The sequence below is a fragment of the Myotis yumanensis genome, unplaced genomic scaffold, assembly GCF_028538775.1.
Source record: "Myotis yumanensis isolate MYYU_CA2020_CCGP unplaced genomic scaffold, mMyoYum1.0.hap1 SCAF_1, whole genome shotgun sequence".
Taxonomy (NCBI): domain Eukaryota; kingdom Metazoa; phylum Chordata; class Mammalia; order Chiroptera; family Vespertilionidae; genus Myotis; species Myotis yumanensis.
The window spans coordinates 225,725,400-225,827,578 of NW_027223752.1; the positions used below are offsets into that span (position 1 = coordinate 225,725,400).

The 102,179-nt window shown below is 43.9% G+C and overlaps 1 protein-coding gene across 1 annotated transcript; it reads left to right on the top strand.

The window, feature by feature from the left end:
- The first annotated feature begins 888 nt into the window (after positions 1-888).
- Positions 889-44,552, top strand: SEPSECS (Sep (O-phosphoserine) tRNA:Sec (selenocysteine) tRNA synthase). The gene is made up of 11 exons (XM_070398531.1): positions 889-1,122; positions 2,056-2,210; positions 6,783-6,901; positions 7,911-8,069; positions 10,639-10,792; positions 14,370-14,472; positions 21,527-21,656; positions 21,787-21,878; positions 34,430-34,523; positions 36,179-36,269; positions 37,699-44,552. The coding sequence occupies exons 1-11, from the start codon at positions 1,009-1,011 to the stop codon at positions 38,000-38,002; spliced, it is 1,515 nt and encodes a 504-aa protein (XP_070254632.1). The 5' UTR covers positions 889-1,008; the 3' UTR covers positions 38,003-44,552.
- Positions 44,553-102,179: the final 57,627 nt, after the last annotated feature.

A 102,179-nucleotide genomic window follows, 5' to 3' on the forward strand; every position in this document is an offset into this window, starting at 1 on the left:
ACAGTTAACTTAATTATAAACTTATCTAATTTGTTGTTAAAGAACAGCTACATTTAAAAACCAGCTCACAACATTACTGAACATTTAACCATCAGCTCTTGCAAGCAAGTGGGAACCAGTGCAAATGGGCTCTAGCAAGCTCCAGGACAAAAGCAATGTCTGGAATTACTGTAGATTCACCTAAAGGGAAGATGGTAAGGAAATCGAAGGCAGGGATTCTGCCTTTTCATTTCTGTATCTCCGGCACTTAGCATTAGGTTGTTGAATGGTCAACGTAAATCATTAATGCAGATTTAAAAAAATTGGCCCTGACTGTATTCTGGGCACTATTCTAGGAGCTTGGGAGTGGGGGTGGGGGTGGGTATGGCAGTAAAAACCAAGTACCTGTCTGTAGAGAGTTTTCATTCGTGTGTGTGTGTGTGTGTGTGTGTAATGACAGATGTCTGTCATATAAGACAAATGTCTGTCATATAAGGCTGCGGGAAGTAGGGTTAAAACTTCTGTCGTGCAAAGGAGAAAAGGAGTGAGAATTGCTTTTCCTAAGAGTTGTGAGACGTATGAAGGTTGAGTGAAATGTCCTGGAATCTGGGAAACTGAAGCACAGACTCGGCGCAAATCTCACCATTTCAACAGGACTGGGACACAGGGTAACTTAGGACATTTTTTCTTTCGAGACCCCCACGCAGTGGCCCTTCCCTTTCCTCACTCAGCCTTTCCGCGCGAGTGCAAAGTCCTTCAAGTCCGGCTCAGAAAGCCCAAGGATTAACCTGACCAATCAGAGGCAGGGAGGCGGGGCTAATGTTCAGCACCCGCGGGAGCCCGCCGCGCATGCTCCAATTCACCAGTTTCGGGTCCACTTTCCGGGCCACTTTGCGCAGGTGCGAGAACGAGACGCAGAAGTTTGGCCCTAGGCGTTGCCGTACCGTCCGGGCGGCGAGTGCCGTCCTGGTTTTAGTGGGTGTTCGTCCCGGTGTCAACTGTTCTAACGCCACCTTTGCTACCGCCAATATGAACCCGGAGAGTTTCGCGGCCGGTGAGAGGCTGGTGTCGCCGGCCTACGTGCGGCAGGGCTGTGAGGCCCGCCGCACGCACGAGCACCTCATCCGGCTGCTTCTGGAGCAGGTACCGAGGGGTCGGTGGCCGCCCGCCGCCGCGCCCCCCGCTCCGCTGCGCCCCCTGTGGCTGCCGCGTCCAGCCTCGCCCGCTTCTGGTTGCCGGCCCAGAGCTGCCCCCAGGGTCTCGCCGCGGGGCAGGCGCTACGCCGACTGGCTGCGCTCAGCTCCCTCTCCACCTCGCCGCGCCCCCAACCGGAGAGTGCATTAGGGCGTGTGCGGGGCTGAGATTGTGAGTCCCGTTGCGTGTAACTTGGGGACGCGGAAGCGAGTGGAAGTCCCGGTTGGTTTACTTTTTTGTTTGCGGAAAGGGCAAAGGTCGCACCTCCCGCCTTTCACTCTTGCCCAGAACTCGGGGAACACGTGTTCATAAGTCACGGTATATACCAAGGGCTGCCTGGGAACATCACAGGGCACGGCATTTCCGAATTTAATCTCACTCAAGTTTGGCAACCTGTAGCTTTTTTTTTTTTTTTTTTTTTTTTTTAGATCCCCCCCCTTTATTGATTAAGGTATTACAAATGTGTCCTTATCCCCCCCATTGTCCCCCATCCCCCTCACTCATGGCCTCACCCCCCCCACCCCCCCGCCGTGTTTGTTTTAACGGTCTGGTTTGAAGAATCTTCGTTGAAGATAAGGTTTTACTGGTTTTCAGTAACCTTAACTTACTGCAACTTTAAATCGGAGTAAATCTCATCGCTTTTATTTATTCCTTCTCGAATCTGTAAGTCATTGTAATGTAGTGTAACATAAACGTTCTTCCTAGTTGAGGGTTCTTCATTGTGCTGAATTTCTATCTGAATTTTGGACAGCAAAGGAGCATGGCAAAATGACACCTGGGAAGGTTTTAAAATGCATCGAGGTGCATTCTAAGGAACGACGAAACCATCTTAAATAATAATTAAATTATAATTCACTATAATTACGTGTTTTTTGTTTTAAGGGCAAATGTCCAGAGGATGGTTGGGATGAAAGTACACTCGAACTCTTTCTACATGAACTGGCGATCATGGACAGCAACAATTTCCTGGGCAACTGTGGCGTGGGAGAACGGGAAGGGAGAGTGGCTTCGGCGTTAGTTGCTCGGCGTCATTACAGGTATTTTTTTTTTTTTCAAATAACCTGTGAAAACATTGCTTTCCTTACCTTTTTTTTTTTGCTAAAAACAATGGTGGCAGTATTCATCATATTAGATTATAAAATGTCTGTTTGGAATCTATTCCCTATTCACATGGGCATGTAAACTTAGATGGGACAATTTAATCTGAGTAGGTGCTCTTCAAGACAGCAGGGTAAAAGTTCTTGTCAGGTTCTCGGTAGTTAAACACACTGGCTCTGTGTTCTGTTAAGAACAATTAACCTGTCCTAACTGGTTTGGCTCAGTGGCTAGAGCGTTGACTAGCGGACTGAAGGGTCCCAGGTTCGAGTCAAGGGCATGTACCTTGGTTGCGGGCACATCCCCAGTAGGGAGTGTGCAGGATGCAGCTGATCGATGTTTTTCTCTCATCAGATGTTTCTAACTCTCTATCCCTCTCCCTCTCTGTAAAAAATCAATAAAACATATTTTAAAAAAACAATTAACATAATAATCCTATTATTTGTACGAGTTTAAAATATCTTAAGGTTTTTTATGATTTTCCATGTTTCTTTTCTACAGTTGCAAGTATTTTTAGAGAATGATATATAGATAGAACTATAAGTCATTGTTTATCTACATCTAAACTGAATCCCATTTTATAAGCACCTTGCTTTGTTGTGATAGATGTAGGAAAGGGTATATTAAATTTAATATTAGATTATTAAGTTACTCTTATATTTTTTCAAAAAGCTTTTCATCAATCCTGATAACCATGTAATTGACAGTGGTTTCAAATATAGTCATTTCTCTATTCTACCTTTCTGTGAAATATAGGTAAACTCTAAAATGAAAACTCCTGTCTTCCATGATTTAAAATTTTACTGAAGTTTGACAACCTCTAGGTTTAACAGTCTGGTTTGAATAATCTTAGTTGAAGAAAAGTTCCATGATGATATTTTCTATCCATAGTTGAATTTTTTTTCAATCAAAACCACCAAACTTCTAGTTGAATTAAAAGGTTCAAACTTCAAGTTATAAAATAAATAAGTCATGGGATGTAATGTATAGCATGTTACCTATAATTAATAACAATGTTTTGTATATTTGAAAGTTGCTAAGAGAGTAGATCTTAAAAGTTCTCCTCACAAAAAAGAAAAACTTGTTACTGTGTGTGATGATGGATGTGAACTAGACTTGTTGGTGATCATTTTACAATATATACAAACATTGAATCATTATTTTGTATTCCTGAAACTAATATGATGTTATATGTCAGTTAGAGACCCGGTGCACGAAATTTGTGCATGGGACGGGGCGGGTGTCCCTCAACCTGGCCTGCATCCTCTCCAATCTGGGACCCCTTGGGGGATGTCCAACTGCCAGTTTGGGATTGGGCCTAAACTGGCAGTTGGACATCCCTCTCACAATCCAAGACTGTTGGCTCCTAACCATTTGCCTGCCTGCCTGCTTGATTTCTCATAACCGCATCTGCCTGCCAACCTGATTGTCCCCTAAACGCTCCTCTGCTAGCCTGATTGACACCTAACTGCTCCCCTGCCGGCCTGATGGCTCCCAGCTGTCCTCCCCTGCCGGCCCGATTGCCCACAACTGCCCTCCCCTGCTGGCCCAACCACCCCCAACTGCCCTCCCCTGCTGGCCCAACCACCCCCAACTGCCCTCCCCTGCTGGCCTGGTTGCCCACAACTGCCCTCCCCTGCTGGCCTGATTGCCCACAACTGCCCTTCCCTGCCAGCCTGATCACCCCAACAATCCTCTCCTGCCAGCCTGATCGCCCACAACTGCTCTCCCCTGCCCGCCTGGTCGCCCACAACTGCCCTTCCCTGCCCGCCTCATTGCTCACAACTGCCCTCCACTGCTAGCCTGTTCACCCCCAACTCCCCTACCCTGCCAGCCTGATCGCTCCCAACTGCCCTCTCCTGCCCGCCTGACCCCCCCACAACTTCCCTCCCCTGCTGGCCCGGTGGCCCCCAACTGCCCTCCCCTGTCAGCCTGTTCACCCCCAACTCCCCTCCTCTGCCAGCCTGATCGCCCACAACTGCCCTCCCCTGCCGGCCTGATTGCCAACAACTGCCCTCCCCTGCTCACCTGATCGCCCACAACTGCCCTCCCCTGCCGGCCTGATTGCCCACAACTGCCCTCCCCTGCTCGCCTGATCGCCCACAACTGCCCTCCCCTGCCGGCCTGATTGCCCACAACTGCCCTCCCCTGCCAGCCTGATCACCCCAACAATCCTCTCCTGCCAGCCTGATCACCCACAACTGCTCTCCCCTGCCTGCCTGATCCCCCACAACTGCCCTCCCCTGCTGGCCCGGTGGCCCCCAACTGCCCTCCCCTGCCAGCCTGTTCATCCCCAACTCCCCTCCTCTGCCAGCCTGATCACCCACAACTGCCCGCCCCTGCCCGCCTGATCCCCCACAACTGCCCTCCCCTGCTGGCCCGGTGGCCCCCAACTGCCCTCCCCTGTCAGCCTGTTCACCCCCAACTCCCCTACCCTGCCAGCCTGATCGCTCCCAACTGCCCTCTCCTGCCCGCCTGACCCCCCCACAACTTCCCTCCCCTGCTGGCCCGGTGGCCCCCAACTGCCCTCCCCTGTCAGCCTGTTCACCCCCAACTCCCCTCCTCTGCCAGCCTGATCGCCCACAACTGCCCTCCCCTGCCGGCCTGATTGCCAACAACTGCCCTCCCCTGCTCACCTGATCGCCCACAACTGCCCTCCCCTGCCGGCCTGATTGCCCACAACTGCCCTCCCCTGCTCGCCTGATCGCCCACAACTGCCCTCCCCTGCCGGCCTGATTGCCCACAACTGCCCTCCCCTGCCAGCCTGATCACCCCAACAATCCTCTCCTGCCAGCCTGATCACCCACAACTGCTCTCCCCTGCCTGCCTGATCCCCCACAACTGCCCTCCCCTGCTGGCCCGGTGGCCCCCAACTGCCCTCCCCTGCCAGCCTGTTCATCCCCAACTCCCCTCCTCTGCCAGCCTGATCACCCACAACTGCCCGCCCCTGCCCGCCTGATCCCCCACAACTGCCCTCCCCTGCTGGCCCGGTGGCCCCCAACTGCCCTCCCCTGCCAGCCTGTTCATCCCCAACTCCCCTCTGCCAGCCTGATCACCCACAACTGCCCTCCCCTGCTCGCCCACAACTGCCCTCCCCTGCCGGCCTGATTGCCCACAATTGCCCTCCGCTGCCACCTAATTGCCACCAACTCCCCTACCCTACCAGCCTGATTACCCCCAACTGCCCTCCCCTGCTGGCCTGATTGCCCACAACTGCCCTTCCCTGCCGGCATGATCGCCCACAACTGCCCTGCTCTGCTATGACCCATCTCCTCCTCCAGGCCCCACCTCTGCTGTGTGCATGGCCATCTTGTGACGGCCATCTTGTGACGACATGAGGGCGTGATGTGTGAGGGAGTGACGCCACCTAGGCTATTACTACTACAGATTATATGTGTCAGTTAAAAGAAAAACCTTATTGCAGTTAAAACTAACGATAACTAATGTATAACTTGGGTGAAAAATTCATGTTAAAAATGAGCTGATAACAGTTATCTGTAAAAAATGCTTTGTACATGAGGTTTTAGTGGTAATGAAGTGTGACACTAGTGTTCTGTGATAATTCCAATATGCAGAGTTTCTGATCTATTTAACTATAAATTACAAATAGATTTTTGATTTTGAATATTCAGAGGTATTTTTAAGCAGTGTATACCATCTAATTTAAAATGAGTGGATTAGCACATGCATTTTCAAAGAATGGATTAAGGCAATATTTGAAATATCAACTCATCTCCATTGGAACTTAGTCTCCTGCTCTGGTTAGGGGAAAAGGAAAGAAAGAAGAGAATTTAACGCTGCAGATATTTTGCTTTTCTATTGTTGCACAGCAAACCTCAAAAACATAGTGGCTTGAAACAGTCATGTATCATCTCCTAGTTCTGTGGGTAAACTGGGCTCAGCAGGGTGATGATTACTTTGGGTTTCTCATGTGGTTGCAGTCAGATGGTGGCTGAGCGTTTAGTCACCTGAAGGTTCAACTGGGCAGTTTATCCAAGTTGGCACACTTAGGTTGTTGGGAGCCCAGTTGCCCTCTCGATGTGGCTTTGCCTTCTCCCAGGAGGGCATGTGGAGTACAAGAGGGAGTCCTCAAGAACAAGCCCTTGAAGAGCCTGGGTAGGAAACTTTAAGGCTTCTTATGCTCTAACTCAGAAGTTCCAGATATCACTTCTGCACTTTCTTTCTGGCCCAGCAAGTCTCTAGGCTTGACCAGATTCAAGTGGAGGGAATTAGACTCCATCTCTTGGTGTGGCAGTACAATATGGGCATAGGGAGAAAAGGAATTAATGGCGGCCAGCTTTGGAGACTAGATAGGAGAGCAAAATTGATGAATTTATTTCAACATAATAGGATATTTTCATATTATTAATAGTTTATGCAATATATCTACATTAGTCAAGTATTACCCCTGGTATTTTTTTTTTTTTTTTTGGTTATTGCATTGTATACTTATACAGTGGATTACTTAGAACATTGAATATTTTTGTCCAGTTGTTGGCCCATTTTTTGCTTAGGTTCATTCATGGAATTGGACGATCGGGTGATATTTCTGCTGTGCAACCAAAAGCTGCAGGTTCTAGCCTTTTGAACAAAATTGCCAATTCTTTGGTCCTGGACATCATAAAGATGGCTGGTATGTACTGTGTTAATCATAATACTTTTGGCTGACCAGCCACACAAACTTTGCCTACTTTCTTTTATTAATGTCTCTTTCAAAAAGGATACAAATGATTTTTGAGAAGACATATCTATCTATATATATAAAAGGCTAAGCGACCGTCTGACCAGCTGGTAGGTATGACGCACACTGACCACCAGGGGGCAGATGCTCACTGCAGAAGCTGCTGAGCTGTGGTGACTTGGCAGCAGCAGTTCTCGGGTGTTGCACCCCAGAGCCAGAGAGGAGGGAGCCCAATTCCTCCTAGGGCCATGCGATTCCACCTTTGGCCATGGGTTATGTTGTCGGGGCACTGTTGGCCCTGAATCTGGTTTACTGCCAAGCTGTGGTGACTTGGCAGTGGAGGTTCTCGGGTGACACACCCCGGAACCAGAGAAGAGGGGGCCATGTGATTTCACCTTTGGCCGTGGGTTATGTTGTTGCTGGGGCACTGTTGGCCCTGAATCTGGTTTACTGCACACTTGTGTTTGTGTAGCACACCCTGTATGACAGCAACTTTGCCGAGTGCCCTCTTGCACTCTGGGGCCCCTTGGGGATGTCGGAGATCCAGTTTTGGCCCCACCTGCCAGAGGGACCCTGCTCACTCCGCAGACGCCCTTCGAGCCATGGCGCCGCCCCAGGTGTGGCTGGCCGGGGAGGGACCATGGGAAGTTGGCTCCAGGGCATGTCCGGCCCATCTCGCCCAGTCCCACCCCGCTGGCCACCTTCTAATAAATTTCCTTTCAATGTGCACAAATCCGTGCACCAGGTCACTAATGTATGTATAAAAACCTTTAGAATAAGATAGAAAATTAGATCATAAGCATGGAGGATGAAATTGGCAGTGAGCTTCCTGAGAGTGAGTAAAGAAGCAGCAGCACTAAATCTACAACTCTTATTATTTGCTAGAAGTATATAATTCCTTCAAGAAGAAAGCTGGTTTTTCAATGGAATAACTAATTTCTGTTTTACTTCTTATTCCTAGGTGTCCATACAGTGACCAATTGCTTTGTAGTGCCTATGGCAACTGGTATGAGTCTAACTCTGTGTTTCTTGACATTACGACACAAAAGACCAAAGGCAAAGTATATTATATGGCCACGAATAGACCAGAAGTCCTGCTTTAAATCCATGATCACTGCAGGTAAAAGAAGAGACATGTTGTATACTAGTATAATGTATTCAGTATCAGTTAGACATTTCAAACTTTTTATGTAAAGATATATAAATGAAAAGAAACTAAACCTATTTCTTTTTATTGTGATAAAATACACATAAAATTACCATTTTAAAATGTACAGTTCCATGACAGTAAGTACATTCACATTGTTGTGCAACTATAATCACCATTCATTTCCAGAACTTATTCATCCTCTTAAACTGAAATTCTGCCCATTAAACAGTAACTGCCCCTTCCCACTGCTCCCAGTCCCTAGCAATCATCATTCTCCTTTCTGTCTCTATGAATTTGACTACTCTAGAGTATTTTCCCTTTGTGACTGGCTTATTTTACTTATGCCTTTAAGCTTTAATCCATGGTATACTACATGTCAGAATTTCCTTTTTAAAGACTGACTGACATTCCATACTGTGTGTGTGTGTGTGTGTGCTTGTACATGCACATGCATGTGTGTGTCAAGTTGAATTTGAGAATTTAACATTATTTTTGAATGACTTCAGTCTGTTGTATGAAATGAACAGTATTGGGCTGTAATTGAACTCCATAAATAATCCTAAAGAAACTCATGTAAAAGGATTTAAAATAGGGACATATAGCAGAAATTGATAGACTTCAAAAAATACACTGATTTATTTTAAATGGTGTAGTTATCAAGTCTGTTAATTTGCATCCTACTAACCAAAGAATTGATAACCACATTCTTGGAATTTGGAAAGACTGCCTTATTGAAAAACTGAAAACTATTTTCCAAAAGATGTTGGCCTATGATTTACAGTTTATTCTTTTTCAGGATAGCCTCTATTCTTAGGAAGCAAGATTATTGTATTTGTAAAAAAAACACCACAATTTGTATTTTAATTGCTTGAAAGCAAAATAGAGTTGGGTCTAGAGAATTTGAAAAACAGTAAAAATTAGCTGTCTTCAGGAAATTACTTATTTAAGTAAAGTTTGTATATTTGTTTTAATAGCTTTGAAGGTATGTATTTAAAAAAACCTGGATACCTCTGAACCACTTATTTGAAATGATGACTTTATAGTGGCCAGGGTTTTATATTTCTGTAGATAGAATGCAGACAACTTGGTGTGGATTCTAAAACTCAAAAGAAAACTACTTGCTCTTAACTTTGCTCTAACTTGCTGTGTGACCTTGGGAAACCACTTAATCTTCCTGAACTTTGGCTCCCTTATCTTTGAAATGAGTGAGTTGAGCTAAATGATTTCTAAATCCTTTAGGCTTTTCAATCCATGAATCTAGCCTGCTGCTAGATTTGGTATTTGGGAAGACTGAAGATGAGACTGCATAATAACTTTATGTGCAAAATTTCCCAGGTTTATTTTCTATCCAATTTCTGAGACTTAAACCTTTAGGTTTTACTTTTATCCTAGGTTTTGCTTTGTTAGGTATTTACTAGTATCACAGAGGACTATATATATATAAAATAGAGAAATATGCTAATTAACTGGGACACTGTAACAGGTCGACTGGATAGGAGGAGGTTGCAGTGGGCAGCGTTGAGGGAGGGCCTGATCAGCAGCGGCAGTGGCTGCTTCAAGGGCCGGAGAGGGAGTGGGTGGCGCCGGGTGATTTAGTAGTTATATAAGTGCTTTGTACATTATTTAGTGTATATTTTTCTTATACAACTTTTTAAGTTTACGGTTACCTAAGTATTTACCATACAAGGTTACATAGTTATTATTTGGGGTGACCTTTGATCACATGCTAGTTAGGTGTACTAATTCAATTGAAAATTGAAAACAATTTTTTAAAAATATGTTTTTATTGATTTTAGAGAGAGGAAGGGAGAGGGAGAGAGAGACACATCAATGAGAGAGAAACATCAATCAGCTGCCTCCTGCACTCCCCTCCACCTGGGATTGAGCCTGCAACCCAGGCATGTGCCCTGACTGGGAATAGAACTGGTGACCTCTTGGTGCATGGGACGACGCTTAACTAACTGAGCCACAACAGCCAGGGCAAAAAACAATTTTTATATTTAGGTTATAGAAGGCCCTTGTAAGCTATGAAATGAGTCATTGATCCCTAGGCTACTAAAATGCATTACCTTTTCTTTAGAGGTAAAATATTAAGTTGATGATTGTGATTTGTTTCAATACTTGAGTTATTTTTATTCATATCTGAAAGGAAGTGAACTTTAAAATAAAACTTAAGCATTGCCAGAGAATGTGTAGATTTATTTTTCTGTGGACTAGTGATCATTTTTGTCATTAGTGGCTGTTACTACTTTTATAGATGTATATTTAACATGTTCTCCTTCCCAGAATTAGTCTTTTTTGTCATATCAAAGTGCTAAATAGATTTGTGGTCCTAATTGTAGTCTAGTGGTCCTTCACGTTATTTTGACCTGCCTTTGACTCATTCAGTGTTGAGCCAGGTCTTTTTTGCTAGAGGAGGGTTCTTCGACCAAAATAAGTATTTAGAGTTCTTGTGTAGAATAGCGCTACTTCCTAGAGTTTCAGGGTCTTCTCTTATTTAGTTTACACTAATATTTTGATTTCTGATTTGGTTGGTTAGGTTTTGAGCCCGTGGTGATAGAGAACGTTTTAGAAGGCGATGAGCTGCGCACAGACCTGAAAGCAGTAGAAGCTAAAATCCAGGAACTTGGGTCTGATAACGTGCTTTGTGTTCATTCTACTACATCCTGTTTTGCTCCAAGGGTACCTGACAGGTAAATGATTTGTGAATATTGTCCTTTAGGTATTCATCAGTCTTTTATGTATATATTTATTTTATTTATGTATTTATTTTAAATATATTGTTATTGATTTCAGAGAGGAAGGGAAAGGAGGAGAGAGAGAGCTGCCTCTTGCCTGCCCCCACTGGGGACCGAGCCCACAACCTGGGAATGTGCCCTTGACTGTAATTGAACCCTGGACCCTTCAGTCTGCAGGTTGACACTCTGTCCACTGAGCCAAACTGGCTAGGGTTTCATCAGTCTTTTAAATAAAGTATACATATACTAATTTTCAAAGATGCTTAAGTAACATTTGGCAGTAAATAGGTGAATGGACTGTTCCAAGAGAATAAATTGACCTTGTGTAGAATAGCGCTACTTACTGAGAAACAGCATCATCTCTTGAGAAAATAAAAATTTGATATAGAAGAAGGAAAAACAACAAGTACCAAGTGGAGATTCCTTTGTCACCCGAGTAGATGCAGAGCATCTGTTTCTTGCTCTTTTTTCTGTTTCTGGTTTCTTAGCATCTTTTCCCTCATTATGTAATAGAAGTTTCTAAACAAAATAGTGGATTTACTTATTTTCATTGTTATCTCTACTCCTTTGATCTAACAGTTTTCCTGTGTAGGAACTATTAGTAGTAACAGATTTTAAACAGAAAATTTTAGAATTATTTGTTGCCCTTTGAATATTTTTTAATTGGAAGATTAATACAGATGTACACTTGGGTATACACAGTGGTTGCCTTTGCATTCTGAGAAAAATGCAAATGTATAAGAAAATAAAAGTAAAGGGGAAAAAAGCAAATGTTTACTTTTCTAAAGGATGCCACAAATTTTTAATCTGAAAATGTAATATGCTTAGTTATAGGAATACAGATTTCTAGTTTTGATAACAAGTCTTTGTTTCATTTTAACATTTTGAATAAAATACTAGTAATTTGTTAAAATTATATTGACTTTGTTTACTATTTTTGTAGCACCAAATTATACTTTGGTTTCCATGGAATCACATAATTTGGCAGTAATGAATGCATATTGGCTTTTACTATCTTATACTATCTTATACAAAGATAAGAGATAATTTTAAAACTATGCTCATGAAAATTTGCCTTGCTCCAACCATGAGTCTGTGAATTTTAAGATTATATTGCAAATAATACAGTCTAATCTAGTAATAGACAAACATGGTAATTGACCATACCTCCACTACGCTTCCCATTGGCTAATCAGGATATGGAAATTAACCCAACCAAGATGGTGGCCGGCAGCCAGGCAGCTGAAGCGAGCAGGAGGCTTGCTTGCTCCAGTGATGGAGGAAGCCAAGCTTCCTTCCTGCTGCAGCCGGGCTCTGAGCTCCACTCTAAGCAACAAAGTTGCAATTATAGAAGCTAAACAAACCCCAGATACCTGCTTTCAGCAGGCCCTGGCCTCGGAGCTGGAGCGGCAACAAAGTTTCAATTATAGAAGGTAAATAAATCCCAGAATAAAAAAAAAAATAAAAAAAGGAGAGGCTGGGAGCTTCCGTCGCCGGCTTGGCCAGCCTGAAAACAGCCCTCAGCCCCTCATCCAGACTGGCCAGGCACCCCAGTGGGGACCCCCACCCTAACGGGGGTGTGGGCAGCCTGAAAACAGCCATCAGCCCCTCATCCAGGCTGGCCAGGCACCCCAGTGGAGACCCCCACCCTGAAGGGGGTGTGACCAGCTGTAAACAGCCATCAGCCCCTCATCCAGGCTGGCCAGGCACCCCAGTGGGGACCCCCACCCTGAAGGGGGTGTGACCAGCTGCAAACAGCCATCAGCCCCTCACCCAGGCTGGCCCGGCACCCAAGCGGGACCCCCACTCTGATCCGGGACACCCTTCAGGGCAAACCAGCCGGCCCCCACCTGTGCACCAGGCCTCTATCCTATATAGTAAAAGGGTAATATGCAAACTGACCCTAACAGCAGAAAGACTGGGAATGACTGGTCACTATGACACACACTGACCACCAGGGGGCAGATGCTCAATGCAGGAGCTGCCCTCTGGTGGTCAGTGCGCTCCCACATTGGGGAGCTCTGCTCAGCCACAAGCAAGGCTGATGGCTGCCAGTACAGCGGTAGTGGTGGGAGCCTCTCCTGTCTCCTCAGCAGCGCTAAGGATGTCCGACTGCAGCTTAGGTCTGCTCCCCGCTGGCAAGTGGACATCCCCCAAGGGCTGCCGAGGGATGTCTGATTGCCAGCTTAGGCCCAATACCCTGAGGAGCAGGCCTAAGCCAGCAGGTGGTCATCCCCCGAGGGTCCCAGACTGCGAGAGGGCACAGGCCAGGCTGAGGCACCCCCCCCCCCCCCCGAGTGCACAAATTTTTGTGCACCGGGCCTCTAGTAATTAATAATATAAGAATAATCTGTTTCACATACTCACAATTGCCAACCTAGTTTGCCCCACCTTGTATTGTATATGCTTTATTTCTTACTTACCAATCATATTTTAAATTTACATTGAAAAATTAAACATCCCTATTCTTTCTTTTTTTTTTTTAAATATATTTTATTGATTTTTTTACAGAGAGGAAGGAGAGGGATAGAGAATTAGAAACATCGATGAGAGAGAAACATCGATCAGCTGCCTCCTGCACACCCACTACTGGGGATGTGCCCGCAACCAAGGTACATGCCCTTGACCGGAATCGAACCTGGGACCCTTGAGTCCGCAGGCTGATGCTCTGTCCACTTTGCCAAACCAGTTAGGGCCCTGTTCTTTCTTCATTGATGGTTTTCCCATCTAGAAAAATTTTAATGTGATAGAAATAAATCACATTTCCAAAAACAGCATATGGATATTTGTTAGTTAGATTATTTATCCTTGAGGATAGTATTGTTTCTGTCTTATCTTGACTACCTCTTTTTGGATGTTTACTGTATGCCTGGTGCAGTATTAAGTATTTTACATGTATGAAGTTTTTTATCAGTAAAATTCTTGTATACCACTTTTCAGTGGTATTATATGGTGAGTATTTCTTACAAGAGTGAACTTTAGGAAAGTGGTGCTGCATCGTTATTAGTATGTTTGAATTTCTGGTTTTATTAAAGTTAAAAATTTTGATGTCTTTAAATTAAGCTTAATTCTTTTGTAGTCTTAATTTGGATAGGTAGATATTATCTTTATTAGTTCATTAATTGGACAGAGAGCATTGTGGGGCCAGGCCCCGGGCTGGGATGGGGAACCGGGGATGGGTGGTGGAGGACTCAGCCCCTTTCCCAGGGGGGCTGAGGGCCGGCTCCCTCCTCGGGGCTGGCAGCCAACTTCCTGTGCCCAGTCCCTCCCCTTGTTCCTCCCCCCCACTGGCAGGCCCTGATCGGCCTGGCCCCAGTCGGCCCTGATCGCTGGCCAGGCCTAGGGACCCCACCCGTGCACAAATTTTGTGCACTGGGCCTCTAGTTATATGCTAAAATACTGCTGTAGAAATTTCAGTTTTGTCATCTTTTCCTCATGTACATTAACAATAACTATTATATTAGTTTTCACACTGTAATTTATAAAGCATAATATGGGTTGGTCTTTATATTGAATATATTTATGTTTGTAGATTAGAAGAACTGGCTGTGATTTGTGCTTCTTATGGCGTTCCACATATAGTCAACAATGCTTATGGATTGCAGTCTTCAAAGTGTATGCACCTCATTCAGCAGGTAAGAGAGTTTTAAAAATATGTCAAGAAAAAAATGGATTTTAACATATATGATTAATCCTTTGTTTTTCTTGCAATCTAATATTGTAAAAACAGTTATCTAGCACCCTCTATTTTATGGAGCATTAGTATTTTGCATACAATATTCATTCAGTAAAAGTCATTTTTTGGTAGTATGGTGGTAATTGTACTAATAGTTTTGGTCTGAACCAACATAGAAATACTTCAGGAGCTTAGTTTTAACTTTCTGAGTTATTTTCATTTTTGTAATATACTGGATTATGGTATTTTTAAAACTATATTGATTTAATATGAATATTTAAGGAAAACACTTTACCTTATTATCTTAAACTGGAAATGACTTCATTTATAAACATCCTAAAATATAAAAAGCCAGGGGCCGTCACGACCAAAACAACCAGACGGATGACGGAACAGCATGCTGTGTGGGGCAACAAGGCCTGCAGGGGGGTTAGTGAGGGATGACCAAATGACTGAGCAGTAGGCTGCCTGGGGCGACCAGGCCAGCAGAAGGGGCAGGAAGGGGCGACAAGGCCTGCAGGGGGCGCAGTTAGGGGCAACCAGGCTGGCAGGGGGGCAGTTGGGAGCGACCAGGCCGGCAGGGGTTGGGGGGGGCAGGTAGGGGCAATCAGGTCGGCACAAAGAGGCAGGGGTGATCAGGCTGGCAGGGTGGGCAGTTAAGGGTGATTGGGCAGGCAAGCAGGTGAGCAGTGAAGAGCCAGTGGTCCCGGATTGTGAGAGGGATGTCCGACTGCCGGTTTAGGCCCGATCCCAGGGGTCCCAGATTGGAGAGGGTGCAGGCTGGGCTGAGGGGAATTTCATGCACCGGGCCTCTAGTTCTATTATGTAACTATGGAGTAAGAAAGTTTAAAACATTTTTGACATTTTATTTTTATAAGCATCAACTAGATCCCAATCATCTTATTTTGGGATTCTTATTTTGAAAATATCCTTGCGTTTTCCATCCCCATTCAAAATAAGAGTCATAGCCATGGCCTGCAGGGCTTTGTATTCAGGCCTCTGCAGCTCCTCTGCTTTCATTTCCTACTGCTCTCCTCTTACCCATGGTCTCACTGCACATGCCTCCTTTCCGTTCCTCTGTCACATTACATGTGCACACACCGCCAGGCTTTTGCTCTTGCTCATCCCTCTCACTGGATTGCTCTTCTAGAGAGTCGCATGGCTTCTTTCTTCACCTTTTTTTTGGTCAGTGAGACCTCCTCAGACACCTTATCTAAAATAACCCCTCCCTCTCCCTTGCCAGCATTTCTACCCCCCTTTTCCTGTTTTACCATTTTCATTGATTTTAAGGTGCACATTTTTTCACTTTATAACATCTCTGAAATTGGGATGTTTTACAGTCATTGGCATCTTATAATGTTAATTGGCAGTTTTGTTCTTACCTAGTGGTATGTACTAGTAAAATAATGTTGCTTCTTAAAATTGATGGCCTCTTGCTCTTTTTCTCCATAGCATTTATTACCATTTAATAGGTTATTTTCTTATTGTCAAGTTTTTAAGTTTCTGTTAGGGCAAGGACTTTGTTTTATTTACTGTTATGTCCTTAACTAGAGGCCCGATGCATGAAATTCATGCAAGAGTAGGCCTTCCTTCCCCCGGCTGCTGGCACCGGTTTCCCTCCGGCCGCTGCCAGGCACCCGGGACCTGGGCTTCCCTTGCAGACCCAGCTTTATCCAGAAGGTTGTCCAAAAGGACATCCAGTCTAATTAGCATATTATGCTTTTATTATTATAGATAATTAGGATGGTACCTGGTACATAATTGACACTCAATAATTAGTTAACTGAAAAAAGGGAATGAATAAGTCAAGCATTATATTTACTTATAGTGATTAATTATTCATACTGTATTAGGGTAGGGATAGATATTACCCCTATATGGTATGAGTTATATAATTTGTGTGCATAATGATGTTAATCACATTTAGTTTTGAAATACATATGATTTAATGTCATGTGGACACAGGTTATTCACAGATTATCTGTGGTCTTCTCCAATGTGATGGTGAATGCTCCTTAGCCCAGTAAATCTTATCTGGTAAATTTTTTGTTTTTTATTATTTGTGTATACTAGTATCATCTCTAATATACATGTGGTTTATATGATAGTAATAGCCAATTTGCTAATTTCTTTACTCAAAGGTTGTACCAGTTAGGATATAATTGGCTGAAAGTAACAGAAATTCCCACTCAAATTAGCTTAACCAGTAAGGAAATAGATTTGTTTACATAAGTCCAGGGGTGGAGTACTCTGTAGGCACCGTATGTCAATGTTTTGTAAGAGCTACCATTTCCTTGGAATCCTTTCCTATTATTCCTTAACTTTTTTTTTTTTAATCCTCATCCAAGGATATGTTTTAATTGATTTGAGAGTGAGAGAGAAACACTGATCCATTGCCTCCTGTTCTCACCTTGACCAGGAATCGAATCCACAACCCTGGTATGTGCCCTGACCAGGAATCAAACCTGCAACCCTGAGCCACATGGCCAGTGTTTATTCTTTAACTTTTTAAAAAATAATTCATTTTTTAAAATATGTTTTTATTGATTTCAGAGAGGAAGGAAGAGGGAGAGAGAGATAGCAACATCAGTGATGAGAAAGAGTCATTGATCGGCTGCCTCCTGCACGCCCCCGACTGGGGATTGAGCCCACAACCTGGGCATGTGCCCTTGACCTCGAACCTGGTACCCTTCAGTTCGCAGGCCAACGCTCTATCCACCGAGCCAAACCGGCTAGGGCTTCTTTAACTTTTTAAGGCTTCATCACAATTCTAAACTAGATTGTATCTACTTTGAGTGGTAGCAGAAGGTTTTATAATTCTCGATGCTGGAAATCTTAAAAATAATTTAATTTCAGTGATTTATTTTTATTCCACCTCCCTCATTCTCCCTTCTCTCCCCTTTTCCTTAAATTTCAGCAGCTTCAATTCTTTTAAAAGTCAAATATATCAGCATTACTAAAAGTTTAGAAAAGTGAGAAAGTAGAAGCTTATTTATAATCCCGTTACCTTAACAAATAATCATAGTAATCTATATATCTACTTTTTTCTTATTTTATATACGTTTATTGCTCTTTATATAGTTACAGTCATTGTGTACATTTAGAATTAACTTTTAAAAACTGAAAATATATTTAATTTTAAACTTAAACATAAACTTAAATTATCTCTACATGCCTATAAAGTTTTATAATGATAATTTTAATGGCTCATTTACATTTACTGCAATGTTGTTTACTAACCTGGAAGTACTCTGTTTTGGTGCTCACACATATTTTTGAATACTAGAAATCTGGTGGCATATTCAAAGAGATTAAGACTAAAAGAAAATGAGCTTCTGGATATAATATAAAAGTTTCCCTTGTAGTTGTGAATCAGGAATACTGTACTCTGTCACCACTTCTCTTCATTCATGAGATGGTTTTACTAAAATTTTAATGAGATAATAACACTATAAGATAGGTGAATAAATTTTTAAAAATGTAGCTATTTTTAAAACTTGTTGGAGATACTGTGTTAACTTCTAAAATTATCATTTATTCACATTAAAATAAAGCAGTACATAAACATTCCATTTTCCCCAAAGTTCCCCTCACAAATAGAGGTGGTGGCACAGTTCCTTTGTTTATTTATTTATTTTTATTTATTTATTTTTAATATATATATTTTTTATTGATTTCAGAGAGAAAGGGAGAGGGAGAGAGAGATAGAAACATCAATGATGAGAGAGAATCATTGATTGGCTGCCTCGCCACCTACTAGGACTTGAGCCTGCAACCTGGGCATGTGCCCTTGACCAGAATTGAATCCAGGACCCTTCAGGGCTGACGCTCTATCCACTGAGCCAAACCAGCTAGGGCGGCACAGTTCCTTTAAATCAAACAAGTACTTGGATCTTATTGAGGGCTGGTTGCTGTTTCATGTCATTCTAAAAAAAATTAGTTAGCTTTAATTCTTTCTAATAGGTTTTTATTAGTAATATATACTATTTACTCATTACCCACCATGTGCCAAGCGTCCTGTTAGACTTTTCAAGTTTGTTAGCTTAACCCAGTGGTCGGCAAACTACGGCTCGCGAGCCACATGCAGCTCTTTGGCCCCTTGAGTGTGGCTCTTCCACAAAAAAACCGACTTCTGCACATAGGCAACGAAGTTTCAATCACGCTCGCTGTACGTGCGCGCCCGCAAGTGGTATTTTATGGAAGAGTCACAATCAAGGGGCCAAAGAGCCGCATGTGGCTCGTGAGCCGCAGTTTGCCGACCAGGGGCTTAACCTAACAATTTAAGGTGTACTTCTTATTGTGTTCATTCTACAAATGAAGAAGCAAACTCAGCTGGATTTAGTGACTTGCCCAAGATCCGAAACTTTTATTTTGCTCTAAAAGACAAAGTACTAAAACTGCAAATACTTTCTTGGGAAGCATGTATTACAATAATGAGGCAACCAGTGAAGCAAGAGCTATAACTAAAAGGTGTCAGGATTGTCTTTTTTTAAGGGGCAGTGCCTCCAAACGACTTAATGCTGAGCATACAGAACATCTTATATGCACATGTAGTCCCCAGGAAGTTAGCTTTGCAGAACCTATACTTACGATTATATACTGAACTGACTAATTTAGGAGACTCATGGAATACGGATGTTAAGACAGCTTAATGGAGGGTAGGGGATATAGTAGAATTACAAAAATACATATAATTAATTCAGACATTTAGAGTCCGAATGGATTATAAAGATCCAAAGTGTAGGGAGCAGCAACTTTGCATATTAAGAATTTGAGAGAAGTAGGTCTTATACTACTTATTCACGGACCTAATTGTCAGTTCATTCAACAGATATTTATGGGGTTCCCACTGATGTGCCTGGCAACAGGATAGATCAGGGGTGGGCAAACTTTTTGACTCGAGGGCCACAATGGGTTCTTAAACTGGACCGGAGGGCCGGAACAAAAGCATGGATGGAGTGTTTGTGTGAACTAATATAAATTCAAAGTAAACATCATTACATAAAAGGGTACGGTCTTTTTTTTTTTTAGTTTTATTCATTTCAAACAGGCTGGATCCGGCCCGTGGGCCATAGTTTGCCCACGGCTGGGATAGATGCTAGGGATGCAGTAGTGAGTACAACAAAATCCCATCCTTATGGAGCAGAAGCAGACAGTAAACAATAAGGATGACAGGTCTTGGTTAATGCCCTCATCTTTTGGTGGGGGCGGGGCGGGGGTGGTGGTGTCAGTAGATGGAGTGATCCAGGATCCTCTCCTGGAATCAGGCAGTTGGGAATCTGCATATGTGGAGGGCCAATTTCAGTTATTCTCCGCACTCAGTACCCCTATTCCCCGCATTGTTCAAGGGTCAGCGGTTAGTATTATTCACTGCTGCTATCCCCAGAACCTAGAACGATGTTTGGCAAATGTTAAGTGCCCACATATTTGTTCTATGAATAAATGAGTAAATGGATGAACCGATAAATGGCAACTCTTTACTTCATAGAACATACTTCTGTGTTTCCTATTCCATTTAATCGCTTCCATCCTTCAAATCTTTTTTTCCTGCTCTTTGATAATGGAGCATGAGGTCTGTATACCCTTCCTGGGATTAGGTCCAGCTTGTCTTTCCTTGCCACAAGGTGTGCTGCCCTTTCAGGGCTTTCTGTGTTTAGTGGTGAAGGGGCTTAGCAAAGGCTGGCGCACTGATTGTTCTTGGTAATTCTGCTCCCAATTTAGGTTCATGTTTCTCTCAGGAAGCCTTGGACAGTAGTACTTAAATGTTCATAAAAGGCAACTGTAACTTCCACTTTATTTTATGTACTATTATTTTGTATGTTTTTCAGTTATTTATTCTTTTAGTCTTACATGCTTCTGTTTTCCTGTGATGTGAGATTTTCTCTGATCACAGTTTATGAGGAATTAGAAGAGTAACGGGAAGGTGGAGACTTAATCATGTGATAGCCTGCAGCCTTTGCAGCTTCTCCCTGTTGCCTGGATCTGGTCTCCGAGATAGAGCAGCTCTCTGCTGCTTCCATTCTTTCTGAGATATGGACGTGGAGAGAAAGTGTGAAGCTGAAGGTCAAAGGCGGTTATATTAGTAGGAATGTAGATTCTGAATACAGATTGAAAATCTGTCCCCACAGATAAAGCAAATAAACTATCTTAGTTGAAATTTAGATAGTATCTCTATTTTTAAGAGGAGAAAATTGAAGCACATTAGACAGAAGGTCATAGATTGTGTTGGATGGGGACTGTGTTGGTTTTATATTTCTGGTAAGTAAGTATTCAATTTTTCACCAGAATATTAGATTTTCACTTGAAGTTCATTTGCAGTGGAATGAGATCATCTAAGATGATAACATTAGGAATCATGAGTTAATGTAGAAACATTGCCAAGAGTATACAAAAAAAATCCATTAGGTGATGTTAAAAATAAAAATTTCTTTTTCTCTTTTGGTGGTAGGAGCAGAATTATTGCTTTGAGTGATCATGCAGTTAGTAGGTTATCCAAGAATCAAGGAGGGGCACTTCAATGTGTAGCTAATTGATTGGCAGCATAGGTGGCTGCAGTCCATTAGATTATGGTGGCCATTCTTAACCTCCCAGAGGGTGCTTACAATTACTTAATAGTTTTAGGGCCCACTGATGACATTTATTGCCTAATAGAAGATCAGAGATGAGAGGCACAGGAGGAATCCACACTCTAATATTCAATTTTAAGGTGTGAAAAGCTCTGTTTCATTGTAGTTTCCACCTGAACTAATATTGAAACCCTGCCTTTCTCACAGTGTTGTTGTGAAAATTCAATGATTTTTGTGTGAAAGCAGGTTGTAAACTATAAAGTGCTCTTACACATATAAGGCAGAACATTTAAAAACTCAGTTTAATACTTAAAAATATATTACTGGTACTTTTGCAAAGAAATTGTTTATTTTCTGCATTATCTTAATGGTATTTATTCATTAATAGCTATTGTTGTCTCTTCTTCTAGAAATGAATATGTAAAACTACATGTTATTTCATTCTAGGGTGCTCGGGTTGGTAGAATAGACGCTTTTGTTCAGAGCTTGGACAAAAATTTTATGGTTCCAGTAGGTGGCGCTATAATTGCTGGCTTTAATGATTCCTTCATTCAGGAAATCAGCAAGATGTATCCAGGTAAATCAATTAGTTGCTCTTCAGAAAAAGTACCTAATAAACAAAAATCCATTTGTAAAAAGACTACTATAATAAATCTGAATTTCCAAAGCTTTTTTACTCTCCTGAGTGTAACTTGTTCTTATTTCAGGAAGAGCTTCAGCTTCACCTTCTTTAGATGTCCTTATTACTTTATTATCACTTGGATCAAATGGCTATAAGAAGCTATTAAAAGAAAGAAAGGTAAGCTTTTTCTTTTAGCTATAAAATAATACTCCTGACTAGTATTTGGACGGTACCCCAAATCATTGGTGTTTTTGCCTATTGGTTTATCACTTTGGATAATAGATATCTAGTACAGTCCTGCGGGATATACGTGATCTGGAACTACCATAGATGGTTTGCAATTAGTCATTGTCATCCTGTTTATCCAGATATTTGAGGAATCTTGGACAGGTGATTTTGCTTTTTTTTGTTTGTCTTGAGAAACTCCTATATCAGGGATTCTTATTAGTTCAGTAAAATTCAATTCATTTATCATTTAGATAGAGGTTCTTGAAAGACAAATGGAAAAGGCTTTTCTTTTTAGTTTTTGGAAGCCTGGAGACTTGTTTAGGCATGAGACATCAGTCAAAGAAGGAAGAACCAGGTCAGAAGTTGGCCAGTTTCTCATTCTAAAATAATAAATTTATCCCTTGCCATTATTGGAATGTTGAACTCATTGGTTATATTGACTTTGAAAAGAAAAGTGACATTTGTGCTTGAAAACTGGGCTTTGTCTTTAACACTAAAAATTAGCTTAATTCAGGACAGCTCCAAACTGTAGACAGAGACAGTATTGGCAGGGTGAGTCAGACTAAGATGATTCATTCATTTCTCTTCTGGGAGGACTAGAGGCCCCTGGTGCAATGTTTGTGTCTGTATAACTTTTTAGTACTTAGTAGTAATTATAGCACCTTGGACTTTCTAATAATACTTTACATATTTTAAAATATTTTTATTATCAGATAGATCCTCTCAACAGCTTTATGAATATGGATAAGTTATAAAGTTTTTGTGCCCTATTTTACCCTAGTTCCCCTACCCCACATATTCAGTCTATAGGAAAGTAATTATTTACTTGTGAGGATATCTCTTAAAATTTACATGAATAAGAAAAGATGCTAAGTATCATTAGTCATTAGGGAAATGCAAATTAAACCCACAGTGAGATACCACTACATACACACCTATTAAAAGGGCTACTATAAAAAAACAACAGCTACCTGACACTTTAAATCTTGGCTGAGATCTTAAGCAAGTAGAACTCAGACATTGCTGATGGTACAGCAACTTTGGAAAACACTTTGGCAGTTTCTTATAAAGTTAAACATTCACTTACCATGTAAACTAACCATCCTGCCTCTTACTACTTAAGAGAAATGAGAATTTATGCCTGTACAAAAATCTAGACATCAGTGTTTACAATGATTTTATTCTTAATTGCCAAAACCTGGAAATAACTCAAATGTCCATCATCTGGTGTATAAACAAGTTGTGGTACATACATACACAGCAATAAAAAGGAACAGACTTACTAATATATTCAACAGCATAATGATTCTCAAATGCACTATGCTAAATGAAATAAATCAAACTCAAAAGTTCTACATTTTTTAAAAACTTTAAAAAAATTTTTTGAAGTTCTCCATATTTTTTATATGGTTTCATTTATATGCCATGCTGGAAAAGGCAAAAAATATCAGGACAGAAAAAAGATGAATGGTTGCCAGTGACTTGGGTTGGGGAGGGAACTATTGTGATAAATTGTGGAAGTAGTTTAATGACTGTTAATATGTTTTTTAAAATTAATAGAAGTGGACACCTGAAAAGTGGACATTTGAAATTTTACTGTATGTTAATCATGCCTTGATAAACCTGAGAAAAAAAATTTAAATGATTAAAATAGAACTTCAGTTTGATAAACTCTCATAAAGTAATCATCATGGCCATAGATTGTAGTAGCCAAGAGAAGACCTCAAAATCTTCAAGGAACCTTCTTCAAAGGACAGATGAAGCTTTTGTTTGTAGGTGAGGTAAACTGTCACCTCAAAGTTTAGTTGTATCAGATACCAGTGGGTCTTAGCTCTTTCCTAAGTAGTTGTTTCTCTATGAAAAAGGTACTTGAATTTGCAGATTTTATTTTCTTGTTTGTGAAAGAATCAACTATCTCAGACCACTTCTGGTTTTAAAAAACTGTAAATATTTCTTAAAATAAAATAGTTATTTCCTGGACCATGGCATTATAATCATGGTAATTGGCCTGTAATTTAATAATCGAGTACAAGTCACATTGGTAATTTATAAGTCAAACATTTTTTTTATATATATATATATATTTTTATAATTTTTTTTATTGCTTAAATTATTACAAAGAGTATTACATATGTCTCCTTTTTTGTTCCCTACCCTTGACAATCCCCTGGCCTCCCCTACCCCCCAGTGTCTTATGTCCATTGGTTATGCTTATATGCATGCATACAAGTCCTTTGGTTGATCTCTTACCGCCCCCCTCCAGCCCCCACACCCTCTCCGGCCTTCCTGCTGTAGTTTAACAGTCTGTTTGAGGCAACTCTGCCTCTGTATCTATTATTGTTCAAGAGTTTATAATGGTCTCTATTATCCATGAATGAGTGAGATCATGTGGCATTTTTCCTTCATTGACTGGCTTATTTCACTTAGCATAATGCTCTCCAGCTCCATCCATGCCATTGCAAATGGTAAGAGTTCCTTCTTTTTTACAGCAGCATAGTATTCCATCGTGTAGATGTACCACAGTTTTCTAATCCATTCATCTACTGATGGGCACTTAGGCTGTTTCCAGATCTTAGCTATGGTGAATTGTGCTGCTATGAACATAGGGGTGCATATATCCTTTCTGATTGGTGTTTCTGGTTTCTTGGGATATATTCCTAGAAGTGGGATCACAGGGTCAAATGGGAGTTCCATTTCCAGTTTTTTGAGGAAACTCCATACTGTCTTCCATAGTGGCTGTACCAGTCTGCATTCCCACCAGCAGTGCACAAGTGTTCCTTTTTCTCCACATCCTCTCCAGCACTTGTCGTTTGTTGATTTGTTGATGATAGCCATTCTGACAGGTGTGAGATGGTACCTCATTGTTGTTTTGATTTGCATCTCTCGGATGATTAGCGACTTTGAGCATGTTTTCATAGGTCTCTTGGCTTTCTGAATGTCCTCTTTTGAAAGGTGTCTATTTAGGTCCTTTGCCCATTTTTTGATTGGATTGTTTATCTTCCTTTTGTTAAGTTGTATGAGTTCCCTATAAATGTTGGAGATTAGGCCCTTATCAGATATACTGTTGGCAAATATGTTCTCCCATGTAGTGGGCTTTCTTGTTGTTTTGTTGATGGTTTTTTTTGCTGTGCAGAAACTTTTTATTTTGATGTAGTCCCATTTGTTTATTTTCTCTTTAGTTTCCAATGCCCTAGGATCAGTATCGGTGAAGAAATTGCTTCGGCACAAGTCTGAGATTTTGTTGCCTTTGGATTCTTCTAGTATTTTTATGGTTTCCTGTCGTATATTTAAGTCCTTTATCCATTTTGAGTTTATTTTTGTGTATGGTGTAAGTTGGTGGTCTAGTTTCATTTTCTTGCATGTATCTGTCCAATTTTCCCAACACAATTTATTGAAGAGACTATCTTGACTCCATTGTATGTTCTTGCCTCCTTTGTCAAATATTAATTGAGCGTATTGGTTGGGGCTGATTTCTGGGCTCTCTATTCTATTCCATTGATCTATATGTCTGTTCTTGTGCCAGTACCAGGCAGTTTTGAGAACAGTGGCTTTGTAATACAGCTTGATATCTGGTATTGAGATCCCAACTACTTTGTTCTTTCTCAGGATTGCTGCAGCTATTCGGGGTCGTTTTTTATTCCAGATGAATTTTTGGAGAGTTCGTTCTAGGTCTGTGAAATATGCCATTGGTGTTTTAATGGGAAGTGCGTTGAATTTATAGATTGCTTTTGGCAGTATGGACATTTTAATGATGTTGATTCTACCAATACAAGAACATGGTATGTTCTTCCATCTCTTTATGTCTTCCTCTATCTCTTTTTTCAACGTCCTGTAGTTTTCTGAGTAGAGGTCTTTTACCTCTTTAGTTAAGTTTATTCCTAGGTAGCTTAATTTTTTTGGTGCGATGATAAATGGGATTGCTTTTTTAGTCTCTCTTTCTGCAAGTTCACTATTGGTGTATAGAAATGCCATAGATTTTTTGGCATTAATTCTGTATCCTGCTACATTGCCGAATTCTTTTATTAAGTCTAATAGTTTTTTGATGGAGTCTTTAGGGTTTTTTAAGTATAATATCATGTCATCTGCAAATAAGGACAGTTTTACTTCTTCTTTTCCAATTTGGATGCCTTTTATTTCTTCTTCTTCTCTAATTGCAATGGCTAATTATAAGTCAAACATTTTGTAAGGCTGAAAAATTTAAGATGATGGTCTCTTCAATTTCATGCTACCTCATCCATTTCTACCTCTGTCAGATGGCAAGCGGCAGCTCTCTTTGTAACACCCAGAACTTTGTTCTTTTCTTTTTAAAAATATTTTATTGATTTTTCACAGAGAGGAAGGGAGAGGGATAGAGAGTTAGAAACATCGATAAGAGAAACATCCATCAGCTGCCTACTGTACACCCCCTACTGGGGATGTGCCTGCAACCATGGTACTGGTATATGCCCTTGACTGGAATTGAACCTGGGACCCTTCAGTCCACAGGCTGACACTCTATCCACTGAGCCAAACCAGTTAGGGCTGTTCTGTTCTTTTTAACAAGATAGAGTAGAGTGGAATAAACAGGGACAGAATAAAGATAGGATTGTAGCTACCGGGTATTAGTATGAGTCTATAGGAGTCCTGCTAGGTAATGTTCGTTATTTTAATGTGAAACCTCTTTTAGGCTAAGGGAAAAGTAGGTGGATGGGGAAAACATTTTTATGAATGTATGCTGTATTCCAGAAACTCTGCTAGGTTTATTATATTCATGATTTCATATTACTCAGAATAAGTTTCTGAGGTAGGCATTATTCCCATTTTACAAATGGAATTGAGGCTCAGAAAAGTTAAGTACTTGCTCAGGGACCACATGTAAGTGCCAGAACTGCCATTGAAACTCAGGTTAGTGTGGTGCTACCGTCTCTACTTTCTGTCTGTCCACTCTACTCTCACTGCTTTCAGTATCAGGGGAGTGTTTGCCTGCTCTGTACTAGGCACTTGAGCCATAAAAATGATGATCTTGTGACTGCCCCATTCTTATCTAGTGGAGGTATGTAAAACTCCAAAGGCTCTGTTCTGTGTTAATTGGTTTTATTTAAAATTTTTTGATAGAGACTTAGAATACAGTTTATCTGTAGTAGTAGACTTTAAGCATTAGAATGCTCATTTGAGAACTCTGTCACTGTAAGTAAATAAAATTGTTCTTTTACAACTTCATTCAACAGGCAAGTCTTTTCATTGAAAAATGTCGATGTCCTCCATAAACCATAATTGCATATATGTAGCATAAATATTGTTTTTTTATTGGATTTGTTGCAGAAGTAAGAGCCTCTGTTGTTTAAATGGACTTGCTTTTGAACTGTGAAAATTTAATCGTGATAGTTTATTGGTTCAGCTCTGGAGAAGCTGAGGCAAAGCTATTTTGTTCCAGCCAGAGCTATTTATATACCATCACTGAGAGCTCCTTTTTATATTATTGGTGTTATTGCGTACTAAAAAAAGGAGTGTTAAAAGAGAACTTGGAATTTTTTTATTCTGTGCCCTTATTCACCAGAATGATATTTTTAGAGGTTATTTCATCTAGTATATCTTTTCAGATAAGGCTTTATCTTTCTCACAGTAGAGGCAGACAAGAACTCAGCTTGAAGCCATTCCTTCTCAAGCTGTCTCTTTTGAAGGGTGAAAGGATCAGAGGAAGTGGAACTGTGTGTGTGAATTGAGCCTCTTTGCCCTCAGCCCCTTCTGGATCAACACACTGCTTCATTGACGGGAGAAATGACCAGGAATTTAACTGAAACAGCCTTTAAGGAAGGAGGTTAAATTTAAGAGACTGTTTCTTTGAGTTTCTCTAAGCAAACAGAAAGATCAGTCTTAGAAGTTTATCCTCCTCTGTTTTGCTGGAGAAGACCATGATTCTGCTTAGCTTTCCTTTTAGAAGAGCGCTTTGTTGACAGGTCAGGCAGGTAATCATGGTTGCAAATATCTGCTGAATTGGACAAGTGCAGAAGAGGATGGCAGCGAATGGCTGCTCCAGGGGCTGGAATTTGTAGTTGACACTTGGAGGACAAACTACATTATAAAAGAACATCAGACATCTAGGCCAAACAATGTTCTATAGCAAAGCTGGGTTTGGAAACATTAGAATATCTGCAGCCCTAAATGTGGAATGGTTGAATCTCAACAAAAGCATGAGATTTCAGGCCTGTATGTGGGGCCACAACAGAAGAGTTTGAAAGCTGTACTTTAGCCTCGGATGCAAAGACTGCCGAGTGTGTCTGGATCCTTTAATTTGGCCACAGTCATAGAGAGCAGCACATTGCATTTGTACTGTTATCTCCAAATATGGACATCTTTGCAGCCGGTTGTCCATCCATCCTTTCATGTTATCAACGAAAGATTAGACTATTTGTTATGTTTTCCTTGTGAGGCATACTGTAGTAATATGCAAAGTTCTATTTATATCTTAAACTGAACATGAAATAGTATGTTTTAAAAAACATGATTACATAAGACCTTTTTCATCAAAACAGTGAGTTATGCACAACTTTGGGTTATGGGGAGGGGTAGGCTGAATGTTGGGCTTCATGACTGCAAATCAATTTACAAAAGGCCATAGGAAAGGTAATGCTTAATATAATTCAACTTCTCCTCCATTAACATCTTGAACTATGGTGTAAAGTTTTGTATTTTTATTCTGAAAATATAGCTGACATTAGCATTCAGGTATACAGCTCAGTTTATCTGTAGTGAAGAGTCTTTTAAAATTAAGTTAAATACAGCAAAAATGACATAGAAAATCAATAATATTTCATTTCTTTTAAGTACAATCTCTCTATATATATTTGCTTGGGGTGCTAATAAATTTCTCCCTTTACAGAAGTATTTTATAATAAATGTCAGCTATAGATTTAACTGTAGCAAAAAAAAGCCAAGTAGGTTCTGTAGTGCCTTTAATATATCAGGTAAAAAACTGCTTAGCTAAGTATTAGTGTAGGAAATAATGGTACAGTCTCCTAAACGATCTATTTTAAAGGTAGTGATATTAATGGGAGAACATTTAGGACCTTAATATGTGGAATATTGTAGGATTCAGTATATCATGCTTTCAGATAATTTAAGCCTCTTTGCTTATTGGATTACCTCTCATAACCCTTTACACAGAGTAGAGATACTATAAATACTTGCAGATGGATGTGAACTTGATTCATAAATATTTTCTTTTTTTTTCTGATTACTCCCATAGTAGTGATATGAGATTTAGTTACCTTAGTATTATGCTTACTGTGTAAAGATTTTTATCCTAATGTTAGCTGCAGTTAAAACTGAATTCTAGTGGTATTAGCAAGTGATCGATAGAACTAATTTAGTTTAAACTGATGTGTTAAAGTATTTGTTAAAGTATTTTCCCAATTGAACATTGGGAAAAATCTCAGCTTTTTAATTGACATGTATGCAGTAATAAGTTTAAAAGCACCACTAGGGGTATTACTAAGGAAACATTTCTCTTTTTAGAAGTAGCTAAGTACAAATTAAGTACAGTTGAACAATATGGGGGTTAGGGGTGCCAACACCCTGTGCAGTTCAAAACCCATGTATAACTTTTGATTCCTCTAAAACTTAACTACAGTGGGCTGTTGGTATCTGTGGGGGATTGGTTCTAGGACCCCTCCCCTCATATAAAAATCTGCAGATGCCCACGTCCCTCCTATATAAAAGGGCGTAGAGCAATGTATACAGTAGGCCCTCCCTATCCACAGATTCCAAACCATGGATCGAAATACTTTTTCTACTTGTGGTTGGTTTAATTGTGGATGTGAACTTGTGATACAGAGGGCCAACTGTATTTATTGAAAACAATTTGCATGTATGTGGCTTTGTACAGTTCAAATCTGTGTTGTTCAGGGTCAGTTGTGTCTATAGGTGTGACCAAATTGGTGATTACTGTGGCAGCCATACTAGGTAGAATAATATTTCAAATTGGTCTTCAATTCTAAAATGTGTTGTTGTTTTCTTGTTTCTATTGGAGGGGGGGAACGTAGGAGTCTGTGAAAGGTATTTCTGGACTGTCAGATTTATTTCTGCTGAGAGGTCGATTTATAAGAATAAGAGACAGGTGCAGATTAAGACTTTGGCTTGTAATAGAGATGAAAAAATCAATATCTAAATTAAAACGTGACTTTTTAAACACTGGTGTGCTGAAAGATTTTGAATTGTTTCAGTTGCTGGAAAACTCTTAACTTCTTTTTTTTTAAAATAATTAAATCTTTATTGTTCAGATTATTACATTTGTTCCTCTCCCCCCCCCCCCATAACTCCCCTCCTCCCAGTTCCCACCCCACCCTCCGCCCTCACTCCCCACCCACTGTCCTCATCCATAGGTGCATGATTTTTGTCCAGTCTCTTCCCGCATCTCCCACACCCCTTTCCCCCCAAGCATAGTCAGTCCATTCCCTTTCTATGTCCCTGATTCTATTATAATCACCAGTTCATTCTGTTCATCAGATTATTTATTCACTTGATTCTTAGATTCACTTGTTGATAGATGCATATTTGTTGTTCATAATTTGTATCTTTACCTTTTTCTTCTTCTTCCTCTTCTTAAAGGATACTTTTCAGCATTTCATATAATACTGGTTTGGTGGTGATGAACTCCTTTAGCTTTTCCTTATCTGTGAAGCTCTTTATCTGACCTTCAATTCTGAATGATAGCTTTGCTGGATAAAGTACTCTTGGTTGTAGGTTCTTGGTATTCATCACTTTGAATATTTCTTGCCACTCCCTTCTGGCCTGCAAAGTTTCTGTTGAGAAATCAGCTGACAGTCGTATGGGTATTCCCTTGTAGGTAACTGAGTTTCTTTCTCTTGCTGCTTTTAAGATTCTCTCTTTGTCTTTTGCTCTTGGCATTTTAATTATGATGTGTCTTGGTGTGGTCCTCTTTGGATTCCTTTTGTTTAGGGTTCTCTGCGCTTCCTGGACTTGTAAATCTATTTCTTTCACCAAGTAGGGGAAATTTTCTGCCATTATTTCTTCAAATAGGTTTTCAATATCTTGCTCTCTCTCATCTTCTGGCACCCCTATAATTCTGATGTTGGTACGCTTGTAGCTGTCCCAGGGGCTCTTTACACTATCTTCACACTTTCGGATTCTTTTTTCATTTTCCTTTTCCAGTTGGGTGTTTTTTGCTTCCTCGCATTTCAAATCTTTGACTTGATTCTTGCGCTCCTCTGGTCTGCTGTTGGGAGTCTGTATAATATTCTTTATTTCAGTCAGTGTATGCTTACTTTCTAGTTGGTCTTTTATCACACCATCAAGGGTCTCATTAGATTTCCTGTACATCTCATCAAGTTTATCGACAGACTCTAGAAGCCTCTTGAGAGAGCTCAAAAGTGTGGTTTTGAATTCTATATCCAGTAGCCTGCTTTCCTCCGGTTCTGTCCTTTGTGGCCTGTTTCTTTGTCTTGGCATTTTTTTATGCTTCGCTGTGTTGATAGAGTGGCTTTCCGTGTTAAGTGTCCCAATTACCTGAGGTAGACACTCTTGGTGCACCCCCTTGTGGTCTCTGTGAGTAGTCTTGTTGTAGTCAAGCCTTGATTGTTGTAGGTAATTACTACTTGACCTCCAGGCCAACTGACTGTGAGAATCAGCTGTGTTTGCAGTGGGAGAACTTCTGTCCTCTAGGGAGGTGCTAATCTAGCCTTTGCCTGAGGCTATCCAGCAAATGGCTCTGTGCAGGGCTTGGGCGGGGCGGGGCGGGTCCCACGGGATCAACAGGGCGGAGGAGGGAGCAGTTATGGCCGCTCTAAGTCCGTCCCCAGGGGCTCTGCCTCTCTGTCCCAGCAACCGCTGCAAACCTTGGAGGGACCGAAGCCAGACAGTCCCGCTTCTCCCGCCCGAGTCTGGGTCCCTAGAGACTTGCCCGGATCCGGAGTCCAGAGTCTGAGGCTCCCTCCGGACCGAAACAGACAACCGCACCCTCAGCCACCAGCCTGCGCCATGCGCACGCCGCACCTTAGTATTTTACTTCAGCACTGCGCCTCCTCTGATTCTCGGTTCCTCCTTGTTGTAGAACTTCCACTCAGCCAGCCTTCCTGTGGTTCTGGATGATGTCCGTTCTGTCTTTTAGTTGTATTTTTGAAGTGGTTGTTCGAGGCAGCAAACTCCAGCGTTAACCTATGCCGCCATCTTGGTTTTTTCCCCGAAAATGAACCTTAACTTCTTTATTCTATTTTGTTGTTTCACCTTCTGAAGTGAATATTAAAACTAGTTTAAGAAGGAGGGATCAGAAATTGTTATATGTCTAAGGAAAGATACCTACCGCGAGTGTGGTCATGGCCAGAGGGAAGGGGTCTGGCGAGGGCTGGGTGGAAGTGGGTAAAGCGGGGAAGGGAATGAAAACATCTGTAATAGTGTCAACAATAAAAATTAAGTTAAAAAAAAGAGATACCTACCACAACTTTTTTTTTTCTGTTTCTGGTGATAACATTTGTCTCCTTAAATATTTCTCTACATGCTCAATAGATATGACAAATGTGGATGTTAACTTTTTAAATATAAAAATATCAATTTCTTTTAGAGATCTAAGATCTCGTATTTCTGTCATGCTGAGATTGATCTTATACCCTAAAAATTCAAGAACAACAATTAGCTAAAAAAAAATTTCAGGTCAGCATATAAAATATATTGTGTCAACATTGTTTTGTGGTCTTCAGTAGGTTCATTAATAATTTATAAACTTGGTAGAAATTTTTCTCTTCTCTTAATCTTTACCTAACAACGGTTGGAGTTAGTCGTCTATGTGCTTTAGACATGAAAAAGCTATTCTGAGTCCCAGTGTGGGATCAGACTCTGCAACCCTTACCTTACAGAAAACGGAAGCAGCTTTTGTGACCTTGGGAATTAGAGAAGCATCATTTCCTGCCATCTCCACATCAGGGTACTTTGTTGGCCCTGGACCAGGGGTGGGCAAACTTTTTGACTCGAGGGCCACAATGGGTTCTTAAACTGGACCGGAGGGCTGGAACAAAAGCATGGATGGAGTGTTTGTGTGAACTAATATAAATTCAAAGTAAACATCATTACATAAAAGGGTACGGTCTTTTTTTTTTTTTTTTTTTAGTTTTATTCATTTCAAATGGGCCGGATCCGGCCTGCGGGCCATAGTTTGCCCACGGCTGCCCTGGACTCTTAGGTGTATAGACTTTATAGGTTTTGACTTTGGCTGGAGGAGGTCAGTGCAAATGAGGGGCAGACTTTTGTGGACAGATTTTCATTTCAAAACTTTGGAAAGGGCTTACTAGGAGAAAAAAGTATAATTTTAGGTCACACAGTTGCCAATTTAATATTTATATGTAACTTGGTTGAACTCCCACTTCTTATATGTGCACATGAAATTTTGTACTTATAAAAATATTTTTCCTTTATTTTCTACTATTAGCTGTGCATTGTTCTCTAGAGTAGGATCATGAATACAATATTTAGTTTTTAGTTGCTCTTTTTTAATTGAGTTTAGAGAATTGTTAATATTAAGTTTATATGATTTAAAGGAAATGCATTTTTAAACTACCTCTTCCTAAGTTACTTTCATTCTAAAAGCTTGGCACATTTTTCTTGGTGTTGAGGAAACAGTGGTGAAGAAGTCAGAGTCCTTCCTTTCAGGGAGTTTTTCTATTCTAGTAAATTGTCATAAGCAGTATTCATTTAAGCAAATAAATGAGATAATTTCAGGTTGTGATAAGTATAATACACCAAAATAAGTAATGATGTTGGAATGAGATTGAGAGGTGAGAATGGACAGTCTTCGAGCAACTTTAATGGGAAGTAATAAAAGAAGGTCTCCTTAGTCTGTGTCAAAAGGGACCACTCACGGAATGACTGGAGAAGAGCTTCTGAGTCCAGGGGAAGCAGGCATGAAGGTTCTGACATTAGAATGAGCTTGGCGTGTTCAGCTGTTGGAAAGGAGGCCGATGTGGCTGGCTCTGTAGTAAGTTGCTGAGTTGTGCTTGTTGGCTGAGCCAGATCGTTCAGGGCCTTATGGGTGAAGAGTTTGTATTTTTATACTTACAGGAGGTAGTCATTGGGAGGGACATGGCCTGATTTATGCTTTTAAAAGACCATTCTGTGTGTAGAACAGATTGTCGAGGGGCTGGAAGGGCGGCAGGGAAATCATTTAGAATGTATTGTTGTGGTCCAGGGCAGAGATCGACAGCTACTTGGACTAGAGCAGGAGCCCTGGAGGTTCTGAAAAGAGGATGAATTTGTGACGGATACATGATAGCTCCAAAGCAGGACATGTGCTGGTTCATCGCCTTCTTTACCTAAATCCTGTGGTTTCTGATAATTGTGGCAGCTTTGAATCTCACTATAGTGCAGCAAAGTAAAGAATTGCTCCTGGGGCACATGAATGAGTTTAATTTAATTTATGTCACAGACTTGACACCAGTCAGATTTTGTCTTATTAAATTTGGCAGGTTTCAATACATACTTATTTGATTTTCAAGTGTAACATTTTCTTATTGCAGGAAATGTTTTCATATTTGTCTATCCAACTGAAGAAGCTGGCGGAAGCCTACGATGAAAGACTGCTGCATACACCTCACAACCCCATATCTTTAGGTAATTTTTTTCCTTTAAAAGGAAAATCATCACTTCTGAACCATCCCCAGCAGGAAGCTGGTATTTCTAGAATGAGTTTGAATTTCTTCTGGTTACAATGATATTTCTAAATTTATTACAGTATTAATTTGTAAATTGAAAAGGTTTAGTTAGCCTTTGGAAATGCTTTAATGTATTTCTAAGATTAAAAAAAAACTATATTCTGAAAGAATCCAAATCAACATTAAGTATTATAGCAAATAGACAGAAAATAATACTTTAATTCCTGCTTCTAATGAAAATCATTTGGTTGCTAGTAAGAACTCGATATAAATATTAAAAATTTCTGTCAGTTAACAAACACCATAATATTAGAAGTTAAAGCTATTCTTATGTTGTTTTTAATGCTATTATTGTTTGTTTTCTTGAGCATCTCTGTGTTAGCGAATTCTACATTTATGATAATTTTCTTTGTGTAGGGGCTATGATTTTTGTCATGTAGACAAGAACTGCTGAATAGCATAATATGAATGTTGACTTTTATGCATTTAAGTAACTTGTAAGCTTCATTATATTCCTTTTACTTTGTGAATATGTGCAGTGTAATATGCTTCATATTTCAGATATATCTGAGGAAAGTTAGTAAATAGTCATTTGTCACTTAAACCTTTTTCAGGAATGGCTTCCATGGAGAACTATTTGGCCCAGCCAGTCCTTTGTTGGTTTATAATTTATGTAGATGCTATAGAAGGTGATGTGGTATAATTTGAATCCCAATTCTGCCATGTACTAGCTCCTAACTTCCTTTCCCCATCTATAAAATAGAGATAATAATCCTCACGTGCAAAATTATTAAAGAATGGTTGAGATTATATTTGTAAACTACCTAGTATGGTAAGTCCATCCTTAGGAAATGTTACCTAGTATCAGTGATTGGTGGTATGAACAGAATGCAGTTTACTCACATAATCTCATATAGATAATTTTCATTTTCATTTGCAGAAGTTGATCTTATTTAATATTTTATATGTGCTGAAACATATCCCACTTTCTCATTTGACAAGTTCTTAAAACATGGTTGAATTTGACTAAACTGCCATATTGATCATGTCATAGTTTCATCTGTTTAATTGGAAAATTCACTCTTTAGAGAAGTGATATGGAAATTCTGAGTATGTTAATTTATATTAATGTATTTTTGTCTGATATGCAAGCAAATCCTTACTATAATTTATTAAGTGCATACCAGTCATGCCACTTGACAATGAATACAAAGTAATGTCTCTGTGAAATAAACTAGTTACAAAGAGACAAATACTGAGTGATTTCATTTATATGAGGTACTTAGAGCAGTTAAAATCATAGAGACAAGAAGTATAATGGTGGTTGCAGTGGCTCAGGGAAGAGAGAATTGGGAGTTATTTTATAATAGGTATACAGTTTTAGTTTTACAAAATTATAAGAATTATAGGGATGGATGGATGGATGGTGGTTGCACAACAATGTGAATGTATTTAACAATACTGAACATACCCTAAAAATGGCTAACATGGTAAATTTCATGTTATGTGTATTTTAACACACACAGAAGTAATGTCTTCATTATTAAGTGTTGTTTTTTGAGTGATTTTTTGCTGGTGAACCAAGGCTCACTGTGGTGCTTTTTTCTTTTTCAGCTATGACACTTAAGACACTAGATGAGCACCGTGACAAAGCTGTTACTCAGCTTGGATCAATGCTTTTTACCAGACAGGTTTCTGGAGCCAGGTAATTGTGCTCAAAAGCTTGGATTGATTTGGCTTTTTAAATTATTTGGCTAATAAAGTACCTTTCTTTAACAATAGTCCCCTAAGTATATGCTGAACTACCCCTGAGAATTCATCGTGGAATAAATATTGAGGTCAAGAATCTATAAGTCTATTATATGCCCACCTGTGGACTGCCTACACTTCAAATAGACACAGAAAGATATGAATCTTGTTTATTTTAATAGACATACAGAAACAAAAGTTCATTACCTCTCTATGTTTGTCTTTATTTTTTTTTTTGTTAGATAATCTTCAGTGATGTCACTTAACGGTGTTAGAAATGTCATTTTCATTACTAAATTTAAGTGAAAGTGTTTTTAAGGAAAAGCCCATGTCCTAAACTAAAAAGGTTATGCAATTCTTGTCTAAGTACTGTCTTTGAAAAATGTACATTTTGCTCCTTTATGTACCTGGTTTATTTATTTATTTATTTATTTATTTTTTAATTTTTTTATTGCTTAAAGTATTACAAAGGGTATTACATATGTGTCCTTTCCCCCCCCCCCCACCCTTGACAATTCCCTAGCCTCCCCTACCCCCCAATGTCTTATTAATTTCATTTTTAATTTGATGATGTCAAAGAAGAATGACTTGAAAAGAAATACCTTGTTCTAAGTATTCCTATTTACATGGACAACTTTTTAAAATAAAAAAAATCTTAGGAGAATTCAGCTTTTACCTTGATACAACACAGCATAGTTTGATACTTCTAAAATGGTTTTCTTAGCTTTGTTTTTAGTGTTGCCACTATTTGTCTTTATGTTTACGTTTGTCTTAATTGACTTCTTTGAGAAATAAAAAAGGACTCTTAGAAATCTGCTTATGTCAAGTGTGCCAATGAAATCAAGCTTAAAAAAAATGCGTGTGCCATTACTGATTGCTGACCACTGCCCCACTGTAAGCAGTTACATAATTTCTTTTGGATCCTTGCTTTAAAACTCTTATTGCATAGCACTGATCAGATAGGTGTAATTTTAGTTTCTGATTATTTGAGGTGATACATGGCAGTTAATCAAAGTGATTTTGATGTACTAGTTCCACCATTCCGTTAAAGTTTATATATATGTGAAGTCAGATTCCATATTTGCTACAAAAACAATTTTCTTTTAACTCTTTGAAGAAAATGTATAGGTGTCTGCAATCCCTAGAGTTTGTACCTCTTTAATAGGAGATAAGTAAATATTAATCAGTTTTCTATGTAAAATTGAGTGTGTTGTATACTGTTTAGTTTAAGGCTGACAGTCTTTCTTCATAGACCGTGATTTATGGCTGTTTATAATAAACTTCTTAAGAAGTAGATATAAGGCTTAGTAACATAGCTATCTTTTGTTTGTGGGTGATACTCTAATACCACCAGACATCAAATTGGTAAATTTTTTCCATTTTAGAGTTGTGCCTCTCGGGGCTGTGCAAACTGTGAGTGGCTACAGTTTCCGAGGCTTCATGTCACATACAAATGATTATCCTTGTGCCTACCTCAATGCTGCGTCAGCCATCGGAATGAAGACACAGGATGTGGACTTGTTCATAAAGAGACTGGACAAGTGTTTCAAGATAGTAAGAAAAGAACAAAATAGAGAGAGTGATGGATCTGGAGTTGACAATGACAAAACTGAAGATGTGGTTATTGAAGAAATGGGTTTAAAACTAGAGAATGTATCTCTTGATAAGTTTGAGAATTCTTCTTCATGACATGTGAAGGGTTTCTTTTTGATAATTTGAAAGAAATGATGAGGTGACAGTATAAACAAGCAGTTTAAAGACAAGTCTTGAAATTTTTAAATTGAGAATGTCATGGAGAATGTTTGGTCAAGGAATAGAATATGGCCTGATTTAGCCATTGATGATTGTTACATTTTTTATTCTTAGATAGCCTCAAGCATTATGATCCTTAATGGATTATAATACACAATTAGCATTTTTCTAATTGTGAAAATATTTGTCAGTTAAGCATTATGATTCAGATAATTTTTACTAATATAAGAGCAGTAGAATTTATATAAAAGTGTATTTATTTTTTAAAATATATTTGCATTGATTTCAGAGAGAAAGGGAAAGGGAACGAGAGATAGAAACATCAGCGATGAGAGAGAATCATTGATCAGTTACCTCCTGCATGCCCCACACTGGGGATCCAGTCTGCAACCTAGGCATATGCCCTGACCTGGAATTGAACCAAATCCTCCTGGTTCATAGGTCGATGCTCAACCACTGAGCCACGCTGGCTGGGCTATATATAGTGTGTTTATATGTAAGTATGTACATATACAGATGGAAAGACACACACACAGGATTTTGGTTAGCTTGAAAAAATATTATAAAATTTATAATACAGCTTACTTTTACCACTTAAGATGTATACCATAATTTACTGGGATGAGGTTTTGAAATTTAAAAGTGATAAAACATTTAGAGATCAATTTTCTTGATTAAAAACATGGAATTTCCAAGCTTAAAAAAAAAAAAAAAAAAGAGCAGTAAAATTACCACAATACTTTTTGAAATGTGTAGACTGTTTCTTCCTAACTGTTCTCTACCATTCACAAATTACTTTTGTTTCTGATCACACAGAATTTAGAAAGATCTCTAATGCTACTGATTTCTAGATGTTTGTGGATATATGCAAGTCACAGTGTGCCTGTAAAGTGGACACTTCCCGGAGAAGCGTAGGCAAGGGGTAAGCTTTAATTTTCTCTCAACAACATTGGTTCTCAACTGGGGATGAGTTGCTTATATCCAAGCAAATATCTGGGACATTTTTGCTTATATCTGGGATAGTTTTGGTTGTTACGACTGGTGGGATGCTATTGACATCTAATATCCTATAGTGGACAAGACAACTTTCCAAAACAAAGAATTATCCAACTCCTAATCTCAGTAGTGCTGAGGTTGAGAAACTCTGCTCTAAAGTAAACTAACTCCTCAAGGGAAGGATTTTCCATAGCAACTTTAATTATTCAATAGTGCTTCAAAGAAGATAGCTCTAAAGTGTTATCTGTCTATATGGTATAGACTTCTGGGTAGTAACCAGCGTTACCAGTTCCAAATATGTAATTATAAATTGTTTTATATGGCACTTGTGCATCTTTCCATTTGGGTAAATGAAAACTTTATTTCACTGTTTTTGCTTTAAGTAGCCTTCGAATATTGGTTAGTGTGCCTAGGTGTTGTGCACAGCCATTAGAAAGAGTGGTTAACCATGGGTATTTCTGAATATATATTGCTAGGGAAGTGAAAATGATGTAGTGTGATAAACAGGTGTATCCTTCCCCCCCACCCCCGACCCTGCCCACATGTTCACTTTCTGAGTCTGAAATTCCAGACCTATTGGCTGTAACAATTATTTGTGTCATTGAAGAAATAGACTGATGTCTCCTAGTCTGAGGAATTAGTGAAGCTTCTGAATGCACCACATGGTGAAGCTGTGTTTCTAAAGTCCTGCTCTGTGATGTGTTATTCCAAGAGGTGCTCATGGGGATAAAAGATCTTGTGGACAAATAATTTGGGGACTTTGCAGACCTGCTTATTGGCATAGTAAAGGTTCTAAGAATTCCTTTGAAACCACTTTGAACATATCCTTATCTGAAGACTTATTGACATCCATTGAACATACTTTTGAAAAACACTGCAGTAGAGAATCTGCCTTGATTTCTGGGTTGTGTTTTTCTCTCTTGATTGGCAATGTGTGCTATTAAACACGAGCTTAGACAGATCCACTCTCACTAAAGTATAAGTTAAATACTTTAGACACTGGCTTGACAACCTTAGGAGTCAAGGCTGTTGAGATAAAGTACTTAATTATAAATGTCATATATCTTTAGAGTTCATATATTGTAAAGATCTGTTTTTAAAAAGAGCTTTAACAACTCATTTTAAAGGAGTAAATCCTGGATCAAAAAGTGGCATCATGTTTTCTATGTGAATTTGGGACTGAATTGTAGAACCATAAGCTGAAGTGTCTGCACAGAACCTCTGGAGTCTGTGAGAGGGAACGAGGTGATGTTGCCGGTGTAAATGCTGACAGTGCACTTGTCTGTGTGTAAGCCAGAACTGCTTTACAGGCAAGTGATCGGTATTGTCATCTAAGAAAGGCCAGAGCAGAGAGACTAGCAAATGTTGTTTTTCTGCAATGTATCGGCAGCTCTTAGGCTTCAGCTGCTGAATAGATCATCACCCAAATTGAAGATAAATTACATGAGCCCACATGTGAATGATAGATGTGTTATAACATTTCATTCCTGGTGCATAAAATCAGCTGCAGTGTTTATTATTAGCACTTTTTTTTTTTCAGAGGTTTTGGAATTCCAGTTCTGTTCTTGCTGGTTTAAATTTGACCTTGAGATCATAGAATTCCTAAGCGTTTTTGAAGAGTTGTTGTAGGTTCTGTATATACAGGCTTTCCTTTACCTTACTCCAATGTTTTTTTCCTTGCTCTCTCCCATTTCTACATGTAATTATGAAAAAGTATGTACAAACAGTTGTTTATTTTAAATTGCTAGTACTGATTGGTAATCCTCCTGATTGGCCTTAGTTGTCCTGAAACTGTGGCAGGGGCCAAGGATGCTGCCTTTCTGTCATTGACTAAGGTGGCCTCTCTGTTTTTGTGACCCAACTGCTCTTCCTCAGGCTGTCAGGTAGGGTTTTGGAGTTGGGTTTTTAAAGTCACTGTGCTGTAGTAGTCTACCCAGAAAAGAAAATTGAATAACACAAAATATTCTTTAGGTCACTACACAATGTGTTCCTTATACACACAGAAGGGAAAGGTATTTTAAATCCAACTCTCAATTTGGCTTTTATGTTCTCAGCTGATGAATTCTCACTCTGTCAGGGAATGACATGTGATACCAGCCTTAGGAACTCAGTGTTCAGCTATAAATCTTTCTAGTTAGCTTTGTGTATTAGATGAATGAAGCTATAGAATGTGAATTATTGAATACAGTTTTGTTCAACCAATAGCCACTTGATATACAGAATGGTAAATTTAAATATAGATTAAGTTTTTTCAGTGTTTTGCCCCAGCATATAATGCTGCTGTGGCTCTGTGTTTTTTTCTTCCTTTTTCTTTTTTTTTTTCTTAAATGGTCCCAATAGTTACTAGATTACAACAGTGGTGAGATCCTATCCAGAGCCCAGCTGGAAGGCAGGACAACCCAACCCATGTCAGGAACATCAGATTGAATTTGTATGCGAAGTCCTTACCCAAATAATGAAACCTCAACACCCCCAGAAGCCATGGGCAAGCAAACATAAGTCTGAGGATTCCTTCGCCTCATCTTCATTGCACTGCGGAGCATCTCCAGATAGTGCAATTGCTGGATAGTGGAGTTAGCCTTGGAGCAACAAGAACTTGCTGGGAGAAATCAGATCTTCCAAACTGAACATGCTTGGCAACAGTTGGGTAAGACTATAGCATTGAGTACTGACAGTGTAGCATCAACAATGGCACAGAAAATACCGTCAGTTTTTGGATATACTGAGGAGCACAAATCACCAGGCTCAAGATGCAAAAAAGAAGCTTCTGACAGACCAATAAGCTTGTTATCCCCGAGTAACCTGTTACAAGATAAGTCTGGCAAGGTCCTACCAATGCAGGCTTTTCGAAGGTACAGTAGGTGATAGCTCCTTGAATCCTAGAATTAGCATGATCATAGTAGTGCTGAGCACTAGTAATAGTGGCGAGTGAAAAATCAGACAACAAATTCTCTTGGGTAGTGCCACACAAATCTTCAATAACTCTCTCTGAATACCTAGCATCACCGTTGTGTGAATAATTATCTAAAAACATGGCAGAGGTCTAGAATGACCTCAGAGGGAGTGTCCTGAGAGAGACGTACTTTGGATACAAACACTGCTATATATGCCTTCAGGAGTACAGACAAGTGCCAGTTGGGGCTTGTGAGCAAAGACCTCACGTTATGATGAGCTTGACAAGGAGAGGTTTGGCAAAATTCTATGGTTTTCTTTACCTCAGTGATTGTTGTCCTGATTGTGCCTAGAGGCTTCAGCATTCTTAGTAAGGAGTCCACGTCAGGCGCTTGCACCTCTTGACTATCAACCCTGGTAATGTTTAGTCTCCTCATTAGCCGGGCGGCATCAGGACTTATCGTTGCGATCTTAGAAAAAGTAACTTAGAAATGAGCACCTCCCTGAGTGATATGTCTGGCTAAGCTATGACAGGAGTCAACTTGAGCTTAAATGCTAGATGGAAGGTCTCATTGACATCAAGCAGATTATAAATGGCCTTAGTGACCCATCTGAGGGTTGGAGAAGAGTTGGTATGTAAGAGGCAACTCTGATATACCTGGCTACCGACAAGACTTTGCCTCTATATTTTTGCCCCATGTACCAAAATGGCACAAATATAAACAGTCCAGGGAGAGAGGCAATATAGCTTAGGGACAACTTCTCCAAGTGTTTAGGCGATTGACCCGAGTCAAGAAGAGTACCCAATTCTTTAACTTCTTGAGCAAATGATAAGAAGATTTCTTCTGCTAGCCTATAGGACACTGCAATTGCTGGATCGCCTTCCCGTGACGGCATATGAGTAGTAGTCTCAGTTGGCAGTTTTGAGAAAGGAATCCCTGGATAAATAGGTCTCCAGCTTAAGCTACACCCCTTCTCTAAGATCTCACGGGTATAGGAGTTGCATGACAGTGTTGGGTAGAACGCTTCTTCTGGAGCTCATGACAATGCAGTATTGAGGCCAGGAGGTTGAAATCATGTATGAATGCTGCTTGAAAATGTAGCACATGGTCACGTTGCAATTTGGTAAAGTCTTCCATGTAGTCAATAGTGAACACGACATGGGTTGATATGATGTTTAAGGACCCAGTGAGTCCAGATCGGTCATCCGAAGCTCTTGGCAGCCAGTTGTCAGCATTCCACCCAACGCTAGGAACATCAGGTAGAATCACACCCTTGTCCTCAAGCAGGCAAGATAATAATTGCTTCAAGTTTGGGCCAACAGATCTGAGGAGCTTAAACCAGTCACATGGGGCTGTGAGGTCTTCAGCCATCTTGCCTAGCTTTCCCTCTGATAGGCCCGTAATTGCTTCTTGGTTTATCTTAACAAATGTTTGTGAGCCTATATAACCCAGCATCGTGGTTCTAGCTAAGTCTCCCCCTTTTAACCCAGCATCGTGGTAGGCCTTAGGTTAACTGGTGTCCGGCTCTGTTTCTTTAACCACCCCGTAATGAGAACTTTAATGAGGTCTAAGCTATAGGATGTGCTTTTATTTTTAGACAATATGCCTAGGATAGGTTTTAGTAAAATTTACATTAAACAAAGGTAATTTTTTTAACCAGTGATGTTACTTTAATATTGAATAAATAGCTCACTGCAAGAGTTAAATTCTTGTGTTCTTTCATGGAAGAAAATAGCCAACAATTGACACCACCAACAAATGCTGATCAGTCTCATTTTATATACATTCAGAGGAATTGTTTTGCATACATACCCTTTGGTGCATTTAAAAGTTGGGTTTTCTTTTCCCACTTTCTAAGATGTACTGATTCCTGCCAAGCCTTTAAATGGTTTTGTTATCCTGTGCACTTCATGAGGCCAACCTTACTTTGTAACTAAAAAGTAATCCAGTTTATGTACAACAAGCATGTCAAACTCAAAGGCTAACACAGGCCAAATAAACGAGGCATGCGGCTCGCGGACCATGGGTTTGACATGCTTGATGTTCACAGAAGTTTGATAGCCTCTGAATAGTTTGATAAGAACAATCAAATTTGCTGGTAACAGTAAAAAAACCCAAGACCTCCTGTGAACTGTTTTCGTCCTTATCTGTCACATTATGTGGATTATATGCCTTTTATGGCCGGCTGCTCATAATATACAGGACTAAGACTTACCCACTGCATCTTTTAGTGCCTTTCTTTTTTCACCGTCATGCTCCTTTTGGCCATTATGGTATATACACATGTAAGATGATGAGTTCAAGGCTAACAAATATATCTTTATAATTTCCTACCTAATATTCTACAGTTCAATCTAAGGCCTTATGCAGAATGGAAATCTATTCTTTTTATCAAGTGGTATCAACTTGAACTTTTAGAGAAATGTAAAGAAACACTATGTTTAACTGTGTAATTGTGGGGGGTTTTAGCCATTAGAATTGAAGCTGACATCAGCCTGCTAATCTATTTGTTTTACTAAAGGAGAAAGATGTTTTCAAAAATATTTTTTGCTGTAGACTGTTTAAAGATAAAAATGAATTATATAATTTATTACATGAAATAAAATGTTAAAAATCATTAACAGTACATTGTATCATTGCTACAGATAAAATCTGTAAGTACAGATAATTAACACAAAATTACTTGCCCACTTTTTTAGTCAATATCACCTTGCCTAGATATCTGCAAGAAAAGTCATAATTACAATGAAAATCATGAGTCATAGGGGATGGGAGTGGTTAGATTTTTTTTTTTTAATATATTTTATTGATTTTTTACAGAGAGAAAGGGAGAGAGATAGAGAGCTAGAAACATCGATGAGAGAGAAACATCGATCAGCCGCCTCCTGCACATCTCCCAATGGGGATGTGCCCGCAACCCAGGTACATGCCCTTGACCGGAATCGAACCTGGGACCTTTCAGTCCGCAAGCCGACGCTCTATCCACTGAGCCAAACCGGTTTTGGTGAGATTTTTTTTTTTTAAAGAGGAAGGAAATGACATTCCAGCAACCTTTTTGTAAAGGATATATTGACTGTAGACAGTTGGGTGCTTAGAAGATAGTCTTTCCTAGAAGAAGCACTTTATCTTTATTTGAAAATAAAATAGATTAGTATCACTTCCTCAGCAGATTTCATTTCTAAATTGTGCTGTTTGAATTTTATAGGAAGTTCTCATTTCATTTGGGGTTAGATTTCTGCACTGGTACATATTAACCATGTGAGCTCACATATTTAACTTCTCTGAATCTTGGTCTCATAAGTGAAATGGGTACAACCTTATAGGATTGAGCACTAAATGAGATGATAGTATATGTAAATGGTTAACTATGAGTGCCTGAAACAGCACTTCCATTAATAACTGCTATAATGCTCTGCACACAGCTATACTACACCAAGTGCTGCTAGATTTTAATTAAAATATATTCATTGTCTAGTTTAGTAGAACTTTTATTTTAGTAGAACATTTTTTGAGAGGGAGTCATCAATGAGTTTTGTCCACTCTCCAGTGGAAATTAAAAAGTATATAGTTGGTTTTAGATGGCCATCTCTTTTTATTTTCAGTTTTGGTTTTTATGAGTGAGTTACCTTTTGTTGTGCATTTATACTTGAGAATATTCAAAAGAAAACAATATTTAAACTGCACTAACTATGCACCTGAAATGTCAGATTACGACCCAGGAGGGATTATAGAAAAAGTTAGTGTTACAGTGACTTCCATATCGGTTGTATTGTCTGACCAAAGTTTTTGGTATAATCAGCAGATCTGCAAGCATGGCAGTAGTTCATTATATTTAGCCCTATTCTCAGAAGACCATAGTGGAATGATTGATCATGGCTCCCAAATTTACATCTTTAGCAGACCTCCTTCCTGAGCTCCACACTTCTGTGAAACTGATCATTTCGTGGATATCTAACGGACATCTCAACTTCTACATAATTCCTTGATCTTACCCCCAAAACCTGTGGTACCCACAGCCTTCCACACTTGAACTGATCACACTTCTTCCAACTGCTTAGGCCAAAAACCGTGGACTTACCCTCAACTTCTCTCTCACATTCTACATCTAATCCACCAAGAAATCATGTTGGATATACCTTAGAAACGTACCCAGAATCAAACCAGTTCTCCACTCCTCTGTGCTACCAAGCAGGTCTGAACTGCCAGTGTTTCTTGTCTGGGTTACTGCAGTAGCTCCCTCCCCATCTTGCTTTCAAAGGCTACAGGCACTTTCTGCCTCAGTGCCTTGGTTCCAGCTACTCCCTCTGCCTGCACATATCTCAACCCAGATGCTTGGCCAACTCCTGCCTCTCCTTTATGTTTTTAATCAGTTTCCCTCTTCAATGAGGTCTACCTAAACTACACTTTTTAATACTGTAGTTATCGCCCCCACTTTAACATTATCTAAAAGTTGTCTTAGGATTGAGAGTGGAGCCAGGCTGGTGTGGCTCAGTGGTTGAGCGTTGACCCAGGAACTAAGAGGTTGCCAGTTTGATTCTGGGTCAGGGCACATGCCCAGGTTGCAGGCTCGATCCCCAGTGTGGGATGTGCAGGAGGCAGCCGCTCAATGATTGTCTCTCATCGTTGATGTTTCTATCTCTCTCACCTTCTCCCTTCTTGTTTCTCTAAAATCAATAAAAATATTTTTTTTTAAAAAAGATTAAGAGTGGAGCCTCAATATTACTGTGCATAAGAGTCACGTAGCTTCTTGGTAAAATGCAGATTTGAATTCAGTAGGTCTGGGGTGAGGCCTTTCCAGCAAACCCCTGTGTGATACTGTTGGCCTGTGGACCACACTGAGGAGCAGAAATCCAGCATACTATGTAATGCGAATATTTCTTAGGTCCTACTGTTTGTCTCCCTCCCTCTCTGAAGAACAGAAGCTTCACCAGAGCAGACCTTAGTTCTGTCCACTCGTGTCCCCAGCACCTAGACACCTGGCACATGACCAACACCCAACTCGGGTGTGAATGGTTCAGTAGGCATTACATATATTCATGCAACTATGAAACCCCATCTTGTCTGATTGAAACTGTTTAGTGGTTTTCCACTGCTTTTAGAATAGGGCCCTAAAAATTCTATCCCGTGTGGCCGACACAAAAGGAACTGCTCTGCTCTCCCTTCAAGAAAAAGCCTGCCACCACTGCAGGGATGTGCTTGGCTGACAGCCTCCCTGCTCTTGGCTCCTTCAGGGTGGGTCAAAACTCGGTGTTCGAGCCAAAGTCAAGCTCTTGGTCAATTCCGGAGCAGGGTGGTGGTAGAGGGCCCTGGCTCTTTCCACCTGATGCGACTCCTCCAGCAGGAAGGCTCTGCTTCCAGCCTCCTGGGCACTGACTGAACTTTGTGGTTCTGCATCACAGGCTGATGGCTCCCCTGCCCACCTGTCCCCCTTTTCTGTTACAGGGCCTTACTTCCCCATAAACCTTTCGTACTCTATTTTTTTTTTTAGCTTTTAAAAATGTTTATTTTTAAATTATAGTCGACATACAATATTATATCAGTTTCAGGTGTATAACACAGTGATTAGGCATTTAAGAGGTGATCACGAGAAATCTAGGATCCATCTGTCACCATACAGAGTTACTGTGATGTTATTGACTGTATTTGCTGTGCTGTACTTGACATCCCATGACTTACTAAAAAGCTGAGTGTTATTCTACACTCCTCCCTCCAAAACATTTGGTCATAGAGGCAGAACGTACTTATAGTTAGAAAGCTGTCAGAAAAACCTCCAAAACAGAGCAAAAACAAACCTCTCCGTGGAGAAGTGAACTGGAAATGTGCCACCCAGAGCTCCTGGAATCCGGTGGGCTAATGAAACGCCCCCTTTGAAGCTGTCCCAGTAAGAAAACAGGCTCCGAGAATGCTGCTCAAGTCAGACTCAGTACGGAGCCATAAGTGGGCCAATGACAAGGCAGGGGCTGGTGGGAAGCAGGCAAGATAAAAAGTGGATCCAGAAAACATGTCACACCTTTTAGGTAAACTTCCTTTGTTTCCCTGTAAAATGCATCTACTTCACCCTGGCTGGTGTGGCTCAGTTGTTTGGAGCGCTTGATTCCTGGTCAGGGCACATACCCAGGTTGTGGGTTCGATCCCTAATCAGGACATATCCAGGAGGCAACTGTTTTCTCTCACATGGGTTTTTTTTTTCTCCCTTCCTGTCTCTCAAATAATTTTTTATAAAATCAACCTTTAAAAAAAGCATCAATTTCTCTTTGTTCCTTCAGTTTCCCCTGCCTGCTGTCACCATGTCCGATTTATCCCCTATTTGTCATTGCCAGTGACTCAAACCATCCAGGGAGAGAGTGGGTGGTGTGGTGTGGTGAGGGGCTGGGCATGGGAGATAGGAGCCTTTTGCACAGCAACCCCTCATAACTTTTCTTGAAGGCTGATAAAAATACTCTTCAGTTTTAATCTGCTAATTAGAAGTAAATGGACCTGTTAACATTAGGAAAGTCAGCATTTTTTTGTTTGCATTTATGATCATTGTCTATTTTCCATTTATTCCCATCTATTTGCAATAAGTGTATTTTTGAGCCAACTTGGTTTATGCACTTTCCCAGGAAAAAATAAATAAAAACCCACAATGAACCAAGCTGCTTATATAGCCATCCCCACGGAGCCCAGCGCTTCCTAGGCATGAAATAGACTGACGCACACAAAGGCACCAGGTGCGGGGCCACATGCCACTTGCCGCCTTTTTTTCAGTGTGTGTTCATAATCAGTAAATGGCTGTGGATGTTTAAATGGTTCCCTAATACTGATGGAGAGCGGATGCCATTATAACTTGAACTTGTATCGCCACGCAGATGGTGGAAATAAACATCCAATTCTGCACACAGTTTTGTTTGTTTCTCACTTTTGAAAGATGGACTGAGTGTCAGGCCTACACGGTTCCAGCAGGGGGACTCAGGCGGGGCTGGGGCACAGGAGAGCAGGACTGCTGTCAGATTCCAGATTGGCTTTTGTGTGGAGAGCCCCCAGGGCAGCCGGCTTCCGGGGGGAAGTAGGAGGGGGTTTAGTATAACCCCACCCCAGAGTTACCAGGCAGCAGCTCCAAATACCTCTTCACACTCAAGATGTACCTCATACTCTTGACCTTCTCTATTACAAAACCATTCTGAGCCCAACCATTCCTCCTGGAACTCCCTGCGCCTTGCTCTGCACCTTCCACTTTTCTAGACACCTTGAAAAATGGGGGTGGTTCAGCACAGTGGTGATGGCCCCAGATTCAATGGCACCCTCCTGGCCTCCCCTGCCTGTCCCTAGGATGGCCTCCCTCCTGGGGATCATTAATCTACATACATTTCCTCAGCACTTTGGGGGACCTTAGTAGATATTTGTTGAAAAAATGAACAACTAACTTGTTCACACTAGAGAAATAGCCAATAGGGTTTCACGTTAGCCTATTACAGACATATTTGTTTTAAGTTCAGAATAAAGAGAAATGAACCTGGGCATGTTTAGGGAAGGGAAGTCCTCCTGGCACCTTAAGATTCCCCTGGGGCGGGGGCGGGCAGGGATGGGGGATGGAGACTACTCCTTGGGAAGAAGGCCAAGCCTGGGAAGGCTCTGAGCCATTTCTCTGGGGCGGTGGCACTGACCCGGAATTTGAATACGTTAGGGGTGATTTCTGTCTTCAGGGCCAAAGAAACTGACATGAGTGGCCAAGGCCATGTCTAGCAGGTTTGGTCTGTTTAATTAATGAATTATGCAAAAGCTGGGCAGAACCCCCCCCCTCCCCCCCAATTGGCTTATTTCCCTTATCCCATCCTCCTTTCTCCGAATCAAATCATGCAGTATCCTTCCCGTTTCTATAGAGTGCTTTCCGGATTACAAAATGCTTTCACATACATTATCTTGTTTTCATCTTCTGACAGTCCTTGGAGCCAGGCAGGGCGAGATGATGATTGGTGTTTTGCAGTTAAGCCCCTGAGAAGTTGGGTGGCTTAGATGGCTTATCTGGCCTCATTCCAGGGGAAGGATCAGGAATCGTGGTGCTCAGGGCTCTGATGCCGGCCGGCCGTGGAGCTTCCTTGGAAACTTCAGAGTAAGGGTTAAGATCCTGCACGTTGGGGTGGGATAGGGAAGCTGTTTTTAAATAAAGGGCCAGGTAGTAAATATTTTAGGCTTTGCAGGCCATGCAGACTCGGTTACAACTACTTAAAAGCAGCCACAGACAGTAGGGTGGATGAATGGGCATGGCTGTGTTCCAATAACACGTTATTTATGGACACTGACATTTGAATTTCATATAATTTTCATGAGTTGTGAACTATTCATTTCCATACGATTTTGTTCACGATCATTTAAAAGTGTAAAACTTATTCTTAGCTCATAGGTCATACTGTTATCAGGGGAGTTGAGGTATCCCTTTCCCCACTGAGTCCTGGGGGCGGAGTCCTTATGATATCAAGAAAAAGAATTTTCTGAGACGTGCATGGGAGAATGAGTGATTTCTATTTGTGTGGAATTACACACAGGTTTCCAAAGTCCCATTTCCCTTAATCCAGTCCTGGAAGAAGTGTAGTTGGGGCTTCAGTAGAGCTAAAAGCAAGGCCAGAGTCGAGAGTCTCCGTTCCAGGTTGGAGCCGGGTCCAGTTCAGCATCAGGCTAGTGACAGTCCACTAGTCTGTTATGTGTGGTCCACGGCCATGTGGGCAAATGTAGGGGAGCCAAAGAGCGCACCCCCTACAACAAGAATCCCAAGACAGCCAAGAGCACCAGGAGAAGCCAAGAGAGTGAACGTCTTTGTTCAGGGGATTAAATTGGCCCGTTCCCAAGTGTGACTGACAGTAAGCACCTTTGCTAGTCCCCCCAACTTTACTGGGCATGCATCTCTCCTCCCTGTGCTGGACCCCGGGGGAGTGTAAAGTTGTAGCTTCCTGGTCTGCCCAAATGATATGCCTATAATATTTGGCCTTTTCTTTGCTCCTTTCCTGTTCCTTATAACTAGGTTAATTACAACAGTATCAGTACAAAAACATGAGGCTGGCTGGAACTTGCTCAGAGGCCATTAGTGCTGGGCCTCTTTGAGAGCTGGTCACGTTATCAAGTGTGTAACTTGGGGCTGATTACCTAGCTAAGCCTCAGCGTCTACCAGATGGGAGAGCCATGCTGATTTGTCCCTTCAGGGACTGAGGAGGAAATGCTAGGACTGCACAGTGTCTGGTGTAATGTCTGTTATACAGTCGGCCCGCAGGACATGGGAGGTGCCGTGATTCGATGATGCTAAGTTGGGGAAATAGTGTCTTCTCAAATCCATGGAAAGGGGACTCTGATCTCTTTAAAACAACCTCAGCCTTTTCCTGCACCTGGTGCTAATGAAAAATTGTGTGTTGAAGGGAAATCTAGACATGCCTACGGGACAGAAATACTTTTTTTTTTTTTTTTTTTTTTAGCCAAAGATAAGTCTTTAAAAAATAATAACTTGTCAAGGACAGAAAGGCTCAAACAAAATGAAAATAGGCTGCATGTTTGGCCTGCTGCCAGGATCTCAGGGTAAGCAGTTTCTGCTTTCTGGCCTTAGTTTCCTCATCTGTAAAATGGGGATAATAATCATAGTCTCTGCTTTGTAGGACTGAGGAGAAGATGAATAAGATAATGGCTGTTGAGTGCTTAGCAGATTAGGAGCACAATTCAGAGCACATAAAGGACTCCCTGTCTGCACCTCATCACACCTCCCTCCCAGCTCAGGTTCTGAAGAGCCCAGTCAGTGTTGGTGTTAATGGTGATAGTGGGAGTGGGGGTGGGGGGCAGAGGGTAGTCTATTCGCCAAATATGTACTTTTTATACCTGAGAACTAAGAGACTGTGGACTTTGGAACTCTCTGCTCCTGGTATCCAGAGGGTTCAGCCCAGGCCTGGGGTCACCATCCGTGGGCTCTGGCATCACAGAGGAGGCTGGGATGGCGGCAGGCGGGAGACGCCTGTGAGCACAGAAGGCTGCTGAGGAGCTGAGTCCAGGAAAAAGTCCGAGTCTGTCCGCTCAGCATGTGTGAACCTGGCCTAGATCTGCCAAAACCTGGCTCCCTGCTCTCCCCTTTCAGAAGCAGAAGCTTGTGACTTGGCACCTGTTTCTGGAACCCTCTATAGACCAATCTTCTTGGACGATTCTATACCCTTGAGCCAGGGGGGGAAGGGGAGGATGTGGTGGAGAGGAAAGAGCAGGGCTCGTGGGTCCCAAGAGGCTGTTTGGGGTGTCTGCCTCTCTGGCCTGAAGTTCCCCATCGTCAGCGGGAATGTGCACCTGCCCGGAGGACTGCTGACACTCCCTCTGACCACACCGCAAGGTGACACTGCATCCTGAGGTCGTGGGTGGTGAGCACCGCCACTGGTGAAGCAGGTGAACTCCTGGGCGAATGCCAATGAGGAAGGTCCTTAGCGGTCCCCATTTTGTTGGACAGCCTCACTGGGGCCAGTTGGCCCTTCGGGTTCAGGGTCAGCTCTGGCAGTGATGTGGGGCCTTCTGTATGGAACCCAGGGACGGAGGTGTGGCTGCTTCTGCCTCATCCCTCTCTCCTGAGGCAGCCTCCTACCTTCCAACTCCAACTCATGCAAGCAGTAGTCACAGGCCAGTATAGGCAGGGACGGCACAAGTTACAGGTCAACTGGCCTTCGTGGGACTCCCCAGGGCACGGTTGAAAAGGACGGAAGCTGCTGGACCATTTACCTGTCTGACTGAGATTTACTGAGCACTGGCCAGAGTCTGCTAGTTTCTTCCCAGCTTTCACTGGGAATAATCCATTAGAAGGATTAAATTTCCCAGCTTGCCTTGGAGTTAGGTATAGCCACCTAGTAAGGTCAGATCAGTGAGATGGAAGCTGAGTTATTGTGTGGGATTTCTGGAAAGTTCCCTAAAAAGAGAAGTAATACACATGGTTGTGCTCCCTTGGTCCTAACACACGATTCAGATATGATGGCTGGAGCTCAGGCACCTATGTTGGACCATGAGGTGGGCATGCCAAGCGTGGTGGAGGAGCTGGTAGAAATAGTTTGGGCCTCTGATGACGGCAGCTCCATAAAACTTTCCCCGGGCTGCACACCTCCAAGCATTTTTCACGAGAGGCAGATACACTGCTATTTTTTAAACTGTTGTCATGAGTTCATGTGTCACATACAGCCAAACGCAATCTAAACTGATACAAGTCCCCACTGTGTGCCAGACGTTCTGCTGGCGGCGACAGCAGTGAGGATGGTGCACGTGGTGCCTGCCCTGTACACTCACGGTCCGGTGGAGAGAGAACTACAGAGGAAACAATCCTTCCCGGAAATAATTGGTGCCGTGACTTGGGGGTATGGACCAATAATTGGGGGTATGGACCAGTGCAAGATAATATTGAATGAGACATGATTCTAAGCTGTCACATGTTTTAACCCATAGAGTTTTCATGTGAATTCTGTGCCAAAAGGGTTGTTCTTATCCCCATTGTCAGGATGGGGAAAACAGGCACAGAAAGCTGAAGCGGCTTGTGTGAGGATACTCGGCCAGCGAGTAGATAAAACAGCACATAAGTGGCGGCACTCAGCCTCAGAAGCCCACACTCTAACCATTGTCACTGCTGTCCCTCAGGCTGGAGAGAGGAAGCATGGCTTGGGGACTGGCACTCAGCTGGCCCTGGGCCCTCTGAGTCCCATCCGGTGTCATTATACCGATGCTCCCCAGGTGTGGCATTTTCAGCACAGCGGTCCAGGGTGTGAGACTTCTGGAGTGGTGCCTGACCCTCCAAAGCAAGCAGCTACTGGCTAGAGCAGGGGTGGGCAAACTTTTTGACTCGAGGGCCACAATGGGTTCTTAAACTGGACCGGAGGGCCGGAACAAAAGCATGGATGGAGTGTTTGTGTGAACTAATATAAATTCAAAGTAAACATCATTACATAAAAGGGTACGGTCTTTTTTTTTTTTTTTTTTTTTTTTTTAGTTTTATTCATTTCAAACGGGCCGAAACCGGCCCGAGGGCCGTAGTTTGCCCACGGCTGGGCTAGAAGCTGCCTGACCTTTCTGAGCTGAGTCATGCTATCTCGTTCATTGCCTTTTATTGGTAACAAGTGAGTCATTGGCCCAGATTTAGGGAGAAGGGACACAGACCTCCCCCTTTCCATGTAAGAATATCAAAGAATTTGTGGGCATGTTTAAAACCACCACACATGTCAATGAATCTCAGTAATGGTAACTCTGCCTGGGGAGGCCCCCGGGAAACGAGAGGAGCACAGATGTAATGGCTGGAGCTCAAGCAACCGCCCTGGACCACGAAGACTCCACAGAGACACTGGGAGCCAAGAACATAGCACAAATAATAGGGACCATGTGTAGCTGATCTTTCCAGACCTAACCTTACGGGTGTGTCCTGGGATTTGGGAAGCTGAGGAGGCCTTTGTGCTGGCCTGGGCATCAATATCAGTAGTCAGTACTGGTCAAGTCCCTTCCCTGTCTCTGAGGGCCTGTGAGCTGCCAACCATTATACCAACTGACTTGGTAAGAACTGAGGAGCTGTGCCCAGTGCAAATTTGCCTGGGCACAGGGGAGAGTTTGTGCTGAGGCAGGGCCAGGCCTAGGGGAATGGGGTGTCTACCAGTCCCCAGGTAGGCAAGGCCACTCACAGAGGAGCTGATGGGAGCATTCACATTTTGGATGCGTGGTTTTGAGGTCATTCTACCTTCACAGGAATTCATCCCAAATCCAGGACAACCTTCTAAGGGGACTCTGTGGAGAGTCCTAAAAGCTGTGGGATTGCCCAAGTTTTGGGGGTATAGACCAGTGCAAGAGAAACTTGGGACTTTGCTCCAAAAGTCTTCCAAGTTCTCCATTCCACCACCCCTACGTAGGAAACAGTGGGCCACTGGCTCTAGGAAGTATCAAGGGATGGTTCATGGATCAGTAAACATAGCAAAGGTTCTTATTAAGGGCCTAGGCTTTTCATACATTGTCGTATGTTATCTGGCTTAGTCATCACAACAATCCTGCAAAAGAAATCATTCTTCTACATAGGGAGGTACTGAAATTGAGAAAGATGTAAATCAGCCCAGCTGGTGTGGCTCAGTGGTTGAGCATTGCCCTATGAACCAGGAAGTCATAGTTCAATCCCATGTCAGGGCACATGCCTGGGTTGCGGGCTCGATCACCAGTGTGGGGCATGCAGGAGGCAGCTGATCAATGATTCAAGTGTTAAGGACAGGATGGAAGGCCAGAGCTGTTGTTTTCCTTCCTCTGCCCTATTCCAATCCTCACCCCTTGGTGGGATGGAGAAACCTAGGCTTACACAAGTTTTGGGATCCTTGAGTGACAGCAAATATATGTCAGCAGCTGGCTCAATTCATTTGAGAATAAGCTCAGCCAGGTTCAAGGACAAATTCTCTAGGAGGGGATCATTCTCAATGCTCAGCAGGTCTCAGGAGATGCCTGAGGCCCCATGGGTGTTCCACCCAGACACTGCCCAGACCATCTGCCACCTGGGACAGCTGGGCTCCGGGCAGCTGGGAAGATGACTGGAGAACTATTTCCCAGAAAAGAACAATGGAAAATGTGGTATTAGGGGGGAAGGTGGGGAGGGATCTGGAACTAAAGGAAGGATTCGGTCTTCAGTAAGAAGTCTTCCCTCTGGCCTCTCATTCTTCAACTTGCTTTGACTAAGAACAAATCACTTTTTATACATTGAACACATGCTTTATCACCAACAGTTTCTTGGGAACCCCCTCCCAAGCTCCCCCTGGCTGTGGCCTTAGAACACAGTGGCAGGGGAGGGCTCTGTGCCCGAGCATTTCCCTGCTTAGAAATGGGAGGTGTGAGCAAGATTCCGTCTCAGCCTGGCTTTGTGCCATTTTGGAGCCGGGCTCTGTTAACAGTAGCCTTGTTAACAAGTCCCAACTCTCTGAAAACCGCAAGTTTAAAAAAATCTGACTTGATTCTTGGCTTCATTGATCCTACTTTGTATAAATATTCCTCCATGTTTTGCTGCAGGAATATCAATGTTTGTGTCCAGGAGCTTGCCCCATATGGACTATACCCCATAGCAGCCTTCTTAAAATCCCTGACATTCCCACTGTGGAACTATCTGTTTCTGAGATAATAGATAAGGAACTGTAAATCCATACCAGAAACATGGCTGAGCATCATTCTTCTCACTCTTCTCTCATTCTTTCTTTGTCTTTCTTCCTTTCTCTCCCCCCTTTGACCTCCCCATTAAAAATAAAACCCCGTTTCTAAACATATCCTGTTTCTTCTTTCCCATCTTAGTTTTTTGGCTCTTTCCCCCCCATGCACACATCCACCTGGTGAGATGCACAGTGGGCCAGGCACACAGCTAGTCATGCAGGAACAGTGGTGACCAGGTGAGTGTGGTCCTGACCTCAATTCAGTCCTGAGAGTTGAGTCCAGTGGGGGAGCTGACAAGCAAAGAGACCATCATCAAGCCGTCAAATGGAGTGACCATAGAAGCGTCAGGTGCTATTGATACCATTGTAATGAACCTAATTATGAATAACTGGAAAGAAGCAGAGGGACTGGACAGAACAGGGGGGCGGGGAGAGATAGACACATGCCCAATAAAGTCTGGGTGACATTAGGAAGGTACTCTCTGTCAGTCACACCTGGGAACAGGTTCACATCTACTCCGGCCACTGCAAGCATGGGAAGATTTGAGATACAGACACTCCTAAACAAAGGTGTTCCATCTTCTGGCTCTCTTGTGGCACTTGACTCCTGACCTGCGGGACTCCCACACTCCTGCATCTGCCCACGTGGCACACAGATATGTGGACCCCCCCACACAATGGACTAATGGACTGCAGGTAGCCTGATGGTACACCATGCCCAGCTCCACCATGGAACGGAAACTCCGGACACTGGCTTTGCTGCTAGCTCTACTGAACCCGCAGCTGCACCTCTTCCAGGGCTGGTTTCAGGGAAACGGGACTTTGAAATCCCAGGGATGTAATTCCACACGATGAAAGCTTTCTACCACATCTCATCCTCCCATGGGGCCTCTGGAAATGCTTATTCCAGCAGCATTCAAAGACCCCCACTCGCACTAGCAATGGAGGAAGCCCATCCATGCACACTGACTGTGGGAAGAGTACCTCTCCCAGAGTCGGTGGTGGTGGGGCAGGACGGAGCCCAGGTGGGAGCCTTTGAGTGGCTTGACTTCCTCCCAGTTTCACAATCCGTCCACCTGAAGGCACCACAGTAAACATACTAGCACGTTACCTTTGCGGCACCGTCCCCTGACTTTAATTCACCTGCGAGGCACCCCAGCCCCTCCTCTGTAGACCCCTATAGGGCTCGGAGAGGCTTCCTGAGAGGGGGGCATCTAAGTGCGGAGTGGGAGGACTTCATTAACTGGCATCTCCTTCTTTCCTCCGTTATTTAGTATCCAGTGTATTCGTCTGCTAGGGCTGCAGTAATCAAGTCCTTAAATTCTGCTTACACAACAGAAATGGACTGAATCCCAGTTCTGGAGGCTGGAGGTCTGAGATCCAGGTATCAGCTGGTTGGTTCCGTGTGAGAGCTGCCTGAGAGACGCTTCAGGCCTCTCTCCCAGCTTCTGCTGCATCACCCTGATCTCCGCCTTCATCTTCACGTCTCCTCATGGCCCTCTCCCCGGGTGTGCCCATGTCCAAATTCCTCTTTTCATAAGGACACCAGTCCTGTTGGATGAGGGCCCACCCTACTCCAGGATGACCTCATCTTACCCGATTACATCTGCATTGACCCTGTTTCCAAATAAGGTCACATTCTGAGATGGTAGGGTGAGGGCTTAAATATATAAAATTGGGGGATGCAATCCAACCTGTGACACCAAGCCTTTCCTTGTGGAGGCTGCGTCCAGGGAAGAGACTGCTGTCACTCCCATTGACCTGCGGCTCCGGAAAGGACTGATGGTGAATGAGAAAGGAGGCAGGCAAGGAGCCTGCCGAGCTTTCCGGGTAAAGAACGAGAAGGGGAGCAACGTGCCTATGATGCGCTAAGATGGGCAAGGCAGGGAGGGGCTCTACACCAGAAACTCAGGAGGTCGGAAACCGGGGCTTGGTGGGAAGGAGGCTAGGCCTCCATAAATGCAGGGCCCATTAGTGATGCTAGAGCCACCTGAAGAGGCTTTAAAAACAACTATGCATCTGATGCAAAAAATCTTACCCCTCCCCCTCAAATCATCTCCCATAATTCCATCACATCAAAAAGGGCTTTTTAAATCTAAGTTCAGAAAAGTGACAAAATGTGGACAGATCAGTGCAGTGTGGTGGTTCGGGACATGGGATTGAATGCCAGCTCTGCTACGTGTTAGCTGTGCGGCCTCGGATAAATTACTCACACTCTCTGTGCTTCAGTTTCTTCATCGGCATGAGGGGGTGAATAGCTAGATATGCTTACTTTACTGAGCTGTTGCAAGAATCACTTGTGAGTGAAGAAGTAAAGCCCTCAGAACAAGACCCAACATACTGTATGTTCTTCAGTAAATGTAGCTGTTATTAGACAGAATGTGAGCAGGTGAACAGGAGGCCCAGAACACACCTGACTGCATTTACTTTGCCTGTAGCTTCTTCAGAGAGGCCTGCCTTTAATCAGCAGTACAGCGTACCCGTGCACTGAATCTTAAGACCAGGAGAATCATGAAAGTATATCAAGCTATTCTAGATGAATGCCATTTCTAAGGCTCAGCTAAATTGCACCCGAGGACACTGAAAAGCTTGTCGACATGGCCATGGGACTGGTGTTGGTGTCCCATAAGGAATCAAGAGATAGGGACATAGTGGGAGAGAGCCAGAGATGAAGAGTTTTCGAGTTCTTTTGTAAGGAGAAAAGGGGGACTTGTAGAAACTCCAGACTGGTGTGACGATCATCCCTTATAGAATTATTAGACAGTCTGGGCGTACATGTAGAAGCAAGGAGTGATCACCCAGAACCACCACGGGTTCACTATGAACAAGTCACGCCAACCCCACATTCTCTCTTGTGGGGATGGGTTACTATAAATTTGGAAAGTGCTAAAGACCTGGTGGACCTTGGCCTTGTGAGATATTTATCAGAGACACTCACAATAGCCTTTTGGACAAGAAGGAAAACTAGTATAGTCTGGCTGTACCACACAGGGAAGTCGATTCATCTTTGGTTGTAGCTATAGAATGTTTGAGAGGAAGGTTTTAAGAGCTGAGTCCTGGGCCCAAACATCTGTCTGTTGTCTTTTAGAAATAGACAGTGTCCTCCCCAGCACAGGACCTATTAGTCTGCTCCCCCACCCCCACCCCCACCCCCGAATATAGTGTTAAAGGTTTTTGTTTGTTTGTAGAAGCACCTTAAAACTAACAACAAACGTAGGACAGTTTTTTATTTGCATTTTTTCTTTAAATTTTCTCTCAATGGTGAAATGTTTCATCAAAATTCAAACAGCTTGATGCTCATTTCACGGTTCATTAATACTAAAGTCCCTGCAGAATCTGGCCGATGAAGAAGGAAGCCACTTGGTCAATAGGCATTCTTTCTTGCTGTTGTTCTTTCAAAAAAAATGTTTTGCTTATTATCAACTGTGTGCCAGGCGCTGTGCTAGACACAAGCAAGTTTCAGGGTCAGGAGGAAACTGGAGGTTTTTCAGAGCAAGTGCAGGAGGCATTTTCCTGATCGGAGCTGGGGAAGCACTTTAATGAGAGCCTGTCCTACCCAGCCGTCCTCAAAAGGTTCGAGAGTTTCCCTACCCTTTGTGTTGGGCTTTTATTTTTGAAATAAAAGCTGATCTCAAGGGAGAGGCCATAAAACCAAAATTACAGTCCAGGCATTTTACTTTTAAACCAGGAAGAATGTTCAGAAGGGAACTTCTGAATGATTATGTGTGGCCAAGCTCAGAAAATAAGCAATGGATCCCAGCCCCCGCCCCCATTGCTCCAACAACTAAAAAACAAATTAAAAAACCAGACATGGCGCTCTGGCCAGTCCTTCTCCTGCTCTCTCTGCTGTGTGTGTGTGTGTGTGTGTGTGTGTGTGTGTGTCCCCGCAGGGCCGGCTGGTATACCCGGTCCCTGCACATCACGGGGACGTGGTGCTTGCAACATCACGGGGACGTGGTGCTTGCACGTGGAGTGGAACAGAACATGAATCACTGCGGTGACCAGCCGGGAGCCACCGTGCTCTGGAGTCTCCCACTGCAGCTGCATTTTGCTACTTCCTAGTACTATAAAGCTTGTTTTCTAAAAATGACAGGCCAAATAAAAAAGAGGAGGAGCGTTCTCCTTTTCGCCTAGCCCATCCCCACCCCTCTCTTGTACCCTGGGGATCAGATGGCAGTTCTATCTGTCAGGGCGGGATGAATCCGTGTAGTCCAAGTGGAGGTGTTTAGTCAAACTTAGGGTTACCCTGAACTGCTGGGAATATGGAGTCATATAGTTTTGTGCAAATGGCTGAAGCTACCTGAGAGAATAAGAACTGTTTTCTACATGACCTCAGGCTGCCCATTAGGAGGGTCTAGGGAGCTTTAAAAAATTATCAATACTGGGTCCAACTCCAGACCAAGTGACCCAACTCTCTAGATTTCTGTAGTGTCTTAACATCTTCCCAGGTGTTTCTGAGCCACTGGGGTGGCAAGAGCTTGGGGTTCAACATCAGGGAGATATGGGTTCAAAACTTGGTTATACTGCTGCCTTTTGAGGGGGGTCCCTGAGGAAGTTTCTTAAAGGCTTTGGGGTTGTTTCTAGCTATAAAATGGAGGATAATAGAAGCTACCCTTTGAGGTGGAGAGGGCTAAACAAGACAAAATATGTTAGTGCTTCACTCACAGCAGCGAGTGGTCAATAAATGGTTTGGTTGATGTTATCATCAGGGATTCAGTTACCACCAGATGCTTGTGGATACTGGGCTCACATTCTGTCTCAGTGTAGCCTCCTCCGTGTTCTGTGGGTTGTGTTTGAAGATACCAGGACCCATCCTTTCTCCCTTCTCTGCTCTGCTCACCGATCTGTGGGCCTCAGTCTAAGTTTCACCTCTTCTCTCCCCTCTCATGTTCAGGGTATACTTGGCCCCAGTGGTGTCACATGTCCATCCTTGACCAATCACTCTACCAGTGAGAGTGTGAGGATCTGATTGGCTCAGGAACGGGTCATATGATCCACCTTAGAGTCAGTGGGGGAGAGCAAATCGAAGACTATGAGCTGGAGTTGGGGAGAATGTGGTTTCCCCAAGAGAAACCATGGGTAGGTGCTGGGGCAAACGCAGAAGATGCCTGCCTCCCACAATCTGCCTTTAAATTTAATTAATTATAACTGTGTAAAGAAATAGGTCAGATTATAGCAAACAGAAAGGTGGACTAGGACAAGCAAGAACAGGGAGCAATGCCCTTTGTTTACTCTGCTGGTTGCCATATCGCTTGCTAATTCTTTATACAACTGCAATAAATTCCTGGGTGCTCCCTGACCAGATTCTAATCTCTTTCTTTGCTCATGTGCCTCCATCTACCTGGTTTCACATCTTTATCAGAACCCATCCAAATCATATTGATCCTTCAAGATGCCTCCCCTTTAAATTCTCCCCCTCCAAAAAGCCTTCCTGAGACCCCTGCTCCTTCACTTCCTCCCTATGGTCAAAAGAAATGCATTTAGATTTCTAGCACTGTTATTTGTGTCTCTTTTATAGTACACACTATGTTGTATTACTATTCTTATACACACTATTGCTTCTACTACTAGTCTGTGATTTTCTTGAGGGCTGGGTTTATTCGCCTCAGTCCCTTCATTATTATCATAGTTAATTTTCTTTGTCAATCTGGCAGGACATGGTGCCCAGATATTTGGTAAAATATTATTCTGGATGTTTCTCTGAGGTGTTTTTGGATGAAATTAACATTTAAATGAGCTGATATTGAGTAAAGCAGATTGCCCTCCACAGTGTAGGCGGGCCTTATCCAATCAGTTAAAGGCCTGAAGAGAACAAAAAACTCACCTCCCCTGAGCAAGAGGGAATTCTGCTAGCAGACAGCTTTCAGACTTGAACTGCAACTTTATTCTTCCTGGGTTTCCAGCCTGCTGGCCTACCCTGCAGATTTTAGATTTGCTGGCTTCCATCATATGAGTGAATTCTTTACAATAAATTTCCCTTTATATACACACATCCTCTCAGTTCTGTTTCTTTACAGAACCCTGGCTACTACAATTACCTAGCAGAGTACCTGGAAAAAAAGTAAGAGCTCTGTGTTTGTGACTATGTGAATAGATAAATGAATGAATAGATGGATGGATCCTGATGGCCCTTAGGTGCTATTCATCTAAGGAAAAACCCTTTCAACTGCAACTGCAGCTAATGGGGTTATATGTGGAAACACACTTTGTAAAAGGCCAACCTCCCCATGGACATTTGTCATTGTAGTTGCTACTTCCTCCACCACTTAATCACCACCACGGTGGCTTCTGGTTCCAGGACATGTGCCAGTGCTGGCCTTGGAGTGGTCTGCAGGTCTTGTCCTCCTGGACCTTGTTTCAAATAACTACCCCTCTCCTCTTTCCCCAACTGCCTAGGACTGAGTGGATCAACTGGTGTTTAGTTTCCTGTCTCCTCACATCTGGGTCACTTTGTTTTTGAAGTTGTGGCTCAATTTGATGGAAGGAAGGCATGGTGGAGAGGTAGGGGTGCGAGGCGGGGGGGTGTTCACTTTTCTCTCTCATGAGCAAATTGCGCAGTCATAAAGAACCAAACTATGTCAGCAGATAGAGGGTGCCTTTTTGCCAGAATGTCTGGTGGTAGGAGAAAGCCTATAAGCATGCCAAAACTCAAGTAGTTGCCAAGATGTGTTACTGTCTCTACTGAAAAGCCTTTGCTGAAATGATGGAGACAATAAAGAGATCTGTGGGTGCTGGGGGTGGGATGGGGGAGATGAATAGACAGAGCACAGGATTTTTATGGCAGTAAAGATAGCTACTGGTATATGATACTATAATGATGGCTATACGTCATTATACATTTGTCCAAAGCCATTGTGTGTACAACACCAAGAATGATGAACTTTGGATAAGTGGTGGACTTTGGGTGATTATGTGTCAATGTAGGTTTATCCTTGATGAAAAATGTACCGATCTAGTGAGTGATGCTGATAATGGAGGGAGGCTACGCATGTGTGGGGACAGAGGATATATGGAATAATCTCTGTGCCTCCTTCTCAGTTTTATTATAAACCTAAAACTGCTCTAAACAAAATAAAATCTTGAAAAAAAAAAAAGCTTTTGCTGAATGAGAACAGTTTCAGAAACCAACGACAAGCCCCAGATGAAAAATCACCCCGATTTATTGCAAGTCCAAACATGTTGGCTCAGACGAGGGGTCTGGCACCACATTCGAAGAGCAGCTGTGAGATCAGTCCAGGTATGGGTTTATCAGCTGTGAGTCGGGCTTGGCGGGGTATCTTTGGGGAAAAGGGGTCTTGGGCAGGGGACCCACGCTACTATGAATAATCCTGATGGCACATGCAGTTGCTGGGGAAGATTTAACTGCCTCAGCTGTGCCTCGTCCATCCGCCAGGCCAACGGAGGAGCCTCAGCCGATAAGAAACAACAGGCCAGGGTCAAGGCCTGCTGGCCCACTCCCAGCCCATTGTGGGCTGGATGGGTTCACTTGTCTCACGGCAGCCTCAGCCTCCTAGGGCAGTGGTCGGCAAACTGTAGCTTGCGAGCCACATGGGGCTCTTTGGCCCCTTGAGTGTGGCCACGAAGTTTCAATCACACTGTACGTGCGCGTCAGCACGTGGTATTTTGTGGAAGAGCCACACTCAAGGGGCCACAGTTTGCCGACCACTATCCTAGGGTCTCTGAGCTGGAAGAGGTGCAAGAAGGTCATGGAGTCCAGCAGTTGTTGGATTAGAGGAGACCAGGAGGCTCTCTGAGGTGGGTGTGGCAAGAGGGCAGTGACCACACAGATGCATAAGCTGTGCCACCATGTGCCAGCCCCTGTCCCTGCCCCCCAGGAGCTCAAATCCTCCAAGGGCAGAGTGTGAGGGAGTACCAGGTCTGCTGTGAAGGCTGTTAGTAGTTAGTTCCTTGGTTGTACTTTGATGCCTTTGTGCTTTTTCCTCATTCCTTTATTCCTTCATTTATCCCTTCTTTTCTGTGTATAAAGATATTTGCGTTTTGTACACATGCTCTAGTAGAAAATGTACAGACACAAAGGTAGAAAGAAGAATGTACAACTGGCCACCAACCAGAAACAACTCCTTGCACAGTCTGACATTGGATGATGACGCTTTCCACACTGTTCTCTATGTACACGCTCATGTGTCACTCAATATAGTGGGACCTTTCCTGTTTCCCAATTTGCATTTTTAATTCAACGGTGTCACAGAAACATTTAAATGACTGCCCAGGATTGTGTTACACCACTACTAGTATATCCAAACAGTCTACACCATCTATGATGCACAGTTAGGTTGCTGTGGGCCTTTTGTTCTGAGAGACCCCGCCCAGGTGATTCTCCTGGGGCCCTCCACACTCTGACAGCCTCCTGCCCCTCAGAGTCACAATGCCCAGTCCCTAGCTCCACGCCCCGTGCAGACTAGGTTCTTAGCTGGTATTTGGGGAATAACAAGAAAACAGTTTCATATCCTCATTCTATTACCTCTTTAGGGAAAGATCCAGACCTAGGATTTTAGCATCAGAGGGAAGAGACATTCTGATTTTAGTCACATAGTGCCAGATTGCCTCCAGAACAGCCCCATACACAGTAGCAAAGCTTCTCCTCACCTTTGCCAAAGCTCGGGCTTCCTTTTTTAAAATCTTTCCCAATTTAACAGGCTTGATGCTTTAATCTTTAAGCACCATTTATCAATCCGAGTTAACATTATTTGTCTCCCTTATTTCTTCTCCTCATTAGCAGCTCGCCTAGGGTGAGAAGCGAGGTTAGTGTTACTATATATGCAAATGAAGTTGCTCAAGAATATTGATAAAGCTCATCACCACGCTGGGCACCTTCGGACATGAAGAGGAATATGGCTCCGTTTCTGCCTCTGCCCCCAAGCAGGCCCAGCGTGTGACCTGGCATGGTGGTGGTGGTGGTGGGGGGGTGCCCACCTTTGGGGAGAAAAAGTGAAGGTGTGGGAGGGAGAGAAGCAGGAAGGTGAGGGCTGTGCCCTGGAGGTTTAGGGGTGGACAGGAGGATGCAGGCAACATCGCAGCGCTGGCATCCTTGCTGTTGCCCTGAAGGGGAGCTTCCGTGCGGGAGGAAGGGACTGTGTGCAGGAAGTACACCCCTTACACTACCGCGAGAACCACCTGCAGTGCGCTTGTTCACATGCATTCTCCTCACGCGTGTTAGAGTGAAATAGAGAAAGAAGGTTTTGTGGCCCCTCGTGTCGCCCGCACACCCACGTGGGCCCCTGTTCTGGTGTCTAGTGTCTGGTGTCACACACCCTGCCTGCTCCCTGGACCTCATGTGACCTCCCTGTAGGTGAGCATCCTTCCTGTGAGGGATTTAGAGGACTGGCCAAGTGTGGGCGCAAAGGTGTCTTCCCCATAACCTCACCATGACACCCTGGGAATCCTCTTGGGCTTTCTCAGGGTACTCAGAGGGGCGGGGGGGCGGCGGGTGGGAGGTGGAGGGCTCTGTCTACCTCTTCGGTGGCCACAGAGAAGGGCACACGCTTACCTCCCTGTCTGTCCCCAGAGCCACGTTCCCTTTCCTGGGGGTAGGAGGGCAGCTCCCCAGGGGAATGGGCCAGGGCAGAGCATGGGGGGGCAGTAACAGCTGCTGGAAACTTCCCAGGTAGCTGCCTGTAGAACTGAGGAATGGGCCTCTCAAATGAGCACACGGTGGAAAATTCAATTTCTGCTTGTTGCCTCCTGCAGCTCTCAACTGGCCGGCTGCAGAGGTAGAGCCAGGAAGAGCTATGGAAATGTCAGAAAGCAATTGACGCAGCTAAATCATGGCTGTCATCGCTGGGGCGTCCATACGTCCCGCTCTCGCTTTCCCGGCAGTCTTGGCTCAGGAACCCACTCCTGATGGAGGACGGGGTGGGGGGTGCAGGGGGAGCTGTGATTTCAGAGAGGCTGCCAGATGGCGGCGAGAGGCCCAGTGCACACATGTCACGCCGACTGACAGCGCTGAGAATCATGCAGACGGAGAAGGAGCCCGTTAGCTACAGTGGATGGCGCTTCTGCAATGCACTGAATGCCATGCGGAAAGTAATGCACCTTGATAACTGACCGTGAACTCTTACTAAAGGTCTGATGTGCCGAGACCGGGGCGCAGTGATGGCTGGTACGGTCAGCATATCAGCATAATGTTCATTGCAACTACCCTTCCCTGGAACCAAATAAAGCGGTTGCTCTTTCAAGTTCGCTGACTTGGGCCAGATGAATGAGGAATAGAAAAAAGGCAAACGGCTTTGCCCGTGCACTTCCTGCTCCTGCTTGGTTTTCTCTGCCCGCTCCCACTAAGAAAACATTCTTCCTGCCCAGCCGGTGTGGCTCAGTGGTTGAGCATCGACCTCTGAACCAGGAGGTCGCGGTCCGATTCCTGGTCAGGGGACATGACAGGTTGAGGACTCGATCCCCAGTAGCGGGCGTGCAGAAGGCAGCCAATTAATGATTCTCTTTCATCAACGATGTTCCTATCTCTGTCTCCCTCTCCTTTCCTCTCTCTGAAAAAAGTAAAAACATTAAAAAAAAGAAAAAGAAAACATTCTTCTTGTCTTTTAAATATTATGGAATCTACTCCCGCCTTCAAGAAGCCTTTCTGGATTTACCGAGCTCAGCTGGCCAATCCCCTTTCGTCAGCATTCACTTTTAAAAACCAGTCCCCCCTGCTAGACATCCAGCTCTTTCTTTTATCAAACTGCATGCCGTTGGACAACCTTCAGAGCTGTTGGGTGGATGGAATGAGTTAATGTGTAAAGCACATAATACTGTGCCTGGAGTAGAGGGAGGCTAATTTATTATAACTTAATATATATAATATGCACAACACATATTATAGGTTAAATATACTATGACATATACACATTATATACAACATATAATGCATTTATATGTAATATAATAATAATAATAATAATAATTACGATTAATTCAACAAATACTCAGTGAGTGCTTGCCATGTGCCCAGCATGGTGCTGGCCGCTGGAAATGGAGGAGCAAATACGGTAAAATGCCTCCTGTTCCCATCCATGTGTCACACACCTAGAACAGGAGCAGGAGGCACATGCCACGCGCCCTCACATAAAGCAGAACAAAACCCTTCCTAAGCAGAGGTGGCGGGTGAGGCTCAGGGAGAAGTCTGGAGAAGAAAGAAGGAGCTCCCCAAGTCAGCCTGAGGGCTGGAGAGAATGGGAGGGCTTCCTGGAGGAAGTGAGCGTGTGCTGGACCCTGAAGGATAGTAGGATGGGGGTGGGGGGTGGCGGAATGGGGCAGGCAGCCCAGGCGCAGAGTGAGGGCAGGGAACAAAGGCATTCATTCACCCATGCAGAGGGCCCTCGGTGAGCGCCACTGTGAGCCAGGCACTGTGCCAGGCCCCGGAATACAGCAGTGACCAACAGATCATGGAGGCTTCACTGGAGTTAGGAAGAAGGGTGTATAAAGGAGGTGAAAATGCCTCCCCCACCCTGCTGACCCCCAGGAGTTGTGGAGAATAGTGGCACCAGGCGACCGAAAAGGTCATGACCTGGTCTTCGCTTTTCTGTCCCCTGTCGGCCCTGGTGGAGTGGGCAGCTTTAGAAATATCCAGATAGGCAGGAGCACGCTAGGGAACATAGAGTTTGGACCTTTTGCACTAGGCAGGACATGGCTCAGGGGAGGCTGCAGGACCCCAGGGGAGCCCCAGGCCTCAGTCTGCCCTCATACAACTTGGCTGTGGGGTGATGGTACAGAGGCAGGGGTGGGAGCAGGCAGCCAAGCAGGCCAAGATGGCATTCCCTGGCATCCGGACCGGGGGCTTCTTGCCCTCTGTAGTAGGAGAGCAGTCTCACAAAGCCAGGCTCTGTTGACAGGGAAAACATTTTCCTAAATTCTGTTATTTCCCTGTTTACCATAGTCAGGCCAGCGAATGAGGGGGCGATAGCAGGAAGGAGGGCCCGGTCTTCTGAAGGGACTTTGGCCACTTGCCCAGGGCATATGCGGACAGACTGAGCCAGGAGGGAGCCATGCGTCTTCCTAGCTGGCCCTCAGCTAGGAGTGTGGAAGCCAAGGCAGCAGGAGGGGCCACGACCTCAGGCTTGGCCAGCCACCTGCATGGTTGGCAATGGGAAGGCAGGGCTTGGCTTCTCGGTCATTCTTTCCTGTGCTGCTGCGTGGTGGGCCCAGAGGCTGCAGCAAGCCCTGGATGAGGAAACTTGGAAGGGAGTTGAGTGCAGTGAATCTACCAGGGCGCAGGGGAGGCAGTCGAGGCCGGGAGCTGGACAGAGGACTGTTTTCTCGCAGCATCACCACTCCTGCCATCCTCCCCACGCCCCACTGAGAACAGAGCCCTGATTCTTGCAGGTGGAGCGCAAGGTGGGGAATGATGATTGACCTCAGCCTCTGGGGGTCGTCCCATCCTCCTTGCTAGCAAGTTTACTTACCAGCCTCCCATGCAATTAGGAGTAGACCATGGTCCTAGTTTGGGGTGTATGAAATATAGGGGAAAGTCTGTTGGAGAAATTTTAAGAGAGGGAAAGAAGGGGAGAGAAAGAGAGAAAAAGAGAGGCTGAGTTGAGGAAGTTCTTTCTCACTACTCCGTGAGGCTGTGTCTCTGCTTTCTGCCTTTGAATGCGGCTGCAATGCCTGGAGCTGCAGCAGCCATCTTGCTACCCTGCGGTCATGGGCACGAAGATGAAAAGTCAGCTCCCTACAGGGGACAGTGGGAAAATAGAAGCTCAGTCCTTTGCAGCATTGTTGAGAAACTAAGCCAGCCTTCAGAACATCAACCTCCAGACCTTTTGTGAGCAAACCATAAATGTCCTGTCGTTTAATCCAACAACAAACAGTCGGTGTCTGATTCTTGTCGCAGAGCACATTTTAGCTGATGGACATAGTGTGACTCAGGGCTTAGTCAGCAAAGCAGAAACTGCATCAATTGCCTTGAACAGAGATAGTTTAATATGGAACACTGTCTGAACAGAGTACTGAGTAGGCCAACAAGGAACACTGAGGTATCAAGTAGGTAGAACTGAGGGGAGTAGGAAGAGGCGGGGGTTATTGGGAACTGGCATGGAGGGGGAGCTCTGCAGAACTGGCATCTGGCTGCATCTGGAAGGGTGGAAAAGACTGCAACAAGCTGCTGCTGCTTGCTGCAGGCTCTTGCTGAGGCCACGCAAATGGAGCAGAAGGAATAAGCTCCCCCCCTCCCACCCCCGCTCCCCTCCCCACACACACCCCGCCTTCCAGTTTCCCTGAGCCAATGAGTGTGGCAGAAGTCTCAACAGGTATGTTCTTGGGCCTAGGCCTGAAGAGACCCTGTGGCTCCCAACTCACCTTCTTAGAATTGCCCTGAGACCACCATGAGGAAACACCACATGGAGAGTGTGCCCAGCCTAGAGGGCCCACTGCCCAGCCCACCTGCCAGCTGAGTATGGCTGCATCAGTGAGCCCAGGTGAGTCCAGCTAAAGAACTAACCCACGAACCAATCCACAGAATCATGGGAGCTAAATGTTGGGGTTTACCAGGCAGTAATCTGCAACTGAAAAGGTGTGCAATGCAGAGACCAGTCAAGGAAGGCGGGGCACCCAGCTACAGGATGGTGCTGGGCAGGCGGGAGGGGTACAGGGGAGGGACAAGGGATAGGAATGAATGGTGAGAAAGAAGGGCCGGTGTCTCTGTTCTGACCTCTTATCACTAAGTCTTATCCAGACCACAGCCGGGAACGGGTTGCTTTGGCTTGGAAACTCGAACTTACTATATTCTCTCCTTTGTTCTCACTTTCCTCCCTTGGCAGTGTGGCTCCAAGCTGTATGCTGGGCCCCTTTCCTGCAATGCTGCTTGCTGGCCCCTTATCTGGTGAAGTCTATGCATCCTCACTCAAAAGACCCGGGAATTCCATACATTCTCAGCTTCTACAGCTGTGTCCTCAGAGCAGTCCTTGATCCTGGACCAGATCCCCCCATATGCTTTCTCAAGATACGCTGAGTTTTCCTACGTAACCAGGAAAACTCATCTCAATTTGTAATTATATATTTATTTGGCTGTTTCAAAGTCCAGACTCAGCAAGACCTAAGGAGCTGATGCACTGAGACTCTATAAAACTTGATGAGTAACATCAGAGCTTCCTAGTCCCTCCCTTTTCCTACCAGTTTCTCTAGACAAGTGGTCGGCAAACTCATTAGTCAACAGAGCCAAATATCAACAGTACAACGATTGAAATTTCTTTTGAGAGCCAAATTTTTTAAACTTAAACTATATAGGTAAGTACATTGTTATTAACTTAATTAGGGTACTCCTAAGGCTTAGGAAGAGCCACACTCAAGGGGCCAAAGAGCTGCATGTGGCTCAAGAGCCGCAGTTTGCCGACCACAGCTCTAGACCATTGGTTCTCCCAGTGTGTCCCCTGATGGGATCAATGTCACTTGGGGTCATCTGGGAACTTGCCGGGGATGTGAATTCTCAGGGCCCGTCCCGGTCCTTCTGAATCACCAACTCTGGAGATAGACCTCAGCTCTCTGGGATTTAATGAGCTGTCCCAGATTTTGGTGACACTGAAGTTTGAGAACCGCTGGTCTAGGAGAAAGGTGAGTTGGGGAGGGAGTAAGGAACGAGGAGACGGGACCTGGGAAAAAGACAACCCCATTCCAGCTCCCTGCTCTGCTTGGTTTGGCCAAATCAGGGCATGGAGTCAGGAATGTCAGACTGGTTTGGAGCGGGTTGGTCTAAATGCACAGGAACTTTGCTGAGAGCAAGAGCAAGAACCATGCCCCAATTTAAAAGTGTGAAATAGAGCTTTAGTGGAATTAGGTAACTTCCCAGACTCACACAGCTAGGATGTGGCAGGGGCCCTACTTGACCTCGAGTCTATCTGTCTCCCAGGTCTGCTGGCCAGCCGGCGTAGTTGCCAGCCTCATCATAATCTGGGAATGCGTTTCACCCATTTCTTAGAGAAGCAGCGAAGTGAGCATCTCTGCACAGAAGACCCCAGCACAGCAGTGTCTGAAGGTGAGAATGTGTCGGAGGCTTGCGGGCAGCTGGCGGCTCAGCTGTGGACTCTCCCGTTATGGCTGCAAGTCTCTTTTCTCCGAGTCCTTTGCTCCAAGCGCTGAGGGTGAGGCCTGGGGGATAAACAGCAGGCAGCAATGCATCTCCCCGAGTTTATTTACTAAAGCAACATTTTTTATTACCAGGACATGTTCGCAGGGAAAAATGACAGCCTACATTTTATGTCGCCATTGATCTTTAATCCCAGCCTGCCTCGAGGTTTCCTATAAAATCAGGGCTTCCTGGCCCCAAATGTGATTCCAGCACCGGAATGAATGACGGCCTGGGCTGCTCTTTTCTCATCTGAGAAGGCTGAAATTGCTTTGTGTAAATGGGTGGAAAATGCTGATATTTGGATTCTATAAATAGCTCGCTTCCTGAGCGAGCCAGCGCCGGGTTTCATCTGCGGGAGTCTCCTTGGAGTGTTTGGGGCCTTATCACTTTTATCCAGGGTGCGGCATACAAATGAGCCCGCCAATGTGTGCAGATTTGGAACATTTGGGCGCATCTGCGGGTCAGGAGGGAGGGATGCTGCTGGAGACACAGGACTTGGCCCGCGAGAGCGGCGGGGGCTGGAGATGTGCACGAACCTTACTTTAGGGCAGAGAGAGAGCCGCACAGCCCCCGCTCCCCACTTCCAATTGCAGCCTGTGCCTGCCTGCGTGGGAGAAGTTCTATCTATAGCGCGCTATTTTTAGCCCCATCATCTGAAGAACCTGACAGCCAGTTAATGACTGGGACCCATCGTGTCTGCCGCGCTGTGCAATGCACTCGCCAGGAGCAGATGTGCGGAGGCTCAAGGTTGTTGCATCTGCAGATGCCCTTCCTTCCCTGGGAGGTGGGCTGTTTGAGGGGCCTCGCCTCCTACTTTCTGTAAACCCTCCTGTGGCAGGGAGGGGGCCTCTTGCTCATTTCTGGTGCAGTCAATGCCATCTTCCTAACTCAGGATCCCATTCCTAGACACTGTTAACACAGCCTGGACAGATGGAGGGGACCCGGAAGGCTGGGTTGAGAGCTGTGAAAGGAATCTCATTTCACCTTGGGGAGATCAGAAACCTGAGAAGAAGGCCAGTGAACAGCCAACCTGGCTAGGAAGCTGTAATTTTCCCCAAAGAGGGAAAACCCTGTTTCAGAGACTTCATGCTTTTCAGAAGCTGTAGTCTGTAGCGGCTCCAGGCCCTGAGTCTATAGATCAGGTGCCACATGCTCAGAGAGGACCAGTGACCTGCCCTGAACCACACAGCCTGTCTCTCCTGCTCCCACACCTTCTGCAGCCCCTGCATCTAGCACCAAGTTACAACTCAAAGGGCCGACTTGTACTCAGTGAATGAACACAGAGATATGTTCGTGTTTGTGCATTCATTTATTCATTCATTCATTCTCTCACTCACCCTGCAGCCAGGGCCATGGTGGGCCGGGCCGGCTGAGCACAAACAGATAAGACTCAGAGCAAGGAGTGGCATGGAAACACCAGCATCGGGGCCTCAGTCAGGGGCCTTAGGCACAGTGGTGGGTGGGATTGAGGGATAAAATGGCAGATGTGTCCAGTGAAGGCTTCCCTGTCAGGCCTCTTGGATAACATGGACACCTGACACATATAGCAGGTAGCCTGTGCCAGGGCACCGTTCTGACCACATTACCCGAATCAGCTCTTCGATTAGGTTGTTAACTCCTTCGTAGGCCTGGCCACTTGCTGGAAAATCCATCAGCTGATTCACGTTGTTCCAGAGCATCCTCCACTCAGCATTTCAGTTCTGGTAGCTGAAAACGCATTAGTGGCCCTTAGACATGCTCCCACACTTCTCTCAAAGGCCTCACTTCTTCTTTCTCTAATAAAAAAAGAATCTCACATTCCAGCGGGACAGAACCGGCCCGAGGACTGAGTGTCCAGCGCCTCACACGGTGCCCAGTCCAGAGCCACTCTCCCAAACTCATGCTACTTGGGTCAAGCGCTGGGCTGGGTCTTTCTCCCCATCCCCAGCTGCCATGTCCACATTTTGGTCACCCCACCCCTAGCCGTTCTCAGTCCCATCCCGCGGACTTCTCCAGTAATATGCTCACCTCTTTCGTTTGAAGGGCACATTTTGGTTTGCAAAGAAAGCTCAGGAGTATTATCTCTTTCGATTCTTCCAGCAATCCTGGGAGGTGGCTATTCTTCACTTCATCTCCATTTATAGATGAGAAAACTGAGGCTCAGAAAGACAATGAACTTGCCAGTTTCTCTCCAAGTTCTGTCTGCTGTTGCTGAGGTGTGAGAGGTGGCTCTGGACAGGGCTTTGCAATCTGACAGATTTGGGTTTGAAACCTGCCTCTTCTTCTCTGCTATGTAACTTTGGGCATTTCATCTTCCTGAGCCCCACCTCTTGGTGGTCAGGAGAGGTAGATCAGATAGTGTGTCTGCAGTTCCCAAGACAGTGCCTGGCACTCAGTAGGCGGTCAGTAAGTGACCACTCCCTTCTTTTCTCCTTTCCCCCTTGCCATCTCTCCCATCATCTTTAAATTTTAACAAGCTTCTAAGAAACTAAAGGTCCTTCAACAGTAATCGCTGACAGTCATGTGGCAGGCACAGTTTCAAGCATCCTAGACCTAGGTGTCTATACTATTTTCATTCCCATCCACAGATGAGGAAACCAAGGCACAAGAAGACGAAATAATTTTATAGTTTAAAAATACTGATACCTGGGTTCCACCTGCAGAGATCAGCTTAATTGGTGTGCTCCACATTTAGTTTCATCATTTATGAACTCTGTAGCCTTGAGCAAGTCACTAATCACTGTGAGCCTCAGTTTCTTCATCTGTAACATGGCTATAATAATATGCTTACCTCATGTGGTGGTTGTGAGGATTTAATGAGCTAATTCATGTTGAATACTTAGAATATTGTCTGAGTATTAGTCATTATTATGTTATTCTTATTCAAACTATTTTTATGATGATCTTTGGAACAACACATCATTGGCTGAAACCTGCAACTAGAATATTTGCCTTGAACGAACCTTTCAGAGGAGATGCTGTAGAAACGAAAAGAGAGGGGCCAGAACTTGATCTTGCCTCCCAAAGAAGTTGTAGAAACTGCTTTAGTGTTAGCTTGGTGATAAATGTCTGTGCAGATGGCAGGACTCAGTCTGGAACTTTCAATGCAACCTGGTGGGAAATTTGTGGAGTAGAGACCTTTGACCTCTGGTTCAGAAGTTTTTATTCCATTTTAGGGCCATGCACCCCTTAGCAGTCTGGGGAAGCCTCTACATACCACTGAAGGATAATGGTTCTAAATCATAAAACAAAATACTAGTATTGCAGAGGAAATGAATTGCATTGAAAAACTGTTATCAAAATATCAGTTAACAAACTTACCATAGTAACATATGCACTCCTTTATTAACACCTTAAATAGAAAGGTCTGAGCAGTGGGCAGTGATCAACATAAAAGATATTTTAGGATACTCGCTAACAATTGCAATATGATATAAAAAAAAACCTATCTGTGATTTCTTTAGTGACAATGTCACAAGCACTCTTATACTACTGTGGTTTGTTGCCTCATTCATAATTAAAGAGAATACATTCAGTACAATGTTAATGAAAATAAAGATGTTATTTTTTTTCTTATGTTCTCAGATCTTTTTGAATTCCTTGATCCTCAGGTTGAGAAACCCTATTGGGAGGCTGCTAATGGCTACCCAGCTAATCATTGTGCTTAGTTAGGTCAGACTGTGATGCCACACAAAGGAAAGGAAAGGTGCCAAAGAAAAAATTTTTCCAGTTACTATTGCTATATAACAAAAGACTTCAAAACGTATTGGCTTAGAACAATGATTTATGGATTTCCTCATGATTCTGTCTGTTACTTGGTTTGACCAGGGCTCAGCAGGAGATTTTCTGCTGGTCTAACTTGTTTTTTGTTTTGTTTTGTTTTCTTGTGGGGTTTTACATGTGTCTGCATTTACTTGGGGAGCATGGCTACTCCTGGAGCTTCCAAGTTGTTCTCTCATCCTATGTATTAATCTTCTCCCGCTGCCAGAACAAGATACTATAGACAGAGTGGCTTAAACATAGAAATTTATTTCCTCACAGTCTTGGAGAATGGGAAGTCCAAGAAGTTCCTGGCAGCATTGATTTCATGTGAGGGCTCTATTTCTAGCTTGTAGACAGCCACCTTCTTGCTCTGTGCTCACTTGGCCTTTCCATGCATGGAGAGAGAGCTCTGGTCTCTCTTCAATTTTTTGGTTAGGGCACTAATCCTATCAGATCAGGGCCCCACTCTTGTGACCTCATTTAGCTTTATTTATTTCCCCAAAGGCCCTATTTCAAAATACAGTCATACTGGAGATTAGGGCATCAACATGAGTTTTGGAGGGCAGGCAATTCAGTTCATAGCATCCTTCCAGGCTTCTCTCCATGGGCAAGCTCTGATCATCCTTCAGCTAGCCTGTGCTTCCTTGCAACATGACATCTGGGCTCCAGAGAGACAAAGTAGAACCTTTCAGTCCTCTTCAGGCCTGGCCTTGGACATTCAGAAAATAGCTTCCACAACCTTCTACTGATCAAAGCAAGTCACAGGCCAGTCCAGATCCCAGAGGAGAGAAGACAGACCCACCTCCCGATGTGAGGAGCAGCCCATCGGGGGCAGGGGAGGGGATTATTGGGGGCTGTATCTGGAGTATGTTCACCACGGAGACTTACCAGAACTGGTGACTGCTCAGACCCAGGGAGGAGGGAAGGGGTGAGTCCAAGCTGCCCCGGAGGTTCTCTGGTCCAGACGTGCTTTTTTTGTTTCCACACGAGACTTCTCCCAGAGCGCCCAACAGGATCCAACAGAATCACCAAAAGCTATTCCTGAGGCGTGAAAAGTGTTAATCTAAATGAAAAAACATGCCAATTTATTAATACTCATTAACAGGCTTAATTATGCAGTGTGTCCTATACTGTCAATAATGTAAGGAGTTGTTACTTCACAAATGAGAACTAAGGGAGCACTTCTCCTTTCATTATCTCAACATGCCTGGCTACTGCTGATGTCTAGGCAGAGAGGATACTCTCCCCCGGAGGGAGCCCCACCCCCACCCAGAGTCAGAATCTGGCTGCTCTCCCTGGGATCCTGTAACTCTCATCCTTACCCGTTCGTTTGTTTTTACCAGATTTATTGAGATATAATGCACGCACCATCCATCACTTGCCTGTTCTAGCAACACTGGATTGGAATAATCTTGTATCTGCCTCTGTGACCAGGTCACTGGCTCTCCCCTTAGCTACACAATGGACTCCTGAGAAACTTTAAAAATTACTGCCACCTGGGCCACACCCCCAAGAGATTCTGATTTAATGGGTCTGGATAGCTTGGCGTTTTTAAAGGCTCCCCAGATGAGGTGATCCTAATGTTTAGTCACGGTCATTTTCCAGGTGGGGACTGTCTTACTGGTATACAGTAGGTGCTTAATACAAAAAGAGCAAGTGAATGAATGTCCTGCTTTCCTGCACCTCCTTAGGCTCCACTCCTGCTGCTGAAGATATGGAGGATTTTGTTTTGTGTGCGTTTGGTAAAAATGAAAGGCTTTTTCTGGGGGGGGGGGGGGGGGGGTTCTTTCTCTCCCCCAGGAAGGAAATAGAGCTTGGAAACTTGAAATCTTGAAAGTGAGTGTTTGTTACCCTACCCTTAGGACAGAAGGAAAGGCCTCTGTGTTTGAAAGCTTAGATTTGGAGCCAAGTGCTAGCGGAGGGGTTGGCGTGAGCGGGGCTGGGTGGTGGTGAGGGTGGAGGCTCTGAGGGATAATGAAAGCTAACAGGTATGCAGCATTCACTTTGTGTTAGGCACTGGGCCAAGGGCTTTATATTAACTCCCTTGTTTTGCACTCTGACCCAACTTCATGAGGAAGAGCCAATGGCTGCTTTCATTTTATCAATGAGGAGACTGAGACACTGAGCCATTCAGTGTGTGACCTGAGAGTGCCAGAACTGGGAAGGAAGGCCCCAAAGACTGGGATGCACCTGGATTTGGGAGGGTGGCAGGAGATGGTGCCTACCCACCCACCCTTCCTTTGGTGTGGGTAGCATCTTGAAGGGACCACACAGGCATGGTTTTCTGGAAGCTTCCACCTAGAGCACCTGGAAGGCTCAAGAGTCTCAGGCCATGGGCTCATCAACATCATCCAGTGAGAACCAGGCTCCAAAGGGCGCTTAGGCAATGTCCTGAATTACTCATGAACTCCTGCCTCCCTCCACCCTTCCCCCCAAGGGATCTGTCCCAAGAAGAGGACTCTGGTGGATGGTGGCTTGACTTGTATTTAATTCTACATTGAAGTATCCTATATAATAAAAGGCTAATATGCAAATCAACCGAACAGTGGAATGACCAGTCGCTATGATGTGCACTGACCACCAGGGGGCAGACACTCAACACAGGAGCTGCCCCCTGGTGGTCATTGCACTCCCACAGTGGGAGCACCGCTCAGCCAGAAGCCAGGCTCACGGCTGGTGAGTGCACTGGCGGTGGCGGGAGCCTCCAGGGAGTGGGCCTAAGCCATCAGTCGGACATCACCCAAGGGCTTCCAGACTGTGAGAGGGTGCAGGCCAGGCTGAGGGACCCCCTCCCCCCACCCCAAGTGCATGAATTTTGTGTACCGGGCCTCTAGTAATAAATAAAGGAAGAATAAAACTAATACTTGCTACAATGCCTGGGAGCAGGCTGAGGGTCACAGGATCCTGGCAATTTTGCTGCTGGGCTCCTCCTCCTGCTTTGACCAAGTTCAAGGCCACTCCATCCCTAGGCTAGTTCCTGGAGCATGTTCCCAGCATCCACTCCTCTATGCCCAGTTGCCTTGCTGTTCCCATCAGTTCCAGTGCCTACTCCCCCTCCCACCACGCCTCTGATATGTTTGCTTAGGGAGATTAAGACCCAAACCTGGTTTAACTCAGAACCACACCAACTGTTGTTTGCTCCTAAGCTTCAAACCAGCCTGAACAAATTCCAGTAAGCCATGGTTAAAGGGTCACTCCCACCCCTCCTTGCAACACTCATGTCACCTTCCTTGGCAGGTGCATGCTAGGAAGAAATCTGAATTTGATTATTTATATTCGTGTCTGGTTTTGCTTAACAGGATTTGGAAGGTTCTGAGGGAAAGGATTTGAAGAGAGCAGCAGGTGGCTGGCCAGGGGAGGGGTTAAGGGAGAAAAAGGGACAGGCCCTTTCCTGCCTTTGACAGAACCCGGATCCCGATGGAGCAGGCAAGGAACTGCAAGTCACTGAATTCCTGTGGGAGACACAGCAAGCCTGGACTCCCAGCAGGAAGTGTTTGTAATAACAGCATGCGCCACTGTGTGCTAAACCCTTAACCCTCAGGAGTAATAGTAACAGGAAGTGTTCATACCTACATGCGTCAGAGCAGCAAGCACTTACTGCTTCCCACCCAGGATCTCAGCCACTTTCATTGTCCCCATTGCATAGATGACAAGACTGAAGACCAGAGAGGTTATCGGATGTGCCTGAGACCACATAGCAGGGGCCCGAGATGATACTTCAGCCCGAGTCTGTCCCAGGCCCCTGCTTTTAGGAGCTCCGCAGAAAGGCAGCTGGTAGGAAGCCAGAACAGATGACTCAGCGCTTCTCTGCCTGATGCACATTAACATCAGCTGGGGAGCTTTTCAAACAGACCCCACCTGGGGGTGGAGGGGTGGGGGGGAGGAGCGTGGAGTTCATTGAATTGAGCTTTGGCCTGAGTCTGACATCTTTTCAGAGCTCCCCAGGTAAGCTCCCGCTGGGTGGTGTGGGGCTGGGATTCGGTCCTGAGGTAACCTAGACTGAGATGACTCCAGAGAAGGAAAGCCAGCGAGCACACTGGGGGTGCCTGGGAAAAGAATGATGATTGTTGCTACTTGATGCCTCCTTCTTTTTCTTGATAATTGACTGCATTCAAGGTGGACTTTAAGAGATTTAAACACCACGCTTCCCAATGAAGCATAAAGAGAGCGAGTCATCTAAAACTCCTTGCATCTAAAACATCTAAATTTAGGCCCAGAACTAACCTCCTTGCTACTTAACACAAACACCATGGACCAGTTCTCACCCTGCCCTAGGGCCAGGTCAACTCATATCTAATTTTTAACAAAATTATTTATTTTAAAATTGTGGTAAAGTATACATAACATAAAATTTACTATTTTAACCATTTTTAAGGTCAGTGGCATTAAATACATTCACATTATTATGCAACCATCACTACCACCCATCTCCAGAACAACTTTTCATCTTATAAAACTGAAACTCTGTGTCCATTAAATATGCCCATCCCCCTCCCAGCCCCAGTAACCACCATCCTACTTTCTTCTCTATAAATTTGACTACCACCCAGACTGAATTCTAGGACAGATTAATTGTACCTATATTAGCTCAAATTCAAATAACAACAACTACCTTTGCATGAGCAATTAATTACGCAGCGACATGTCAGTAAGTTGCTTTGTATCCCCTCCATTGTACAGATGCTCAGTGTGGCCGGGGTGATTCCTTTGCTCATGCTGGAGGACCACCTTTCTAGCCTCTGTGACTGTTAGGTGGGGCCGTGCTACCTGACCCGGACAATGGAAAACGGGCAGAGTAATGCATGTCATTTCCAGGCCTGGCCCTAACCTCCCCTGAACTGCTGACCACACCCTCTTCCCCTTCCATAGCAACCACAGAAGCCACGTATTTAACACGGCAGTGTCAAAAGACGGGAGGAACCTGCATCCCGAGTCCCTGCTTGGAACTAAGCTACCAAGAATTGGTGACCAACCTGCATTAAACTGGCCCAGGAGCAAGAAATCAAACTGAGCTACTGGACATATTTGTTACTGCAGTAGAGCCTATCCCATCCTGACTAATACACAGAGGTTCAGTAACTTACCACAGTCTCATAGGTAGTAGTCACTGGAGTCAGGATTCTGATACCACAGTTTGTGATCTCCCACATTTTCCTCTACTACTCTCATATTCTCCTGTATTTGTTCCCAAACTATGTAGTTGAGGTAAAATATGTGGTCTTAAAAAGAAAGAAAGACAGGGCTTACTTCTGTAAAAGAAGCCAGGCATTTTAACGTCTCTCCACACACAACCAGCCTTCTCTGCATCACGCCACATCCCCAAAAGAAAAATAAAACAGATTTCTTCTGCTGAGCTCCATCCCTCCAGCTGATAAAAACCCTGGCAGCTTCTGGTACTCAAGTCAGGCAGACGTTTAAAGCTACTCTTCTTTAAGAGATGCTTCTCCAGCAATTTATTTTCTGTCACTGCCTGAGTTGCTGCCTATGAAGGATGATATTTTGTTCACCTTTGGTGCCTTTACCCCCTTGTATTCTGCAGTAAATGTCCCCAAACAATGCTCGCACTATCCATTAGGTAGGGCTGTCTTGACTGGCTGTCACCCAGCAAGGTTTTTGGTCTAAACATAATGTCATTTCTTTTTAGCATATCACCCACCACTATCTCGTGTTGAGTGAGTGTGTGTGCATTGAAAAAAAGTGTTTCAGCACAGTATTTCTTCTCTATTCTATATCAACACCACACATGTCAGCACGCAGGGAGCAAGCCTAGTGCTTGATAACCCTTTGAAAACTTTGAGGAGGAAGGTGTAGAAAAATGACCAAGGGATAGCACATAAATTTGGAAACTTGGAAACCAGAAAAGCAAGCCTGAATATAGAGCAGCAACCATAATAAGAAGGAAAATGCCAGAAAACTTTTCATGTTCTGTACCTAACAAGACAGCGAGGTTAAGTACTTTTGGCCCAACCCATGAAATAGAGTAGGGTGGCCAGATTTTGCCAATAAAACAAATGCAGTTACTGAGAGTCTCTTAGATGATTGGTGCTGTGATGTGGACTGTCCACAACTTCTTTGCTGTGTGACTTTGGGCAAGGTGTTAATGTCTCTGAGCCTCACTTTCCTCATCTGTAAAATGGAGCTAATAACAGCTACCTTTCAGGATTCTTGGAGGCATTCATGAATTGTGTGTGAAGCGCCTGGCACACAGTAGGTGCTTTTCCTTTATTCAAATCACCTTTCCTGTGGATTACATGTTGTTCCTCAGCAAAGTCTGGCCTCTAAAGTGTGGAGCAGCCCAAGGCACCATGAGCCTTGCTCGGGAGATGAAGAAGGAGGTTTGGAAGGGCCAGAGGGAAAAATGGCACCCCAGGGAGAATCAGAGGAACCAGAAGAAACCTTTCCTTTCCTTGAACTTCACCTTGTGTGGGAGCGGCCTGGTTTCTGGTTTAGGGATAGGTTCCCACTGAGAAGGTACCTTGTATGTTCTCTCCACCATCCCCTCTTCTCTGATTTATTGATGCGTGACATTTTCTTCCTAGAGGCACCCAATCTCTAAATCAATTTGATTCTTCAAATATTTTGGGGTCACCTACCATATACATTGAGTGGCAGGTAGCAGCGAGGAAACCTATATATGATTTAAATGGGACCAGAGTCTCACCTAATGGTGGAATTTTACGAACTGGGAGAAGCATTTCTGGAAGCAGGAGGAGTTTTCCAGGGACTTGAAATTATACTATACTAGAGGCCCGGTGCATGAAATTCATGCACTCGGGGGAGTGGAGGATGTCCCTCAGCCTGGCCTGCACCCTCTTGTAGTCCAGGAGTCCTCAGGGGATATCCGACAGCTGCTGCCGCTGCACTTGCCAGCCATGAGCCCGGCTCAGGGCTTCTGGCTAATGGCACTCCTCTGTGGGAGTGCACTGACCACCAGGGGGCAGCCCCTGCATTGAGCGTCTGCCCCCTGGTAGTCAGTGCACGTCATAACAACCAGTCCTTTCGCCATTTGGTCAATTTGCATATTAGCCTTTTATTATATAGGATCATTCTTTTATTTGACAGGTGTTTGTTGAGCACCTATTATGTCCTGGTCCCTATATTAGGGACTGGAGAGGTAGATGATAAGAGCCAGTTCCAGTCTTGCAGTTGCTCGTGGTGCACTAGGCAAAGTGGGCAGAGGAAGGTGCACAATGTGTCAGGTGCTGTAAGTACAGAACAGGGTGCCATGGGGACACCGAGGAGGGTCAGCCAACTCAGACCTGTAGGGTGAGGGAAGGCTCCCCAGAGTAGGTAGCATTTGACTTAGGTCTTGAAGGAGAATGGGTGTTAAAGAGGGGGATGAGACAAAGGAGAAAGATGTTTCGGGTGGGAAATATAGCACATGCAAAAGCATGGATCAGCTCAATAGGACCCACACAATAATAAAACCACACCACCCAACACAGTAGCAGCCAGCATTTCCTGAATGCTCGCCGTAAGGTAAAGCACTTCCCATGAATGATCTCACTGAACCTCACAGTGGTTCTTGGAGACAGGTGGTCTTCATGTTCCCATTCGCCAAATGAGGAAACTGAGTAATGGGGAGATTGGGTAATTTGTCCAGATTTACAGTTAGATAGCTTCTGAGCTCAGAACTTAGCCTGGCTTTTCTACTCGCAAAGCAAAAATGCTTAAATCCTCTTTCATACTTCCAATGAGTCTTCATTTGGAGCATTGAAGCCAAGAGCAGCCTTCTGGAGCCATCTTTCTCTGTGTTTGCCGTTTTCTCTTTACTGTGGCTACGTCTGAGGCCCAGCAGCTCAAGTGTGGACTCTGATCCATGGACTTCCTCTCTGCCTTCTCACTGCCCAGCATTCCAGCCATCCATCTTCACAAAGCACCAAATCAGAGAAAAGTTCTGGGAAAAACAAAATCGATGGCCGATGTCACCCCCGGGTCTTTAATGAAATTGCAGCGATGCTTGACTTGTGATGCCTCCCCGGCTGTCCACCCCTGGCTCCCCAAGCACTTAGCATCCCTATCGATTCCTCGCTGCTGGAGATGGGAGGGAGCCCATTAGGAGGACTTGCTGAAGTCTGTTAATTTGTCTTCCATTGTGGGTCGCCTTTTCACTTGTTGACTTAACTTATCTCATTTCCTTAGTTTCTCCATTTAGAAAGAAATAATATTGTCAAGCTAAAAAAAAGAAAAAGAAAAAGAAGTGTGTTGGCTCTGTGGTTCTTGAATCCATTCCCTCTCTCATTCTGTTCTGTAAGGGAGCCAACATATTCTATTTCAATGGTCGAGTGAAAAGCCATGTTTCGTTCAGAATGTGGAAAGTTTTCTGGCATTTTTCTTCTTAATATTTTTGCTGCTTTATATCTGCTTTATGACTTTTGTTCACATCTCTAATGCCAATTTTAGGAATCTATCCCAAGTGAAAAAGCATCTCTGCTTATTTACTTATAGTGAAAATTTGAAAATAGCCTGTCTTAGGCAGCTCTGCTGTGTAGCATCTCAACTGCCACAATTACAATACAATGCGATAAATGTGTTTCATAACAAAGGTAAGGGCAAATAAAAACAAGAATCCAGACCAGAAGGGACCCCTCTGTTGGAGGAGCCAGGGAAGTCCTAAAGAAAAGGTGATCTTTAAATTGGGTTCTGAAGGGTAAATAGGCGTTTACTAGGTAGAGCAGAGGAGGGTCCAGGCGGAAAGAAGATGTATAAATGTGGGGGAGGCCTGAAAGAGCACATTTAGGGAACAGTGAGGAATTTGATGTGGCAAGAGCTTTGATTGTGCGTGTTGGGGGAGGGAGGGAAGGTGAAGGGGGGAGAAGTCAATTGGGGTCAGAGGGTTTTGGTGCCGTCCTGAGAATTAGACCATGGACAGTCAGTTTGGATTTGCAAGCAGAATTGTGGAAGGTTGTTCTGTTTCAGGAAGGTCATGAGGCCTCCTAGAGGCAGAGGGACAGTTAGGAGGCTCTGGAGAGAGGCCAGCTGAGGTTTGCTGAGGTTTGCCCCAAGGCAAAGGTGGAGAAGGATTAGAGAGGTACGAAAAAGAGGGCGAAGATAAACAAAGACTTAATTCCTGGATTTGTGATTTTTTTGAGACAAAATGGAACAAATTATTAGAATACAATTGCAATCCAGAATGAGAGGGGTGCATATATTCTTTCAAATCAGTGTTTTGGGTTTCTTCAGATATATATCTAGAAGTGGGATTGCTGGGTCATAATGCAGGTCCATTTTTAGTTTTTTGAGGAAACACTGTACTGCTTTCCACAGTGGCTGCACCAGTCCGCATTCCCATCAACAGTGCACGAGGGTTCCTTTTTCACCACATCCTCACCAACACTTGTTTATTGATTTATTGATGATAGCCAATATGACAGGTGTGAGGCAATGCCTCATTATAGTTTTAATTTGCATCTCTGATGATTAGTGATGTTGAACATCTTTTCATATATCTATTGGCCATCTGTATGTCTTCTTTAGAGAAGTATCTATTCATTATTTACATTGGCCAAGATATGGAAGCAACCCAAGTGCTCATCAATAGATGAGTGGATAAAAAGCTGTGGTACATATAAACAATGGAATGTTATTTGGTCAACAGCATGGATGGATCTAGAGGGCATTATGCTAAGTGAAATAAGTCAGTCAGAAAAAGACAAACAGCCGAAACCGGTTTGGCTCAGTGGATGGAGCATCGGCCTGCAGACTGAAGGGTCCCAGGTTCGATTCCGGTCAAGGGCATGTGCCTTGGTTGCGGGCACATCCCCAGTGGGAGATGTGTAGGAGGCAGCTGATCGATGTTTCTCTCTCATCAATGTTTCTAACTCTCTATCTCTTTCCCTTCCCCTCTGTAAAAAATTAATAAAAAAAAAAAAGAAAAAGACAAACACTATATGATTTCACTTATATGTGGAATTAAAAGAACAGTATAAACAAACAAAACAGAAACAGACTCATAAATACAGAGAACAGACTGATGGCTGTCAGAGGGGAGGAAGTTCAGGGGATGGGTGAAGAGGTGAAGAGATTAAGAAGTGCACATTGGTGGTTATAAAATAGTCACAGGATGTAAAGTACAGCAGAGGAAATTATATATATATATCTCCCTAAGCAACCATTTCACAGTTCAACCGGTAGCTATGGCATGCACTGACCACCAGGGGGCAGATGCTCAATGCACAGGCATGGAAACATGCAACAGACTGATAAATATAAGAGAGAAGGGGGAAGGGGGGAAGGGCGGGAAGAGATTAACCAAAGATCTTATATGCATACTAGAGGCCCAGTGCACAGATTCGTGCACTGGTGGGGTGCCTGGCCTATGGGGATTGGGCCGAAACCAGCAGTCTGACATCCCCCGAGGGGTCCTGTATTGTGAGAGGGCACAGGCCAGGCCAAGGAACCCCACTAGTTCATGAATCCGTGCGCAGGGCCTCTAGTATTGTAATAACTATGTATGGTGCCAGGTTTGTACTAGAACTATCATGAGGAACAATTGATAAAGTATATGATAGTCTAACCACTGTGCTGAGCACCTGAAACAAATATAAAATAATACTGAATATAAATGGTAATTGAAAAAAGATTTTTTAAAAAGGATGCAAGAGTTACAATGAGGAAAGCAATAGAAATAGAACTTTGGGAAATTATTGCCTCAAGCAACAGGAATTCCAGAAGAATACCTTCATACCTGGTGTCAGCTTTATTCCAAGAAAGTAAAACCTCTTGTCCTCTCTGGAATGTGTCCAGGAAACATGGTCCACACCCAGGATCTTAAATGGGCAGGCAGATGTCCACAGGCTTCTAGCATCTACCACGTTCCAGCCTTTCTCTACCAGTTTTCCTTCAGAGTGAAAGTGGAAGAAATGAAAGTTCATAAAATACCACCTTTGAATTTGCTTTAAATATGACAATTGGTGGCCAAACTCAAAATATGGATTTCTGGCCCAGTCAGCGTGGCTCAGTGGTTGAGTGTCAACCTATGAACAAGGAAGTCACGGTTCGATTCCTGGACAGGGCACATGCCCAAGTTTTGGGCTTGATCCCCAGTGTGGGGCGTGCAAGAGGCAGCTGATCAATGATTCTCTCTCATCATTGATGTTTCTACTTCTCTCCCTCTCCCTTCCTCTCTGAAATGAATAATAATAGATTTTTAAAAATATGGATTTCTGTGAACATCTACAGTAACTCTTCCTGAAATGGATAATTTTGAACACTGGGAATTGGTTGTGCATACCCACACATGTGTGCACACATGTCTATATACATGCACACACATGTGCATGCATGCATACATACACACACAGAACACTCTATCCTATCCATCCTGCATATATTTTTGCCTTTCTTTAGTGATTGACCGCTTGCAAAGCTAATCTAATGCCCATGAAAACAGTCCGATATCTTACTGTGACATTATGTAATAAAAGGAAAGGTTGGGGTTGGATTGTAGGGCTGCAAGGTTTGCCCGATAATAAGGCCCTCAGTTTATAGGTTAATTCTGCCAAAAATATCCTTACAGAGGCTGCCTTCTCAAGCTTGTCCGAGAGAGGAGAATGTATTACCCAAGGCACTGCTGTCATTGGGAATACAGGCAAGTAACTGCACTGCAGATGCCTTGTGAAGGGGACACGCTTCTGTTGAAAGTTGGCAGTTGGCAGGTGGGGAATGCAAAGGGAAGCTCAAGGCCTAGGAGACAGGGAGAGGAACCCCCCCCCACCCCCCCAGCTTATGTGTTTGGACATTTCCCATTTGGGGACACTGTCATGGTCCCTTGGGGAATGCAGATTTTCAGCCTGGGAAAGAGAGACGGTTGCACGTTTTGGAGCCTGTCTCCAAACAGCACTGTCACTATTTCTGAGGGCTTTAAATGAGTGGTAGCCTGGTGACAAAGGGGATTAAAATGCCAAGAGTGTGACCGTTGAGTAAAAGCTGGCAATTAACCTCCATGACACCTATTACCCACTGGTTTTCTCAGAATTAGATGCCAACCCCAGATGAAGTTTTGACCCTACATTACAGACTCATGGTTTATGGTGATAATTAACATTCTGGGCCCAAGTTTCTGGGCAAAGCTTGAGAAATGTCTTTTTCAAACGTGTGCTCCGCTGTCTCACCCTAAATACCCATCTTTGGGGACCTCTCACTGCAGCATCATTTTGTGGGGACCCCATAATATTTTAGGGTAAATGTTAAACTATTGCAACGATATAAAAAACAAACAAACAAACAGAGCCTTACACAAGATTTCAATTTACTTCTCTCTCACATAACACTTTAGTTTTTGGAAAATGGCACAGGCTGGGCAGGCAACTCTGGTCTGTTGAGCCCTGGTCCTCCGGACCCAGGTGGCTTCTCTCCTGAATCAGCAAATATTTTCTGTGCAGACCCAGACAGCTAATATTTCCAGCTTTGTGATCCAAATGGCCTCTGTTGTGACTACTCAATTTTGTCATTGCAGGATTAAAGCAGCTAGAGACTATGCATAAACAAAGGGACATGGTTGTGTGCCAATAAAACTTTATTGACAAAAACAAGTGATGGGCAGGATTTAGCCTGTGGGTGGTAGTTTTCCTCAAACAGACCTGGAGCAATGCAGTCCAGTGGAAATATAATGTGAGCCACATGTATAATTTTTAACTTTCCAGTAGCCTCATTTAAAAAAGCACAATGAAGCAGGTCAAATTCATTTTCATTGTATTTAACTCATATCTAAAATTGTATCATTTCAGCATGCAATCAAAATAAATAAGTATTAGTGAGCTATTTTACATTCTTTCTCTGGTACTGAGTCTTTGATACCCAGTGTGCATTACATACTTACAGAGATCTGTTTGGACAAGCCGCATTTCAAGTGCATTATGGCTTTCCTTTTGGTGCAGCCCTGGAGAACTGCTCTTGTCCCCTGGTTAAAGCTGGCTCATTGACACTACTCTTGCATTCCAGCTCACAGGATGGGAGGGAAGGGGAATGCGTGTCCAATTTTTGCAGAGTCAAGACTCCAAAGTCACCTACGTCATTTTCCTTGACTTAATGTTGGTAAGAATCCAGTCACATGGACACATCCAGTTGCAAAGGGGAGTGGGGAAGGTAGTCTCTGGCTGGGTGGCCATGTGTTCAGCTAACGCTTGGCAGGAAGAGTTCTATCACTTCACTAAGAGGAGGGAGGGGAGAAAGGGTATTGGTTGATTGTCACCGTACCATTTATGTTTTATTTAACTGTCCCACAGTCTTCTCTCTGATTCTGAAACCAGACTTTGGCTGAGGGTGGTCCTGAAAGTCATTCTGTTGGGATGGGAGTGTCAGGGGTTTCTGTTCGTATCCTGTCTTTCTCTCCTCAACACCATCCATCCCTCCGCCATTCTTCCTAGTTTCTCTCCATCTCCTGCACCAACACGCCGTCTGTATTAGTTTCGTAGGACTGCCGTAACAAATGACCACAAGGTTAGTGACTTAAACAACAGAAGTTTATTCTCTCATAGTTCTGGAGGCCAGAAGTCCGAAATCAAGGTGCCAGCAGGGCCCAACTCCCTCCAAAGTCCTACAGGAGACTCCTGGCCAGCTCCTGGCCTTTCTTGGCTTGGAGACCCATCATTCCAATCTCTGCCTCCATCTTCACATCATCTTCTTTGTGTTTTTCTATGTCCCCCCCTCTGCTTGTAAGGATGCCAGTCATTGGATGTGGGGTCTACACTAAATCCAGGATGATTTCTTCTTAAGATCCTTAATTAATTGTACCCGCAAAGACCCTGTTTCCAAATAAGGTCATATTCTGAGGTTCCAGGTGGACATGGAGTTTGGGGACACTATCCAATTCACTATATTGTCTGACTAGGACTCTGAATCACAAACAACCACGTTCCCCACATGTTCCTGAATTTCTGCTGTTTTAAACCCCTTGCACGTAGGAAACGCAGCACCAGAGCAGAGCTCAGGGAGCTTCTTGAGGGCCTTTCAAATGGCAGGAGGACCCCGAAAAGAGCAGAAGGCCCTCAGCACTGCAGGTGGCAGAAGGAGGGAAGGGACAAAGCATGTGGAAGCAAACCTGACACTTGGCACATATCCACAGGTGGCAAATATATAAAACACTTTGGATCCTGAGATAAAATAACAACAAAAGAAAACAACTAAAGAACAGGATCACCCTGCCTAGTTCTCATACCCAAAATAAATGAGTCCTTGGCATTTCCTGACAGCTGCTGATTACCTAGCAAAATGCCTTTATCCCTGACTTGTGCAATGTTGATTTCTACAGATGTGGAGATAAAGAATCACGTCTGAAAACTGCTCTTATTCCACCATGAACAGACAAATGGAAAGCTGGCAACTTTGATAGTTTTGCAGGTTAAAAAAAAATACCTGTCGTGTGTGTTTATTTCAAATTTTCTGACTTCCTTGCAATCCTTAGAAAATAGATTTCTTGCTTTTGCTTCTAAGTTTCCGTGTGTGTGTGTGTGTGTGTGTGTGTGTGTGTTAGCCACGAAGGGGGAAGAATGGTGACAGTATCTGAGATGTGGCCTCCCCTCTCTCTCTCCAAGTCCTGTTGATTTTGTCTCCTATCTCTTCATTCTGTCCTCTTCTCTCCACTATCCTTTTTCAAACATTCTAATTGGCCAAACCACAGCTTCTTGCCTTCCTACAATCCATTTTTTCTATGGGTTAGAGTGACTATTTTGAAACCCAAACCTGACAATGTTAACTTCTTGCTACTAAGCTATGCTGTGTTCCTGTTGCTTTTAGAATAATAACAAATGTGTATATGGCACTGATGTGTGTCAAGCACTGTTGTAAAAAGTTTGATATACACCAGTATTAATTAATTTAATCTCTCCATTAATATCCCCATATTTCACATGAGCAAACAGAGATTAAGTAAGTCATAGAGTGGGGTCTCGAACCCAAGGAGACAGGTTCCAGAGTCTGCCCTCTTACCTGCTGCTCTGGACAGTGGCCAAGTGGCCTTTGAATCTCTCTATGATGGCCCAGCAACGTTACCAACCTTCTCACTCCCTGGTTCTACTTCCTTGTATCTCTGCTGCTGTCATTCACCACAGGGCCTTTGCACACACTCTGATCTGCTGAGCACACTCTTTCTTTCTTTCCTTTTTTAAAAAAATCCTCATCCAAAGAGTGAGGCTTTTTTTAGAGAGACTGGAAGGGGAAAGAGAGAGAGAGAGTGAGAGAGAAACATTGATGTGAGAGAGACACATAGATTGCTTGCCTCATGCATGCACTCCAAATCAGGGGCAGGGATAGAACCTTCAACCCAGGTCATGTGCCCTTGACTGGGAATCTAACTCATGACCCTCCAGCACACAGGCAGACGCTCTAACCATTGAGAACACCAGTCAGGGCCACACTATTCCTTTCTGTCTTAGTTAAGGTAACTCTTCCCAGACCTCAATTCAAGAATGCCATCTGTGATCTCCCCCAGTGGATCAAATCCCCCTAGAGAGGCCTCCAGGGCACTGCAACTTCTGCACATCACACACCCCAGCTCTACCTCTCCTTGGTTTGGGTGATTAGTTGATAATGCCCCAGCCTCCCCTGTCCCACCTCCTCCAAGCCAGTTGCCAGCTTCATGAGGACAGAGTTCTGCTCTCCGCTGTCCCTCCAGGGCTCAGCATGGGGTCTGGCTCACAATATTTGCAGAATGGAAATGGATGAAGAGGATGTTGGTGAATCAACGGTGTCTGATATCAGGGTACTTACTGATAAGGATTACAGAAAAGCTAACCAGCCCTAGCCGGTTTGGCTCAGAGCATAGAGTGTCGGCCTGTGGACCAAAGGGTCCCGGGTTCGATTCCAGTCAAGGGCATGTATCTTGGTTGCAGGCTCCTCCCCACCCTGGGCCCTGGTCAGGGTGTGTGCAGGAGGCAACCAATTGATGTGTTTCTCTCACATCGATGTTTCTCTATGTCTTTCCATCTCTCTTCCACTCTCTCTAAAAATCAATGGAAAAATATCCTCGGGTGAGGATTAAAGAAAGAAAGAAAAAAGAAAAGCTAACCAGAGGTGAGAGGACTAATACTGTGGTTTTGTTGTACTGGTTTCAGTTCTTAGTGTGACCTGCCCTTGTTGGCCAGGATGCACAGAGCAGGGAGCGAGCAGGCTGCTGCGGAGAGAACCTGGGCCTTGGAGCAGAAAGACCTTGAGAGGAAGTCTTTCCTTAGGGCCGATGCTCTGCCATATTTCTGTGTGTTTCAGATGCTCTTTTTTTCGTTCAAATTTTAATGTTTTTGAAAGCACAATCAATCTTACAACAGAGCTGTACACTTAATGAAGTGTGTTTTTTGTTGGTCCCTGTAAAACACTTATGAAATCAATGGCGAGTCCCACAGTCAATGGCATTTTGGAATTGAGGTAATTCTATTTGTGGCCTTGGGTAAAGTCTTTGCTTTCTGAGTCCTAATTTCCTTATCTATAAAAGGGCAGGGTTGTCATAAATATTGGAGATGAATATAATGGCCTCAGTGCAGTGACTGGTGGCTCTAATTCATCAACAGCAAGTCTATTATGGGTTTCATAAAATATGTGTCAGATTAGTGTTTTGCTAGAATAATCCATATCCTCGCATGGCCAGTCACACATTTGGCTACTCACAATTTTAAAAAGGAAATGAGAGAGAGGATGGTAGGGGCTCTTTCTTCTTTACATTTTAATTAATGCTGCATAAAACCTCTTCCCAGTATCTCCGCTTTGTGAGGCAAACCTTCCCCACCCATAGCCCCGGGGAGAGGCGCTAACTGGTCACTAGGGTGTGCTCTTAAAGCTCAGTTTTTTCCCTTTCCCCCACTTTCTAAAGACTACAGATAATCTACACAGGACCTTGCTTCTACCTTCCATTAAAAATTGTATGGGATTTGACTCATCGCCGAAGCACATCTTTTTAAAAGTCAGGGCAATTACTTGTTCTATTTCTACATCCATTGCTCTTTCCAGTTTATTCTTGGTGAGCATTCATCAGTGCAGTTATATTTCAGTAAAGGATTCTATTTGCTCCAAACCAATAACTGGAGTATAATCTCGGGAAACTCATCTGCAGTCTTCACTGACGTCACTGTTGTTCATCAACTTGAGCCAGGACAGGAGAAATCATATAAATTAAGCCTTTAGATGATGCTGTGAAAAATTATGCCTTTGTGAAGGCCCTGACATTGCCCTTAAAAATATCACAAGACCAAAAAATAGCTGTCTTAACCATATTTAACTTGGCAGACCCATGTGTACTAAGAATAATTGAGAAAACGTAGATTTGGATTAAAAACAGAAAAAGCAACTGCTGAGTTGGGGCAGAGGAGGAGTAGAAAGTGGACTGAGCATACTTTTCAAGTAAAGAAACCCAAATCCCTCTTCTGCTGATTGGAGGAGCCAGCACAGTGAAAGACAGAGCTCAGAGCATACCTTTTCCATTGATCAACTTTTGTGGATGTTGGTAAATCATTTTTTCCTCTCTATTTATGCTGCTAGGATGAGGTTTTCCATTATTTGCTGTAGAACACATTTCCTCATCTTTTAAGAGTTGATTAAGTTTTGGAAATAGCAAAATACACTGAGAGCAAAGTTGGGCAAATAAAGTTGGTGATCAAGTGGACTAATGAATGTGTGTGTGTGTGTGTGTGTGTGTGTGTGAGAGAGAGAGAGAGAGAGAGAGAGAGATATTAAAAAGGGCATTTCAAAGGATCTCAAGTGAGATTATCCTGGATTATCCAAGTGGGCCTTGAGTCCAATGACAAGTATAAGATGGAGGCAAAGGGAGAGTTGAGACAGTGAAGAGAAGGCCATCTGAAGATGAAGGCAGAGATTGGAGAGGAGCAGCCAGGGAACACCTGGAGCCAGCAGGGTTGGAGCAAGCAACAGAACATTCTCTCTTGCTGCCTTTGGAGGGTGCACAGCCTGCCGATACCCTGATTTCAGATTTCTGTTTTACAGAACCAAGAGAATGAACTCCTTTTTAAGCCACCATTTTGTGGTAATTTGTTGCAGCAGCTCCAGAAAGTTAATATGCTGGTGTTCTTTTTTTGGCTTAAAAACTTGGTTTTAAGACAATTTCCAAAGAAAAAGGAATTTTAGAACTAATTTGAGCAGTGACAGTATAAATGTCTGTTTTCTTTCAAAGTTTACTTAACGTAATGTCTCTCCACCTGTTTTAAGCAGGTCCAATGAGGGAAAAGGAAACCACTTTGGGTATTTACAGAAAGGGAATTTATTATAGGAATTTGTTATAGCACTGATAGAGCGAGACAAAGAGGGAAGAGTCAAAGAGGAAGCCTGGAGATGAGCAGCCACAGAAAGCTGTGACTGCACGTGGGGAGGAGGTGGTGATCTGAGATCAGGTCATCCACAAGGAGTTGGAACTGTGGTGGGCTGATGTGGCAGGAGATGCCACCTGAGGTGGATGTGGAGGTGGAAGGAAGAAACACCCCAGCTTCTCTTCCCTCTGCCCTCCCATCCCTCTCAGTCCCTCTTATTGGCTGAACTAGAGCTAGACAATCATAAGGGCTTATTAAGTGAGGTCATGGACAAGTGGGATGTGGAAAGGCAGAGAGCTCCAGGCAGAGGGAATAGTTTGAGCATACACTCAGGTAGAAAAAAGCGCTGTTATTAGACTGGCAGTAACAACACACCAAAGGTTGTCCAAATGAAACATTCCTCTGAGAGGAAGTCATTCAAATCCTATAGGGTCAATTACTTTCTGCAATCCCACCCCTGGCTGCTGTGGGGTGCCATAGTACAAAACGGACATGGGATGGTAAACAAGAGTCAAAAGCTAGTCAATAGTTTATGGGAAACATTGCATGTAAATGAAAGCTTAGAGTGAATAATCTAATAAACACATTTGTAAGCAATTCAGGCACGCTTGGAAGATGAGATGAGCCTCTTACCAAATTTAATGATTTCAAATTACTGAAACACTTCAGGGCACCACCATGAGTTAGTGGTGCCTCGGAGTTTCAGGTATCCATTTCAAGACAAGCAATAGGACCAGTTTTTATTGGGTTAACAGAGATAACCCCAACAACCCCATAAGGATTTATTGAGTAGAAACCCAGCAAGACCCACCAGATTCAAATCTCTGCCCAGAAGAGCAATCTTCCTCCATCTTATCACAGGTCATTCTAAGCTGAGAACTTTACGAGAAAAGGGGACAGAATGAAAAGACAGGGAGAGAGAATTAGATTCATATAGTTATTTCTAAGCTGAGCCCCGCTGCCTTTAAATATATCTGATTTCTTAACTTGCGAAGGAATTTCGTCTGTACTTCGAAAAATGGAAATTTAGATGATTAGCACTAGAATGTTTTTTTTGGTTTGCTTCTAATTTTTAAAAAATGTGGTAAAATTGACATACAAGATTGTAATTCAACTAGAGGCCTGGTGCATGAAGTTCAAGCATTGGGAGGGGGGGGGTGTGTGTCCCTCAGCCCAGCCTGTGCCCTTTCACAAGCCGGGACCCCTCAGGTAGGGTCCCTAAACCTGGTCAGCCATCAGGGCCTGTCAGAGCTTTCCTTCCCCTGGCTGCCAGCAGATGGCCCCGCCCCCGCCGCTGCCACTGTGTGGCACTGCCCCCTCTCCCCTGCCAACGGTCAACTCCCTCTGCAGGCGACAGGTGTGGGGTGCGATTGCTTGGCTGGCCTGGGCCTCCATCTGTGGGGCAATCGATCGCAGGGCCCCCAGATCGATTGGCCCGCAGAGGGAGGCACCACCCATCTGCCACAGCACTGCCAGCCTGGTAGCCTGGGCCTCCCTCTGCAAGGTGATGGATCATGGGCTCCAGGATCGATCACCCAGCAGAGGGAGGCCCTGCCCACCCAGCTGGGGCTCCACAATCGATCTCTGCACAGAGGGTGGTATGAGCTTCCCTCTTTGGGGCGATTGCAGAGCCCCCACCCCCCATCGATCACCCCGCTGGCTGGTGGCCTGGGCCTCCCTCTTTGGGGTGATCATGGAGTGATGGTGGGGCCCCCCCCGACCAATCATATCACACCCACGTTGGCTGGCCTGATGCCAGTGCGTATCATAGCGTGGTTGTCCGGAAGTTCATCCAGATGGTCGTTCTGCTGTTCTGTCGTTCAGTTGATTTGCATACTACGCTTTTATTATTATAGATATTTGTATGCATTACATAGTGTTCACCACTGTAAGTCTAGTTACCAGCCATCACCATACAATTGATCTCCTTCACCCATTTTGCCCTCTCTCAACTGCACTTCCCCTCTGGTAACCACAGGTCTTTTTATGTATCTGTGAGTTTGTTCTTGTTTTAGTTAGTTTGTCTTATTTTTAGATTCCACATTCAAGTGGAACCATGTGGTATTTTTCTTTCTCCTTCTGACTTATTTTCCTCAGTGCATAATACCCTACAGATCTACCCATCTTATCACAAATGGCAAGATTTCCTCGAAGAATGTCCTTGAGGCAATTTGATTTTGCATGAAATCTAATTCCCTTCTACCTCAATGCTCCATTGAAAGTTTGAACCACTGAAAGTTCCCACATCAGTGTTATCATTCATTCATTCATTCATTCATTCATTTATATAACCATTTATAGAGCCTGGAGAGGTTAAGCAATTAAGGTCATAGAGCTAGTTAGTGACAGTCTATCCTTTTTGGCTGAAGCATCACTCCCTATGGCGAAAGCAGAATTTCAGAACCCAACCTTAAAGCTGTATTACAGGGACCTTCTCATCTTAGACCAGAGGTTCAAATGACTCCAGGTGCCTCGAGCAACTTTGGTTCTCCCTGATGTCTCCTCAGTTTTTCTGCTTCACTGGTGCTCATTCCAGGTGCTCCAAATCCCAGTGCTCTCTGGGACTGTGGGGATCCTGGGATGGACATTGGTTCTTCCTTCCTTCCTTCTTTTATTTATTTATTCAACGATATTTGAGAGTCTATGATGTGTCAGGGATTGTACGAGGCAATGGGACTAAAATAGTAGCCAGACATCATAGCCTCTGTCCTTAGCCTCCTCAGGACATGGACCATCTCAATGCCATCCACTCATTCACTTATCCACTCATTCTCCAATATTTATTGATTGATGTTTATCCAGTATTTATTAGTTCAGTGCCAGGAGCTTTTCTAGACCATTGGGAGATAGCAGAGAACAAGACAGGCAAGATTTCTGCTTCCATGGAGGTCACATTCTAATGAGGAAGACAATGTAATGTATACTATGTCAAGTAGTGGGAACTACTTGCAAAGAAAAAGCTGTTTGAATGACAGAGGGTGATGGAGGTTCCATTTTAGAAAGGCTGGGCAGGGAAGGCCTTGCTGAAGACGAGACATCTGAGGAAAGATCTCAATGATGTGAGAGGTGAGCCATTGCTGAGTGAAGATGAGTAATGGCTTAGTTATTGTTCCCTCTGAGGAAATAATTGACAAAGAATGAAAAGTTAAAGTGGATGGTGCACTCTGGCAGGCTAAATAGCCATCTCAGATGGTGATGAAAGAAAATGGAATTTATTTAAGGAAAGGGGGTGAGGTATGGGATATCCAAAGGGCAGGACTGCACAGCACTGATGATGGCAGTGCCCAGGAGCTGGAGTTTCATCCTTATAGGCAGTCCCTGGTGGGAAGCTCTTGTCATCAGTGGGTCCAGGGGACTGAGGTGGGCTCGGAATGTAGACGGAATGCGGTGTGCAATTAGGTGTCTTTAGGACAGTTTCAATTCCTTACATGGTCTCACTCTTGGTGGCCAACAAATCTTTCTTGGTCTTTTGTTCTATGGTGGGAAGCTTACAAATGGCCATTAAGGATTGTATTGCCCTATAGTCCTAACAGAAGGAATGTATGTCATCTGAGTCCCTATGGCATCTGGGTGGCGGGGAGGTTTATCAGTGAGGTGGGGGTCTTCCCAGGGCCCCTCAGTCTGCCCTCCTGGGCTCATGAAGTTGTGTCTTTAGTTGCCCAGTGTCCTCTTCAGCTGGAGACAGTGCAGTTGGGGGACTGTAGAGAGCCAGCTGGAATAGTCAAAGTCAGTGTGACAGAAAGGGGACTTGCCACAGGACATCACATCCCTTCTGCCTCCCAGGAATTCTTCATCCGTTTAGGAGAGGGGAGCATCATTTCCCAAAACTGCTTGATCAGAACCTAATTATCCCTGGAGCCATGCGTTTCAACGGCGGGGTTCCTGCCACCTGGCATTGAGAAATGGGTCAGCAGCCAGGACAGAATGTGCTGCCCTGGCATACACATCAGGGCTGGCCACTCAGCTTTGGTACAGAGACACTTTCCTATCTGAACACACCTATGCCTGGCACCTTATTACAAAAGAAATTGTGGACACAATGTCCTAAACAGGAGACCGGCAATGTGGCCCTGCTACTCTCCCAGAAGGCACTGCCTCTCTCCAAACCCAGTGGACAACTCTAAGTCCACGACCTTCTCAGTCTCAGGAAGCTGCCTCCTGTATCTCCCCTCTTTGCATCCAGAACATGTAGGGCTTCCTGATGCTCCTACTTTCCTGCCTATTAGTCTCCAAAGCCCAGAGCTCCATGCATTAAAAAACTCCGGGGTTATATGGTTTGGTTCTCCGGTTCAGAAACAAGAGACCCAGAGGCATGTGGTTAATTTATCTAATGCTCAACAGTTGGTTCAGAGCCGAGCCAGACCCCAGGCTCTTTCCTCTGCTCAAGGTCCCCTCCATCTTCTCTCTATTCTGCTGTTTGCTTTCTCCTTCACTGGATTTGGTCTCCATGGAGCATCAGAAGTGGTGGCAAAAGTTCTATCAGCAGCCTGCTCTCCCTTAGCCAGGGACTCTCTGTTCCAAGGAAAACTCGATAGATTTGACCTGACTCTCCAGCCAGTGAAAGGCCAGAACCCTGCCCATGATTTCTGCAAATTCCCAGGGCGTGGTTGTCAAGGTCCATTGGCCGTGGGCCCTGCTCTGAGCACAGAGTCTCTGCTTCACTTGTTGTGGGCGTGACATGATTTACACACACACACACACACACACACACACACACACACACCCCACTCATCTTTGATATGTGTGCTTTTGGTAGTTTTTCCAAAGATTGGAGAGTCACGAGGAGGAATCATATAGCTAGCAGAACCTTTCTCATCTCTCTGTCTCTGTCCTTCCTTCTCTCTTTGTATTTTCTATCCCACTCTCACTCCTGGGAAAACAGATTGTGTTCTTCTTCTTCTACAAGGCATTTAGCCAACCTTTGGAGTCTCATGCTCATAGTATTTTTCTAAGCCAACCCATTGCTCTTGGTATATAAACAGGTCTCCACTGTCTAACACAGCAATGATCTCTACCACACCCCTTTCTAATCCCAGTCTCCTGCCTGCCTTTCACATGCAAATCTCCACAGACAACCCAGCTCTGGACTCACTGTTCTTCCTCCCCAGAATCCTTCTTCCTGCTCCTCCACACCCAGCTGTGTGCTCTCCCCAGGCAACAGTGTCATTGGTCTCAAATTCACCTACAGGAGGGTTAGGGGACAGCATAGGGTTGGGGATGAGCTTTCAGATAAAAAAAAACCAGTTTTGAATTCTGAATCTGGCACTGCCTGTGGAACCCAAGGCAGATTACTTAACCTCCCTGAGCCTCGGACTCTTCCCCTGCCATGTGGGGACATTAACACCTGCCTGGCAGAGAGATTTCCATCTTAAGTGAGATAAACTTACACAAAGGGCCTGGCACGAGTAGGCATTAGAAAAACGTTAGCTATTATTCTTATCGTCATTATTAATAGGTGGGCTTTGCTCATTCCATTTCCTCATATCTGTCTGTTTGGATCCTACCTGTTCACCATGGCCCAGCTCCAGTGGCCCTGGGAAGCCTTGTACGCGCCCCTCCCTCCAACCGCCCCCCCCCCCCCCCCCCACCTCCGCTCTGGTCCCTTGGTCCCTGCATTTATGGCTCTCTGGGCTATTAACTCCTGGGAAGCACTGAATTTATAAGAAGAAACCATTGCTAATAGTCTCTTGGGTCCAGAAAGGCCTGAAGATCTTCTTTAACAACTTTTACTGAGTTCCCCAAAGTCTTTCTTTTCAATAGCAATTGTCATATAATGTCTTGCATTTCTTTAGTTATTTATCTGGCTCTTTGAGGACAGGGCTTAAGTGCCAAGAATCTTTGTAGCCTCAGTCCTCACCCAGGGTTTGACATATTCAAGGAACTCCATAGATATGTGTATGTATGTATTGAAAGTGCTCAGTAGCTGATGGTTGCCAGAGGGAAAGGGGGAGAGGGTGAAAAAGGTGAAGAGAATAAGAGATACAAATGTCCAGTTATAAACTAAACAAGTCATGAGAATGAGGTGTACAGCACAGGCAATATAAGAAATAATCCTATATAATAAAAGGATAATATGCAAATTGTCCCCTCAACCAAGAGTTTGACTGGAGTTTGACCAGGGGGCGGGGCTGGCCTGCCAAGCCAGAGGCCCCTCCCCCCTGGCTGGCTCCACCCCTAATCTGTCCCCCCAGCCCGATTGGGGCCGGGGCCAGCTGGCCAACCTCCTGCGTCCCCTCCCCCGATCAGGTGGGCTGGCTGGACCCCACCCGTGCATGAATTCGTACACCGAGCCTCTAGTATTGTAATAACTTTGTATGGTGACAGATGGTTACTAGACTTACTGTGGTGATCACATCATAAGATATAAAATGTTAAATCACTATGTTGGATACCTGAAGCTAATATAATATTGATGTCAACTATACTTTAATAAAAACAAATAAAAGTAAAACATAAAATGCTCAGTAGATGTTTATTGAATCAACCAATGAGCTATGAGAAAGAAAATTCAATAGGCAGCAGTTATCAGCTCCTGTAAATCAGTGAACTTCAAGATAGAAGTCACTGCTATTATTCTCTTGGGCCCAGGAATGCCTGGGGATCTTCTATAACAGCTTTTACCAAGTTCCTCTCCGTTCATGTCAACTGGCAAAGCCCAAATGTGTTTTCACCATTTTTAGCAGACCTGGGCGATCACAGCTGGGTCTCTTCCTGAAAGGCCTGGATGCCCAGCCCCCAGGGCTCAGTTCCAGCTGTTAGCTCCTCTGGATCCTCCTTGGCTTGTAAGCTGAAGGCACTCTTCTCTCGGGAACCCTGGACTCTGACTGAGCAAGTTGGTGGTGCAGGGCCGGCTGTGTCTGCCCATGTGGGGCTGCTTCAGAGGCTCCTGGGTGAACTGTGTGGGGTCTGCATCACAGGCTGATGGCTCCCCTGCCCTAACCTACTGCTCCCCTTGTTCTGTTATAGGTGTTATTCCCTGTGAAGCCTTTTGTACTTTCAATTCCAGCTAAGCCTCTGCATCCCAAAGATCCTAAACAGCACACCACTGCAGACCAGTGTCCCAAGAGAGCCTAGAGGAGTCAGAAGGAAGGCTGACCTCATTTTCCAGGAGCTGTGCACATCACGGCAGGTGAAGCAATACAGAATCTCAGCTGGTCTGACAGCACCAGTCTGGCCATGCTCCGGCCACTGAACGCCTTATCTAGGGGCCTGCCTGTATCTTAGGAAGGACACGAAGGGTCCTTTGGTTTTTAATGGGGAAATTCAGCTATAATTACATTGCCCAAAATATTATAGGAAAATCGATCAGAGGGGATGCTCTTTGGGTGGCAAATTTCCTGATTTCCCAAATGAGTCTAAAAACAAGACATTATTGATGAATCCTATTATTCCTTTCAGAGGATAAAGATAAAAATAAATAGTGCTGTCTTGGATTGTACACCCAGAGGACAGGTCGCAGCTCGTCCTGGAATGGGGAGGGGGGTGGAGGGTAGCTGGGGGCAGTTCTTCCAGCTGGCCCTTCTTTGGTCTGGAGGTTTCCTGGAGTATGTGATCTCCAAGTGTGACTATGTCTTTTCCTCTCCTTGCCCTTGTCACCCTTCAGCAAGTTTCTCGGGCTCCTGGGGATTCCTGCCTCAAGCCAGGCATCATGTGCATCGAAGGGAAATTTGTGAAGGACCTTCGTTCTGTCACTCACCCTTTTGCACTCAGCTGGTGCTTCCTGGGATATTTAGACAGTTCTGTCTTTTTAAAAAATATTTTTATATTGATTTTTAAAAAAAATATATTTTATTGATTTTTTTACAGAGAGGAAGGGAGAGGGATAGAGAGCTAGAAACATCGATGAGAGAGAAACATCGATCAGCTGCCTCCTGCACACTCCCCACTGGAGATGTGCCCACAACCAAGGTACATGCCCTTGAACAAAATCAAACCTGGGACCCTTCAGTCTGCAGGCTGACGCTCTATTCACTGAGCCAAACTGGTTAGGGCTTTTATATTGATTTTATAGAGAGAGAAGAAGGAAGAGGGATAGAGAGATAGAGAGATAGAAACATCAATGATGAGAGAGAAACATCATCAATCAGCTGCCTCCTGCATGCCCCCTATTGGGGATCGAGTGCGCAATCTGGGCACATGCCCTGACCAGAAATCGAATTGGTGGCCTGTTGGTTCCAGGGTTGATGCTCAACTGCTGAGCTACACCGGCCAGGCTGGACAGTTTTGTCTTGTAGGTCACGTGTGGCCTGGAAATCATCAAGACCCATCCCTGAGAGCTTACAGAATATTTAACATTACTTTTAGACAATAGTCCACCATCAGAGACATGCCTTCATCCACAGACACTTGGATGGTTTCTGTATCTTGGCTATTGTGCATAATGCTGCAGAGAACATGGGGTGCAGTCCTGATTTGGTTTCCGTTGGATGTATACCCAGTAGTGGGACTGCTGGATCCTATGGTAGTTCTATTTTTAATTTTTTTGAGAAACATCCATACTATTTCCCACAGTGGCTGCACCAATTCACATTCCCACTAACAGTGCACAAGGGGAAAAGAGAAAGATGTGTTTTAAAATACCTTGGGGCAAGATGGAGGAAGAAATGACAAGGCTCCTGTTTTCTAGAGTCTTGTGGAAGGCATTGATATGCTCTTTTTCCAATGCATCCCTAACCCTCATCCCCAGGCCCTCCAGCCTGGTGACAACTCTTGTCTATGGCGGCCTTTGGCACTTTGACATTGGCTGCCTGATCTTGGGAGGACACTTAACTTGTCCACACCTCAGTGTCTTCCTTCTGTGCCAGGGTGATGGTGAGGCTACAACTGAGATAATGGGGTGAAGAGCCCTGTTAACTGTGAACCTGCCATAAATGTCAGGTTTTATTATGGTGCCCTTAGGAGCCACTTTACTTCAGCCACAGTAGGAAGGAAATATCCTTGATAGAAGCACTCCAGGACTTTTTAAAAACAGAGGGCAAGCCTTTGTCTGACATGAGCTAAGATGCCTGCTGAGGACAAACTTGGGATTTACAA

What these genes read in the sequence shown, in the direction of transcription:
- SEPSECS (XM_070398531.1), top strand. Translation starts at nt 1,009, where the DNA reads ATGAACCCGGAGAGTTTCGCGGCCGGTGAGAGGCTGGTGTCGCCGGCC. An exon ending in TCCGGCTGCTTCTGGAGCAG is followed by an intron (nt 1,123 to 2,055) that starts GTACCGAGGGGT and finishes TTTTGTTTTAAG; the next exon opens with GGCAAATGTCCAGAGGATGG. An exon ending in GGACATCATAAAGATGGCTG is followed by an intron (nt 6,902 to 7,910) that starts GTATGTACTGTG and finishes TCTTATTCCTAG; the next exon opens with GTGTCCATACAGTGACCAAT.